A 117833-nucleotide genomic window follows, 5' to 3' on the forward strand; every position below is an offset into this window, starting at 1 on the left:
GGAACTCACTTCGTGAAAACGTGAACGTCATATTGGATGCCTTTTTTTTTTTTTTTTGAATAGATGTAACCATTGTTTACGACACGTGGTTGTTTGGGCACTGGGTCCTCTGGGTGTTTTACAGGTTTACAGGAACTGGAGAAGGCTTGGCGAGAAAGCATTGCGAACAAAAAGAACCCCACCACTATATAACATCTTGCGAGTATTATACAATACATAGTTCCCAATTTCCAAGCTGGGGAATATCGCTCTTGAATATAGGTCTAATCACCCGGCTAATATTACACATTCGAGAGTTGTGCTTGTCCTCGACAGCAGAAATTTCGGCGCCACAATGGTTCTTTTTTATTTTTGCGAACGCACGGCATCAGTACCATGTTTTGCAAATTTCAAGCCGACTGGTAGAAAGAAGCACTGTAACATACATTACGACGGCTAGATACGAGGAAACTGAGTCTACGCCTTTAGTAAACAGAACTACAGAACGTGAAGAAAAAATATAATGGCGGGGTTCAAAATATAAATAATGTTCAAGCTAAAACCATAAACACAGATGTAAGATAAAAACAGTAAAAAATGATTTCAATCAGCGCAATTCATCGCTGATAAGCCAAGCACCAGGCAAAGTGAAAGCTAGACTTTGCAGTAGGTTTGATTGCATCTGTTTGGGTACGTTTTATCCGGGGCCATTTTTCCCGGGCCCATTTTTTTCCTGGCCGTTTTTACCGGAACCCACGGAACCACAGTGGTCGTTGCTGCTCGTAATTGTAATGCAAGCTATAAGCGTGACTACCCATGATAAAATTGCTATCACTAACTACGACAACCACCCACGAACAGAACAGATATAACAGATGTGCAACGTTGTGATTTCAACGAAATGATACGCAAATCCGTGCGGTGTAAAGGCTACTGTTCACACGCTGACCTAAATCATCTTAACCATACAGCCGCTCGACACTAGCGAGGTGCTTCGGGCTTACCAAGAACGCTCATTTGCCGCTCGGTGTGAAGAATCATGCGATACCGCAATGATGCTTCGAGCGGGTATACTTAGTACGCTGTTTGCGCGCGCTATTTATGAACGATAAAAATCGCCGTCAGCTTTCTCGACTCAAAGTAGTTGTAAGCATCCGAAGCTTTGTAATTCTCGATGCGTTCCGGGCTTAATTATCTGGGAGAAAACAACAAATAGATGTCAACGCCGCTCATTTTCTCTGGCTGGCAGCAACGTTTCTCTTGTGCGCCTGGAACCAAATCTCCATCGGTACGGCGTGCGGGTCCGTACGCTGCACTCCGTGGACGTAGGTTTTCGATGTATCGCTTCAGTCCTCAACGCTGAGCCTCACTAAACATTAGCACATAGTCATTTCGTCTGCCAAGAAGGCGCCTACAAATCACAATATTACGGCTTTGACAAGCTTGGCCACTGTGCCGCGGCCGCGGTCGTGCTTTTTGCCTATCGTGGGATCGCTGACGAGAGCAGCGCCACCTCGATTGTCTTCTTTGTTCGCAAATATGAAGGAGGTCTATAGGGTTTTCTACTGTGTATGTTTCTTTTACTTTTATTATTTTTGGATGTCTCTGATACTCACCATAAAATTGTACCTATTAAATGTCTTAATTTTATTCACACGGTACCTACATATATTTCTTGCACACACTGCGCACAAATGTCACTGTTGTTTTGTTTCCTTGCTTTTGTTATCTGCTATCCTGCAGTAATATTTTAATTTCGATGCTTATTGATCATGCAGCAGGATGCTGAGGCCATGTCAGGCGATCGAGCCTTTAGCCTCAGGCTCCTTTTAGGCAAATGTCTAACAAACAAAAAAAACGAAAAAAAGACACAGTTGCTGCATTGTCAGAAAGCGCTGACATGCAGTGCTTCCAATTCTGGTATCACCACGTCCGTGCACGACGGTACATATGATCTCACGTAGCTCTAGATTTTGCTGCTCTAGCATGTCATTCGCACACTTGGCTGATTGTTACTTTCATCGTGCTTCCTCCGTTAAACAATGTAGCGTTTTTTGCGAGCGCGCGGATCAGCTTCCGAAAATGCACCCTCTGCATGCCCAAAGCAGTTTTCCAGAAGTTGCCTTCGGCTACGGGAGAGCAGTTCGGCTACAGGAGGGCAGCGCAAGGTTTATGACGATTGCAGGTTTGCGTGTCGCTGTATCAATAATAAGAATACATTTATCGTAGGTGTCACTGTGGCCGCTGCCGCACCATGGACACCCAGTTCGAGTCCATGTGCTACTGGGAGGTACTACAAGTAGCTGAAAAAATACCCGAAAGTGCAAAATGCATCACAATCAGTCCGATGTTTGTTCAGGGCTGCCTGAACATATACGCACTTCAACTGGCATATTTCGGCCTTTTCGAAGACCGGCCTGCTCTTGTTGATGCACCAGAGATCCACAGGTAATTGGATGTTGCATTCTAGCTCTGTCATATGCTGTGCATATTAACTCCTGGGGCCCGCAAGATACTGCTATGCTCCACTTCTGGCACCAACCTCAGCATCTGTTTCCCTTGCATTAAACTGTGAAGTTTGTATTAGAGCTTAGCAGACAATTAACTGGCACCTATAATAGTTTGAATGCAGCCTGCATCGTATGAAACATGTTTTCAAGTTCAGCCAGGTTTCTGAAATTTTAGCCCTCCTATCAGCAAAGTTTACCGCAGTGGAAGAAAACTTCCAAAAAAGCTGGCATGTACTGATCATATTGTGCAACTACTGTAAAATGCGATTCTTTGTTGTGTGACAACGTTGTGTATTTTGGGCATCTCCACCTTAACGCAGCAAATATATATATATATATATATATATATATATATATATATATATATATATATATATATATATATATATATATGTATTGCAGTCGTTATAGGTACCCTGCGTACCGGCAGTTTGTGCGCTGGATCTGGAGTCGCCTGGGCAGGAGGATCGCCGGGTCCTGCCAAGCTGTGTGGTGGGGGAAATTCAAAACGCTTTCCGCGCCCAGTAGTACTGCAGGTTTCGGTATCCTGAATAAATAAGACTGATGAGACATGTTGACTTATGTGCACCAAACAAGCTGCACAGCAATTTATTTCACATCAAAATACAAAATGAGGAAAAGCAAACAGTATACATACCTCTGAATTATTGCAATGACTGTTTTGGACAAATGTGCACTTTGTAAAGGTGTTTATGTATACGTAGTTTAGGCTGGGTTAGCTCTACATATAACATATGCTTGGAATGTTACTCAGAAAAACCACTGTCAGAGCTCGTTGCTCCACAATCGCGTGCAGCACTTTTACCAACACCAAATGAGGTACCAGAAAAGACGTCTTCATACAGTTGAAATAATTAGGCATAACGGTCGCATCAAATGCTTCAGTCGCGCAGCTAGAACACGAAACCGCAACGCACTGCATATACATCAGAGGCACAATGGTATCATCGCACACACAAAGCCCATCATCACAAACAAAAGGTCCTTCGAAGAATTCAGGCGGAAGGCAGTCGTCACCGCTGATATCGCCCGTGCGACAGTCTACGGTTGCGCCACACGTGCACAGAAACTCAATACCAAGTTTCAATACCAAGAATTACATCATGCGTGGGATGGGGTAGGGCAGCGATTTTCCGCCGAAAACATGGTTCCTCCAAGACACACCATAGCACTACACACTTCAACAGGGTACAGCATATCACCACTAACGCTGTGAAAATTTGTCCCAAGAAAACACGATATGACTTTCGGTCCAAGAAAGTTTTTCCCACACCGATGTCAATGTAGTGCATGACAGCAAGAGCTTGGTTCAAATGTCAGAAAAAGAAGACTCAAAACGTGTACCGAGTTGACTGGTTTGGAGAGGTTAGAAGTCTGAGGCAACCATGGTTGTGACTGAGTCGGTCAGAGGACTGGAAGCATGGTGAGGTTCTGCAGGAACTGGAGTATGGTTAATGCCCCCTGAACCGAAGTGACAGCAACCAATCGATAACAGCATCAACAAACAAATGCTGAAAGGTCACACATGGGGCGAGTAGCTAAAGTTCAGGAATAGTAGAGACACAATGTCCCCCTTAACTTTTGTGACGCTACGGGGCAATGCAGTGTTGCAACTCGTCAGAAGATTGCCAATAGGTGCCACTATGTGGTCGCCACCAGGGAAAAACTGGATGATGCAGGTCAGCAAAAGGTGCGGTTTGTTATCGAAGAGAAACTTGGTGTGTGTGTGTGTGTGTGTGTGTGTGTGTGTGTGTGTGTGTGTGTGTGTGTGTGTGTGTGCGTGTGCGTGTGCGTGTGTGTGTGTGTGTGTGTGTGTGTGTGTGTGCGTGTGTGTGTGTGTGTCTGTGTGTGTGTCTGTGTGTGTGTGTGTGTGTGTGTGTGTGTGTGTGTGTGTGTGTGTGTGTGTGTGTGTGTGTGTGTGTGTGTGTGTGTGTGTGTGTGTGTGTGTGTGTGTGTGTGTGTGTGTGTGTGTGTGTGTGTGTGTGTGTGTGTGTGTGTGTGTGTGTGTGTGTGTGTGTGTGTGTGTGTGTGTGTGTGTGTGTGTGTGTGTGTGTGTGTGTGTGTGTGTGTGTGTGTGTGTGTGTGTGTGTGTGTGTGTGTGTGTGTGTGTGTGTGTGTGTGTGTGTGTGTGTGTGTGTGTGTGTGTGTGTGTGTGTGTGTGTGTGTGTGTGTGTGTGTGTGTGTGTGTGTGTGTGTGTGTGTGTGTGTGTGTGTGTGTGTGTGTGTGTGTGTGTGTGTGTGTGTGTGTGTGTGTGTGTGTGTGTGTGTGTGTGTGTGTGTGTGTGTGTGTGTGTGTGTGTGTGTGTGTGTGTGTGTGTGTGTGTGTGTGTGTGTGTGTGTGTGTGTGTGTGTGTGTGTGTGTGTGTGTGTGTGTGTGTGTGTGTGTGTGTGTGTGTGTGTGTGTGTGTGTGTGTGTGTGTGTGTGTGTGTGTGTGTGTGTGTGTGTGTGTGTGTGTGTGTGTGTGTGTGTGTGTGTGTGTGTGTGTGTGTGTGTGTGTGTGTGTGTGTGTGTGTGAAAAGCTTTATTTTAGGCCGGAAGCTCGAGGTAGCCGGGGCAACCTCTCGCAATCACTAGGTGGGCTCCTCATTACAGGACCACTGCGGCTCGGGCTCGGTGGACAAGAGCCTTCTGGCTTGCCAGGTCGGAGCAGCCGAGCAGGGCTGCCTCCCAGTCTTCCCGGGTGGCGTTGTGTTTGGGGGCGAGGTTCGAGGTTGGATGGCATGCCCACACCATGTGGAAGATGTCCTAAGACGTCTCCGCACAGTGCGGGCATTTTCCTATGCAGGCAGGATCAGCGTCGTTTTGGTGTAAAGGCGGAGCAGTGTGCTTTCCTCCACTTTTTTAAGGCCCTTACAAGGCTTGGGATAAATTGCATGGCTGAATTGAAATAATTCAGTAATTTCTCGTAAAGTGAGAGCCGGATTGTGTTTGGGATCCGTATTAAAACGGTCTGAAGGCGTTGCCCGGAGAGAGAGCGCGCAGGCGGTGGCGTCTGCCGTTTCATTCCCTTCGAGGCCCATGTGAGCTGGAGCCCATACAATCTTTCGGGACGCGGGGGCCCCGAGGAAGTCACTGTTTTGAAGGATGCGGTGCGCAAAGAGAGGAATGCACCCCTGTTTAATATTTCTGCAAGCCCCTCTCGAGTCGGTGATGATGACTCGTGAGTCCTTGTCTGCGGCGGCTAACGCAATGGCAACTTCTTTTTGAGCTTGGAACGTTAGGCCATTCACCGCGATTTTTGATGGACGGCTGCGGCCGTGTACCACCTCCCTTGTTGAGGGCCAGAGGCGTCCACGTAGAAGATTCCGTGTTTGTTCTTATAGTGACGGGCCATTGCTTCCACCCGCGCAAGACGCCTGCCACTGTGGTCGTCACGCGTCATGTTGGCCGGAAGAGGAAGTAAGTGCAGGACGTATCTCCAGATTTCAGGAATGCATACGCGCTCTTCTGTAATTGTTGGGTGGTGGATGTGTAGTCGGGCTAATAGGCGGCATCCGACGTCGTTTTGAAAGCCGTGTGTATTGATTGGTCAAGTGCGCCTCCCGGAGCTCCGCGAATGTATTAACCATCCCCAGGCCCATGAGACGCTGGTTGGATGTGTTGATCGGGAGATCGACGGCACGCTTGTACATCTTTCTGACAATCACTTCGAGGGCGTTCTCATCAAACCTGCGCAGGTGGAGGTAGAAAGTCGAGTAGAGAACTCGACTGGTCACGATTGCATGCGCCAGCCGCGAAGCGTCGGTGCACCGTAACCCCCGGCGTTTGTTGGAAACCCGCGCGGACCATCCGGTCCACCTGGTCTCCCACCTTGCGCAGTTTTGCTAGTGTTGTATCAGCCCGTCGATGTTTGTGGATAAGGAGACCCCGTATTCTAATCTCATCGTGTTCGGGTAACGGGTCGGGCCGCTGGCCAGGGATAGTTTCATTTTGGTGGCGCACTCAGGCGACGGGCGAATGGGCACAAATTCGGATTTGGGCGGTGAGCATTGAAGGCCGCAGCGGCGGGCGTAAGCATCCACGATCTCCGCCGCTTGCAGCAGGTTCGCCTCAATTTCTCCAACCGATCCGTGTTTGGCCCAGATGGTTATGTCGTTGACGCACAGCCCGTGCTGGATGCCTTCGACCTTCGCCAACTGAGCCGGGAGTTTTATTATGGCCAGATTGAAAAGTAATGGCGATAGGACCGCGCCCTGTGGGGTTCCTCTCGTTCCCAGTTTATATGGGCTGTGTTCTTCGTCTTGTATTCGGATGAAAGATTGTCGATCCAAGAGAAATTGTTTGTTATACTGAAATGTATTATGTCAACAGTTCTTCTGGGAGAGATGTTGCAAGATGATTTCGTGTGTGACATCGCGAAAGCCCCCTTCAAGTCAAGGGCGAGTACTGCCTTATCGTTAAAGGGATATTCGACAGGGTTGAGAATTTCTCGGTCGAGTTGAAGCAGAAAATCCTGAGCGAACCGTTACGGGCGAAAACCGAACATGGTGTCTGCGAATGTAGGTTCATTTTCCAGAAACCCAGACAACCTTTCTCGCACCATGGTCTCCATCAGCTTTCTTGCACAAGATGTGAGGGAGATGGAGCGCAGGTTGTCTGTGTTTATGGCTTTGCCGGCTTTTGGAATGAAAGTTACTAGGGCGGTAGAGGTGCCTCCCCAAGCCAGATCGAGATGATGAAAGCGACGAGGGTTTCGTAGGCGGGGTCGGGAAGATTCTCAAACAGTTTCACAGTTATCTTTTCCCGGCCTGGTACCGTTCCTCGTTTCATTTTAGCCAGGCCGCCTTCAGGTCGTGCAACTGGAACGGTTGATCAAGATCCACGTTCTCTGAACCTGCATACCAGTACGCGGGTCCTCCGGGATCCTGCTTAGTGCAAAGGTACTGGTCGCGCAGTTTGCATGCTAATTTTGATGTATTTCCATCGAAGCTATGAATAGCTCGTTGGAGATGCTTTTGTGTCTCGGCGCGGGTTTCAGTCGGGTCAATGAGGGCGCGGAAAAGGCGCCACGTGCTCCGGCTCAACATTTGTCTGGCCGTCGTGTTGCAGCGGTCTACCCAGTTCGAGTCGGCGCGTTGGGCCGCGTACTCTGCCGCCCGCTGAGTGAGCTGGGCGATACGAATTTGGAGCTTTCTGTTAGTGTTTTTGGCGGCGCCATCTGCGGACGAGGCTGTGCCACGCTTCCCACAAGTGCAGAAGGTGGTTGTCCACCTCTGGTGTGGCCTCCGAGAGCTGAATTTGTATTTCCACCGAACGAAGGTGTGTAACCAATCCTTGTGCCCATGCGTGCTATCCTTGTCCGCGGATAGAGGCCGAATTGATGTAGCTTTGCCGGAACTTATTCCAGTCAGGGAGCCAAGCTTGTGCGTGGAGTCTTGCCAATTGTTTAGTCCTTACGATGGTATTGACAAAGCAGTGGTAACTACCGAGGGTTTCCTCGGTGTTGGTCCATTCTGCATGTACAATGTTTTTGGTATAGAGGAGATCCGGTCAATTAATTACCCATCCGCGTTGGATATGCAGGGTCAGTCTGAAGAATCAGGCCAAACGTGGACGCGAGTTCCGCTAGCTTGCGTCCCCGCTTCTCTTCACACACGTATCCCCAGAGTGTACTGTGGGCACTGGAATCACCCACAATCACTAGGGGGTCCCTGCCCGCAGCCTTTAGAGCACGGCTAAACAGTAGTGCGAACGTTACATTTTTGAGCAGATGTTGAGTATGTGGAGTGGTGCATCTTGTTTTTTGAGCGGAAGAAGTGTCACCATCACGTAGGAATATTCAGTGTGAAGTTCCAAGGCAACTAGATTAGCCATATAATTCTTATGCACGCGGACGCAGGGTGAGAGGTCCTGCTGAAGGTGTTGTAATTTGTGAGGGTGACGCCACTCCCTGGCTCCTCGAGGGCAACCACCGCGGGAAGAGAGACGAAAGCTGAAAGGTAAATGCGGAGATCCGCCCTCTTTGCGCGGGAATGGAAGCCCCGACAGTTCCACTGGACAGTTTTCATCTCCCACTCATCAATACTGAACCTTTGCCTTCTTTGCCAGATTTTATTAGCCTGACCAAGTTTCTAAGATCAAGCGCTCCCCGAGAAACTTGGTCAGGCTAATAAAATCTGGCAAAAAAGGCCAGGGTTCAGTATTGATGAGTGGCAAATCAAAATGCGGAACTAGAGAGCAGGCGATAAGAACAGAGTGTTCCGATATAAAATTCACGCAGAGGATGAGGTCGCTGAGTGAATCAGTGGTGCTACATCCTCTCTTTTTATGCGTGATAAACATATATATTGATGAAAAGCACTTGGATAAGTGGTTGTGGCTGTTACATACCGAACAATTATCCCTTGATATGAAAAGATGTAGCTCTTCGGTGCGAACCGGTTGATGATAGAGTGGAATGACTCCAGGCTTGACGTTTGGTAGTTGGGTGAAACCTTCCTCAAGTCATCCAGCAGCCGCTTGTGGTTCAGGATAGTGTACAGCTTGTCATATAAACCAGTTCCTGGTTACAATAAACAATAACAAATAGCAGTATGTAATAATTGCATCACCTTCAGCACCAATTGCACATTACATCCATCTCATCGCTATCATCGTCATGTAAAAATCTAATCCATAGCAAGCTTGAATATGCCCCATCCATCTGGGACTCCAGCACTGACAACTTGATTTATTCCCTCGAGTTAGTTCAAAATAGCTCCATTCGTTTCATTCTTGAAAAGTACAATCACAAGGCTAGCCTAGCTTCTATAAAACATTCATTGCAGCTTTAATCTCTCACCTCCCGTCGCAAATTTGCCTTGTCTGTTCACTTCAAACCAACTTGGTTTTGCACAATGACATTTTCATTCACTCCCTAGTATACCTCTTCCGTGTTGATCATGTACAAAGAGCTGGCGTTGCTTTTTATCACGCAGTTATTCATTCCAAATAGTTAGCCGGATCAATCGCCTTCTCATATTCACCTTGACGTAGAGTTGCACTAACAAGATACTAAAAAGGAGTAGCACAAGACACAAGCTGTTTTCAGCATTCTTTTTAGCTCACCCCTACATCAAGATGAATGAAGACGAATTAGAAGGTTTGCCTCCAATACTGTTCACCTCTATTGCTGACCAATTGTTTTGCCTTAGTGCCTGAGATTTATACTATAACACGGAATGTACCAAGCTTGTAAGCTATCTTTGGCTAACATCTTTGGCTATATAACCAGGAAGCAATCATGCCTGCAAATTCGGATGTTTTTCTACTCTTAGCTCTTTGTAATGCCCTTGGCACTGAGGGTGACCTAAGTAAAAAAACATCAATGTTATGAATAATGTGTACTGATGACTATACTTGAAAACTTGAAATCATACTAATACTGGGCAGAAGGCTAGCACAGAAACCAGAGCAGGTGATGAGCAAGTGTTCACAGCACAGCAAGTGTTCAGGAAAGCTCCAACAGTTGCTTCAGCTTCATGGTCCCTCACTCTATTTTCCATCGTCGTCCTCTTCGGTGGCTTCAGTTCAGTTTAGTAGTTCAGTCGTGTCCGACTCTTCGTGACCCTATGGACCATGTCACGCCACGCTTTCCGGTCTCTCACTATCTTCCTAACATCACATAACTTCATCTGCAGTGCCTCGAGGATGCCATCTAACCAACGCGTTCGCTGCCTACCCCTTCTCCGGCGACCCTCAACCTTTCCCAACATCAAATCTTTCTCCAGCGACTCCTCTCTTCTCATCAGATGACCAAAGTAGCTGAGCTTTAACTTTAAAATTTGACCCTCCAATGAGCAGTCAGGGTTGTGTGGCTTATACGCACCAATACCATAACAATGCTATTATGCAGTTTCCTATGAAAGCAAGTGTTAATCTAGCTATGAAATTTTGTTTTGGTGCAGTGTAAGTACCTGAAGAAATCCACCTCCTCGGCACGAGATCCCCATGCTGCAGACAGCATGCTTTTTGCTTTGGTCACTGTGCTTATCTTGCACATGGTTGAGGAACGACTGACAAATAGCTACAACCAGGCCACGATCATTGCAGCCGACTTTCACAGCAAAGTTACTGTGGTTCACAATTGATGTGACATACAGCTGAATGTCTTCGCAGCCCTATGCTTTGGAGGCTGCAAGCAACCTCTTCAGCAGCTCTGAATATAGGAAATGAGAAAACAAATGTTCGGCTAAGGAAAAACTGTCAGTTACCTGGTTATATATATGATGTATTCATAACAACCTACGGTTATGCAGATTGTTTTCGTGCGAAATCTGCAAAAAAATATTCTGGAGGGGAATTCAGTCTCCTTATGCGCGGCAATGTGAAAGAATTTGTGCCTACATTTGATGGCCTATTGCTGCTTCTTTTGATGTTTATGTTTGTATATGAGGCTTCGCCCCAACTCTGACTCCACTGTATCACGTGTTTTAAGCCACAAACTGTAGTTTTATGACGACTGTGCATTCACTAGACGCCCCTTTACTCAGTTTCAAATGTCGATGCATTATAGCATAGTGGCAGCATCCCCAACTCATCACCGGTGGGCCGAGTTCGATTTCCATATAAAGAACAATTTTCTTACTTTAATTCAATAATCCGTTCAATGCACAATTTCTAACGACAGATCTTGGTCACCCCACTCATGAAGCAAGCAAAGCTTTCGCCTCAAAACTGGTGTAACCAAACTCTATCATCTTCCTTATTTACCTGACCTGGCCCCTTTTGATTACCCTTTTTTTCCTAACTTCAACAACCTCCTGAAAAGCTACAACTTTGACAATGTTGCTGATGTCAAACATGCTACTGAAGACTGTTATAACAACCTCCTATTTTTTTATGAATTAGGAATAATGAACAACTATGTAAAAAGTATGTAAGTCTCATGGGACAGTATGATCCATATCTATTAGTGGGGTTCAACGTCCCGAAGCGACTCAGGCTCTGAGAGATGCAATATGATGACCCCCCCCCCCCCATAGGCATTTTCAAAAATAACCATTTTTTTTATGCCAGGAATGTTTCAGCACCCCTTCTTATAAAGGACTTATAGAACTAAATATAACTCTGTTTCAAAAGTATCATTTGGCTTAAGGGTAGACTGGAACAAATGACCATGCTTGCAACTGGAAAGTGATGGCGTTGCAAAGCTATCAGGGGTTAGTGGCTGCCTAAAAACATATGATGCAACCAATTGGGTTCTAACCTTTTCTAGCATGCCAAGCATCAATGAGGTGTGTGATGTCAGGCCTCTCCTTTCTCATGTGGGCCCGCAGTTGGGGACTTCGGTCAGTCACAAATTCAACGACCTTGACGTTGTTGCCAGAAAGGCTCTGAAGAGCTCTTTTATGGCCCTCAAGCTCCATTGCCTCACTGGAGCTGACTTCATTATACTGTAAAGGAAAGTGAAATGAACGATAATAAAAATTAATGGAAACCAGTGCACTTTGTTACTGAATACAACGTATTGCAAACAAAAACCAGAAGGAAAAATGGACAACTGCTTATTGAGAATTTGCTCTTTTTCAAGGAAACAAACACTATATAGCCTGTCCCGTAGAGCTAGCGCCAAGACATAAACAACCAAAGAGACTTCAAACACAAAATGAATTGGATGCATGTTGTTGGCACTAGCTTGGAGTAACGTCCCTTTTTTATTTCCCCTTAAGTTGATCATACATGAACCAATCTTCTTTAAGAAAATATGACTTCAGTTTCAGGGGAGGTTGTAGTAGAGATTTTTTTTAAGTCGAAATTTCACATATGTGCTACCACTGCCATCCGTCCACCCATACATTCACCCTTTATCAACAAAAGCATGTGTGGCGAGCTGCAATCATGATTATGGGTTTAAATCACATCGTTTGCACCAAAAGGCGCTTGCTGCCATCATATGTTCCAACGATTTTGTGGCAGTAGACAGTACCGGCCCCAAATCCCCACATAATAAACTGAACATAATGAACATCAGGCTTGCCAGACTGGGCCAGCAGCAGCTCAGCCAATGTGCCAAGCACGTCTCTGCCAGCACTCAGGTCAAAGAAGCAAAGGAAGCAGCATCTTGGCAATCTGCTAACTTCGCACTGTAAGTCACCCCACCCCCCCCCCCCCTCCTGCAGGAGCAGGAGAACATACTAACCTAGCCGTGAGGTTACAATTGCACTGACTTGGCGCACTACCAAGGAATTCAAAGTGGACAGCAACCCCGTCACAACACTGAGTGCTGCAATTTGACTATGAGAAGCAGGAAAAGCTGCATTACCTGACTTGGCGCACTACCAAGGAATTCAAAGTGGACAGCAACCCCGTCACAACACTGAGTGCTGCAATTTGACTATGAGAAGCAGGAAAAGCTGCATTACCCGGACAAGCTGAACATCGATCACCCAGTTGACGGACGTTTCCAGCAGGGAATAGGTCCCATATTTGGCACTATAGCCAGGAGAGTCGGCTCGGCTGTCCCCAGCCAGCTTTGCTCCGGTTGTTCTCAAGGGGCTCAGTGATTCAGATTTTTTCTGTTCCCAAAGCTAGAAAGAAACGTACACAGGAACATAAACAACCAAAGAGACTTCAAACACAAAATGAATTGGATGCATGTTGTTGGCACTAGCTTGGAGTAACGTCCCTTTTTTATTTCCCCTTAAGTTGATCATACATGAACCAATCTTCTTTAAGAAAATATGACTTCAGTTTCAGGGGAGGTTGTAGTAGAGATTTTTTTTAAGTCGAAATTTCACATATGTGCTACCACTGCCATCCGTCCACCCATACATTCACCCTTTATCAACAAAAGCATGTGTGGCGAGCTGCAATCATGATTATGGGTTTAAATCACATCGTTTGCACCAAAGGGCGCTTGCTGCCATCATATGTTCCAACGATTTTGTGGCAGTAGACAGTACCGGCCTGCACTGACTTGGCGCACTACCAAGGAATTCAAAGTGGACAGCAACCCCGTCACAACACTGAGTGCTGCAATTTGACTATGAGAAGCAGGAAAAGCTGCATTACCCGGACAAGCTGAACATCGATCACCCAGTTGACGGACGTTTCCAGCAGGGAATAGGTCCCATATTTGGCACTATAGCCAGGAGAGTCGGCTCGGCTGTCCCCAGCCAGCTTTGCTCCGGTTGTTCTCAAGGGGCTCAGTGATTCCGATTTTTTCTGTTCCCAAAGCTAGAAAGAAACGTACACAGGAACATGCACACATGCACTCTTATATGTGCAGTTGTAGCTACAATATAGAGAGAGGCACACTTGAACCTGCAACTTTTTACACAACTCGCTGCAACAAGATACAAAAATTGATGATAATTTTGACTGCACGTGCAAAAGCTGCTGGTCAACATGTGTATTCGGTACCACACAATTAAAAGTTTCACAAGAAGTCAACCAAGGTACTCTTATGGCCATGACTGCACCTACACACTACCTGCATCACTAACACCAGAACAAAAATAATGGTAATGGTATATAAATAATCCAATTGTAATGCCAAGAAAATTAGCAGCATCCAAAAATGTCACATGTAGATAAGTTCACTTCATGCATAGAGCGCTTGAATATTCATCTGAACAAAAAATACACATTTCCCACAATGAGGATAGCAATGCGAAATAGCCGAAATCCAGTTATCTATGAATAAAACATGCAAACCTTATAGACAGGTGGAAATAACATGTCCTTCTGTATTCGGTCATAAGTTCGCTTGAAGAAGCAGCAGATGCCGGCATTTTCAAGGAGGCGCAAGGACTGAGTTGGGCTTTAACCAGTGAACAAAATGGCAGCAGCCAGAAGCACATTTCCTAGCCAATGCGCCTCTTTGTAGGTTGGCTGTACCATTTTTTGATGTGCATATTTGGGCAAGTTGTTGTTACCATGACAAGTGAGCCAATGGCCTGCAAAAAACATAAAATAGCAGGAATAAACAATGATGGTAGGAAGCCAGGTATAAGATCATAGTCACGTACCCTGACCAACAACTGAAAGGGAGAAACATTTCATTTGTTGACCACATTCAAAAAATGCACAGTGCTTAAACCAAAGCATTATGCATAATGCAACAGGAGCTGCTGTTTGAAAAGTAAAATGTTTCCACAGCTGCTTCAAATGCATAAGCAAGACGCTTACATACCTCAGTGAAGACTTTTCTGGGTGGTGGCATTTTTTGCAGATGCTTGTCAGCTTGAGCAACCGACCCTTATACACAAAGAGTTTTCGGGCTGGTGACGAGTCAGAAAAAGACCTGCAGAAAGTTTAGACACATGATGAAACCATATGTTCAATGTACAACAACCATAAAGATTACAGAATGACCACGCTTCAAATGCTAGTACTAAAATATTTGCCTATTGGTATTATGCAAAACTACTACAGAAGAAATTTTGACCAGTAATTGCAAATATTTATATATACACTTAGGCAGCTGAGCTGTCCAAACTTAGTTGATTAGTACTGTCATGGTGATTGTCATTAAATGCCATAGACAAATCCCACTTCGGCGACGAGCACCTTGGTCCTTCGTCATCCCGCCGCATGATGTCAGCTACAATAATTCAGTCTGAAATTCTGCAATTAGGAGAAGAATTAAGGTCAATAAGCAGTTGCAAACATGGTGGCAATAAAGGCCAAAAAGATGAAGTTGCACTGCAGATGACCAGTCTGTGCTGTGAGTGTACAAAGTGCATTATGCTGCTACACCTCAACTGCTTAGTGTAGAAAAGAAAACAGCATATCGTTTTCATACCATTGATTCCATACGGCTTCTGTCTCTTTTGGGACATTGTACGGCTGTTTCACACTGCTGGCAAAACACTACTTTTATTGCAGAGACTGGTTGCAAAACATAGACAATGCTTGCAAAACATACCACACTTTCGCTACAATTGACAAAATGCATACGGTGGCGGTGGCATAGCGGTAGAACATCCGCCTCGCATGCAAGAGGACCGGGGCTCAAATCCCGGTGCCGCGCAATTCTCCACCGGGAAGAAAAACCCCACGTGTCGATGGAATTGCATAAACAGGTTTGGGGTGCGACCTGATGCCGGTGAACACCTCCGGCAACGCACTCCCTCACTAGAACAGGAGTTGGCCACCCTGGTGCAGTAATTGGCCGCAACCTCTCATGATTAGCTCTATAAAACCCCGGCCCTCAGTCACCAGCGGCTGCGGAACAACTGACCACTGCGGCGGTCAGACCTGTGACGCAGCAGGGGGTGCTAAGAATTTCTGGCTCCGCTGGACAGGCCGTAATTGGAAACTGACCCTGGCAACGTTTAACGCTAGAACCCTAGCTAGTGGAGCTAGTTTAGCAGTACTGTTAGAGGAACTCGAGGGTATGAAATGGGATGTCATAGGGCTTAGTGAGGTTAGGAGGCCGAATGAGGCATCTACTGTACTCAAGGATGGGCATGTACTGTGTTATCGAGGTTTACCGGAGAGGCGAGAACTAGGAGTTGGTTTCCTTGTCAATAATTACATAGCGGGTAATATAAATGAATTATATAGTATTAATGAGAGGGTGGCAGGCATCATAATTAGGCTTAATAAGCTGTATAAACTGAAGGTTGTACAGGCCTATGCACCCACATGTAGCTATGATGACCAGACAGTTGAAAGCTTCTACGAATATGTAGAATCGGCAATGCGAAAAGTAAAGACGCAGTATACGTACCAATGGGCGACTTCAGTGCCAAGGTAGGGAAAAAGCAGGCAGGACACCAGGCAGTAGGTGACTATGGCATTGGCTCTAGGGATAGCAGAGGGGAGTTACTAGTTGAGTTTGCAGAGCGCAATAACCTAAAAATCATGGATACATTTTTCAGCAAACGGAAGAACCGGAAATTGACATGGAAAAGTGCTAACGGGGAGACTGAAAATGAAATTGACTTCATACTGTGTTCAACCCCTGCCATTATTCAAGATGTAGAGGTAATCGGGAAATTCCGATGCAGTGACCACAGGATGATGAGGTCCCGAATTAGCCTAAATCTGAAGAAGGGACACAACAGATTAGTAGGAAAAAAACCCATCAACTAATTAGCGGTGAGAGGAAGGGCAGAAGAATTCAGGATCTCTCTGCAGAATAGATAGCTCTAACCGAGGATGGCGACATTACTCTAGAAGCAATGAACAATAATTTCAGAGATATCGTTACTGAGTGCGCTGTAGAAGTAGGCGGTAGGTTAGTTAGAGACGATACCGGTAAGCTGTCTAAGGAGATGAAAGATTTGATTAAGAAAAGCCAGAGTATCAAAGCTTCCAATCCAACAGACCAGATAGAATTGGTCGAGATATCAAAGCTAATCAATAAGCGCAAAGTGGCCGATATAGGGAAGTATAACATGGAGAAAGTTGAGCATGCTGTAAAGAACGGGGGAAGCCTTAAACCAGTAAAACGAATTTGGGCATACGCAAAAACAAGATGTTGCGATAAGGGACAAGGCGGGCAACGTCATCACGAATATGGACAAGAAAGTCAAAGTAGCCGAGGAGTTCTATACAGATCTCTACAGTAGCCAAAGTAGTCAGGAGCGTAATGAGATTAGCGGTAGGGAAAAACTGTCAGATATTCCACCAGTGCCGAAGGAAGAGGTTAAAAAATCATTAGAAGCTATGAAAAGGGGAAATCAGCTGGAGAGGATCAGATAACTACATATTTGTTAAAGGACGGGGGGGTATCGTGCTAGAAAAACTGGCCACCATGTATACGCAGTGCCTGGTGTCATCGACGATACCGGAACCATGGAAGAATGCAAACATTATCCTCATTCATAAGAAAGGGGACTCTGAGGACCTTAAATATTACAGACCAATCAGCTTACTGTCTGTTACGTATAAGGTATTTACTAAGGCAATCACTAATAGAATCAGGACAACCTTAGACTGCAATCAAGCAAAGGATCGAGCAGGTTTTCGGAAACTGTACTCTACTATCGATCATATCCATACCGTCAACCAGGTGATAGAAAAATGCTCAGAATATAACCAGCTCTTATATATAGCATTCATTGATTATGAAAATGCATTTGACTCAGTTCAAACATCGGCGGTGATGCAGGCATTGCGAAATCAGGGGCTAGACGAGCCGTACGTGAAAGTGCTGGAAGATATATATAGAGTGGCTGCACAGCAACCATAGTTCTACATAAAGAAAGTAACAAAATTCCCATAAAGAAAGATGTTAGGCAAAGAGACACAATCTCCCCAGTACTATTCACAGCTTGTTTAGGGGAAGTATTCGGAGACTTGGAATGGGAGCAGTTAGGGATAAGGGTAGATGCGATTTGCTGATGACATTGCCTGTCTAAGCAACTCGGGGGATGAACTGCAAATAATGATTGATGACCTAGAGAGGAAACGTAGAAAAGTAGGCTTGAAAATCAATACGCAAAAGACTAAGGTAATGTTCAACAGCCTCAGGAAGGAACAGCAGTTTACGTTAGGTAGCGAAGCACTGGAAGTAGTAGGCGAATAGGTCTACTTAGGACAGGTAGTAACCGCAGATCCGGACCATGAAAAGGAAATAACAAGAAGAATAAGATTGGGATGGAGCGCATTTGGCAAGCACTCGCAGATTATGACTAGCAGCTTACCGGTATCGCTCAAGAGGAAAGTATACACCAGTTGCATCTTACCTGTACTCACCTATGGGGCTGAAACGTGGAGGCTAACCAAGAGGGTTCTACTTAGGTTGAGGACCACTCAGAGGGCTATGGAACGAAAAATGCTAGGGGTAACATTAAGAGATAGGAAGCGTGCAGAGTGGGTCAGAGAAATAACTCAAGTTACTGACATTCTAGTGGAAATCAAGAAGAAGAAATAGGCCTGGACAGGACATGTAGTGCGAAGAGAGAATAACCGATGGACGCTTAGGGTAACAAACAGGATTCCAAGGGAAGGAAAGCGTAGCAGGGGGCGGCAGAAAACTAGGGGGGCGGATGAAGTTAAGAAGTTCGCAGGGGTCAAGTGGATGCAGCTAGCACAGAAACGGATTAATTGGAGAAATATGGGAGAGACCTTCGCCCTGCAGTGGGTATCGTACGGCAGATGGTGAAGATGACCTTGGGTCCAGTCTAAACAATTGAAAGATAGATTTACGATGCTAGAAACGCAACACAGGAAATGTAAAAATGCAACCAGACCAAATCGTAGTTTATAAAGTATACCGACGAACTTGCAAGAAAATTTGACCAAAATGAAAAGAACAATAGCGGACGTCGAACGCGAAACGTTTGCAGTTGACTAAGTTCAGACAGAAATATGGCAATTTCAGCAGTTAGCTGAACAACATTCTTGTGCAAACGCTAAACGCTAAACTATGCGCATACTTGGCCGAGCTGGCATGCAAGCAGAGCCCTCGGCTCACTCAGAAAACGAAAACGACTTAGTTTTTCTTCGTTCTTCTTTGCGAGTCTGTCCTATGAAATTTTTATTGAAAGCGCAGACAGGCTCGGCGAGTCCGCACAGGATAGATGCAGACCGATTATTGCCAAATTGCAACCTTTTCAAGGTAAGCAGAATATACGGCTCCAACTCTTCCAAGCTTAAAGATAAAGTGCGCGCAGCGCTCAATCGCCATTTCATCACGCTAGAAAAAAAAGTGGTAAAATTTAGCAAACTCGTATTTTAACAGTCAAGCTTCGCTTCGATCCACTCTGCCTAAAAAAGTGACCGAATATTATGAGGATCACATGCATGAAAGCCTTAGTGCCTCATGCCCCGCCGGAGTGATGCTGTATCCGTTCGTTTTTACGGCCTATATAAGTCGGGTGATCAGGTTAAGTTATTGTGCAAAAATGGGGTCTCTGCATTGTATATAAAATTGGGGCCAGTACAGAGCAATATTTAGGTGAAGGCATCAAAGGCATCAGGAAGCATATCATTTGCTTAATTACAACTTCAGCAGAAAAATAAAGCATTGTTTTACCAATCTGCAAGAGGACTGTTCTGCTTACGTTTTGGTGCACACCCGCATGATGCTCTAAATTTTTATATCTTTACCTTTCGTAAATCACCCCACATGCTGGAGGCATTCCCAAAGTTCCCAGAAGCCAGTGTTAAACTGCTTATCTGATTGCCCTAGAAATGTAAAAGACGAAATTTCGCGAAAAAAAAAAAGTCTCACGTTCATTCAAGCCGGCAAAAATGTTGTCTTTGTGTTCCAGATATTATGTTCTTGAAGGCTCACAGGCTCGAAGCCGCAGAGTTTACACTATATTTTTTCTCGACTTGCAAAAAAGAGACTGCACTTGACAAAACCAGGGTATGTAAGTGCAGCCAAAAAAAAAGGGAAAGTTACAGAATGGTTCTTCTTCTATACAGAACCGTGCAGAATAGTATCCAAAATAAAAATGAGGTTGAATGCTTGAAAACGACCTGTAGACAGCCTATAAGTTTACGTTTTCAGTGGATTGCCTTATGTCAGATGATATTTATAAAGAAACACCTCTTGAAAGTGTTTCGCGCAAGTGATCAGGATACTTTGTGTCATATGATATATATAAAATGCATGTTCGTCATATTTAAACACTAGCAACTAGCCAGCGCTCGTGTTGTTGTTGTTGTTTTGTTATTGTTTTGTTGTTGTTGTTTTGTTGTCCAAATAACATATGGCGCATACCCACAGGGGGGGATCGACCAAGAATTGTGTAGCAAAGAAATTTGTTGAAGTATACTTTCATCTAATTAGAAAAAACAAAAAAAATGTGATTGGAGGGGTACGTAGAGAAAAGTAAAAAAAAAAGGTAATAAATGAAATATAAAATGAAAAGTAATAACACACACGGAAGATTGACACTGCAATTGTACAACAAGTGATGTTCAATTCAATACAATTCAATTTTATTATATCCGTTTAGTACATTCCAGCTTATACATACCCAGAGTCAGTGACTGTATCGGGACCTCCGATAAATGACAGATAACAATTAATATACAAGACAGCAATAATTCACGGTAAAATAAATTGAACGTAGACAATAAATGAGTTCATAATAAAAATAACATTATTTTGCAACAAAAAGCACACTGAGCAAGCAATTTAAACACCAAATCAAACAGTAATAAAATATATGCATAAAAAGGCATGGCAGTACAGACTTTAAACATGTTAAACCACATAAAAATATATACCACGTAAAGCTGATAACATAGTCATTATTCAGTATCAGTTTTCTGTTGTTAAAAAGAATTGTTTAACTTTGGATGCAAATCTGTTTTTGTTAAGAGATTTGACGATGGATGGTAACGCGTTCCAGACCATGATAGCAGAAAAATGAAAAGTTTGTTTCCCATAATTTGTTCGTACTCTAGGTAGTAATAAATTTTTGTTTCTTGCGAATCGCGTTTTGTTGAAATATTTAGCAAGGCAAACGATTTGATCCCAGTAAAAAAAAATTGCATGGCGCTAAAAACAGACCTGTGACTGTGTCCAAGGATGGTGGCGCCAAATGATAACAATATCGGGCTACTTAAACTGAGGCCAAGCTATTGCAATAAACTTTCTATCAACTCTCTTTTCAACTAGTGAATCGGCGGCAAAACAATAAAAAGTGATCTAATGATTCCTATTCACCGCAAAATGCGCAGGCTGGAGAAAGTGCCAAACCAGACCTGTAAAGATAAAAATTTAAAGGTGGGATACGGCATCGCAGCCTTGTTAGAGAAATCCCAAGTTGCCGCGAATGACATAATTTGCTACCCCAAGAATAATTTAGATGCAGGTAGTCATCAGATTTTAAAAGATGTCGAGTTTGCATATTTAATATAACGTTTCTCCGAAACCTCGCTTCGGTGAGGTGCACCTTCGCCGGAAGGTTAGATAATACGGGGCCATTGAGGGACTCTTTTGCCAAACTATCAGCATATTCATTTAAAGTCACATTGCTATGGCCTGGTACCCATAGCATATGCACAAGTTTCAAATGTTGAGGGATCAGGGAGAGAAAGATTTTTACAATTGCAAAATCCTCTGACGAAGAGAGAGATGAACACAAGGATAGACAGTTGCAAATTACAGCTACTTTAGAAAAAGAGGAGTCTAGTTTTCGTAAAGCGAGTAGCACAGCCAGAAACTCCGCTTCAAAAATTGGGGTTAAGTCCGGAAGACGGACAGAAAAAGACCACTCTAAATACGGACAATATGAAACCACACCCGCCTTTTCATTACACTAAGAGGCATCAGTTGCTATTCCTAAGCTAACAGAAAGGCTTCTTAAATGATCTTCTAATAATCCGACAAAATAACTGGTGATAAGCCTTTAGCATTATTCGGGAATACGCCGTCAAAGACAATTTCAACTGACGACCCACTGGTTTGCATGGGAAGAATACTGGGAAGGGAAACATATAAAGGGTCTAGCAAATTTTGGACCATAACTATCTGCGGGGTGTGAAATTTAGGCCAATGGACACCGAAAAAGGAGGTCGGTTGACCGCAAAAAATAAGCATAGAACGGTGAAACTCTGATTGAAATATTCTTAGGTACGTCTGAACAGTTAGAAGTTGTAATTTACATATCAAAGGAGGAATCCGGGCTTCAAGGTAGAGCACATTGTTGGCGACAAATTTTGGAAGTCCAAGACACAGCCGAAGCGCTTCTCGCTCCAAGAGAACAAGCGGGCGAATTTTATTAGCTGCTGAACCAGAAAACAACACTCAACCGAACTCGGGCGCACATACATACCATAAACCATTAAAAGCACATCTCTCCGCATTCCAGACCGGGACCGACTAATTCGGCGCAACATGCCCACGGCCCGAGCCCCTTTTGTTGCAATATGGTTATTGTGGGGCTGCCATGAAAGATTATCATCATAAGTGACCCCTAAATACTTTAACGATCTAACCTTAGGTCTTATTTGTTACTGATACGTTACAGACATACTTACGGGATCTTTTATATTGAAAACAAGAACAGCGCTCTTGTTCACATTTAATTTTAGACGCAAGCCACAGAAGCAATTCTCAATACAGTTTAGGTACGTTTGCAAGCCAAATAAAGAAATTGAATATCCGATGCAGCCGCACAAAATGTCGTGTGCATATATGCAAATGCGGACGTCATGATTGACCGGTATTGAGCTGAATAGTATGTTGAAAAGCACAGTGAGAGGACTGCTCCTTGCGGAACTCCCCTGGCTGCATCTGTCAGAATGAGCGCCATTTAATGCAGAGTAAAACTCTTGGTTTTGAAGGAATGCAGATATCCCCGCTATGTGGAAACTGAAGAGCTTTTAATGTTTGCATTTAAATGCTATGTTCTACACCATCATAGGCTTTGGCTATATCTAGCGTTGTCAAGGCATCGTGCATTTTTGGCGCCATGCTAAAAAACTCGACTCACGAGATCAGCTTGCGCATTCCAGATGGAACACTTTTGACGGAAACCAATTTGGCAAGGGCTGAGGATATTTTCTTGTTTCACAAAATCTCAAATCTGTATAAGTATGGCTCTTTCAATTAATTTTACAATGTTTGATGTTAATGAAATTGGTCTAATATTATCTATGGAAAAGTCACCGCCTTTGATCTTAAGTAAAGGAATCAATTTGGCAATTTTGCATTCTGGGTGTATCCAAGCATGTTTGATGGAATAATTTACAAGCTCTAATAACGTGCCTGGTGGCTCCTCAAAAAGGATTTTTATTATTTTTGTAGTTGCGTTATCAGGATCGGGAGCAACAGCTGCTAATCTCATAACTATAGGAGAAAGCTTAGAAACGGTAATTTGAGTATCATAATTAACAGGATCCATTGGCATTACAGATATAGATATCATGAAGGTAGCGCAGGCGATCTTGTCGGAATTAATGATAATTTTGTAAATATAAATGATCATCGGCTCTTAGCCAAGTTTCTTGCAAAATAATTATATATGGATTACGCTGAGAAGAAATGTAAACTAAATCTGTTGAAGCTGTTATAAATGATCGACAGTTCCACTGGATAACTTTTATAACCCCGATAATTGCGAAATTTGGGAAGCCGCTACTGCCTGCCCCAAAATATTATCCTTTGTCTTTGATTCATGCTGATGTTCCTTTGATTTTCGTGTGGACCGTGGAGAAGAAGGGTTGGACATTTTTGCATTTTCTTCTCTTTTATCCCCTTCCAACCGCAGTGAACATATTTTATCAACCCGTCCAGGTTTTGCCCACAGTTATTCCCTGTAAAGAAGAGCCATATGCTAATAAACTACCTTTTTTATTCATACATTGCAACTTGCATGTCTAGAAACGCTGCTTTTTCCATCGCAAATAATTCTACATTGTTTGCTTAGGTTGCCAGTTAGGTTCCCTTCGCAATAACAGGTAGCAGCGCTTACCAAATAACTGAAAGAGAACAGTATAAAACTTTTCTTAAGAGTACCTTGTAGCTGCATTTTTTTTTCTTTTTTTTTCACAGAAAGCAAGTAATCGGTGATGTTCCTTAAGTACTTGTAGTAATCTACTGTAGCCTACTCTACGGTATGAGGTCTCCGCAAGTGGCTTTAAATTGTTGCTCTGACTGAGCATTCTTTAGTGGTGTCGAGGTAGCGTGCTCGGCTCACGACCACTTTTTGTTCCTTAAAAATTGGTTTTCTTTCTTTAGAAGCATTTTTTATTGTTGTGAAATAACGTCACGATCCTGTAGGTCAATGAGAAGCTATGCAGTGACATCAGTTGTGTTTTAGTATGCGGTCTTTGTGGGATGTTTGGATTACCCACGCGAGATCACGTGGTTGTGACTTGACGACCCTCTCAAATAATCGTGAATTTTTGTGGCACAAACGTGGTTCCCATTTCAATGACAGATTACAAAATGTTTTTTTTTTTTTTAAGGCAGGTTTAACCTGGAAGGTTTAATAGCTTCAGATTCTCCGTGGTGTCGCTCTCACGTTTCAGCTTCTTCCGATTGCTAGCTATAGACCCCATTAATATCTGTAGCAACAGGTACCATTTATGGCTGATGTCCAATCGCCTATTTTGGAAAATAAACCATGTCATCTGATCCTGGCCTACATGGAGTGCAGAGGTACCCTTGAATTGAAAGTGCAAAGCAATGCTGCGTGCTTTAAAGCAGTCACTTACGAGAGGCGCGGCATTCAAATCTCACAAGAGCATTTATAGGCCGGGCTGACGAAGGTTGAATTTCTGTGACGCAAATTGATAAGCCGCTTCCATTAATCATGTCGCTACCCATTCACCAATCATGCGCCCCATGTACTGTCAGTTTTATCAATACGGATTTCTACCGATGTTGCGCTGGCATATTCACAGACCTCTAAACAGTTTTTCCGAACACATAATTAGTTTCCTGTTCTGGTCAGGAGCTCCGATATATACGTTTACGGAAAAGCGCAGCGTCGGCTCTCGACGCGACATTTCGCGCCCGCGGGCTTACGCATAGGATCGAATCGCGGACTGCCAGACGAAGGTAGACTTGGTGTACAGTGCATATCCACGCCAAACGTATGCAGGCAGATAGGGCTGTCATGGATTCACCCACCACTCCTTGGGACTGCAGGCTGCTCCTCGGAGCTGTAATTCACAGTAAACGCAATCAATTGTTTCTCAAAAGGATTTATCAGACTGATGTACACGGAATGTGAAGCCAAACCATCATCACACGCAAAGTTATGGACCTAGCGAAGCGATGGCCGATTCAATAGCGAGGACCCGTCAGGTGCAGGTGTCCTAAGCGTCGCGAATGTAGACAAGCGCTCCAATGAACCCGGTACAGGGTGCAGCCTCGTCGGAAACCGCACACCGTCGCCAGCGCTGGTGAACACAGGTAGCATCCAAAGCCACACTCGCGGACCGAACACCTCCACAAAGTTCTCATAAGGACCAATGTCGAACGAGTCCTCGGGATTTCGGAAGATTGGTCCGCACATGTCCTCTAGAGTTGTTTGGTTACTCAGCACCATGGACAGGTGCATACTCAGGAAGGTTCCCATGACGAATATCAGGACTATTGCAATCAGAGATAAGACTATGATGTGTAGAGAGGTTGGCATCTCAGATACGCCCAGCCACGACAAAAGCACGTAGATGCCTGCGGTGGCTGCGCAGAAGACCGACAGCAATATGGCGTAGAAAAGCGTGAGTAAGAAGGACTTGTAGTTGGCGAAGTGGACGCAGTTGTTGAACCATGGACAGTGGTGATCCATTTTCGGGATGCACCTGCAAAGTCCCATGGGAATTAGTACGGAATTAAAGTAGCAGTAAGGGACTCGCAAGCAAGTCATGCAAAGACGCCACAGCCATGCAACGTTTGGTAAAAGAGAAATGTATGCCGCCCAAGTGAGTAAAAAGCCTGTCCTATCGTTTACTCAGCGTTCAAGATGTCGCCATTAGCGGTTGGCAAGTGTTATCGCTAAGTGACGTTGCGCACAACTCCTAAAATTGACGCTCAAAATATTCTCGTCACTTCCACTTTGCAAACGTTACACATAGCGCCAATAATGCCTGGGAAGCACATTTCTAAGCGAGCGAGAACATTGCGCTTTGAATATGCATCCAAAAAGTCATCGGCACCTGTGCTTGATCTTCGCGAAAAACTTGAGTCTACCTTACCGTTTTTTTTTTTTTTTTGTTGCTGTTTTTTTTACTGCTTACAGATCCTTATTTTAAACTCTCCGAGAAATACGCCGGTGAGGTATGTGCGGGTGCATCGTACAGAAAGGGGGACACAATGTACGCGACAGGCCTCACTGATGAAGAGTAGAATTGTCTAAAATTAACTAAGAAACTGTTTCCATTAAGAGACATTAGATTAGGAAATTGAAGGCCGTCAACATAAGTGTCGAGTCCAGGTTTTAATTATTTTCATCGGCAATGTAGTTCGAAATATATAACATCAAATCAGCGCATTTTTAATTCGAAAAGGTGTTTACCCGCAATACGCATTTTTGAAATGACGATGCTTGTATTTCCAATACAGCAAATACGGACGTCTTCTATTTTATGTGATTTCCGCAGCATTACTACGCCAGGCGACTGCACTTGAAAATTGTGCATTGCGAGGAGAAGCAACGCTAAAATGGGTATTTTTGACGTTAAATATTTCGAATCATAAAAGAAACTGCACCTAACTTCTATGTTGACAGCCTTAAAGCTCTTAATATAATGTTGGCAGTTGAATATAAAGGTTAAATTTTCAATAATTAGTTTTAGCTAATTATTCCTTTCTTCACTGAGCTCTATCCGGTATATAATTTCCGCCTAGCCGTACAATCCAACTGCAAAGACAGCACTGACGTATCTTTTCCAGGGTTTAATATTATGAACTAAAAATGGTTGAAAAAAGCACCAAGTTACATTAAGATTTCAGTTACGTACATTCTTCCAGCGGCCCTGTGAGCCTGCTTTTGAGGCATTCTTTCTGTACACACGGCGCACTGCACTCCTCCAAACTATCTGTCAGGATTATGTGAAAAACACGCTCCATCTGGTCTCATTCTACTCTTTTACCCAATTAGAAAGGCAAAGTGTTTAGCCCTATATATTCTATAGGAATTCCTCTAGGGAAGAGATTTGCCCTGTGAGTACAGTAATTACAGCCTAATTTCCACAAACGTGCATCAATAAAGACAGAAGTAAAAGACGATTGCCTAGTGAGATCAGGGGTCAGCGATTTCACGCCGGAAGGAAAGCATGAAGCTGTTTGCTGCGATCATCAGCGGGTATTTCATACTGCCCCCTTCATGGATCACTGCCTTGTCGTGGCGGAGGGGCTTGCGAAACTCGATGAAGTCGTGAGCTCTGCTGTGTAGGGCCACCCAAGATAGACAGGTCACGGCAGAGAGTTCTGACAAAATGTGATTCACTGGAGAAGGTAATGGCAACCCACTCCAGTATTTCCTGCCAAGAAATCCCTATGGCCAGTCAAAATACCATTAATGATATGGCGCCGGAAGATGAGCCCCCCAGGTTGGAAGGCGTCCCACATGTTACTGGGGATGAACAAAGGGCGATTCCTAGTAGCTCCAGGACGAATGAAGCAGCTGGGCTAAAGCCAAAAGAACGCTCAGTTGTGGATGTGTCGGGAAGCGACCGGAAAGTCCGATGTTGTTTGCAAGGAGATATATCACATAGCAACATGGAATGTAAGATCTATGATGCAAGGTGAACTGGATGTCGTCAAGCGAGAAATGGACAGATTGAACATTGATATCTTAGGTATCAGCGAGCTCAAGTGGACCGGAATGGGAGAATTTAACTCCGGCGACCATTACGTCTTTTATTGCGGCCACGAATCCAAGAGAAGGAATGGGGTCGCCCTCATAGTAAACAGAAGAATGGGAAAAGCAGTGCTAGGGTACAACCCCAAAAACGACCGAATGATTTCACTTCGGATCCAAGGTCACCCTTTCAACGTAACAGTTATCCAAGTCTATGCACCGACCACTACTGCTGAAGAAGCTGACGTTGAGAGATTTTATGCGGACCTACAATGCCTTTTAGACCGCACCCCATCATCAAACGTCGTTTTTCTCATAGGAGACTGGAATGCTAAGGTCAGGAGTGAAGAAATATCCGGAATTATAGGCAAGTTCGGTCTTGGCGAGCCAAATGAAGCTGGGCAGTAGAGTTTTGTCAAGAAAACAACCTGACCAGAGCGAATACTCATTTTCAACAGCACAAGAGGCGCCTGTACAACATGGACTTCACCGAACGGTCTGTACAGGAATCAGATCGGTTATATTCTTTGCCGGCAGAGATGGAGAAGCGCTATACAAGCAGTAAAAACAAGGCCTGGGGCCGATTGTGGCAGCGATCATCAGCTTCTTGTTGCCAAATTAAGCTTCGATTGAGGAAAACGCAGAAAACTAGAAGGCCTTTAAGGTATGATCTGGATCAAAATCCATTAGAATATGCTGCGGAAGTGAGGAATCGATTTCAAGAATTAGATCTAGAAGACAGAGAGCCCGAAGAGATGGGGACTGATGTTCGTGATATAATACAAGAAGTTGCTACTAAGGTAGTTCCAAAGCAAAAGAAATGCAAGAAAGCAAACTGGTTATCTGAAGAGGCTTTGCAAATAGCTGAGGAAAGGATGATGGCAAAAGTTATGGGGGAAAGAGAAAGATACAAGGTTCTCAACGCGGATTTTCAGAAAATAGCAAGGAGAGATAAGAATGCCTTCCTGAATATACAGTGCCAAGCAGTTGAGGACAACAACCAATTAAGGAACACAAGAGCTCTGTATAAGCCAATCCAAGATATCAAAGGAAGCTTCTGTGCTAAGCTGGGCGTGATAAAGGACAAGCGAGGCAAGGACCTCACTGAAGCCTCAGAGATAAAGAAGAGGTGGCAGGAATACACGGAAGAACTGTACAAGAAATACCCGAATGTGCAAACCCAACATAAGACGGTTGTGATTACTGATCTCGAGCCGGGCATCCTGAAGAGTGAAGTTGAATGGGCCTTAGCCAGCCTTGCTAAGAACAAAGCTAGCGGAATTGATGGCATTCCAGCTGAGTTGCTTCAAAACCTCAACCATGACGCTGTTAACATTCTGCATACATTATGTCAGAAAATTTAGACGACCCTGCAGTGGCCAGAGGATTGGAGGAGGTCAGTTTACATCCCCATTCCAAGGAAGGCAGTGCCAAAGATTGTTCCAACTACCGCACGATCGCGCTTATTTCGCATGCTAGCAAGGTGATGTTGAAAATCCTCCAAAGTAGGCTGCAGCAGTATGTGGATCGGGAGCTTCCGGACGTGCAAGCTGGGTTTCGCCAGGGCAGAGGAACTAGAGACCAAATTGCCAACCTTCGCTGTATGATGGCAAAAGCAAGAGAGTTCCAGAAACCCATCTACTTCTGCTTTATTGATTATGCGAAAGCGTTTGACTTTGTAGATCACAGCAGATTGTGGCAAGCTCTCCAAGAGATGGAAGTTCCAATTCACCTCATCTGTCTCTTCAGGAACCTGTATGAAGAGCAAGAGGCCACAGTCAGAACTGTGCATGGTCTTACTGATTGGTTTCCGATTGAGAAAGGAGTGACGCAAGGCTGCATACTGTCGGCCTGCCTATTTAACCTATATGCAGAGTGCATCATGAGGAAGGCCGGTCTGGACGAGTCTTCAGCTGGAGTGAAGATTGCTGGAAAACGTATCAACAACCTTAGATATGCGGATGATACCACTTTAATGGCAGAAAGTGAAGTGGAACTCAAGAGACTTCTGATGCGCGTAAAAGAAGAGAGCGAGAAGTTTGGGCTTAAACTGAACATTAAAAAGACAAAGATCATGGCGCCGTGCCCTATCAAGTCCTGGAGCATCAATGGACAAGAAGTGAAAGCTGTGACAGAATTTCTCTTCTTGGGCTCCAAGATTACCTCGGAAGGAGACTGCAGCCATGAAATTAGGAGATGCCTGCTTCTGGGAAAGAGAGCAATGGTTAGCCTTGACCGCCTAGTAAAGAGCAGAGACATTAGTCTGCCAACCAAGATCCGTATAACTCGTGCTATGGTCTTTCCAGTTGTGATATATGGATGCGAGAGTTGGACTGTGAAAAAGGCTGACCGCCGAAGAATTGACGCGTTTGAATTGTGGTGCTGGCGAAGACTCTTGAGTGTTCCTTGGACTGCCAGAAGATCAAATGAGTCGATATTGTCGACCATAAACCCTGACAGTTCATTGGAGAGTCAAATTCTAAAGATAAAACTCAGCTACTTTGGTCATCTGATGAGAAGAGAGGAGTCGCTGGAGAAAGATTTGATGTTGGGAAAGGTTGAGGGTCGCCGGAGAATGGGTAGACAGCGAACGCGATGGTTAGATGGGGTCCTCGAGGCACTGCAGATGAAGTTATGTGATGTTAGGAAGATAGTGAGTGACCGGAAAGCGTGGCGTGACATGGTCCATAGGGTCACGAAGCGTCGGACACGATTGAACGACTGAACTGAACTTCATACTGCAGAAAAGCTTGGTAAAGTTTTTTTTTATCTTCGTGCAGTGCCGCCGACACGGGGGTAATGTTTTTCCGTGATGTAAATTGCAACACATTAATCTGAAGGGATCGCAGCGGCACGCAATTGTGTCTTTGTTGTTCGGTTGTTATCCACACTTTACTTCGAAACTTTTATGAGATCTTGAAATTGATCGCGGATGAGAGCGTCGATGATTTAATTCATTTATATTTATAGAGCACATTCCTTCCTATTGCCGCGAACCATTCAACTTTTTATTTGTTTTTCGACAGCCACCGGCATGCGGCTTCTAGCGAACGGATCAATTCTGCATCCTTTGCTCATGGTCTTGTCACGAGAAGCAGTTGATCATTTGCTTTGTCGCGCAAGATGCACCGAAATGTATCTCGAAGATTCCAGCCACTCGCGTGCATTTTCGTAATGATCAAAGTTATGTTAGTCATCGTTTACTGCCTTTAAATTGAGCGTTGATGGGTGCGACGGGCATGCTCAGTTCGACGACTAGAGAGCACGTTTGTTGCTATCGCGGCCACCGAGTTGCTTAGTTCTTCTGCGGGCTCAAGTCAGCCCAATAAAGAGCTGATTTCAGTGTCATTAGGCCTGTCTTCACGTTTAGTGCCTACGGCCTTGTCGCCACGTGACATCTGGTGGAGGCATAGAGAGACATTACGCAAAGAGGATACAGTAGGGCCTTGCGGCCGAGCTACTACACTGCCGCCAACGCCCCGAGTGGTTGGTCAGACCATTAATTTCGTCCTCAGAGATTTTAGGCGCGTCTTTAGCTGTTTCAAATTCGGTTTTGCTAGCAATGCTTTGGATTCTGATTTACCTTTGGCTATTAAAATATTTAACTACATCGTCTAGAGTAGAGCGCAAGGACTTTAATACTTCTTCCCAAGCGTGACACACATACAGACGTAATAAAGGGCGGATCGAAGCCACTTTACTGCAAATACCGCCAAGCTTGTCGCAGAGCCTAGGCGCGGCTGACTTAGTTCCTGCAGGTTGGAACAATTGGATCGTAGCTGTCCTTGTTTTAATTGTAATGTCTTTATTGAGCCGCATTTTTCATTCGAACCCAATAGGAGGTAGAGGGTACCTATACAAACAAGTTTATTTTTCTTGTTTACCACTTTAATTACGCAGAAAAAATACTGAATCGCACACTTCACAAAATGCATCATTTTACGAAGAGTAACAAAAAAGAAGGCATGGTAAAGCACGTGGCACAGTGTCACGAAAAGAAGAACAAAACTTGCGCATACCCGCTGCATGTTTTTCCTCTAAAACATCACCCGTCATAATAACACAAAACAGGCTGTGAAAGGCTAGACATAACTAAGGAGGAAAAATGCACATAGAGCCCGCGCGGAATTTTGATAGCCTTGAGCAATCCGCTCTTCAGAAATTTAAGCACAACACACTGAATACATAATAGTACCACAATAATATGATCGCGGTCAAATCTACCCACTGCCCGTGTGACAAAGGTATTACAGGGAGCCTACTGAACGTGACTAATAGCAGCAGATTTCTTCAAAAATGCAGGCCCCGAACAGGCAGCAGCGCTTTTACAACCACAACGAGAATGTTTTACCCATGACAAGGAACGTGCCATGTAAAAATGGTGCTTACGAATCGGCCGTCTACATATGCAGTAAGGTAAACATGATTCGCAAAGCGATCCCACATGCGCAATGCACTGTTCTTGCCGTGCCAAATACATGTTTGGGTTATGGTACAGGTGAATCACCGATAAATGCTGTTTTATACCGTAGGTGTTGTGAGTGACTTTTATAAAATTGCGCATTGGAGGTAATGCACGTGTTCTTAAGAAACCCACGACCCAAAATCAAACAGTGGCTGCACGGCAAAGGCGCGTCACGTATCATATTCTATGATACGCTCAAACTCCGCTCACGCAGCACCACAAACGACTTGCTAAAAGCATTCTTAGCTCAAGAAACACCAAATTTAATTCTGCCGACAAAAGAAAGCAGGTTACCAGAAGAACGATACGACGCGTTGGAAAATGCCATGTGGTGGGCGTACTCGGCGACCCATATAAGCGGCGCCGCATCAGAGTTGATATGGAAACGGGAGGCTTAGATGCAACCCGGTGGAAGTGTGATAAGCTATAGTGGAAGCAAGCATCGCTACGCTACCTAGCGGATGATCAGACACTCATTTGCTCTGCAACGAAACGGCTTGAGTGTCCGCTCTTTACGTATATGTTTCTCTATGGTGGAGGTGCTAAATTGAGTCAACGTGCAATACTCCCGAAGATGCCTGAAGGACAGAAACCAGCTCTGGTCTTCGTGCAGCCCCGAAGCCCTTTCAAGGACTGCGCAATTAAAATGCAGAAGACTGGATGAACCTCTTCGACCACGTGGCAGGATTCAATGACTGTAGCAATGCTGCGAAGCTAAGATATAAATCTACTTTGCTCATGAAGGATCTGTTCGAATCTGGTTTTGAAAATCATGAGACCTTTGAAGTATTGGAAGACATTCAAGACGAAATTTTGACGGCCTTTCCAAGTGTCGTCCGGAAGGAAACAGCTCAGGTCTTTCTTTATTGAGGACTTCAACTTCCAAATGAGCCGGTGCTGGCTTACGTTGAGGACATGAAGAGCCTCTTTTGTCGTACAGACCCTAATAACATGACCGAAGGGGAGATAGTGAAATTTTTGATGCGAGGCATATTAGAGTCGCTTTTTGTAAAACTTGTCAGAGATCCGCCGAATACATGGCAGAATTTGAAAGCGAAGAATCCATCATCGAGAAGATAATGGACACCTGGATGCGCCACTACGATCGAACACGCCAACCGGCCTGCGCAAGCCACTACAGCAGTGCATATGAGAGCGCAGATAACCTTCGGGGCCTCATCCGAGAGATCACCCAAGAGGCCGCCCGAGACAAACTCCGCCGGTTGCCGCCATCGTACCAACAACCCGAGGTGGCGACGCTCGCGGACATCGTCCGTGAAGAAGCCCATCAGGCACTGAGAATTCAAGCGATGGCTCCGACGGCTCCAGCGCAAGAAGCAACAGCGATAAACTATGTTGTTGCATGTATACGTCCTCCTGCACCCCGACGTGACCTTCCAAGCTCTCGTCGATACTGCACTATTCTGGAAAGCCGCCCTTTGACCCCCGACCATCAAGCCTACCAACGACCTTCAAGCCCCAGTAAATGCGACGCCTGGAGGACGTCTAACAATCGATCATTCTGCTTTCATTGTGGTGAGGCTGGACACGTGCTCCGTCACTGTGCGCCAGGGCGTATCGGCTGACAAGATTTCGCTATCGACGCCCCGCAACACTGTCCCAGCGAGAGACCACAGGAAATCGACGCTTTTCTACGCAAGTAGGGGCACTCGTTGCCAACCCGTCTGTCCCACTCACCGTCACCGTTCGGGGCCCGCTTTACGTCACCGGGCAGAAGCTCTGTGCAAATAAGGTCCCAGCCTACTTAGGGGAAACAGAGAACAGCAACCTTTGGAGATTAAGTTGCTCAACGGCGAAAAGACGAAGGTCCTCCGCCGCTGGCGACGAGTAACGAAGGCGCAGCGATTAGACCGCCACTCCGCACGAAGATGTCGAAGACCAATAAGTCAAATTATACTGTTATGGTAAGCGTAACTACACACACTAAGTAAACTTATGCCCTAGTGTAAACATAACCAGATTTTTTTTTCCTGTATAAAAAAACTGCAGCTAATTCAGGGATGTGGATCAAAAGCGAAATATGTGCATTAGCCCGCCGTGTTTCATTTCGCTTTCGGTTCGAACCTGAGGTTTCAAAGTCAGGACCAGATTCTCTTACTGGGGAGCTTAGTGGCAGCTCACTACAACATTTTGGGGACGATAAGCGCTCCTTAAGAGGGCAATACTATAGCGATGTGCTGTAGATCCAGTGCGTTCGGATTGAAATTGAGGAAGACGGCTACATGCAGCGCACATCGCGAGAGGGGGCAGTTATACAAGCGGTGTTGTCGGCTGCAGCGGCCAGCAAAGTCAATGTGTTTGCCCCGAAACGGGATCAAAACCCGTTCCCTGAGCAGTTAGGGCTATATTAATTCTATTTTTTTATGTCAGTCTTTTTCTCTGCGCTGGCTGTCCTTTGCCTCCTCTCCTCGGGCAGCGCAATTGCCGGTCACCAAACGCGCACAGAGCCCAGCTTAGAAACTCACTGCGGCTTCTAGTGCTAGAGCATTAAATACTATAATACCGATAGCGGCACCGTAGCCCTTAGAAAATCTGCAAAAGAATCCTGGTAAAAAAAAACTAGCCATATATGATACACGTGCAGGCGTCAAAGGGGGCCAAGTGTAGTCCTAAGAGCTTTCTTTGGTAGCTAGAGCCTAACAGCTGTGATTGCTTCGAACGTAGTTTCATTTCTTCCTTCTCCAGTGCAACCTTGCGGCACATCTCATATGGAGTGCAGGGAAGATTTGAGCCCAAACCGTGGCACTAATAGATAAATCATATTCCCCGGCTCCACGGAAGGAAGAATTGTGTTCGCTACATTTAATTTTCACGTGTGTAGCTGGTCTAGGTGGACCTGTCGTTCACAGTTCGTTATCGCTAATGAAATTGCAGACGCAGACGCAGACTGCCGACAGCGTTATTCGTTGTAGTGCGACTGGCATCCTTTCTGCGCTTCACGTTTAGCAAATAATCTGGAACTTGGGATACTGCAGTGAAGTAGAATTATTTCCAGACTCCATGCATTCAATCTAGCTGACCTACTCTCTGCAGAAGCAGCAATACAAGAAAAGAACGTTGTAACTTCAGTGCTTCCGTCGGAAGCTTGCTATTTAAATTTATGTGCGTGTGTTGATGAAGCTCTATAGTGCACCTGATCGCATGAAATGAACTTTTAAAAAGCGTTTGCTGCTCGGTTCACGGCATAATACCTTTACTGTTATTCACTCACGAGGAAGTATGAAATAATGGAGTAGAAACAAAGGTTCTCAAACAGAAGTGAGTTGGATCTACACTAAAACATGGAGAAAAGGCATATTCCAGTACAAAGAGCTACAGAATATTTTCTGAACAGACAACAAAAATTCTGTGCGGTTTTCGAGCCTGAACCTGTTGTGAAAAAAATACATTTCTGTTGCAGCATTGGATTTTTATCCACTTGCAGCAGAACAGCACTACATACTTAAGCTAAGTACAACAGAAAAAAAAATCAAAAGTTCAAAACGTTGTACAGAGCTATATATTTGACCAGCTGCAGAAAAAGCTTGAGGCTACGACGGGACTACTGATTCAATATTTTGTCATATATTGGCAGGCTCCTGGAGGGTTTTGTTTTTTGTCAACACTGATCCAGTCTAGATTTTAATGTGGGCCAAGCTGCTTAGGGGGTTTCTCAGATTATGGTGCAGAGCTGCTCCAACCTATATGCAAAACATGATGATGTATCTTCTTGGATTGCGGTATACTGCTAATGCAGATGAAATATCAATAAATGCAGCGTTTTTATGAGTTTCTCTTTTATATATGGCTCATGCCGACAGAAAAAAAAACTTATATTGTCGAATTCAAGGGCAGCGTTAAAGGCGTCGACGAGGGTAAGCTTATTGGCATTCTGCGCCAAAATAGGGGGAGCGATTGAAGGCTCCGAACTTAGGCCGGGAGAGCAGACTATTGGGTTCGCTCTCTGCCCTTGCTCTTAATCACAGCAACAAAGTAGAGTGGTGCGCGAGTCTTTAGCACCTGCGGAGCGGCACAGCTCCGTACGCTGATCAGCACACGTTTAAATTTGGGCATACAGGTGATAATGCCTGCGTGGTCTTGCTTTGGGAATGACGTGCACACGAATGAAAGTTGATGAAGATGGCGATGCACAGCGTGAGAACGAATGACTGTTTGCACGTGCTTTGTCAGTCAGGCAACGGCGATTGCTTGATGGCCTATACAGTGTCCATGGAAGCTGACTAGCATGCTTCGCCGTGAGATCGAATCATGTTTGCGGTCGTATGTTATTTTAAGCAAGCCGTTGTCAACCACGTTGAGGCGACATCGAAAAGAACTCAGAGCCAACATTCGGCCACCGATTTCGAATCACCATAGCCCCGAAACTGGAACATCCGGGCCCCGAACAAGATTTAATCAAGCGAGTTCGTTCTGAGGTCTCATATAGGACCGGCATAAACACCCTGAGTGCTGCCCAAGTGTGTTATTACCTAAGTGGCTTCTGGATTCGAGGCGCAATAATGAAAGGCAAAAAAAAAATATCTGGTTTCATGGCGCCCACCTCAAACGCTCCACGAGTCAAAACACATGCCTTGGCAGAAATGAAACGCCCTTGATCGCGGTACGACGTTACGTCAGAGCTGCCATCTTTCCAGTAGTCAGCGCATCAGCAATGCGCATCCACCAGTGTTCTCACGCTTCGTTCCGAAAGAACGCGCAACCAGACCAGCAGGGCTCTGCGTACAACACGCATTTGCAGCGCTGTTTTCGAGTTTCAGTCCTCCGCCATGCGTGGAGACGATGAGCCCACGATCATCGGCGTCCGTCTAGGCAGCACCCCCCCCCCCCCCCTCTCGTCAGCACGTACAGATATATCATTGCGGCGGGGATGCTTAGAGTAAAGCGCAAAGCATCTAGCGTGAGAAATGACGTCGCGGTCACAACTACTAGAGCCGAGCAATGCAGCCGGCAGCGATTTTTCTGGTTTGTTTTTATTTATTAAACTTCCATCACGTGGTGCATAGCGTCACGCTGTGATGACGGCAGGGTCGCTTCAGTGAGCGAGGGTTCATATCAGACATTCGGCGGCGTACAATCTTTCGTTCAGATCATGTGCGAAAATTGGCACATTTGTGTGTGCGTATCAGAGCACAATCAATACGGCCGCGTCCGTTGCTTCGTTTTGAATTTCATCCAGTGTTTGTTTCGAGTTCCAACTGCAGATGAGCCCGAAGGAAAGAAGCTGAAGTGTGTGGATTATACCACCGCGAATGCGCAGGACACAGATTACTCGCAGGCGAATACACTGTACCATCGTGAATGCGCAGAACACAAGTTCGTGCGCCGGTAAATGTAATTGGGGGCATCATTGCCTCACTGATTTCCCCAGGAGAGCCCCCTTAAACCCTAAAAGACAAAAAAACTCTTGACATAAGTATACGTCAGACTACGAGTGCACAGGTCTCCTATGAGCCTAACTGGAAACCATATTCTCCATTTCTGTATCTAAATGCGGAAAATATCCATCCGACGGAATGCGCTATAAATGCGCTATATTTAGGCGATCATTACCATGAAGCCAGAAAAGGAGTTAATTTATCTCTGTATTTTATTTTTATCAGCACGGCAGTGATTCTAGAACTACCCGTGAAAACAGTAGAAGTTGTTAAGATTGGCCTCCACGCCTATCACGACAGATGACCGATGTCCACAATTTATTTTGTCAACAAACTAGACATATGTGACTCTGAGGTAGCTATTTTAGTATCCGACTTAATTCCGATGGCGAAGAATAACCGAGCAACTAACCAACGTCTATGGCAGCAGCTTCATCAGTTCTTTATTTGCGCCTACTGTGCTACACTCACCACCGTATTCGAAAAAAAATCACGTTTACGATGTTCTCTTATTTCTTGTGCTTCCGCATCATTTCTTCATGATTTGATATGGCTATACTCAGAGATGGGTTCACCTAACTCCTTTTTCGAATCGCGTGCCCCAGAAAAATGGTTTTGTATGTCTTGATACTGTACTTATCTTTCAGGCTGAAACGTGCAAACTAAGAAAACGGTTCTACTTAAGTAGAGGACAACGCACAGAGTTATGAACAGCAAAACAGCTGATGTAATAATAAGACATCGAAAGTGTGCAGGGTGGTTCAGAGAAATACCTCGAGTTAATGGCATTCTAGTGGAATGCAATCTAGAAGAATAAATGAGCATGGGCAAGACATGTAGTGCGGAGAGGGGATAATCGGTGGTCGACGAGGGTAAATAAATCGGATAACAAAGGAAGCAAAATGTAGCGGGAGGGGTGCAGAGAGTCAGGTAGCTGGAGGAAATTATGAAGTTAGCAGGTGTCAAGTGGATGCAGCTAACACAGGATCGAGTTAATTGGAGAAATTTGCAAGGGGCATTCGCCCTGCAGTGGGTATATTCACGCTGATGACGATGATGATGATGTGTTCTTGCGCAATTTCTTTATATTATTTCTTTCGCAAATGGCAATTCATTGCACTGTTTGTCCGCCATTATTTCTACAGACCTATACGCCTTAGAAATTAAAAATAAGTGTTTATTTCCTTCATCTTAAAAGCCTTCATTTACGCTTAAAACCTCGTAGTTCTTGGAGCAGCAGAAATTAACAAAATGAACCCACTTTTCCCCCTTTACGACAAGACTTAACTGAAATCCAGTAGTCAGTTGACTGCTAAAGCTAGCAGTCTAATACAGTCGAACATTTGTAAGCAGGTTGTTCCCCTTATGTTTATGATAATGCGATTCTGGTTATATCAGCAAGACGTGGAATACTACGCTACACATGTACCTATGGAAGCATTTAAGCTGAGCTGCGTCCACCACAGCCACAGGTGAAAGAGTATGCTGACCGGAGGACAGCCTGACATATTTTTTCAGCGCTCGCTACATACCAACAGGCAGACAGCCCATAACAAGCACGTTGTAAGATGCTATGCGCTTACCGCTGTTGTTATACTATATGCGCTGCTCAGGTGAGATTTGGCACGTCTGTAGAGGAGAAATAACCAGCTCTCAAATGCCGATAATAACTACATCACCTTAAAGAAAAAGGGATGTGACTACCACTAATGGCCAGCTTCTGAGCTCTGTTTTAACGAAGTTCGAGTGATAATTTACGTGTTATATTTCAGTTCACCAGCTCTCTGGATAACACGTCTTAATCGTCTTCGGATGTTCACCACAGGTGACAATATTGTTACGGACGAAGAAAGAAGAAAAGGGCAGTGGCGTGGGCAGGAGAGCGCGCTCTAGGCCATTAAACACAGATTCATTAAACGTCATCTCACGACCATCGAACCATCGAGCATCTTCTCTCTGTCCTCTGTTCTCCTGTTGTCATCGCTTGCCGCCACGTTACAATATTCTAAAGGAGAGGTCACTTTACGTTGACTAAAGACCCATATATATATATATATATATATATATATATATATATATATATATATATATATATATATATATATATATATATATATATATATATATCACAGAGCTCAAATATTTTTCTTTTTACGGTCCTACCTTTATCTAAATATTGAATAGGTGCTTTGTATAACATGTACCAGCTGATTAGATGCAGCAATTTAAGTTAATACATTTCACAAAAAAATCTCTTTGATTTTTTTTTTTTTTACCGCGTATTCGTCCTTTCATTTACCACAGATGTCCTGGTAAAATAAATGGGGGTCACTTAAAAGCTCCGCCTTTAAGCGTTTGACGTGGCAGCGTTATTGGATCCCGCCTGTCGGGTCCCATTCCTCATCCCCGTTCGCATACACGAAATCTGCGACTCGCTTAGTCATTACTGCATTAATTCATGTCTCTCTTTTTTCTACACGCGAACTCAATATAGCGTGAAGGCTAACGAAAATGGTTCTGCTTAAGTTCAGAATAACACAGAGGGCTATGGAACGAAAATTGGTAGGTGCAACGTTAAGAGATAGGAAGCGTGCAGAGTGTTTCAGAGAAATGAATCCAGTTAATTACAACCTAGTTGAAATCAGGAAGAAGAAATGGGCATGGGAAGGGTATGTTCTGCAAAGAGAAGGTAATCGATGGTCGAAAAGGGTAACAAATTAGATTCCAATTGAAGAAAAGCGTAACAGAAGGCGGCAGGAAGTCAGTTGGCCGGATGAGGTTAAGAAGTTCGCAGGGGTCGAGTGGATTCAGCTAGCACAGGACCGGGTTAACTGCAGGAATATGGGGAAGGCGTTCACCCTGGGGGGGGGGGGGGGGGGGGGGGGGGGGGGGGCGGTATAGTCTGGCTGATGGTGTCATGATATTGACAGACAAAATAATGCACTCGTAAGGTGCCATAGTATATGAAAGAGGACCCGACGTAGACACAAATCCCCGCTTTAACGAAGCCGCACTTGCCTAAGTAGCGTGCCTTAATACTCGCCGAAGAGTCGTGGAAGGTTCACTTTTCATGTCCCCCACCCATGCTGATTGTAGGAGCCCACTCTGGCAGCTCCTGCCATGTATTCTGGTTTTTTTGATGTCGCACAACCCGCCGACCAATAAGCACTTGGCTAGTTGACCTGGCAGCTATCGCCTGTCAGACCCATGCTCGTGGTTTTTTGCTCACAACACCAATAACGCTCCCGCTTACAGCCACAGATTTTCTGTAGAATGGGCTCCATAACTCTATCGAGTTTTGAAGGGAAAGCTTCGCTAGGCTAGCTGCGATGAGTTTCGCTTACGCCGCAGTTTGGCCTTCAGCTGGCCTGTCGCCGCCCACTTCATCGCAAGTGGGGTGCAGGGAGCGGGCGGCGCTCCAATCTTTTCCGTTCATAAACAACTTCTCTTTGAGAAATGCGCGTATCCAGGGTTGCTTGGTGTGCTCACGCTCCCGCACCTTTAGCGTTAACAGCATCAGCGCTTATCGCGTACTGTCCTTACACAAGCAGAGGGCATGCAAAAGCAGCGTCATATGAGTCGAGTGGCGTTAACAGCATCAGCGCTTATCGCGTACTGTCCTTACACAAGCAGAGGGCATGCAAAAGCAGCGTCATATGAGTCGAGTGGACATCCGAAGGAAGAATAGGATCGCTCCATGGGCGCCAGGGTCTCGTCACCTCTGCGCTACTTTCTCACATTTTACCGCGCACTTATTATAGAAGGAACACAAGGAATTTGCTGGACTCCAGAATTTTTACCTACAGTATTTTGTCTAATTAAGATGCAAAGGGGCCTTAAAACCAAATAGGGGGCGGTAAAAATCGGCGACCGAAACTGCAGTAAAACTGCTTGCTGACGAGCAGACCGTTATTAATTTACGCAGTAATCGCCGCGTGCTAAACCTGGCCAAAAACACGGGAAAGCACACTTTTATATACTTTCAGTATTTTGGTCGGAAATATTTTTTTGTATTGCAGTGTTAATGAGATTACACACGTTTAGAGGGCCGCTTATCGGTAGCGATTTGTTATGAATACCGCGTAAGGAGGGTAAAATATAGCGCAAATGATGACGTTGGGCCGATTTGCACTGTAACCTTCTCGCCCTGCGGTAGAAGGCATATGCCTCATTACAAAAACGTTTGCCGAATAAAAATAAACCCCACAGCTTCGTATGAAGTTATTAACGATACTTACTTTCGCGCTGGCCTGGAAAATTGTGAGGTGTGTCACTCATTACAATATTTCTCGCCTTAAGTAAATAAGGAAATTACCTTTTAAAGTTCATTTTACAACTACAGAATTTGTGTCAGTAACAATAGAGGGATAGGCGCCAACTCTGCGGCGTCTGGCATAAAATGGCATCCCTTCGTTTTTCTTATATGCGGTGTTTCAGTGGTGTGAGCGCTGAATGCTTATCCCATAGACGCGATTTGTATCCCGTGGACTGTACGTATAGTCAGCATGCGTTAAAAACGCTCATGTCATCGAAACTTGCGGGGTCCTGCAATACGGCATTTGTCTTGCCTCAGTAGCTTTGGGACATATTACACTTTAAAAAAAAAAGGAACCAAATCTTTTTTATTCCCTGCACATTCCCTCTCCAAATAGATAATAAACGCTGCCCAACTTGCCCAAAATGCAGTTTTGCTCTTAATCAGCATGGTTGTCAGCGTTGCCAATTATGTGAAACAAGTCTCGGAATGAACCCATAAATCGGAATCCGCAACAGTATCAACAATTTAGAGTAGATTACAGTAGTAGAAGAATAACTGTGCGTGTTATTGCATGTAACTATCCCTCGTATTCTGGAGCTTCAGTGATTTAACGCTACTGAGATCTTGAGATTCTGTAAACTAGGCGCAAACTTCGTCGTCAAATGTATTTTTTGGCCAGCTTTTCTATAACCATTCTGGGTACACCTCGGAGAAATAAAGTTAAACCTGCTATTTATATATTTCCTCCCATCGACCTTAATCATGAAGTGGAACCAGCATTTGGGCGAACTTCACAGCTTTCATTTCATGACTTGACAATCAGCGAATGGGACCTCCTTAATTAGTTCAATGCTTGAAACGGACACAGCAAAAAACATGAACATGCTTCGGTTGCGTTACTATCAGTGGTTAGTGGTTAGGCAGATTTAATGTCCTTTACGAGCTGTTTCCTTCCTTAATTTATTTGGGTCCTAACTATATTTTGTCGCTACTATACGTGTGTGTGTGTGTGTGTGTGTGTGTGTGTGCGTGCGTGCGTGCGTGCGTGCGTGTGTGTGTGTGTGTGTGTGCGTGCGTGCGTGCGTGCGTGCGTGCGTGCGTGCGTGCGTGCGTGCGTGCGTGCGTGCGTGCGTGTGTGTGTGTGTGTGTGCGTGCGTGCGTGCGTGCGTGCGTGCGTGCGTGCGTGCGTGTGTGTGTGTGTGTGTGTGTGTGTGTGTGTGTGTGTGTGTGTGTGTGTGTGTGTGTGTGTGTGTGTGTGTGTGTGTGTGTGTGTGTGTGTGTGTGTGTGTGTGTGTGTGTGTGTGTGTGTGTGTGTGTGTGTGTGTGTGTGTGTGTGTGTGTGTGTGTGTGTGTGTGTGTGTGTGTGTGTGTGTGTGTGTGTGTGTGTGTGTGTGTGTGTGTGTGTGTGTGTGTGTGTGTGTGTGTGTGTGTGTGTGTGTGTGTGTGTGTGTGTGTGTGTGTGTGTGTGTGTGTGTGTGTGTGTGTGTGTGTGTGTGTGTGTGTGTGTGTGTGTGTGTGTGTGTGTGTGTGTGTGTGTGTGTGTGTGTGTGTGTGTGTGTGTGTGTGTGTGTGTGTGTGTGTGTGTGTGTGTGTGTGTGTGTGTGTGTGTGTGTGTGTGTGTGTGTGTGTGTGTGTGTGTGTGTGTGTGTGTGTGTGTGTGTGTGTGTGTGTGTGTGTGTGTGTGTGTGTGTGTGTGTGTGTGTGTGTGTGTGTGTGTGTGTGTGTGTGTGTGTGTGTGTGTGTGTGTGTGTGTGTGTGTGTGTGTGTGTGTGTGTGTGTGTGTGTGTGTGTGTGTGTGTGTGTGTGTGTGTGTGTGTGTGTGTGTGTGTGTGTGTGTGTGTGTGTGTGTGTGTGTGTGTGTGTGTGTGTGTGTGTGTGTGTGTGTGTGTGTGTGTGTGTGTGTGTGTGTGTGTGTGTGTGTGTGTGTGTGTGTGTGTGTGTGTGTGTGTGTGTGTGTGTGTGTGTGTGTGTGTGTGTGTGTGTGTGTGTGTGTGTGTGTGTGTGTGTGTGTGTGTGTGTGTGTGTGTGTGTGTGTGTGTGTGTGTGTGTGTGTGTGTGTGTGTGTGTGTGTGTGTGTGTGTGTGTGGCTTTTCATTGCATGCTTACTGTCAAGCTATTTTTTGTGCATCATTGTTGTACTTTTTCTATCTTTGTTAGCTTTTGAAAATACTTATATGAAACTGTCACGTATTTCATTCCTTTTCTCTTTTTCGCAGACGATTTATGTCGAATAAATTAAAATTATTTACTGCATTACAGGTTAACAACAGTCCACTCATCCTCGCGAGGACGTTCAAATGCTCGGCCAGCTTATAAGTGGCGAATGCTTAAAGTGCTGAAACTGGAAGCAATGGGGCCGTGTGACCGCGCGACCGGTGCGGGGCCTCGAGATTTGGATTGAGCGGTCGAACGCAGTAAAAATTGGGCCACAGCAACGGATACCACAAACAGGAAAGCTAACGGGCGTGTACCACGACAGGTGCGCAGGAAAATGCTAAATAAATTCATCAGTATCCTAATTATGTGCAGAAACTGTGAAGAAACTAAAATATTCGGTTTAAAGCTGGTGCCACAATGAAATCCTTTTTTATCCTATAGATATTCACACATTCTAGAGCCCTCAATTGTTTCGCTCACGTGAAATTTGTACTGCCAATTTCGATGGGTCAGGCTCAGCTTAAAATTCTTTCAATAAAACTTTTCTTATAGCGCATAATTTGTAGCATCCGCGAAATCGTATAGCTTCTCGTGCCTACGAAGATACTTTTTAGTTGAAAATGCTAGCTCTGGTCCGGTGATATAACTAAGAATCCCAACGCACTGGCCCATTCGAATAAAAACAAAATTGATTTTCAGCTGAATTTCGAATGCATACGTTCGGTACCCACCGGCGACAGTTGGAGCAGTGATGGCACCGGTCTGGTTTAATGAGCTTACACTGCTCGCAGTAGCGGGCACAGCCATCCAGTCCAAGAGTGAGCACTCCTCGCTGCACGGACAGAACGTCAAGCAGCACGCGCCGCTTGTGGTCATCAGCACACCGTGTCAGTGCTAGCTGTTCGTCCACACTCAGCGAGTACATCCGCGGAATGGAGGGCGCCGTTGTCACGATGGTCTGCACGTAGGACCTGCGATTAGTTGAACGGGCAGGAACGAAATCAGTCCTACAGCGTCTAGCCCGCTTCTACTATACTGAACTCAAGACACTGAAATTGCACACACGTCAGGAGAATGACTAGCAAAACCAGTAATAGTCTGAACACCCTGCGCGTACAACTTATCCAAGAGTCATTACTCAACTGCAGCCATAGCCTTGGCGTACAGGCACGACAATCCGGGAACTCAATAGACCTTAACTGGTGCGTCTATGCCACGCGGCGCCTAATAACATGCACAAGGGTTACCTGGGCCCGAAAGCCGGGTATAGAATAGTGCGATCCAACATACCGTAATGCAGAACACCGTATCTTGTGGCGCTCCCAAGAACGGAGAACTGGACGGGAACTATCCCGGAGAAGACACGTGTGGCACATAGCGCAAGCAGAAAGCACTGAGTATGCTGCGTACCCCAGGACCAGCTAAATGCACCTCACGGCCTTTCCACTGTGTCTGAAGAGAAGCTTCCTTCTAGAAAGCGACACGTGCCCACGTAAGTTGCGCAGCTGATGACAGCAAGTGCCTAATAGCGCCAGCCCTACGGGAGCTCAGACGAAAGAGAGCAGCTCGTACCATAGGCAAAGGAAGAACACGAGATGAAAGCCAACCCCAAAAAGCCATGCCAGGACGACGCTGTTGTGCTCGATCACGAGGAGGCAGAACACAAGCACATACGCATAATACGCCCACAATAACAGACCAAGCACAGGCAACACAGCAACCCAGGAGAAAGTCTCAGTGAGCGTCTGGCGGCTCTCTGCGCAGCCATAGGCACAGTCACCGTTTTGGACCTTCGGTCGATCATCAAAAGAAGTCACGCCCGCTGTATCTTGCCGACGCATCTCTCATCTTCGTTCTTCTTCTTTCTTGAGAGTGTTGTTCCTGGAGTATGGTACCGGCCTAGCTTGATGCTGCGTTCTTACCGTTTTGTCACTGCGCGCATCATCTTCATCTGTGTCATTGCAAGCTATTGCAGGAGGTATGAGATGTTAAATCAACGGATGCAAAGTTTCTTGTTTTAGGAAAAAAAGACCCGTGTGATTAGATTCGCGTGCGTCGATCTCACCTACGCTGCGTGACATAGAGTGGAGCAAATTCACAAAGTGCGTTAAACACTATTTATTTCAGGCGACAAACAACAGGGCTGGTTTCTGAGTAACGCTGGTGGAAGTTGCAGCAAACACAAAAGTTTGATGACGATCAGTCGCCACGCAGTCAGGTGATACTAACCACTTAAACCACTTCAATTCTAGACAACTTGCCATTTTGTTGAAATTGACATACGCGTGACATCTTCATTAGGACGGTGCTAGGTTACGTCAGCGCACATTTGGGTTATGCATTCAGAAGAAATAAAAAATTAAAGAATAGAAAAGCGCTGTCGTCTGCTGCTATATATTGGCGCCAAGTATGGAAAACGACGACGCACCAGGAACGGAGCTGCTACGACGCATCCCGCCATGCCAACGCCTCGAGGTGCAGTAAAAGCGAGTGAATATTGGATATTCAGGGGCATATCATTCCAGCGTTGTAATCTCAGTGTATCATTCTGTACTTGCGATCGACCATTCAGCAGCAGCTACACACGGAGACCTGAGTAGTCTACGGGATGCGATGAGCGTTACAGCTGAAGAGCAAGAACGGCAACGGAATATTCGCAGTGGCTTGGCACAGAATGGGCGCGGAAAGTGGTATTGCTCCTCATAAGCGCTCATGACCTTTCGCATTCACTTATTAGTGGCATTTGAATCCAAAAACTAAAACGCTTAAAGACCTTGTCGTAAACAGAAGGAATATTTGCAAAGCAGCTGCAGATCTGGCGAAGAGCCACCCGCGCAGCCTCCCTGGCCCATGTGCTAGGACAACGCTCGTAGTTTCAGAATATCAGTGAATGTTAGCTACTGCTTGTGCTGCACACCTTTTTCGAACAGCAGTTTTGTGACGAGCTCCTATCAGGTCAGCAAGTCTGCTTAAGTCTCTGACATTTTGTGTCGGGTTGAGTTGGTAGAGCGCAGAAAGCAGCGCAGAGAAAGTGTGTGTGTGTGTGTGTGTTTGTGTGTGTGTGTGTGTGTGTGTGCGCGCGCGCGCAAGGCACACAGACACGACCGACAATGTGGAAGGCACACGCTGGGTTTTACGATTAGTCGGTTAAATGTCCATGCGCTGGCGGGCTAACGGCTCCTGTGAAACGCTAAAGGTGTCTGAGAAAGAGAGAAAGAGAAACCGAACAACGGAAGGGGGAGCAAACTACTTTATTTAACGTACTATTAAGCGTCGAGGATGTCCTGGGCTAGGGTCACTAAGGCCGACTGGGTCTTTAGCTGGTCAGAGACCCTGGCCTACTATATGTCACACTGAAGAAAAGGGAAAGATAGAGTAAAATTAAGGTATGAGGCAGTATTTCTAGTTTGAATTAATATCTATGAATTTTTGGTGAATATTGACCAGCCTATGTGACTGTTGCGGGGAAGTTAATCTATACAGCATTTTCCTCCTCTCCTTTCGGAAGTTCGCACATCAGAGATCGATCTACCTAGAGGTCTCTCTCTCCAGGTTAGGCCTCCTCTTGTCTCTACCAGTGCTACTTTCGTTCGATGCTAGCGCCAAAGGATTTGCGTTCGGTTCAATATGTGGGATTTTGATCGCAATTGATAAGTTGAATTGCTAACTATCTTGCTTCGAGGTCTTCATTTTCCATCTAGCATGGTGTTCTTCGTCAATACGTTTTTTTTAATATTCCCGCTTGCCGTTAATACTTTTGTCATAATCGCCTGTGTAAATTTTCATGTAAATTCCACTATACCCTGGCAAATCTTATCATGTGGGTATATGCCACATACCCATGTGGCTATGTGTCATATGCTTCAAAAAGCCAAGAGGGCGATGATGACCTACCACAGTGAAATTCGTTGTGACGGTGTGAGTTACAAGGACTACGCAGATATATGGTGACACTCGACCGTCTCGCTCAACATGCAGCACGGCTTCCACACACACCACTTCTCCCTGCACGCACATATGCAGAGTTGCAGAGACACGCTCACATGGCGGCGTAACTGCGTAGACACGCACACCACGCACGGTGCAAGAGAGGCCGCCCTACATAAAGCCCCGCTTTAACCAAGGAGTGCCAGCGTGCCTGCGTGACTTAGGGGCTACGTGCCTATTTCCGTATCCAAGGGCCCTGTGGGGCTAGAATTCGGTTTCATTCTCCCGCCTGAAAGGGGAATCTCGAGTTAAGAACGCCTATAAGCGTGGTTATTGTCACGTGTCATCATGACGTCGTACGGCCCTACAAACAGTAAGTGGTCTGCTCCCGCCTGTCAGACGCGTGCCCGTAATTTTTCGCTCGAAACACGGACACCGCATTTTCTGGAGAACGGATCCTTTATCTTTATGGCATTAAAACACGTGGCCATCCGCATGATGGAATTGTGCTGCTCTCATGCGAGCAATGGATATACAACATCTGTTACAGCGTGGCTGTGGCCATCAGAAGGTGAAAAGGAGTTACGCCGGTTGCAGGTGTACGCTGGATTCGCTCGTAGCAGCATCAATACGCACATAAATTCTCCTGGTCGAGCATTCTTTCTTTGAAGCTGAGTTACAAACCAGTGCTGCTTTTTTTTCCCTTGTAACTTCGTACGCTTTATCACGTCGACATGAGCATGCATTTGCGTCGTCCCGCGAGATGGGCCGGAGCACCGAATATGTGAAGCCGGAATGAGGCCCTGTCACTACATCACGTTGTAGCAGTCACATTGCACCTAACATTGGTAATACATCATTTGCTCGTGAGCCGCACAACCGTAGCGCAGAGATGCCCCATCCCATGACTTTTTCGTATCTCGGGAGCTTTTTTAGATCATGTAAAAAAATTTACAAGAGTTCAACGCTGCTTAACAAAATATTGAAAGAAAGCATTAGCTGCGGGTGACCGAGCGTTCTTCTTCTTTTTTTCTTCTTCCTCAGCCCGCATATAACGCCCCACTTTAACCAAGCCGTATGAACGTGCCTTAGTGGCCTATAGGAGTAACGTGAATGCCAGGGTCCGAGCAGGCGCCCCGCCGGGGTGGCACAGTGGTTACGGCGCTCGATTACTGTACCCAAGGAAGCGGGATCGAATCCCGGCCTGGGCGGCTGCGTTTCGATGGAGGCGAAACGGAGTGGCGTCCGTGTGCTGTGCGATGTCAGTGCACGTTAAAGACCCCCAGGTGGTCTAAACTTTCGGAGTCGTCCACTACGGCGTCTCTCATAGCCTAAGTCGCTTTGGAACGTTAAATCTCACAAACCCAACATAGCAGGCTGATTCTGACATAACCGTGAAACGAGAGACCCATGATGGCAGCTCCTGCCAACTGAGCCGCGGCTTCAGTTGGCAGGAGCTGCCAACTGCTTGAGTGGAAGCCCATATCTCGCTTTTGTTTCACGTGGGGTGTGACGTCACAGCGTCACGTGGGTGAGACGTGGCTACCTCCGCGCTACGCCGACCGCTTCAATTGTTAGCCCAGCTCTCACCCTAGTGTCACGTAGGGTGTCACTTCACAGCGTCACGTTGGTAAGACGTGGCTACCGCCGCGCTGCGCTGAAGACTCGAAATCTAGAGTTTTCTTGCTTTCGCAATAAATTAAGATTATACGTGAAGCGTATCATGTAGAAATCAAGTTAATAAATGGTTTGTCGAGGTGCTCGACAATATTACGTATCACTCTTGGAGTCTGCAGCCAATTTTTAAAGAGTTCAATAATGGACGATAATTAATTCGTTCCAGAAAAATGTAAAAAATGGATTGAGTGCATATATAGAAAAGTGCCAACATCATGCATCCGACTGAATTCGCTTCCGAAGCCCCCTTCATTTGCAAAATATTGGCTCAAGTAACGTGGGACCGCCTGTATAGCTGAGGCTGAGGTTAGTGGCCAGAAAAGGTTGGGCTTCAATCACTGTTAGCACAAAGTCTCAAGTTATAAATATTGCCCCGCTGCGATGGCTCAAAGGTTCCGGCCCTGTACTGCCGAACACAATGACGCGGGACCAAATCCGGGCCCAAGCGGCCGCTTTTCGTAGAGGCAAAAATAAGTCATTCGTGTACGGTGCGGTGTAGTGCACGTTGAAAAACACCAGACGGGTGAAATTTCCCGAGTGAGTCTTTCTCTATGGCGTCCCTCATGCCGAGAGTACGTTTGGGACGTTACGTTCTGCCATATTTCGTGCATACTGTTACACTATTGAGGGTCGGTAATTTACTGTGCTGTTTTTTAACTTGCTGTTTCATTTGTATATATGTGCTCTTTCTGTGCTTCAAAATTTTCATGTTATATATGTATATATTCGCCTTAACGTCACACGTCCTGTTGCTCTGCCATTACTGGGCCTCGGGCATCTCTCAAGCTATCGCTGTAGCTTCTCGCCCGAGGCCCATTTCCTATATATTACTGGAAATAAAATTTTTTCAATTCAATTTTTCAATTCAATCGTTATACTAAATCAAAATTATCATTGACGTCAACTAATTGTGGATGGTGCGCAGTGTTCCAAAACAGCAGGAGCACTCCATTTTATTCTTCTTTCTTATGTGGAGACAATTACATGCACACAGATGCAACAAAAGCAAGAAAAGCTCCATGCTCACAGCCGCTATTTAAATGATATCCGTTCAAATTCCAGTTGCGTTGAAAGGGAGATGAGGATTTTTCTTGCGTAAGTATAGCGCAACACTTCCGCCCAGGAAAAAGGTTATGCTCCACCTTTTATGGGGCAACCTATCTTTACATGTCTGCCACTATAACAAGCCTACTTCCGAAAAGGCCGGTAAGGGAATACCTGTTCCTTCAAAAAAAATTTTACTTCACCTAATCGACTTCAGCCAATCCGAGCCTAGTACAAATGAATTATGAATAGCACTTTTCCTCGTAATTGTGTTCCGCGAGGTTCGGCACGAACTATATAAGAGCACATGTAAAAGCAAGAAACCGTTAACTGACTCACAGGAGAGAGCCATCTGCAGGTAGTTTTTCTAGGTGCCAGACAACTCTGGAACGTGCGAAAGGTTTCGAAAGAAATGTGCAAAAGATCCTACAGGCCTTCATATTTTGCCTTTTGGTTTTGTCTAACGCTTTCCCACGGAGTGTACTGTATGCAGGTAAAACCGCCCGTATCATTTCCGGTATGAATTTCCAAGCGAACAGACCGGTCCAGTATGGATCTCAAACCGGAAGGAGAGGTACGAAAGTCATAATCCAGAGATACCGTATCCGGTTCGATATTCAAACCGGACGAACTCTTGTCTATATAAAACTCATACCTGACCGAGTATCTCCGTTTGGCAACTCAAACCGGACTGAACGATAACTTCGACTAGATTTATAACGTGGAATGTGCTAGTGTACTGATAAGCATGAAAACATAGGGCAGTAAACATTACAACAATTCTATATTGTGAGGTACGCGCGTTTCCTCATAAATACCTCGACTATATGAGACTACCAAAGCTTGCCCCAGCTACCAAGTACCTACACGCATCAAATCACTTGTTGCGCCTTTCTCCACCGAGCGTATGCGCTCATTATAAGCAGCACCGCCGCAGCCTGTCCGATCTCGTGGTGCACCTTCATGTTTGCGAAAGTCCTATGAAGAACGCAGCGTTTCCCTAGCAACTACAAAAATATGCTCTAGCATAACTGAAACAGACCACCGAAGTGCGTACTAATACCCGCATATAAGGCGATGATTCACTAGGCACACTAAAATTTTAAAAGGCGAAAACTACCGTAAAAGACCAATAGTCTCACATTCATTCAAGCCTGCCAAAAGATTCACAGTCTCAAAGGCACACAGTTTCTAAGATATTGTTTCCTCAACAACTTGCAAAAAAAGATGTTGCATTTGAAAAGACCGGGGTATGTAATTGCATCCAAAAAGATAAATGTAGATATCGAGAATGGTTCTTCTATACGCAACCACGCAGAACAGTATCCAAAAACCAAAATGGATTCGACGTTTTAAAACGAATGCAAAGAGGCTATTAGTTTACGTTTTAGCGCCTTGCGTTGTGTCAGATGAGATTTTCAAAGATATATCTACTGAAGGTGTTCCGTCCCTCTTATTTAAATACTCTAGCTGCGAGCCAGCGCTCGTGTCTATGTGTTCCGTCTTTTGCATATTCGTCCATTTTGTCCTCTTCTTAACGCGGCGAACATATATTAACCCGCCCAGTTTTCACACATAATTATTCAATGTGGACTGGAGTCGCATGCTGCAAAACGACTTGACATAGGTCAGCTTGCATTCCTAGCCATGCTGCTTTCTTCTATGGCAACGAATTCTTCATTTTTCCTCATGTTTCCAGTTAGATTCCTGCTAGGGCAAGAGCAAGTTGCAGCGCTTATTAGTTAAAAACAGGACGAGACTTCCTTGCTTTTAGTAGTTATATAGAGGTAGCCCGCCCGGCTCACGACCACTTCTTTCTTTCATATAAATTTCACTTTCTTTTTTTAGAGGCGGCTCTTTAAAGGTTGTGGAATGACCTGCCAATCGTATCAACCAATGGAAACGTGCAATGATGTCAGCTGTATTTTAGTGAGTGTCCTTCATGGGATGTTTGATTATCATCGCGAGATCACGTGGTTGTTACTTCACTGTCCTATTGATTATTCAAGGAGATTTTTGTGCACAACACGTGGTTTTCACTTCGATGACAGCGTAAACAATTTCCCTGTAAAAGGTGAAATGGGAATTGGTGAAACATGGCAGATTTAATAGCACCAGATTCTCTGCGGCGTCGCTATCCCATTTGAGCTTCTGGGTGCTAACTATAGACCCTGTGAATGCCTGCAGCAGCAGGTACCAGTTATGGCTGAAGTCCAATTGCATATTTTGGAAAATATACATGTCACCAGAGCCCGATCTACACTGACTGCAGAGGTCCCTTGAACTGAAAGTGCGGAGCAATGGTCTGTGCTTTAACGCATTCCCCTGCTAGGGATGCGGCATTCTGAACTATGGAGAACATTTATATATCATCCTGAATAAAGTTCAGTTTCTGTGACACAACATGATACGCCGCTTCCAGCAACCCTGTCGGTACCCATTCAACGCTGAGGCGTCCCATGTACCGTCAGTTTTGTCAATACGGACTTACCGTAGTTGCGCTGTAATTTTCACACAACCCTAGCTAAAGTTTTTTCCGCACACATAATTAGTTTCCAGTCCGGTTGAGGAGCTCCGGCATATACGTTTACTGGAAAGCGCGGCGTCAGGTCTCGACGCAATCATTCGCACTCTAGTGCTTGCGCATAGGGTGGAAGCGAGAGATGGCCAGATGACGATCCACATCCTATACTGTGCATATCCACACCACTCATACGCAGGCAGATAGGGCTGTTGTGGATTCACCCACCACGCCTGAGGACTATGGACTGCTCCTCGGACCTGTACTTCGCAATAAACGCAATGAGTTGTTTCTGAAAAGGATTTATCCGACTGATTTGCACAAAGTATGAAGCCAAACAATCTTCGCGCAGAAAGTTATGGATCTAGCGATGGCCGATTCAGTAGCGAGGACCCGTCAGGTGCAGGTGTCCTAAGCGTCGCGAATGTAGACAAGCGCTCCAATGAACCCGGTACAGGGTGCAGCCTCGTCGGAAACCGCACACCGTCGCCAGCGCTGGTGAATACAGGCAGCATCCAAAGCCACACTCGCGGACCAAATACCTCAACAAAGTTCTCATAAGGACCAATGTCGAACGAGTCCTCGCGGTTTCGGAAGATTGGCCCGCACATGTCCTCTAGCGTGGTTCGGTTACTCAGTACCATGGGCAGGTGCATGTTCACAAGGGCTCCCACGCAGACCATCAGGAATAATCCGAGCAGAGACATGAAGATCATGTGCAGAGAGGTGGGCATACCAGATACACCCAGCCACGACAAAACCACGTAGGTGCCTGCGGTGGCTACACTGAAGACCGACAGCAATATGACGTAGAAGACTGTGAGTAAGAAGGACTTGTAGTTGGCGAAGTGGACGCAGTTGTTGAACCATGGACAGTGGTGATCCATTTTCGGGATGCACCTGCAAAGTCCCATGGGAATTTGTATTGAAATTAAGGGGCAGAAGGGGACGCGCAAGCAAGTCATGCAAAGACGCCACAGCCATGCACCTTTTGGTAAAACATAAATCTATGCCGCCCAAGTGAGTAAAAAGCCTGTCCTATCGTTTACTCAGCATTCAAAATGTCGCCATTAAGGGTTGGCAAGTGTGATCGCTAAGTGACATTGCGCACAACCCCTAAAACCGACGCTTAAAAAATTCTCTCCACTTCCACTTTGCAAGCATTACACATCGCGCCAATAATGCCTGCGAAGCTCATTTCTAAGCGAGGGAGAACATTGCGCTTAGAACATGCATCCAAAAAGTGTTCGACACTTGCGTTTGATCTTCGTGAAAAACTTCAGTCTACTATACCAACTGTTTTTTTCTTTTTCAACTGTTCACAGATTGCTATTTTCAATCACGCGAGAGATACGCTGGTGCGGTATGCATGCGGTGCATCGTACAGAAAGGGGAACATAAGGTACGCGATAGACCTCAGTGATGAATGGAATAATTAACTAAAATTAACGAATGAATCTGTTTACATTAAGAACAACAATATATTAATAAACTGAAGGCGGTCAAAATAATGTTAAGTCCAGCTTTTAAGTCTTCCATCAGCTTTGCATTTCGAAATATTAACGTCAAATATACGCATTTTTAGCTCAGAAAGGTGACTTCCTGCCGTGCACATTTTTAATGTGGTGTTGCTTGTATTTCTAAAACCGCAAAATACGGATGCCTTTTGTATATTTTATGCCGCTAACTTGAATTCCGCGAATTACTACGCCGGGTGCCTCCATTGAAATTGTGCATTCCGAGAAACAATACGCAAAAAATGCGTGTTTTTGACATTAAATATTTCGAAATTCCTTAGCGATAAAAAAAATTAAAATTGAACTCAAATTCTATGTTGATGAGGTTAAAATTCGTAATGCAATGTTGTCCCTTGAATATAAACTTAAATGTTCATTAGTAAATTTTAATTATTTGTTGCTTCACTGAGGTCTATCCCGTACATAACCTCCGCCTTGCTTTAAAATTCGACTGCAACGACCGCAGCAGCGTGTCTCTCGTGTAGTTTAAAACTAGAATTTGTAAACGGTTAAAAAAAAGCGACAAATTACAATGGGAATTCAATTACATAATCACAGCGGCCCTGTGAACCTGCTTCCTTTTAAGGCAATTTTTCTGGACATGCAGTGCACTGCACCCCTACATACTAACTGTCAGGATTACACGGAAAACAGTCTTTTTGGTCTCAGTCTAATCTCTTACTCAGACAGAAAGCTCAAGTGTTTAGCCCCTGTCTCGTTTATAGGGACCCATATTATTGAAGGAATGTGCCCCGAGGTCGTGGGTTCGGTTCCCACTATCGGCACGTTGTTTTTCCTTCTACTTTGTGTTTATCTTTCGCCTAAACAGATTACATTACTAATTTATGTGATTACCGAAGTAAAATTTAAAAAAAAATGACAAAGTACAATCCCCAATGCTTTCCTTGGCTTTGCCGACTGTTGGCTTTTTTCCTTCATGTATTATAACGAGCACCCTTCTTTCCCCTTCATTTATCTGTTTGTAGCTTATGGGGGTCTCGGTTCTGGCAGTCTTGAAGCCATAGGTAGCGTAAGAGGGTTCTCACACAGCTTCCGCCCTCGCTCTAGTTCGCGTTCTACGTGACGCTGGCTGTAACATAGGGCGTTCCACGTCCACCGCCTTGGTTGAGGCCGGCGCTAGTGAACACTCTCAAGGTTCGTATACAGACAACATTAATACCCAAGAAAGTAGCAGGTGGGACAGCGGCCGATGTTGCTCACTTGGAAAAGCACCGGACGCGATATTCGGAGGGCGTGGGTTCGGTTCCCACCATCGGCGCGTTGTTTTTCCTGCTACTTGTGTTTATCTTTCGCCTAAACAGATTACATTACTAATTTTTGTGATTGTCCAAGTAATAATTAAAAAAAACATAAAGAACAATACCCTATGCTTTTCTTGGCCTCGCCGACTGTTGGCTTCATTCCTTCATGTATTATACCGAGCACTCTCATTTCCCCTTCATTTATCTGTTTGTACCTTATGGGGGTCTCGGTTCTGGCAGTCTTGAAGCCGTAGGTAGCGTACGAGGGTTATAGCACAGCTTCCGCCCTCGCTCTAGATCACGTTCTACGTGACGCTGGCTGTAACATATGACGTTCCACGTCCACCGCCTTGGTTGAGGCCGGCGCTAGTGAACACTCTCAAGGTTCGTATACAGACAACATTAATACCCAAGAAAGTAGCAGGTGGGACAGCGGCCGATGTTGCTCACTTGGAAAAGCACCGGACGCGATATTCGGAGGGTGCGGGTTCGGTTCCCACCATCGGCACGTTGTTTTTCCTCCTACTTTGTGTTTATCTTTCGCCTAAACCGATTACATTAATAATTTTTGTGATTATACAAGTAATAATTAAAAAAAACATAAAGTACAATCCCCAGTGCTTTTCTTGGCCTCGCCGACTGTTGGCTTCTTTCCTTCATGTATTATACCGAGCACCCTCATTTCCCCTTCATTTATCTGTTTGTACCTTATGGGGGTCTCGGTTCTGGCAGTCTTGAAGCCATAGGTAGCGTAAGAGGGTTCTCACACAGCTTCCGCCCTCACTCTAGATCGCGTTCTACGTGACGCTGGCTGTAACATATGACGTTCCACGTCCACCGCCTTGGTTGAGGCCGGCGCTGGTGAACACTCTCAAGGTTCGTATACAGACAACATTAATACCCCAGAAAGTAGCAGGTGGGACAGCGGCCGATGTTGCTCACTTGGAAAAGCACCGGACGCGATATTCGGAGGGCGTGGGTTCGGTTCCCGCCATCGGCACGTTGTTTTTCCTTCTACTTTGTGTTTATCTTTCGCCTAAACAGATTACATTACTAATTTTTGTGATTATCCAAGTAATAATTAAAAAAACATAAAGTACAATCCCCAATGCTTTTCTTGGCCTCGCCGACTGTTGGCTTCTTTCCTTTATGTATTATACCGAGCACCCTCATTTCCCCTTCATTTATCTGTTTGTAGCTTATGGGGGTCTCGGTTCTGGCAGTCTTGAAGCCATAGGTAGCGTAAGAGGGTTCTCGCACAGCTTCCGCCCTCGCTCTAGTTCGCGTTCTACGTGACGCTGGCTGTAACATATGACGTTCCACGTCCACCGCCTTGGTTGAGGCCGGCGCTGGTGAACACTCTCAAGGTTCGTATACAGACAACATTAATACCCAAGAAAGTAGCAGGTGGGACAGCGGCCGATGTTGCTCACTTGGAAGAGCACCGGACGCGATATTCGGAGGGCGTGGGTTCGGTTCCCACCTTCGGCACGTTGTTTTTCCTTCTACTTTGTGTTTATCTCTCGCCTATTACATTACTAATTTATGTGATTAGCGATGTAAAATAAAAAGAGACAAAGTATAATCCCCAATATTTTCCTTGGATTTGCCGACTGTTTGTTTTTTTTTTTCTCCTGAGGTTACTGTAATTCCAATCTACGTTTCCCAAACGTGCATCAGTGAAGACACCACAAAACGAAGAGTGCCTACTGAGACCACAGGTCAACGATTCCATGCCGGAAAGGAAGCATGAAGCCGTTTATTGGGATAATTAAAGGGTATTTCACACTATTGGAAAGCTTCCTAATGTTTCTTTATGTTCAGTGCTGTGGACACGCGGCTTAATCTTTTTTATGATGTAAATTGCGACACGTTTATGTCAATAATCTCAGCCCCTCAAAACTGTCTCTACGTTGCTCAAGGTTTTAGGGTTCCAATTCAAGTTTTTTTTTTACTTAGAAATTTTTATGTGAGCTTTAATATATGAGCGCAGCTGAGAGCTTCAGTGATTTACTTCACCGATGTCTGTTCAGCGCATTCTTTCCTATCATCGTACCTAGTTTTTTAGTCGCTTGCGGGCGCAAGAGAACCCATTACAGTGTTTCTTCCAGTATTTTTCAGTTAGCTCCCAAGTTGTGGTCGGCTTTGTCACCACGTGACATCGAGTGGAATAGCTGCACCGCCAAGCCGCCATGCTACCAAAGGTAGTGTCTGGCGCCCGGTAATCGTGGCTTGTCGTTCTTTAGGCTAGTAAATGACATTCTTCCCAAGGGCTGCTTAATCAATAGGCACACGAATGGCTCAACGTTGTTAAGCATGTGCTTTCCGCCGTCATCAAAGGCACGACAAGTTGTGACTGAAAAGCATCTTATTATAAGTAACGAACACGCGCCCAATCCGCCAGTGCCCCAACTGTGTATCGCCTTGAGAACGCCGAGCCATTTGGCATCAAGTAGAACAATTCATAACTAGAGTGCAAACGACAGGACAGAGATGAAGGAGGGACTCCACACAGCGCTGTGTGGTGAGCGCTGTGTGGAGCCCCTCCTTCATCTCTGTCCTGTCGTTTGCGCTTATAGATTATTAAAAACACCAACTCGCCCAACAATTGCTTTTGTCAAGTAGCACAAGCTTCTCGGCATAGAGATCCCGCCATCGCAGAGGTGTTATGCGGCACCGGTCGTTCTGGAGCGAAGGAAAGCCGCTTCACGTCGGTTCTGCTTTTATTACCACCGCTTCAACAAGACGAAACCAGACGTCAACCACTTTCCTTCCCCTCCTTCCTACATCTATGGCACACGAAACCGGCTCACCAATGTCCAACTAAGTGACAAATTTAGGCCGATGAAAAAGACTGCGAGAAGATTGCCCTCATCACACCATATGGCCTCTATCAGTTCAAGGTGATTATGTTTGTTCTACATTCTGCAAAAGCAAAGTACTGTCCAGTAATGTATGCATTTAAGTATTCTCTTCTCTTCTCGATTTTTCAGGAGCACTTCAAGAACCTACGAGCAGTGCTGGAGGCAATCAAGTCGTCAGGGCTAGCCCTAAAACCGCAGCATCACATAGCCTGCGGGGAGTTACTATTTTGCATAATATTGTAAGCAAGAATGAAATTTATCCAGACCCTCAAAAACAGCTACTACGACAGTTTTCGTGGCCTACGGACTATGAAATTGTGCGTAGACTCCTTTGACTGTACGCATTATACCGGCAATTTTTCAAGCCGAAAGTATGGCCCCGCTGACAAAGATAGACTTGGCATTTAAATTCGAAGCACCGCAAAAGGCAGCCTTCAAGCAACTCTAAGTCATTTACAATCATCTCCTGAAATTTCTGCCGACAACAGTAGGCCTATAGTCGCCGTCTTTGTTCAGAAGAGCAATGGCCTGGAGAGTTATCGAGCCTTCACGCCGTGGCTCAAGGTTTAGGCCATTCAAATACTGGGCCGAGGGACCCCGCTTTGAACCGGGCCCCGGCCGCAGCACGGCGTTTTAGGCAAAACGCAAGGCGCTCGTGTACTGTGCCATGTCATTCCACGTTAAAGAACTCTAGCTAAGTGGTGAAAATTATTCGGTGTCTTCCACTACGGTGTCTCGCGCCATCAGAGTCGCCCAGCGCCTGTTGTGCCTTCTCGCGGATTCACCCCCCTCCCGACAGTGTTTAGACCCGCAGCTGCTCTGGTGCCTTCAATACCTGCTTCCATGATGTACACCGAGGCGATATTCGAGGAATAACCAACGAGTAAGGCAATAAAAGTGAATAGTAACGTGAAGTCATTTGTGAGATGCAAACAGTTGCTTCCTTATTCGTGTGGTGGGTACGAGCTTGGAGCTATAACAGTAGCACTACTGGCCAGGAAAAAAATCCAGAATTTATTTATTAATTCATTGTTAGATATTGCGATCCAGCGCAGATCATCGCAGGGTGAGGAAAAAGACGAAATACAAGCATATAAATACAACTCAAGTTCATAAAATTTATAACATTTGCAGGCACTTTTCAAACATTACTACACTATTCTAGGTAACAGTCTCGCAGTTAAGTTTGTTCCACTCAGTAATTGTTCTCGAAAAAAAAGGATATTTAAAGCAGTTATTTCGCGCGTTCAAGGGAGTTATTGTCAGTGTGTGCCCTTGTCTTGTGCTATAACCTGAGGAGTGAATAAAATATTTATAAGTAATAATATTATCGGGACCTTTTATGAGCTGAAATAAAAACTTTAATCGGCAGACACGATTGTGCTGACTGACTGGCGGTAATCCGCAGCGTTTCACGAGCTCACTGACAAATGCACGGCCGTATGAGTTAAACAAAAACCTAACTACCTTGTGCTGTATTCGCTCTAATTTATGAAGGTCGATTAATGTGAAAAGGTCCCTGATAATTACGGCATATTCTAAGAGCGGCCGGTTGAGGGAATTATATGCTAATAGACGAACACTAGAGGGGGCAGACTTTAGTGAGCACCTAAAAAAAGAGTTTGCTCATTAAATTTGATAAAACAGTATTTATTGTTGAATTCCAGTGGCAGATCCGGAGCAGATTTTTCTGCTCTAGCCAGAGCAATTCTATTCCAATGGCAGAACGGGAGGGCGAGTTGTCTGTTCTAGTGGCAGATAGGGATCTCGTGTCGATCCCGGATCTCTCCGTGGAGCGACGATATTTGCTCTGCCGACATCGGCAGGTTTGGCCAGAAGCTAACGTTACGTTGTACCCGCTTCCACTTCACGTCACGACTGGGTGCCGCTCCTGTCGCGTGGCGTTCCTTGGTGCGCGTTAAAGTGCGAGGTTACTTCTGCAGGAAAGGCGCAGTAGTGCGCGTTTGGATGGTACACTATCGCTCCTGTCGCGTGCCATTCCTTGGCACACGTTCAAGTGTAGGATGATCCGATCGCGTCTAGCGCCGCCTCATAAGATTTTCTTGCACTAAGTGCTCCCGCGGGAGCGAAAGCGTTCCAATGGCAAATAGGAGGAAGAGATCTCAGCGCGAGCGAGGCGCTCCGTTGCTGCTCCGGCCGAGCGCTCGCGATCTGCAATTGGAATTCAACATATGTGTTTAGTTCAAGTAAAGGTTGTTAGTAATCCGTAGACCTGAATTTTATAGTCTGTTGCCTCCATTAATGACATCTTGCTAGTACCGTACACAAAGTGCAGAGGCCTTTCATACATGTAATTTTAACAAAAACTGTTTTTTTCAAAATTAACACACATCTGCCATTCATTACACCACGCAATCACTTTCGCGAAATCATTATTTAGACACACTTCGTCATCAACTGAAGGCACCTCTGTGTACAAAATACAATCATCCGCGTACAGCTTCACACGGACTGGAAGACCTGTAACAATGTCATTAATAAATAATAAAAATAAAAGTTGACCCAATACAGATTCCTTGGAGACACCAGGCACAACACTGGTACTGTTAGATGAAGTGTTGTTTAGAGTGACCAACTGACGCCTGTTCGAGAGTTATGACCTTATCCATGTAAGCGTCAGGTCGTTTTTTAAACACTTTAGTTTATGCATTACTTTGTTATGTGATAATTTGTCAAATGCTTTGCGAAAGTCCATAAATATGACATCTGTTCGTTTTATTAATTAACTGAGCGAAGTCATGCACAGTCTCAACTAATTGCGTACTTGGGGAAACCCCAGGCCTCAAACCATACTGAAAATCTGTAAATACTTTGTGCTCCTCCAAGAAACCTAATATATGTTTATAAATTATGTGCTCTCAAATTTTACATGATGTCGACGTTACTGAAAGGGGTCGGTAGTTCTCAATGTGTGTTTTTTTTTCGGTTTTGTGCAAAGGTTTTATCGTAGCTGTCCTCCACTAGTCATCCCGTAAAGAACCTTCGTGTAATCACCTGCCGAATACAACAGATAAGTATTTCGCGCACCACTCTGCATAGCGCTTCAAAATAGCGTATGGTATATTATCGGGGCCTGGTGATTTTTTAACGTCTAGGTTCAAGAGCAAATTGAGAACACCAGTCTCCGAAATGACACCATCAGATATGAGAGGAAACCATACCGAAAGGTTAGGGCGACAACCATTGTCCTGTGCTTCTTGTACGAGCAGCCTCATTAGAGAAAAGAAGTTGATCTTGAGCTTAATATCAGCTACCGTCCGTATTTTAAGACCACTCCGCAGCTCCTTCGATACACTTATGCATGCATCTTGCCCTGAGGTCCCATTGAAAGTAGATAGCATTGGGTAACGCTGAAAGATAACCGAAGCTAGAGCAGTTAGCGGGGCCACCTCGGTGTTGAGCCTTCCTTTCGAATTCGAGTGTGGTCCGGTAGTAGTCCGTGTTTAGGTGGAAGCTGTTGACGGCTGATGCTGCTTCGCGATTAATATTTGGCCGGAGTGCCTTCGGTGTGTTTTAGCGCATTCGCTTACTGGAGCGGCTTAAGCGGTTTAGGGGGCTCCCAGGAACTGTCGGCACCAAGGACATCAATACCTACCAACGCCATCAAACGTCACGGGGTAGTTGCTTTACTGTGGACAGACGACGACCAGACTATTACGGCTCTGAAAAAACTCATTTTGAAGTTTTCTCGACGCCCGCAAAGAAATTAAGAACTCAGCCGCTGCAGAACTTTAATTGGAACCAAACACTCACTGCTCAGGAGCGATCAGTTTGTAGACGTCAAACTACTTCCGAAATAGGTGTGAAATGGAGCCAAAATCATGTAGAAAAATTAGAAACAATTGCGCGTTGCCTCGATCAGTCGAGAAAAACCTTATCGCATCTTTCTCCACTAATAAAGCGATAAATCTGGGACGTTGCATACTCAGTGCTCGGCGGTATAAAGCTTGAGCAAATAGACATGGTAGTCACATCCAACATAGACAAGAAAAGCGACTCTTGTCTCCTAAAAGTCCCCACTACCGCCAACAGCGACGATTAACTGTTCTCAAGATTTCGTGGACAATTCCCTTGGAACTGGTAGTGCCAGTACGGAGTGTGTGGCAGATGAAAGGTGGTTCATCACGGAGTAATGGGATTAGCCGCGGATTCGTGGGGTTTGGTCGAACCCTTAAGCTGAAGGGTCCTCTTTGAGGCGAGATGCCGCTTTTTGCTTGAGCGAGCGCAGTGCTATTATTCCTAGCTATGAAACTGCCAAAAAGTCAACTCGTACTGTAACGGTAGGCATGACCACAAGCACTAAGTGAAGTTATATTCTATACTGCGAGCATAACAACACGTTTTCCCTATGTAAAAATGGCATCCGATTTAGCTATTTTCATCAAAGGAGAAATATGCGCGTTAGCACGTCGGTTCTCCTTTCCCTTTTGATTCGAGCCTGGGGTTCAAGGTCAGACATCGGAAAAAATTTAGATTGATGGATTCAGTGACAGGGAGCCTTAGTAGCAGCTTACAAAAAATTTTGGGGACGCTGAGCGCTCCATAAGAAGTCAGCACTATAGCGATGTGTTGTAGATTAATTGCCTTATGATAGAAATTGACGAAGACTGCTATATGCAGTGCACAGCGCGAGAGAGGGGCACTGAGGTCAGCTGCGGTAGCCAGCGAAGTCTATGTGTTTACCCTGCAATGGAACCAGAACTCGTTTTGCACACATTTGCGGCCGCGTTCATTCTGTTCGTTTCTAAGTCAAAGATTTTATCCTCCGCGCCGGCTGTCCTTTGTCTCCTCTCCTTGAGCAGCGCAATTGGTGGTGACCCAAGACGCATCGTGCCCAGCTTGGAAACTGAATGCGGCATATAGTGCTAGCGCATTAAAGACTATTACCAATAGAGGCATCGTAGCTCTGACAACCTCTGCACGCAAACCCTATTTAAAATAAAAGAAACCAGCCATATCATGCATATAAACGCGCCAAAATGAACCAAATGTGATTCTGTGAGCTTTCTTTGTTAGCTTCAGCCTCACAGCTTAAGCTATTTCGACCCTGGTTTCATTTTTTCTTTCTCCAGCGCAACCTGGCGACACACTGCATATTGTGACGTGGTGGTGGCAAGGTCGACGACGTAAATGAAGAGTCTGTGAGTGCACTGAAGAAACTATTTACTGGGATGACTTCCGCCCTCAAAAGAACTAAGCGATTCGGCGGTGCCGATAGCAACAATCGTGCACGGCGGTCGTCGAACAAAAAATGCCTGTCGCACTCGTCAACGCTCAATTTAAAGGCGATTCAGAACCATCTAGATAAAGTCGAAAACTTTTAGTAGCACAACCTGGAACATTGTAGAAACATACGCGAGTGGCCGGAATCTCCGAGACAGATCTCGGCGCATCTTGCGCGACAAAGAAACTGATAAATGTGTGTCTCGCGACATCGATCATTAACAAACAAAGCATACAGAATTGATATCCGGGCCAGAATCAGAGTGATAAGGCAGCATACCGGCGGCTTCTAGAAAAACAATTACAGTTTTGAAGGTTTCGCGGCAATATGATATAAAGAGTTCAGGGTACATCTGAACTCAAACCCTGACAATGACGCATGGGTAATAAGCCCGAGCACCACGGAAGCAACATTTCGGACTTGCTGAATTTAATTGTCAGGTTTAGTTCGTCTAGTTGGTCGTGCCGTTCAAGATGCATTATTACTAGTGAACTAGCAGAAGCAGACTACCGACATCACTAGTCGTTGAGATGTGATTAGCGTCCTCCTTTCTGCGCTTCCCGTTTCACAACGAATCAGTAATTTATGATGCTGCAGTGAGGTAAATTCTATCCATACTCCATACTTTTTCCCTAGCTGACCTGCTCCCCGCAGAAGCAGCAATATAAGAAAGGAATGATGTCACTTCAGCGCTGTTGTCAGAAGCCTGTTATTTAAATTTCTGTGCATCTATTAATGAAGCTTTACAGTGACCCTGATTGTAATAAAGTGAATTCTTGGAGGCTTTATTGATTGGTTGACGGCATAATATTTTTTACATTATTCGCACCGAGAGAGGGTGAAATAATACAGTAGAAACAAAGGTTCTCGAAGTAAACTGAGTCAGCTCTACAGTTTCATACACGAAATGACGCATATTCCAGCAGAAAAAAACTACTTTTTTTTACAGGCAACCCACTTTCTCTGCGGTTTTCGATAGTGATCCTGTTGCGACGGCCGATAATTCTGCAGCAACACCAGACATTTATTATTTACAGCAGAACAGTACAAAAGACAGAAGCTAAGTACTGCCAAAAACTACACAAGTGCAAAATGTAGTACAGAGCTACACAAAACTCTGACGCTACGACAAACGTATTCATTGTATACTTTGTCATATTTCTGACCGTTTTCTTTTTCAGCTGGTATCCAAAATCTACATTTTAATGTGTACCCAGCTGCTTAGGTGGTTTTTTAGATAATGATGTAGAGCTGCTCCAACCAACTTGTAAAGCAGATGTTAAAAAACCTTAGATAGGGGCACTGCTAAAGGAGATAAAAAATAAAAATCCAGGGTTTTTCTATATTTCTGTTTATGTCGATGTGGCGCATTTCGGCAAAGAAACGAATACTGACGAAGCTAAGCTTAGCGACTTAGCGCATCGACAGAGTAAGCTTACTGGCATTTACCGCCAAAATAGGTGGAGTGGTTGAAGGCTACGAACTTAGGCCGGCAGAGCTCTCTGCCACTCCTCTTTTCCCACAGACATGACGTAGAGCACTGCGAAGCGGAAGCTGCGCAAGCGGATCAGCACACGTCAAAATTTCGGCATACAGGTTAAACGCCTGCGTGGTCTTCCTTTGGAACTGACATGCACACAAATGAAGGTTGAGAACCAATGACTATTTCCACATGTTTATCGAAAGGCTGCGGTGCTTCCTGAGTTGACTAGTGCAGAGTCCATAGAATCTGACCTGCGTGCCGTATGTTATTTTAAGCGAGCCGTTTTCAGCCGCGTTGAGACGACGTCGAAAACAACTCCGAGCCAACATTAGGCCACAGATTTACCGCCATTCTGGCCTCCGAAACAGGGGAATCCGGGCACCGAACGATATTTATTCAGCCGAATTCATTCTATCAGCTCTCGTACGTGTCTGGCATAAGCGTACTAAGTGCTGCCCAAATGAGTTATTACCTCACTGCGCTCTGCTTTCAAAGCGCAATACTGAAAGGCACAAAACTCTCGTTAATCGATGGACATCTCAAACGCGCACTTAGTGGAGACACACGTCATGGACGAAATGAAATGCCCTTGATCGCGGTACGACGCTAAGTCAGGGCTGCTATCTTTCACGCACCCACAGCATCGGCACTGCGCGTCCACCAGTGTTCTCGTGCCTCCACCCGAATGGACTGGATGCACAACATGTTCAGCAGGGCTCTACGTACAACACGCATTTCCAACGGTGCTTTGGAGGGGTGCGTGGAGGCCATGACCCCACGCTCAGCGCTCTCCATCTAGACTCCCCCTCCTCTCGTCAGTGTTCAAATGTATAATAGCGGAGGGGCTGCTTTGAGTAAACCGCATAGCATCGAGCATAACAAAGTGACATCGTCGTCAGAACTGCTGCATCCGAGCAATAGAGTCAGAAACAGGACATCGCCTGTGTTAAACCCATTTCGTGCGTGTATCTACTTTCATTTGCAACAGAGGCAGCGATTTTTGTTTCTTTTTTTATTATATTCAACGCCCATCACGTAGTTCATGGCACCACACTGGGATGACGGCAATCTTTCGCGCCGTTTCCGTTGCTCCGTTCTGGGTTTCATCCAGTGATTGTTTCTAGTTCCGACTGCAGGTGAGCCCAGGGGAAAGAAGCTGAAGTTGGCGGATTATAGCCCCGCCAATGCGCAGAACACAGATTTCTCGCCAGCGAATGCGCTGTACCGTCGTGAAGGCGCAGAACACAAATTCGTGCGCTGGTAAATAAAATTAGGGCCGTCACTGCCTCACTGATTTCCCGCCTTAAGCCCTAACAAATGCAGTACACGCTGCAAAACACTCCTCGCATATAATATAATCAGACAACCAGTTCACAGGTGGCCGGTGTACCTAACTGGAAACAATATTCTCCATTGTTCCGTCGACATACGGAAAACATGTATTTTTAGCTGAATGACCAGCAAAGGCGCTATATTTTTGTGCATTCTGTGACCTTTACCATGAAGCCAGAGAACCAGAGCTTAATTTATATCTGGTTGTTTGTTTTTATCATCGCAGCATTGATTTTAAAACCACTCGTGAAAACAGTAGAGCGTAGTTGAGATTGAGCTCCTCCGACAGCATGGGCAAATGACCTTAATTGTGAAAAATCTCGTGACTGAGCTGGGTCAACGGTTTACTGAAGAAAACGTTGACTGAAATTGCTGCGGCTCGTTTCGCGTGCCCCACCGCCTGACCTTCATTCACGTGCCTGGTTGAGCCATTGCCGATTTTTTTTTTTTTTTTTTTTGTCAACGAACTAGGCATACGCGGCTTCGAAGTAGCTGCTTTAGTATAGGAATTAATTGAGGGGGTGAAGAATATCCGAAGAGCCTATGGTTATGGTAGCGCCTTTTTCAGTTTCTATTTGCGGCTACTTCACGACACTCGGTACCGTTTCTAAAAGGTAAATTACCTTAACGATGTTCTCGAATCTCTTGTGCTTCCGCATCATTTCGCCATGATTTGATATGGCTATACTCAGGGATGGGTTCGCCTCGCTGTTTCTCAGAATCCCGTACCCCCCAAAAAAAATAGTTTTGTATGGGCTTCAGCTGCACTCACCAACGGGGCTCAAACGTGGATGCTAAGAAAAGGGGTCCACTTAAGTTTAGGACAACGCATAGGGCTATGGAAAGGAAAACGGTAGCTGTAAAGTTAAGAGATAGGAAGAGAGCAGAGAGGTTCAGAGAAATACCTAGACGTAATGGCATTCTAGTGAAATGAAAATAGAGAAGAAATGGGCATGGGCAAGACATCTAGTGCGAAGAGGGGATAATCGGTGGTCGAAAAGGGTAACAAATCGGATACCAAAAGAAGCAAAATGTAGCGGGGTGCGAGAGAGTCAGGTAGCTGGATGAGATTATGAAGTTCGCACGTGTCGAGTGGACGCAGCTAGCAAAGGATCAAGTTAATTAGAGAAATATGCAAGCGGCATTCGCCCTGCAGTGGGTGTATTTCGGCTGACGATGATGCTGATGATGATGATGTACTTCTTGAGAGGCGGGAAAAAATTTGCTTACGCAATTTCTTTATATTATTTCTTTTGCAAATGGCAATTCACTGCACAACTTGTTCGCATTTTTTCTACAGACCTATAGACCTTAGAAATTAAAAATAAGTATTTAATTTCCTTCATCTTTAAAGCCTTCATTTACCCATTAAAGCTCGTAGTTCTTGGACCAGCAGAAATTAACAAAATGCACCCATTTTCCCCCTTTACGACAAGACTTGACTAAAATCCAGTAGTCAGTTGACTGCTACAGCTAGCAGTCTAATACAGTTGAACATTTGTAAGCAGGCTCTTCCCCTTATGATTATGAAAATGCGATTCTGGTTATATCTGAAAGACATGGAATGCTGCGCTGCACATGTGCCTAATGGAAGCATTTAAGCTTAGCTGCGTCCACCACAGCCACAGGTGCAAGAGTGTGCTGACCGGAGGACAGCCTGACACATCATTTTTGCAGCGCTTGCTGCATACTAGCAGCCGGACAGCCCATAACAAGCACGTCGTAGGATGCTATGCGCTTCCCGCTGTTGTTATATATGCGCTTCTCAAGTGAGATTTGGCACGTGTGTAGAGGAGAAGTAACCAGCACTCAAAGCCGATAATGACTATATCAGCTAAAGGAAAAATGGATGTGACTACCCCTAATAGCTACCTTCTGAGCTCTGTTTCAACGAAGGTCGAGTGAAAATTTATGTGTTATATTTCACCTCACCAGCTTTCTAGTTAACACGTCTTAACCGTCTTCCGATGCTCACCACAGGTGAAAATATTAGCCTAAAGGAGAGGTCACTTTAGATTGAGATTAAACTAAAGACCTATAATATATATATATATATATATATATATATATATATATATATATATATATATATATATACCGGGTGTCCCAGCTAACTTGAACCAAGGGGTACAAAATAATAAATTTGAGGTAGGTCAGTGAAACCAATTGCATACAACTGCCAGCTTTCTTGCGCACTACAGGCAATTTTTTGTTTTGCAATGACTTAATTAGCTAATTATGTTAATTTCTCTAATTTATTAATTATCGACTTTAGACCAAAAATGTGAATTGGAAAGTTGTAGAGCACCTTCAGAAACCCCCATTTCATTAATTGCGATAAAGAAAGTCTCACGTGTATCTTCTTTTCCGGGCTCAGAAGAAAGCCCGCGAAATACAAATAATACCACGTGACTAGTGCATTTGTGCGCCGCGATTGTGGTGCTCTCAGTCGTGGTTTGAGCGAACGAAATTAGCTATATATATATATATATATATATATATATATATATATATATATATATATATATATATATATATATATATATATATATATATATATATATATATATGCCCCTAGACTATAATAGTAGCACTGTATACCTCCACTTGTGAGATTTGATATTTCTTGATTATTCCATGCCAAATGCACCAATGTTCGCTCTGGTTCGCAATGTTCGCTTCGATTCCTCTATAAGATTTCCGACTCAATAAATGAAATCTCAAAGGTAAATTATTTTAAAATGATTGCAAATAAAATTACATTCATACTCCAGCAAGAATTTTAAGCTTTTTCAGGCGAGTGTAATAAAATGCATCAATAACAATATTGTAAACATCAAAAATTTTTCTTTTTACCATCCTACCTTTTTTTGATATTGCATAGGTGTTCTCTGTAACATGCACCAGCTCATCAGCTTCTACAATTTAAGATAATATATTCCACAAAAAATGTGTCTTAAAACTTTTGTTTTGCCGCGTTTCCGTCCTTTCATTTCATAGAGATGTCCTGGTAAAATAAATTGGGGGTCACTTAAAAGCACCGCCTTTAAGCGTATGACACGGCAGTTTTAATGCATCCCGCCTGCCGGGTCCCATTCCTCCTCCCCGTCCGCATACACGAAGTCTGCTACTCAGTCACTACTGCCTTAATTCATGTCTCTGTCTTTCCACTCGTGTACCCACTATAAAGTGGAGGTTAAAGAAAAGGGCTCTACTTGAGTTGAGGACAGCGCAGAGAACTATGAATGCAAAGTGGTAGGTGAAACGTTAAGAGTTAGGAAGCATGCATGGTAGGTCAGAGAAATAACTCGAGTTAATGACGTCCTAGTTTAAATCAAGAAGACAAAATGGGCACAGGGAGGACCCCTTATGCGAAGAGAGGATAACTTATGGGCGCGGAGGCTAACAAATGCTCATGCTAAAGAAAAGAAAGCGTAGCAGGTGGCGGTAGAAAGTCAGGTGGGTGGATATGGTTAAGAACTTTTCAAAGGTTAAGTGGATGGAGCACGCACAGGACCTGGTTAATTGGAGGAATGGTGAGGAGGCCTTCGGCTTGCGTTGGGTATATTCATGATGATGATAATAATGATACCCTCTAGAATACACTCGCAAGCTGCTGTAGTATAGAAACGGGACTCAACGTAGAAAGTAGCGTAACTACTGCCCACCTAAGAGCCGTGGAAGGCTCACTTTCCCCGTAATCCCGAGATCTGAATGAAGAAGCTCGAGCTGGCCACTCCTGCCATGTAATCTAGTTTCGTCATGCCGCACAACTCGTCGACCATTCATCACCTGGCCATGTGGGCTGCCTATTGCCACCTGCCTCGTGATTTTTCGCTCACAACCCTGACAGCGCGCATGCTGACAGCCCCAGAATTTCTACATAATGGGGTTCATAACGTTGTCACATTTTTATAAATGGTCGCCCCATCCACACAAAATTTTATTTAATTCCCTTCGGTCATTTTAACGAACGTTTTCTGTCTTTGAAAGAGAATAATCTTGAAGTTGAGCGCCCCACAACCGGCCATGGTTACCTCGTGTACAGAGCAGAGTGGCGACAGGGCTCAGAATGTATCTTCCGTGTGCCCACACGTTCCGACGCAGATAGCCCAGCTTTATTGGACATTCTCGCCGTGTGCTATTCCAGCGACTGAGATCGTGAGCTTGTAAATCTAGGCGCAAACTTCGTCGTCAAGTGTTGTTTTTTTGTTTGTTTGTTTGTTTGTTTTTTTCACTATAGCTGTCCTCTAACAGTTCTAACTACACTTCCAAGAAATAAATTTAAACCTGCTACTCATATATTTCCTCGCATTAACCTTAATCATGAAGTGCAACCAGCATCTGGCTGAACATTACGGTTTTCATATCATGACATGACTATAAGTGAATGGAACGTCCTTAATTAGTTCAATGCTGGAAAGCATACAGCAGAAAGCGTGGAAACGCTTCGGTCCCGCTATTTTTACTACTTAGGCAGATTTACTGTCATTTATGAACTGTTTCCTTCCTCAATTTATATGCGCCCTTCCAACTTTTTGTCGCTGTTATATATAGTTTTTGATCGCATGTTTATGAGCCGCCCTACTTTTCGTGCGCCATTTTTGTACTTTTTTTGCTTCTTTGAATACCTGATGTTAACGTCTGATGATACTATGTAACGTTTTGACGAATCATTGATTTATTTCATTTTGACTTTTTCCTTATGAATACCCCGCAACTGTTGCCGTTATGCGCTTGAGCTGCTACAAATGCGAGACAACATTCTGAACGACTAGATGGGTGCCATTTGGCTGGTAATATTCGTCGCATTGGTGCTCTCGACGTAACCCAGTTACCGAACGCATGTCATGCATGGCTTCGACAGAGCCTGGAAGGCCATGCACATCTGTGGGCAGGCAGGGTGCATGAAAAAACACGGCCTGGCACCTAAAAAGTGTTTGTTCCTCCCACTAGGATATGTGTCGCGGCATTCGGATCCACGAGGCAAACTTTAATGCAGGTTGCCTACATATCGTTCTGTCATGAAATCAGTTCATTATAGCTGCAGTTTGCCGTAGCCTACAAAGTACAGCGGTTTTTCAGACCTTCAAAAACACGTGTGTTTTAGAGTGCGTTCATTACAATAGTTGACTGCGAAGTTCTCCGCATCCGTGAGTTAACTGCAAGACGACGGTGTTGGAAAGCATTCGATTTGCTAGTCATCACATCCGGTGCGTCAACCATGACTTCATCTATTCCGCGCTTGGGCTGACCCCTCTCCTGCAACAAGTACATCCCCCTCTAATTCTCTTCCCCTGAATGATAGCCCACTGCACCGTCTCTTTCAAGGCCCAGTAGCAATCTTGGCACAATTCTCCATCTATCCTCCTGTCCACCTCCCTTCTTCCTTGAATACCCTGGCTGATACTCGGCGAACAGACGACCAGCGAGCCCTGGTGCTCCATTCCTTGGATCTCCTGAGCAATAAAATTAGGGTATCCCTTCAGTGAAACTATGTCCTCTTTTCGGGAGTCAACGTCTCGTCAGTCAAAATCATCCACCATCATGGCGCAAGTAAAGTGTTTTGGAGAAATGCTCATTTTTTAATGCTGAAATAAGTGCATTTTGGCTAAAGGCAGGATGAAAATGAAAAATAAAACTAACGGTCTGCTTTTAGCCTACCAAATGGTCTACAACACCCTATGGCCGATTTTTTCCTTCTCTGCTTTAGAACGGCTCCACAAACCTTTGACGATATTTATGCCGAAGCACCGTGCTAGCTCTCTAAAATACTCAAAAGAAAGTACCACCTCACTTCACTACTTTTTCGCAGACGAGTTGTGTCAGATAAATTAAACTTATTTACAGCATTACAGTTAACAGCAATCCAGTCATCCTCACGAGCACGCTCCAGTGCTAGGTTAGCGTATAAAAGATGAAGGCTTAAAGTAACGAAACTGAAGTAAGGCCACTGTGACCTAAGTGGAGCTTTGAGACTTTGGGCTCCGCAGTCGAAAGTAGAAAATTTGAGTCACAGCAGCGGATTCTAAAAGCAAGAAAAATAACAGGCGTTTACCATGACATGCTCAGTAAAGGGCTAAATATGTTCATCAATGTTCGGCTTATATGCAGAAACGGTGCAGAAACTATTTAAGGTACTCGTTTTATATCTGGGACCCACGATGATATAATTTTTATCATATTCACGTTCACGCATTGTAGTGCCTTCAATTGATCTGCTCGTGTGAAAATCTGTACTGCGAATTTCAATGGGTCCCAAGTCGCGCTCATCTCGCAGTTCTTTTATTAAGGCTTTCCTTAAAGCGCATAATCTGAAGCATCCGCCCAAGCGCAGCCTAATTCGCTTGACTACGAAAGAGCGCGAAGATTTGTATGCGCGCTAAATAGAAAATATTAACTCTGGTCTGGCGATAAAACCCAGAACTCCAACGCACCGGCCCATTTAATCCAAAAAAGCAAATTGGACTCTCTAATTTCAACCTGGAATATCACAAGAAAATGTACAACATATATATTTCCTTCAGCTTGTCTTTGCATGCATACAACCAGCACCCACCGGCGACAGTTGGAGCAGTGATGGCACCGGTCTGGCTTAATGAGCTGGCACTGCTCGCAGTAGCGGGCACAGCCACCCAGTCCAATAGTGAGCACTCCTCGCTGCATGGACAGAACGTCAAGCAGGACGCGCCGCTTGCCGTCATCAGCACAGCGTGTCACGGCTAGCTGTTCGTCCACACTCAGCGAGTACAGCCGCGGAATGGAGGGCGCAGTTGTCACGGTGGTCTGCACGTAGGACCTGCGATTAGTTGAACGGGCAGGACAAAACTCAGTCTTACAGTTTCTAGCCGGCTTCTACTATACTGAACTCAAGACACTGAAGTTTTGCACAGGTCAAGAGAATCACTAGCAAATACCAAAAATAGCGTCGACATCCTGCGCGAAAACATTTCCAGACGTTTTGAGTTAAGTGCAACTAGGGCAGCCAGAGCTTGGGCGTATAAAAACAGGACCATCCGCGAGCACAGTCGACCTTAAGTGCTGCGTTTGTATAGCACGGAGACTAATACCAAGCATGAAAAGTGTAACTGGGACCATAAAGGTCCGGTACAATATAGTTGAATCCAACATAGCGTAATGCAGAATAGGTTATTGTGCGGCACTCCCAAGAACGCAGAACAGGGCAATTACCACGACGAAGACACATCTGGCGCATAGCACAAGCAAAAAGCACTCAGGAATTCTGCGTACCTCAGGACCCCCTAAATGAGCCTCGCGGCCTTTGCACTGTGTCTGAAAAGAATGTTCCTTCTTGAAACCGATACATGCCCACGTAACTTGCCCCGCTCACAAGAGCAAGTGCATAATAGGCTTACGGGAACTGAGACGAAGGAGAGCAATTCGTACCAAAGGCAAAGGAAGAACACGAGATGAAAGCCAACTCCGAAGAGCCACGCCAGGACGACGCTGCTGTGCTCCATCAAGAGGGGACAGAACACAAGCACGTACGCATAGTACGCCCACATTAACAGTCCAAACACAGGCAACACGGCAACCCATGAGAAAGTCTGAATGAGCGTTTCTCGACTCTCTGCGCAAGCACAGGCCCCATCACCATTTTGGACCTTCGGTCGATCATCAACCGCCGACATAGCCTCTGATTCTTGCGGACGCTTCTCTCGTCTTCTTTCTCCTTCTCTCTTAGGAGTGCTGTTTCTGGAATACAGTGCCTGTGAAACTAGATGCTACGTTCTAGCTGTTTAGCCTCGTGGGCATCATCTTCATCTCTGTCATTACAAGATTTTGCAGGAGGCATGAGAAGTGATAACAACTGGTGTTATTTTTTTTTTATTTTAGAAAAAAGATTCGTGAGTTTAGATTCGCGAACGTCTCTCATTTGCTATGTAAAATAGAAAGGAGCACATTTCCACAATGAGTAACCGTCAAACTGTCAGTTTATTAACTCTAATTTCTTAAATGCAGTTAATAATGCGTCCAACAAGAGCTAATAGTGCGTCCAGACATCAAAAGCAGACATCAACAAACCTATGTGACTCTTGCGGGGAAACTGATTCTATACAGCATTTTTCTACTCTCCTGCCTGAAGTTCGCACTTCAGAGATAGATGTACATATAGGCTCCCTCTCTCCAGGTTAGGCCTACTCTTTTGTCCACCGAGCGATACGAGCGCCAAGTGATTTGTATTGGGTTCAATACAAATTCTCCATGATTACATAATTGCAATCGGTAGATTGAACTGCTAACTCTGTTACCTTTCTTTGAGAGCTTTATTTTCTACCAAACAACATCTTTATTATGTTACACTGAATGCTGTTCTGTTGTTTCCTATCAATAATTTTTCCAATTTTTTTTCTTTCAAAATTCCCACTTCGCGCTAATATTTTTGTCGTACTCGCATGTGGAAATTCCCATGCATATGCCACTACACCTTGGCCAATCCCCCCATGTAGGTATGTGGCATATGTTTCAAAAGGCCAAGAGGGCGATGAGGGCATACCGTAGTGAAATTCCTTGTGGTGGTGTGAGTTCCAAGGACTACGCAGACACTTGGTGACACTCGACAGTCTCGCGAAACACGCAGCATGTCCTCCACACATACACACACACACACACGCAACACTTGTCCCTGCACCACACATGCATAGTTGAGGATACGATCTCCGCACTCTCGCATGCCTGCGCAACTGCGTAAACACGCACGTACGGAACGAGAAAAACGTCAAGGCTACCGCAATATCTGAGAGGCCGCCCTACATAAAGCCCCGCTTTAACAAAGTAGTGCCAGTTCGCCAGCGTGACTTAAGGACAACGTGCCTAAGTCGGAATCCAAGGGCCCTGTAGGGCTATAAATCGGTTTCATTCTTCCATCTGAAAAGTGAATCTCGAGTTAAGAACGCCTACAAGCGCGGTTATTGTCACGTTGTCTCGTGACGTCGTACAACCCTACGACAAGTCAGTGTACGGCCATGCCACCTGCCAGACGCATGCATGTAATTTTTCGCTCGCAACGCATACGCCGCATTTTTGGAGAACGGAGCCTTTAAAGATATAACGTTAAAACACATGGCGAGCCGCATGAAGGAATACTATTTTGCTGCTCTCATGCGAGCAATGGATAAACAGCATCGGTTACAGCGTGGCTGTGGTCATCAGAAAGTGAAAGGAAGTTACGCCGGTTGCAGGTGTCTGCGCCTCCTGCTTTTGCGGCGTGACTACGTACAGGCGCGCACATGGGTAAATAGAGCACGCTTTTTCATTCAAATTGACATCACGCCTTCTGCACTAGAGATAAGAAGACAATATTTGTCCAAGTGAAAGGGCACTGGCGAGTAGCAATAGTACAAAAATTTTATCCGGTTTAGCGGTTGGGGTCTTGAGCAGCAGGTGGTGTTCCTAAGTACAAGATCTCATTGGTTCTTGCCACCTCTTCCGCCCCCTCAACCAGCGCTAGCTGCTACTACCGGTTTACACATACCACGGCTGCTAGTTTCAATTACGCTATGCGTATAAACTCCAGAAGGATAGCGTCCTCAGTTTACTTTTGTCCGCACCGGTACTTGAATGCAAGCAACGCTTTTTTTTCTTTTCCTTCGTAACTTTTTACGCTTAATCACGTTGACATCAGCATGCATTTGCGCATTCCCACGAGATAGGCCTGAGCCCCGAATGCCTGCGACCAGAATAACGATCTGTCATTCTACCAAGGCCCATCACATGGTCGTGTAACTTATGGCAAAACGGGTGCGGAAACCCATTGGCAGTGACATCGATCGCTTGGAACGACATGTTTCCCCTGATATTTAAATATGGCAACTACTGAGTAAAACGCACAAAATAACATTTTCACTTTCTGGTGTTGATGAGATGAAGGTCTTTTATTTCTTAAAAAGAACACGCTATAGCTATTGTGCAGTATTTATAGTGCACCTTAATTTTTACGGAAACATTTGCTCATGTAAGCCTGGTAGAGCGTTCCAGAACTCGAAGGGCTGCATGCGTACGAGAAGATAGCGATTTAGAGGTATCGTCGTTGTATCGGCGTCTCTTCATCTTGCCATCTGCAAGTGTCTGCACGTAGTGTGAATGTCTAATACCCAGAAATGTGGCGCAACAAACACAAACACAAGCGAAGAGACACAACACACGCGCACACTACGAACTGTAATATGGATCTGAACACACTTCCTCTTCACCACTCCTCTTCTTCTACACTCAAGTACATCTTCTCATCATCCTCTTCTTTGTCAAGGGGATAGTGGCACTTTCTTCCCCGCAGAACATAAACATCGTCCAAGCATGGCAGTCACCAATTCTACACTCACTTGCTTCTCCACACCTCTGCTTTGCCTATAAGCTAATACAACGCTCGACAGTCACAAAGTCCACCACATAGTCACATAGTCACACACTAATAACCACCACCACACATGTGCAGTAGGACATGACCATCCACTTGTTAAGTCCCTATGTATTGAAAAACTATAACCTGCCAACATGTCCATCCAAAACACGTCGCTTGTGAAGTCCCTATGTATTGAAAAAACTGTAACCTGCCAACATGTCTACGAAGCAACGAAGTCCATGTACTTGAGGGAAAAAGAATCATTAAACTACCATGGCCACAATACGTGAGAGGCATCTAATAATAACAGCTTTAGGCCCGATAATAAACTCGATTCTTTGCATTACTCAAGAAAACTCCTCAATAAAAGTAAATTCTTTTCTACGTAAACTCAGCGAAGCTTCACAAATATATCTGTCTTCTTTCTTCTGTATCCATAACGCCTTTAAAATTTCGCGCGCCATCTTATCCCGACGCTTCCCTAAAATATTAAGCCTGCTAAACAATGGCTCACAGTTGCACTTCTGACAGTGCAGGGGTAAATGTGACCCCTTCCCATTTTCTATGGACTTCTCGTGTTCCCTTATTCTATCATTGATACATCTTCCAGTCTGTCCTATATATACTTTACGGCCCGTCAGTGGAATCTCGTAAATCACTCCCACCACACATCCAATAAAACTCTTTACATGCTTCTTATCGCATTGTGCTTTCTTTTTCCTCCCTATTAATGCCCACAACCCACCCAGTTTTTCGGGGGCAGAAAACACAACTGGCACCTTATACCTACTTGCCACCTTTTTCAGGCAGTGCGCAACTCTATGTATATAAGGGATCACTTGTGGGCGTTTATTTCTCAACTTATCTGCCATCCTTTTTTTCCCCTTTCATTTTCTGCTACCCCACAAATAATCATAACCGGGAAACCAGCCACCCCAAGCCTTTGCAATTGGTTATTGAAGCTTTCCTCTGCCATACCCTATTACAAAATCCAGTGCCACTGGGTGCCAGCGCCCCCGCACGATACCTGATTATGGTCCCAGTATGACGCTGGAAACTGGGCGCACTAGAATGCGGCATACTGGGACGCTCCGCACTGGCGGCACTGTTCGCCCGGAGAAAAAAAGGCGTGGGGTAAAAATTAAAGTAAAAAGTAACGAAACAAGTTAGGTACATGAAAAACCTAAAAACAAGTAAAAAAAAGAAAAAAAACTAGCGCAGCAAACCCGCCTCGAACTCAGTCCCCGGGCACACATATCAATCCCTACCTCAGCACGCTAATCACTCGGCCACGCCGAGAACAGGGTTTTGTGGAAATATTTCTGCATTATATGTCATGACCCGCATTTATAAGGTTGGGACTTCATGTTTCGCAGTCAATAGGCCATTGCTACCGCTCTAACAATTGCAACTTCTTGATCATTTTAGCTTGCGGTCTGCTCTCACGACTTGCAACTAATGTTCTGGGTGCCTATGCGCGCTATTTTGTGCACTGGAATCATTTTAACATGTGGAGTTTGACATCGCCGCGCAAATTTACCAACGCCGGCTCTTGGGTGGTGCTGTGCTACCTTGGGCGTAATTTTCGCTGGACACGGAGCTTTAGTAGAAGCCTTCAAGGAAAAAAGTGCGACCAAGCTTCAATACCGGCAAGCGCCGCAGCGATGACCCTAATTGCGTGTAACTAAACCTTATTTGTATGTAAACATTGCGGGAAGCGTTGCGATGACCGAGGGCTCGGCTGCTTGATACGCAGAGTAAGAAGGAGCGCAAAAGCTTGAGAAACACGTCAAATATTATGTATACAAAGCGCTGTATGTTGTTGCTTTTTCTCTCATGGGCCCGTCACTCGGTAACCTACTCTCTTCCTGGTTTTAGCTTTTCTTTCTGCTGTTTATACTGGGCCGTGGTGCAGGCTACGCTCGCATGCGATTGAGCCCGCATTGAACATTTCAGCAGTAATCATTGTGTTAGAGTGCCCTTAAGATCAGCTGTGAGGTTGGTTATGCATGGTAGCCCACATTATTCAATTCCAGCTTTAGTTGTGCGTTAATCGCCAGTGTGTCATGAGATCGAGGCGCGGCGGTCGTTGTCTCTCTCGAAACGCTCGAAACGACCTATAGAAACATGGAAACTCTAGAAAAAAGGTACTGCCTTTGTTTTCTTACAAATGCGCAACGACTTCGCAGCAAAAAGCGCTTGCTTGAATCATATTTTTCATATGCCCACCGATGGTCGATTGAAAGTACGCTGTTGCCCTGTTGGCCCCTGAGGGATGCTACTCCGGCTGACGCCGCAGGCCGCACCGGCTATACTGGGACACTGGGACCAGTGCGGCCCCAGCGCACATACAGCGCTTCTCCCAGGGCATCACGGATGCCAGCGACACACCCAGCGTCAAAAGGCTAATCCCAGCGTTTTTCTTCCATCGCACCAGTGCAGCCAGTGTCTTCCCGTTAGTGCTCCAGTGAATATCGCAGACCTCCAGCGTGCCCAGCAGATCCAGTGCAAAACCAGCGCGAAAATCTTACTGGTTTCGCACTGGAGACGCTGGTTTTTGCAATAGGGTATGCACACATAATTTTAACAAGGCCGACTCCAAACAAAGGGAAGCTATCCCTCTTTTAGCAGCCTTTGAATGGGCTGAACCATATGGGTGTAGCTCCTTTTTTAGCCCTGGGAAATACTTCTAACACACCTCCCCATCACAAATTTTCATATTTAAATCTAGAAATTGCAATTTGTTTCGCCCCATTTCTGGGTATTATGCAGCACCAACCAGCCCCTCAAGCCGTTATTTTAAGGTGGACGTGGTTTATAATTGGTCAGACATAGTCTCACGTCGTTGTGTTGGTCGGTACAGGTTGTGTCGCGCAAAGCTTCTCTGACGGTGCTGTGTCAGCGCTTCTCCGGAGAAACGTGCCGTCGCGGAACATTAAGGCATGCACTGCTCGAACAGTGGCGGCTGAATGCATCACTGTGGAAATTTAACTCATAAGATTAGCAAGCGAGCTTTTATTGAGTTCAAGGCAGGTGTGCCATTTTGAAAAGCCTTCCTCGTATTACCTTAGCTGCTCGTTTCGGTTTCTATGTAGCATTAACCAGAATTAGCTGCGTAATTCGCTCGAGGAGATGATACTAACGGATTGACGCGTGAACGATTGCTTTAAATGATACGCGGTTGCATTAAATGTACCTGTTCAAAATACGGGTTAGTTTAAATGACGCTGCTGAAACAGCATGGATGTCTCGCGCCTAGACGAGCTCAGTAGCATAGTGTGAATTCTCTCGTTGCGGTTCCTCAATTGTCGTTTCTCTACATGTCTTATAGTACATTGCTAGAATACACTTGCTCGTCTAGCACGTTATGGCACTTATTATAGAGCTAGAATAGAACTTTAAATACACATCATGAGGTCTGAGGGAACTGCCAAAATCTAGCAGTAATAGAAGTGTTCATTAGTGTTTCTTAAAAGCTCCACTTTCCTTTTATTGCACGTATTCATGAGCTTACAGAGGTGATTATTACTGACTTCATAGATGCGTACTACCCGAGATATATTGGCAGCAGCAAAGGCCCAGTATGTCTATTCGGTTTTCAATTCATATCTTATGCAGTGTGGCATGCATTTCTCTCAACTGTTTGTAACATATCTTGCGGCTTCCCGTACGAGCCGCAGTTCTGCCATCAGTAACATCCCCAGCCTCGAAAGAAGGTACCGGGCATCTTCGAGAGCACAAACAGAAACTACAACAGTCTCTACACCGACGTCCCCAGAGAACCGGGGCCTAAATAGTAAATAATATGAGCACACATATGTCGGCTTCAGTTGCTGCACTGTTTAAATCTCAGCTCAAACTCATAAATGTTAAAATCTATGGTTGCCTTTGCAGCAGCTACAACTAAGCATTTGCTGCGGAACTTGCGACGCCAAAAGGGCTATGAATATTGTAGACAGTTTCTCGTGTTAACATCAGTCAGGTCACTGCAGCTTTAGTCAGAGCGATGTTCCCTTGCATATAGGTGTTTCGTAAACATCTGAACTTTTAAAAAGCAAAAAAGCTTCGTTTTTGGCACCCGGGCAAGTATGCACCACAAAGTTCCATGAGATATACATCCAGAAAGAATTGTCCTAAAACACGTCTTTTAATGAGTTTGAAGGCCATGGGAACAGCCTCTTTCTTATTTTTTTTCTGCACGTGAATGCCTTTTTAGGGCTTCTGTTGAGCGACTTGTGTCTAGAGAAAATATCGATCAAGCCCTATGCTTCCTCCTTGATCAGAAAGTAGAAGAATGATTTACAGTGTGCAACGCTGCTGTATGTGATGAACTGTTCTGGTTGTTCCCAGAAGTTAGGCTACATTGTTTTGCGAGACAACTTGAAAGGCTGAATTTTGTAACATTAGTGCTCACACAAAGAGCTGGGCACAAGTCTCAAGGCTAAGTACTTGAGTCTATTCAGATATACGACGCTTTATTTCAATGGTTTATGAATAACTATATTGCAGCACGCATAACTCTCAGTTGCGTAATATTTCGGTTGATGGGAATCTTACTACCTTGGCATGGTGTGTGCAAGCTGACTGCTATTTGTAACCAAGAAATTTCGTCAAATACAAAAAGTTTTCAGGTAATACATCATTTGCACAGAGTACTGTCATTATTTTTTGCGGAGACTCCCCCATGCTCGTTTCCATGCGTGTAGCTCTCCTTCACTTGTATGCCCTGAGAAGTGTAGCCCGTGTGCACATAGCTGTGCACAATATTCGTCATGGTTATATGATATTAACTTCTTCATAAATGGTCATCAACCTTTATGTAACTTCAAGAAATGCTTCGGCGCGGAAGACAAGGACAAGACGTAGAAAACACACCACAGATCGCCATGGCGTTCTGTGGTGTGTTTTCTACGTCTTGTCCTTCTCTTCCGCGCCGAAGCATTTCATGAAGTATCGATCACCAACTGACGTACAAAACAACCCTTCTAAACTTTATATAACATTCCACATTCTTGCTGTTGGATACCAAGCCATTGTGATTTAATAATGCAATTTACCTTGTAAATTACTATACTCTCGAAAAAGATGTGGTTGACAGTACACACTTCTTATATGCTTTTTCATCTTGAATCTTGTCCGCACTGCTGAAACATTCGACTTTGCGTTATTATTGGAGCTGCATATTCCATCGTATCACCATTTACTGTACCAAGTTGCTGCTTGGCCAGGTTCGAGAGCTGACATTAAACTGGTGCTGCTTCTATGACACCCCTATTGAAAAACGAAAAGTTCTACTGGGCAATAACCTCACACAATCTCATCAAATCACAGACTCTCATGCATTGCACATAGTTATCATAAAAAGACTTCCATAATTTATTTTAATGTACAAGAAACTATGAGATCCTACGCGATTATATGCGACTTGTATGTGATTTCTTACGTGAATTGAGTGAGACAGTGTGAGAAAATGTGAGGCTATTGCCTCATACGATTTTTTTCAGTAGGGACTCCATTCTGCCTTTGTGTTTTCCTGGTGTACATGCTATCACAAACCCCGCCTTTACGGTCAACAGAGGCGCAGGATCCCCTTTACGGTTACCCATCGTCCCTCTATGAGGTTTGAAAACACATTTAAAAGTTAGGCTGGTCAACCCATGAAGTACGTGTGTCGGTATATGAGGAATAAGTTCAAGCAGATCACTTTCTTTTACAAACAATTGAATATTTATAGATAGTAGTCGAAATTACACTGCATAATAATAGAGTACAATAAAAAAAATAAAACGCCATGGCACGATGGGGATAAAAGACGACTCGGTAAAAGACAAGAGGAACATCCGACAATAAACAAAACACTGCGATAAAAAGAGACTATAAAGATAACAAGCAGGTATTCTAGATATAAGAAATATGGGAAGGGTTAAATAGAAAACACAGCTTAAAATACAAAGTCAGATTAAGGTTTAAACAAAGGCGAAAACAATATTCGATTAAACAACAGTCTGTGGCAAAAGGAATTCTCACGATAGTCTTTGTAGTTGAGGCATTGAAGGCTGGGTTGATTGGTATCGGCGGCCGTACAGATGAGAACGATGCGTCCATCGCGGGCCCGGTGAAACACAAGACGCTTTCCCAGAGCGGCCGCGAGAGAAGCCCGGAAGACAATCTTCCCAGAGCGCACTGCCACAGGCGTGCTGCGGTGTGCGTTTTTATACTCTTGGCTGGCTACGCAGTGCCCGCGTCAAGAACGCGCGGTCGCTGCCCCATCGTCATGTCGAAGCCTGCGCATAGGAACGGCGAGGTACCGTGAGTTTCGCTCTATATCTGAGGTTGAAGATCCCGCAACTTGCAGCTTCTGCTGTATAGGTGAGCCGGCTTGTGACACAAGTACTACCACGATTTGCGATAAGGCCAGTGCATGCAATTTCAGCTCCCTACAGCCCGAAGAATGAATGTAGATCTATGCAGCGGAGTAGCCCAGCATGCTTTTGCATGACTTGCACTGAAAGAGGAGGCCAATAATAACGGAAACAGAACGATGTTTGGACAAGTAAGTTAAGAATTAACCATCTTCAACGTCAAAAATTGGCCTAAATTGGCAGTCAAATTTAAATTGGGTCCAACTTTACGAGGTCAATTTTTGTCAACTAGGCAGAGCATCGCTCAGCCTATTGTCGTCGATGGCCTTGTCTTTCGTAGTATACAAGAAAAAAAGATTCAAAATCTATTCCGAGCTTAAGTCACTGTGACGTCATGCTTTTTTGTTTGCTGTTTCTAAGCACTACTATTTAGAACAGTTCTCAGGGCGGCATGGCAGTGCAAAGAAACGCATGCCTCACTCAGTCCTCACCATGGGGCTCCATGCAAGTTTTCGCTACCATTGAATGTACATTCACTCTACCGCGTCGTCGCAGTCACATTGCAGCCTACTTTGAACATCTGTCACTCACTCAAGAGCAGCATAACAGAAGTGCACAAATGCCCCATCCTACGACATTTTCATATTTTCACGTAGTAGTGGCAGTGCCGTAGGTGAGGAGCAAAGAAAGGACTAGTGTTGCACAGAAAGAAACTGTATATTGCGCTGACTTGCGCCCGCAAGAGAACAAACCAACGCGGTAGCGTCGAAAGCAGCAACCGCACTCGTTGGCTGTCGAACTACGAATGCTTGTCGCACCCATCGACGCTCAATTTAAAGGCGGCGAAGAAACATCTAGACGAAACTGCAAACGACGATTAGTCTACCCTGGCACATTGTAGAAGCACAAGCGAGTGGCTGAAATCTTCAAGATAGATGTCGGTGCATCTTGTGCGACAAAGAGAATGATAAAGCTGCATCTCACGACAATTAGCATGAAGAGACAAAGAATACAGAATTGATCTGTGCGCTACAATCACAGTGATAAGGACGTATGCCGGCGGCTGTCGAAAAAAAAAAGATTAAAACGGTTCCCGGAATTACTCCGCCTAAAAAGGCATCGCCTCGATGCAGTCAAAATAAACACAATAAAGGTAAGCAAAATACTAGAAATAAATATACTAGGACCTTTAGCTCGTGTAACAACGCTGCAGACATATACAGTCATGAGCAAAAGTGGTATACAACACTGAGCCAGTGACAGAGCTCGTGAAAATTGAATCGAAATGCCATCTAGCGACAGCGTAAGGGAAAGCGACAGTGACACATGCATGTGGATAAAATGGGGCACTGCCACTATTGTCTCGATCTTAGATAACTGTTGCTAGAGGAAGTTGGCAAGCAGTTTTCTCAAGCTCCGGCACCGGCTGAGTGTTGTATACCACTTTTGCTCACGACTGTACAACAGAACCATTTCTGGGCGCGCCTGGTGCCGTTGCGACGTGATCGTGCACCGTCGGGGATGACTTCGTAGTCAAGCTCGCCGATGCGCCGAAAGACTTTGTATAGGCCGAAGTACCGCCGCAATAGCCTTTCACTCAGTCCACGACTGCGTATAGGCGTCCAAACCCACACTTGGTCTCCTGGCTTGTACTCGGCGTCAAGTCGTTGCAAGTTGTATTGTCGAGCGTCGGTTCTTTGCCGGTCGCTAATGCGCAGCCGAGCGAGTCGTCATGCTTCCTCTGCACGCTGCAGGTAGCGGCGACGTCGAGGTTGCCTCGTATGCCACATGCGGCTGCATTGCATTAAGCACTGTTATGGGCTCCCTGTCGTACACAAGCTGGAACGGGGTTGATCTGGTTGTCTCCTGAACGGCTGTATTATACTCAAAGATCACGTAGGGCGGGACGGTGCTCCATATCTTCGGCATCGACGTACTGCATGGCAAGCCTATCCGCGATAGTTTTATTCAAACGCTCTGTAAGTCCTTTGTTTGCAGCAGAACATTTTCCGAGCTGGTTAGTTCATTGCAGATAAAACTGGGAAAACGCGTATAACGGAGTGCCCCCTGCTAGTCATTGTTTCTGAAAAAGAAACTTGGCAAATGTTAATTGGGAACTACCTTCGGCGCAACCTAGAGGCGATAGTTGGAAAAGACCCGTTTCTTGTCAGGAGCTCAAGTCAGGTGGTGGCGTATTTGGATCAAGGCTTGCTGGAAGCCATGACAGGTCTTTCTATTGGAATTCAAGGTCTCTTTTATTCGGTACTCCACGCCGGCTTGTTCGATGCGATACTGGAAAGTATACACCAAAGCGGTAAATGAGTTTCCAGAATAGGCAGGTGTGAGCACGGAACAGTTTTTAGAATTGTTGAGGCTTTGCCTGAGTTCCACTGTTATTGAATTTAAAGGCAAGCATTTTCTTCAAATGGAGAAATATGGGAGAGGCCTTCGCCCTGCAGTGGGTATAATCAGGCTGATGATGATGATGATGATGATGATGATGATGATGATGGTGGTGGTGATGATGATGATGATGATGATGGTGATTATGATGATGATGATGATGATTTTCTTCAAAAAGCGAGAATTTTTATACAAACATCATAAATATTTATTTGGCTGCGTTTGAGCAGCGCGTTGAACTATTGTACCGTTAGTAGGTTGGGTGTGCTTTCCAATATATGGATGATTACCTGGTGTTGTTTAAACTGGCCCCAGAAGATAACCTCCACGACATTGTCACTAACATTCTGGGAATATTTACACCCATGTCCCAGGGCTTAACCTTCACACACGACTTAGCTACTGAAAGTACTTTATAGTACCTTGATCTGAAGCTTGAGTTTACGTCTCAACACATTTGCTGGTCATAGAATCCAAGAACGAAAAAGAAACCACTGCCACTTGGAAGCGCGCACTCCAAGCTTGCAAAACGTAATCTTAGCCTGCCAGTCTGCCCTCGAAAAATTATGCAACCATAAGATAGAGTCAAGCTTCAACCAGCAAGTTCAACGCTTCCGCTCCGCAGATTATCCAGCCCACATGATCACAGTAGCATGGAAAAGCTTGTTTCAGAAGCTAAAACGGCGAAAAACGAAGAATGAGAATGGTAAGGTAAAACCGTTGTAAGTGATGCCATATATTAACCGTGTTTCCCGCAATATGAAAAAAGGGGCGAACCGGTATAATTTCAGGATGACCTTGTCGGCAGCGATCAAGTTGAATAGCGCCTGTCCTTTGGCGTCTAAGGGAAAAAACCCAAGCCTCAGTGCAACAAGAATCACGAAGAAAGTCCATCGAGTGTGCTTTAGAACTGGTGTACAAAATTCCCCTCAGACGTGGCAGATTTAACATCGGGCTGAGTGGTACATGTTTTAACGAACGAGCGCGTGAACATAGCTTGGCAAAAAAGAACAACACTAGAGGACATCTAGTATCCGATTGTAAGAACTGTGAAGGCAAGCGCAAGGGAAAGAACAAAGAACTTTGCTCACCAATTTGGCGCAAAACCACGTTTTTGTTTAAATCAAGAGATAAGACAGAAAGGGAAGTTATTGAAGCTTTTCGCATTTTAAAACCTGATGACAGATGTGTCAGCACTCCGTCTATTTTGCTTTCCTCAAAGGAAATTGCGCTTTTGGAAGGCCACTTGAAAATTGTCTCGTGCCTTCCATGTCCCAATCTTAATTGTAAACTGTTTTTCAGGTTTGGATATACAGTTTGTTACCAGGTTTTATGTTCACCTGTTCTTGGCTATTTCACTCCCATCAGTGTTTCACGGGATTTTTTTAACTGGTTTCAATGTTCACCTCCATAATTGTTCTTTTTTTTTCTTTTGCCATAGTCTTTCACCTTCAAGTATTTTCTCTGCTTTTAACGTTCACCTTTCCTTTGCATCTCCGTTAATACCTTCACGCAAACGTTGTTTTCTCATACACCTGCACGATGTTGTATAGCATTCTCATTTTTGTATTGCGTAAGCAGTACGACGCTAGGTTTCAGCCCGCCGCGTAAACCCGGCCGATAGCCACGCCGCTTCGCAGATGGGGCCCCTCTTCAAGCCGTCGGGTAAACCCGGTCGGTAGCCACGCCGCGCTGCCGAAGAATGAAGACGAAGAAGAAAAAGAAGCTACGTCGGCTTTGCTTACGCAACCTACCGAGTTTAACTAAAGCTAAACCCCAGCTAGCTTTATTTAATATTTCATCTGCATTGTCACTTATCTTTACTCAATCTGATTGTGGTTGTTTTTTTCTTCATGTGATGCTTCTGGAGACTTGACGCTTGAGTGTTCTGCCTTTTATCTGGCCGTCCTCAATGGTGAGATGCTTACTCAAAGTAAAACAAGATTACGATAGTATTTGTTATTTTTATGTTTTTACCTTTTATCACCACTTATGTGAATGATAGCAGTGGTTGCGCGCCTCGGTTCCTCATGTATATACATGTGTTTTCGTTCATGATTAAACAGTTGCAAGAGCGCAGCTCTTTGGCGCCCGTTCCTGCATTTCGCATCGTCGTCGTCGTCGGCGTGAACCCTCGTAGTCGGCGTGGGCCCTCGTAGCTCCGCAGCCTGGGCAGCGCGCGTCCCCCCCCCCCCCCTCTCCCCTCTTCCTCTGTGGCGACTGCCGCGCGGGTTCTCCGATTGCTGCGCGCTCCGCCCGCCACCGTTAGCCGCTGCGTGTACCTCCCCCCCCCCCCTCCTTTTCCTACTTGGCGAAGACAGTGTTCTCTGGTTGCCAAAGCGCCGGCTCGCTATTCTCGAATCACGGTGCGTGCATCCCAAGCTGAAACGCACAGTAACGTTGACTTGACTCACTAGCGGCGTCAGCGGCATCAGTCAGTCGCTGTTATCTGTTGGCCGCGAAACATTCATATGGGCCCACGCGCTACCTCCCGCAACCTCCCGATAACTTAATGACTATCTTCCTTTCTCCGACTACAAAGCTTTCTTCATGACAGTCAGGAACTGTTAGTGGAGTTTTCCTTGAAGGAATATGTGTGAAAAATTAAAATAGTTGTCTGTAATTGTACATACGTCTATTGCACGAAATCGTTGCCTTAATCTATCGAAAAGGTGGAACAGCTGATGAGCTGCGCTCAAATTTCGCATTAGAAAGTAAAGTAATCGTCATTTTTTATCCTTCGTCTCTTGTCCTGTTTCATTTGCGCAGTTTTATATTTTACCTTTGTCTGCGCATGGTAGGCGGTCGTCCTCCGGATGCAGGGGGCTCAAAGGGCTGGGCGAAAACCAAAGGTAGCTTCGGTTCGACGGGTGCTATGTTGGGAGGTACGACGTCACGGTGTCAGGATTCAACACCTCCAAGAGATCTCACCTGCTAGGGACGATGCCGTATTCGGGAAATAAAGAGGAGACTAGTGTAGCACTCAAGGAAACTGTTTATTGGGCTGACTTACGCTTGCAAGAGAATAAAGCAACACGGTGGCGTCGAAAGCATCAATCACGCTCATCGGTTATCGAACTACAATCGCATCTGTGAAAGCTCAATTTAAAGGCAACGAAACATCTAGACAATGCCGTAAACAGTGACTAGCCTAACCTGGAGCATTGTAGAAACACACGCGAGGGGCTGAAATCTTCGAGATGCATCTCGGCGCATCTTGCAAGACAAAGAAAATGTTAAAGCTGCGTCTCACGACAACGGGCATGAACAAGCAAAGAGTACAGAATCGATTAGTGCTCTGCGATCACGTAGATAAGGCCGCATGCTGGCGTCCATCGAAAAAAGAACAAATAATGATTTGAATGTTTAGCGACAATATTTTGCGGGTCTTTTTTCGGAACGTATAGAAAAACACTACCTGAAACATATCGCACTGATACCCCCCCAAACTATTGAATAAATGGTTTTCTGGGCTCCTCGACAACATTGTACATCACCCTTCGGGTGATATACAATGTATAAAATGATATACAAGCTCAATAATGGGAGATAATTGATCCGTTTCATGTAAATAGAACAAACGGCTTGATTATATCTATAGAATAGTGCTGACATCGCACTAATTGTTGAATTCACTTTCGAAGCGCCTTTCATTTCAGAAACCTTGGCTCAAATTACGTGGGACCGCCTGTATAGGTGTGACTAAGGCTGATATAAAAAATGTCGGGCTTCCCTCACAGGTAGCACAAAGGTCTCAAATTATCAATGCTGCCCCTCCGCGATGTCTCAGTGGCTGCGGCGGCCATGTTTAGGGTGAAAGCCTTTAATGGTTCATATTGTCGGCATGCGTCCTGTCACACTATATCTGTCAATCAAATGACATCATGATGACGTCATCAGCAAAATAAAACTTTTCTCCGCCGGGAATCGAACCTCCATCCCTCGGATCCCCAGCAAGTGGTTCAACCTTCTACGCCACACTTATCTTTTTCTTTGTTGTCAACTTGAAAACCTGATGTTACACATATAGAATTTTACTAGATAAACCTACAACATGGGTTAAAAACCACACCAGCTAGTGCTGCGTAATTCATTAAAATTCGCGCATGTGTAGCAGCACTTCCCTTCTCGCAAGCCACTCAGGAACTTGGTCTTGTGTCCTGAAAACATCAATAACGCTAGCAACATTTTCTCGAAAGCACTGATGTATTTTCATCACATCTCTGTCTGCATGACTGAAAGCCATTCTTTATTGTCAAATCTGTGCAGGCCACTATCATTATGATGCCCAGCTCTAGCCCATCATCGTCTTCAATTCATAAAAATCGAATTCCGAATGCATCCACGGGTAGGTCTTTTTAATCGTTCGTCGCAGAATGTATCAGAAGAAAAAGGCAAAAGGCTTCCCAACGAAACATGTTCGATAGTTTCTTGGTGTAAAAAATAGCGCGAGAAACACAAGGACAGAAAGGGCGGCGCAGACAAGCGCTAACTCGCAACTAAGGTTTATTGCTGATTACACGCAATATATACATGGCACACAGAAAACCACAAAGCTAAACAGGTTCCCTCGGGAACTAGTCATGGGTAAAATCCAACGCAGCAACACGTGTCACTCATCAAGGAAAAAACCCGGGAAGAAACCGTTTGCATTGATGCTGCATGGCGGAAGCTAAAAAATCAAGCTCACAATCTGCCAAGTTTACCGACGGCTGGCTGATACACAGATCAGGACTGATACGTATGTGGTAGGCCTCCACAATTTCTCGGACCAGCTGGTTAGGGTGTTTTAAAAGTATAAATGCGCTTTCAAAGATAGGTTTGCAACTAATCGCTAGTGATCTACCTTTACCCGGACAATCCTCACACGCACGACAATGCTCTGGGAGATTGCCAAACCTGTCTTTAAGAGAATTTAGATGCTCGCCACCTCACATTAAGGCAGCGCCCCGTCTGTCTTATGTACACCGCTCCGCATGACAGCGGGAACTTGTAAACAATGCCAACGGAACAGGGAACGAACGCTGACGAGTGTTTAACCGTGCAGCCAGGTCGTTTTCACGTTTGCCGCCACTTTCCTGTCGGTTCCGAATTTGTGGGCACGAACTGGCCAACTTCTTCGGACCGGAAAAAACCACAAGAATGCCATAACGGCTTCCCACTTTCTTCAGGCCATGCGCCATTCTATGCTCATAGGGCACCACGCCGACCTTCTGGCGCTCACGCTCACCATTATTTGTCTCACGCCCATTCTTGACCCATCGCACTAACTTATCGCAGGTCATCGAAATTACATGCTTTAGGGACCCAACATCCTTGAGGTCTGGTAGCCTACGCAGAGGCGCTCTCTTGGTGCACTCTTTTTTTACTTTTTTTTTGTTTTTTATGTACCTAACTTGTTTCGTTACTTTTTAATTCTAATCCCACGCCTTTTTTTCTCCGGGCGAACAGTGCCGCCAGTGCGGAACGTGCCAGTACGCCGCGTCCCAGTGCGACCAGTTTCCAGCGTCATACTGGGACCATAATCAGGTATGGCGCTGGGGCGCTGGTGCACTGGGACCCAGTGGCACTGGTTTTTGCAATAGGGAATGCAGGTGTTAACGCCTAAAGGGTGAAATTTTCTCTCGAAATTGTTGAAAAATGTCTATCGACTTCTAGGGATTGAAAAAAGACAGACAACCCTTTACTACCCGGCTGGTAATGGCGCTGTGGAGAGGCTTAACCAAACCGCAAGCCAACTGTTATCACTTTACGCGATATCAACGTGATTGGGATTTATGGATACCGTTTGCTGTCTTTGCGTGTAGCACGGCGGTACATGAGAGCTCCGGCGACTTGCCTTTCTACCTTTTTATTGGTCGCGACCCAGACACGCCAAATACGGTGGTTGATGGGGAGCGACGGATGCCATACGAGTCGGTGGAGAATTATCGAGCAGAACTGACATCTAGATTTCAAGTTGCCCATTACTTGACAACGGAAGCTTTACGGGAGACAGGCGACAGGAAGAAAAGGCAGTAAAACACCAGGGCTAGGGCAGTTCCACTCAGGGTGAAAGGCCGCGTATACATAGAGTGCGTTCAGGTAAATGCAGGACTCGCCCGTAAGTTGACCCATAAATGGAAAGGACCATACCGCATAGTAGAGCAGCTTTCGGCAGTCGATTTCAGGATTCGGGAAATCGCAGGGGCATCGACGGCTGCGGTTCGCGTTAACCGACTAAAGCAAGCACCAGCCTACTCGCCTCTTGCCGATACGGTTGCCTCACGGGAACAAGAGGAGAACGACCAGAGCACAGTCTCTCCCATTACTAGCAACCGTACTTTACAGCACAGGAAAATGTGTAGCCGGTGCGAAAACTTTAATCCCTGTGATGAAATGTAAAAGTTTCTGCAGCCGCAGCTCGGTGGCGCCCTTCTTGAGAAGGCACTGCAATCGAGCGAAACTCTAACGAAGATAACATTGCAACAAGCAATCCCAGCTGACCTGGTTTCCTTCCAGCTCCTCCTCCTTCCTCTCTCCTTCGAGCTGCTAGGTACCACCTCCGTAACTGAGTGGTGGGCGCGGAAGTCCCTAGCTAACAGCTAGAAAGGATTAAATAGCTAAACTTTCTCTCGAAAAAAATTCTTTGCTTCTACCTAACGCTCGCATTGATTTTAGTTGCATTTTGGCTGTCCCTTTTCGTAGTTTGTCTACATAGTGTTCATGTTTATCTCATTTTGCACTCGAAGGGTATTTACAGTGAAGAATACTTTTGAAATCATGATCTGGCTCAGTGCTCGTGACACAGAAAACAGTGACATTCGTGAAATCATACCCGAAAGGTTGTGAGTGTGCGCGTGTGCGTGTGTATGTGTACGGTGAACTTCTAATCTTCGACGAACATTATTTCTTAGAAGAAGCGGATGTGACGGCTCGTGCACGTGCACGAGGCCGCAGACGCCGGTCAGTGACTCACGGACACTGCTGACCGCGGCATACCGGCGTGGAGTGGCCTAACTCTAGGCATGTCCATATTTGGTGTCACGGGACGAAAATTATTTATGGACAGCCACCGACTATCTCTGACGTGTGAAAGGGCGAAAGGGCAAAAGCCGTGGAAGAGCTAACAAAGGCAGTCGGTGGCCGCGGCAACCGATCAACCTGCAAAAAGGAGGCGCAACGAGGGCGCTTAAAAAGAGATGAACGGGAGATTGGGGACAAGATCGCAGGCAGCGGACGAGACGGTCGGACAGAAGACGAGCAGGGCAGAAAACTGGGGCTGCGCCACGACCTGAGAGCCCGGGGTCTAGCTGCCGATCAAGTTCGGCCCCTGTCATCCTGCCTCCACGCTTCCACGCCTGGCTGCTCATCCCCCCTCAGCTGGAAACAAGTAAGCAGCGGCAGCCCTCGGCATTCCACCACCTGGCCGTGACGAACACCCATCCCTTATTCGGGGTCTGTGCAACACCACGCAGCGACGCAGCCCAGTGACGGCGAGCAGCAGCATTAGGTATTCTAGCACTTCTCTGGAGTCCGTGCAGCATCACGTTAACGCAGCGACACAGTCCAGTGACGGCGAGTCGTAAGCGAAACTGAGCGCGTTGTTTTAATTATACATGTTTAAAATTATATCCCGAATCTGTGTCTCCATCTCCTTATGCTCAATGTGGGCCCAGGACCACTTTAAGTAACACAAGTCATCACAAGGGGACATTTTTTGGAAACCAACTACGCCATGCCCGGGATCGTGAAAAGCATACCATACTTCTTGTCTACCGTGAGGATGATATTAGCAGTGACAATGACGCTGCAATTAGTGATCATGAGAATGATGACAGTAGCGATGATAATGACGGTGCATTTAATTGAAACCATAATGAGAACATACTTTGTACATCCTGCGCAGCAGCAGTGCTCAGGCTTTCGCATTTCTGCAGTGCAGATTTACCATTGCTCTCGGTATTGTAGATGCGTCGAAAAGCAAGGCTCCCGAGTACCGTGCGATGTCAGTGCCTGTTTAAGAACGCCAACAAGAGTCCCTCATAGCAAAAGGAGTCGCTGTGGGACGTTAAACGCAATATACTAAGGCAAAATTATCAATGATGTCAAGTAATTGTTGGGGGTGTGATCAGTGTACATTTCATTCCCATTTCGTCTGTGGCGAAAACTGCAGGTGCATACATAAGTAAACGGAGCACGTTTTTTTTTCTTCGAATTATAATCACGCCTCCTGCACTGAAGATAACAAAACAATATTTGTCAAAGTGAAAGGGCACTGGCATCTACTACTGGCTCTCACATATCCCGACTGCCGGTTTCAGTTATGCAACGAGTGAAAAAGTTTAGAAGGAAATTTCGGTTACGTTCAAAGGCACTTGCAGAATTTTCCAGCGTAAGTATATCGCAGAACTTCCGCCCAGGAAAAAGGTTATGTGCCAATTTGTATGGGGCAACGCATCATTACATGTCTGCCACTTTTTCAAGCCTAATTCCGAGAAGGCCAGTAGTGGAAAACCTGTTTCTTCTAAGGTCAGTTGTTGGGCGAGTTGGTAACGATGTTCCATATCTACAGCGCGATAAACGGGACAAGAGAAACATGGAGCAAAACATTTCCTCCGTCCCAAGCAGAATAGAAGTTGTTGAAAAGAAATTATCAACTCTTGCTTCGCTCGGCAGCAGGGTAAATGATATCGATAAAACCCTATGTGGACTGAACAAACAGCTCATTTCATAATCTAAAAGGTTGACGATCTTGAAAACTGGACGCAAAAACAATTTAATAGTCTATGGTGTAGACTATTCTGATACAGAGAATACTGATCTGCTTGAAAAGGCAGTAAGAGAAGAAGTATTCGTGAGCGCATTGCACGTAAATGTTAATAGTATGGAAAGAATACACAGGCTAGGCCGAAAGACAGAAAATAAGACACATCTGGTTATTATCAAATTTCTGAACTACCGGGATAAAGCATCTGTACTGAGGGCGTGCAACAAACTAAAGGACAGCAAGTATTCGGTGTCTGAAGATTTTTCGAAAAAGGTGCATGATGTAGCGAAACAGTTATAGAAAAGGGCAACGGAGGAAAAGGCAAATGGTGCGAACGTTAAACCGCTATATGATAAGTTAGGCGTTGGTGGCGTCAAGTATGGCTGGGACGAAGATAATGCCTGTAGTTATCGTCTCGATGTGAAGGAAAGAAAGTGACAAATGAATACATGCTGCTGCTAGCTTAATGTTCTGAATGTTGATTTTCGGAGCATAGTAAATAAGGCTTTAGAATTAGAGGGACTCTTTTTACTACTTAATACCGACATTGTTATTTTAACCGAAAGGTGGCTAACGGATGAAATTTATGACAGCGACTTTGTCCCGCCTGGATTTAGTCTGTTTAGGAAAGATCGCGGCGTGTGTTGTATCCAAGAAATGCCTCAATTTGCTAAAAATACAGATGTACGGAACAAAGCATCTATTTTTAATAAAGCTTATTATAACGATGTTGGATATGTGTTGGGGGCGATGTACAGACCTCCTACGCCTGCCACGATTGTTACGGGAATACATGAGCACATATGTCAATCCCGATGATGGGGTTATTTTGGCAGGAGATTTTATTTTGCCTAATGTGAACTAGTCCACTATGTCGCACACTAAATCTAGTGATGCCTCAGCCGATATTATCCTCAACATCGTCTTTGATTTTGACCTTTTACAAGTAGTCGAAGAGCATACAAGAGTTCAGGGTACCTCCAAACCGGTCCTAGATCTTTATTCGTTAGCGGCAATATTGCTTCTAAAGTACACTGCCAAACAGTTCCTGGGATTTCTGACCACCGTGCTGTATTGCTTAGTGTGTCTTACGGCGCTACAAAACAAATTTGGCAAGACCTCTACGTTTCTTAATTTCTCTAAAGCAGATGTCGTGTCAATCATAGATGCCCTTTCTTTTCATTTTCATGATTGTGCTAACAGTACCAATAACATACATATTCTCTGGCACCATTTTATACAAATTGTGAACAGTTTATGCGTTCCGTGCCTAACATTGTCAAGGAACCGAAAAGTAAGAACCCATACATTTAAAGGAAGACATTAAAATTGCGAAGCGGCTTAAAAGGCCTAAAAATGAAAAGGCTTCAGACGACGCATCTATAATTTCTGATTTGTCCACTAAAATTAGTGGACAAATAGCATAGACAAAAAACGCTATTGTGAGCCCTTCCTACCCAACTTTATTACGGTATCAGCAGAAAACTTCTGGTGGGCTATTTCACCTAAATGCTTAGATTGCGATACCTTTGAAATCGACGGAAAACAGGCAACTGATTCGGAAATAATATACAATGCTTTTAACGACCATTTTAAATGTGTTTAGAAAAGAAAATGGCGGGCTGTCCTCTTTTGATTTCTCCTTGCCATCTCTCTGAGACTTTAAAATTTCAGAACAAGGCATTTTCAACATGCAGTTAAAACTGAATGTAAAGACGTCGTTGGCCCCGAAAGCATTCCAAATTCATTTCTACAAAACATGCTGAATGGGTATAGTTTTAGCAGCGCGTAGCCGGACAAGGACGAAGACGGAGGGACACGAGGAAGCGCCTCTGCGTCTTACGTGTTCCTCCGTCTTCGTCCTTGTCCGGCTACGCGCTGCTAAAACTATGGAAAACCAACTAGCCCGACAGCTTGTCCTCTTCATGCTGAATGGATTTTCAAGCACCTGCGTATTCTATTTACTAAATCATTAGGCCACGGTGGACTAACAAGACTGGGTTACCGGCCCGAATCGAACCATTACATAAAAAAAGGAGACCGCGTTAACAATTACTGCCCGATATCGCTGACATCAACAACCCGTAAATAACTAGACCACATTATATAGGTTCTATTCTCGACGTAACCCAGTCATTTGGTAGTTCATATATAATCAAATGGTTTAATTTCTTTAGAAAAACATTTTCTAACCAAATATCAACATGTGTTCAGAAAAGGATTTTCGACGTGTACTCATCTGGTTGAAACAATCCATGAGTTCGTATCGTCAGTTAATATTGGTACACAAATAGACGCAATATTCATAGATTTCTCAAAGGCATTTGACAAAGTTTCTCATGAAAAACTCCTATATATATTACATAAAGTTCTCCAAAATTATCAGTTGACAGAATGGACAGTACCGTACCTAACTCAGAGGAAAAATATTTGTTTCTTTTCGTGATACTTCCTCTTCATGATTAAAGATGGATTCGGGAGTACCGCACACGAATCTATGTCAGGGCCGATTTTGTTTCAGTTATATAATAATGATATCGTGGAAGATATACCAATGAACATGAAACATTTTGCTTACGACTGTATTCTGTACTCTGAAATTAACAGCATATCGGACCCATTATCAAAAAACAGTGCACTTAAAGAAGTTGGTTCTTGGTGTCACAACTGGTAGATTGTCATAAATATTGGAAAAACTGTTTTCTTGAGAATAACAAGTAGGAAGAAATCATTGCTTTTTTACTAAAGTATTAATAGTACCTTGCTTTCTGAAGCAAGCAGCTGTAAGTACTTAGGGCTGTAGATTTCTAATGATTTTAACTAGAATACTCATAATAAATAGGTAACTACAAGCACAAACAGTAAACGTTTCTCCTCAGGAGCGCGCTTACGTTTTCCACTCCGTCTGTACGTCTTTTGGCTAAATATCAGTTGTATTACCTATTTTTGACTACGCCGTCATGATTTTTGGGACCCTTTTAAAAGCTAATATTGTGCGCGTTTTATTTATAACACATTTACAAGAACTTCTGTTACAGACCATTTAAAGAGGGCGAATCATCCTCCCTTGGTGGAAAGAAATCGTTACTCGAGACTCAAGTTTTTCTATCAATTATTTGATGGCCATTGCAAGACTGACACAACTAAAATAAATTATTCCTCCTTCGCATATGCTACTCGCATATGGCATACCCTCACATAACGCCGTTTTCCTCGCGTAACTACAATTTCAAATATTCATTCTTCTCCCGCACAATAGTCGATTGGAATCAGCTTAAAAACAGCACCGTTTCGGCACCAACATTAACTACTATTTTCTGAAGTTTAGAAAAACGCTATTTTGTGCATTATTTGCTACTATGCTTCTTTACTGTAACCTTGCGTGGGATAATTTTGCTTTTTGGGGGTTAAAAGGCTCAGTACATATCCATTCGTCGTTGACTTGGGCTCAACTGTGCCTTGTGTAATATTCTGCTTTCTATTGTATAACCAGTACTTAGTGATTTTTTTCTGTACATGTCATTGTTTTGTTTTAACCGCGCTTGTACCACTTGCCAAAAACCCCATGTTGGGATTGCAATATCTATGAATAAAATAAATGAATAAATGTCTTGTTTAATATGAAACTGGTAGTAACGGACTCAAAGGCACGAACCAGCTAAGGAAGTTTTTTAAAGTGAGACACATCTGTGTAGCATGCGAGAGCAGGGCCTCGAAAGAATTGCGCAAAAGCTTAGACAGGCCTTCCTATTTTGACTTTTTGGTTTTCTCTAACACATTCATTCAGTCACCGGTATACACGTCAAACCGGCCATACCGGACAGGCTTGTCCACTATAGATATCAAACCGGACGCAAAAGTCGGGTATGGAAGTCATCCACCGGAGTGATCATGTCCGGTTGGATATTCAAACCGGACGAACTCTTTCTGTATATATGTATAGAACTCCTACCTGACGGAGGATCCGTTTGACAACTCAAAGCGGACCGACCAATGAATTTCAACTAGATTTACTATGCCGGAGTAAGCCACTGTTCTGATAAGCATGAAAGCATACGCAGGACACATTAGAACAATAAAACATCAGCTTCGCGTGCAAGAGGATTGTGGTTAGAACTCCGGTTCCGCGCAATTCCCCGCTGATGAAAAATAGGAAAAAAATCCGCGTGGCGTTGGAATTGCATAAACAGGTTTAGGGTATGACCTACCCGGTACCCCGCCGGGGTGGCGCAATGGTTACGGCGCTCGACTACTGTTCCCAAGGAAGCGGGATCGAATCCCGGCCTCAGCGGCCGCTTTTCGTTCCAGGCGAAAAGCAAGGCACCCGTGGGCTGTGCGATGTCAGTGCACAGTAAAGAATCCCAAGGGGTCGAAATTTCCGGCGTCCTCCACTACGGCTTCTCTCATCGCTTTGGGACGTTAAACCCCACAAACCAAACCAACCAATCCGGTGAACACCTCCGGAAACGCACTCCCTCACTGGAACAAGATTTGACCACCCTGGTGTAGTATAAACCTCCGATGAATACTCCAACAAACGCCCGGTCCCCAGTCTCCAGCTGCTGCGAAGCATCTGACCACAGCAGCGGTCAGACCTGCAACGCAGCAAAGGGTGCTGAGAATATCTGGCTCCGGATCAGGCCGCCATTGGAAATGGACCGTGGCAACGTTTAACGCTATACCGTAGCTAGTGAGCCTAGTTTACTAGTACTGTTAGATAAATTAGAAGCTATGAATTGGGCTTGATAGATCTTAGTGAGATTAGGAGGTCAAATGAATCATACACTATACTGAAGGGCGGACATGTATTGTGTTGTCGAGGTTTACCGGAGAGACGAGAACAAGAAGTAGGGTTCCTTGTTAATAAGGGTATAGAGGGAAATATAGACGCATTCTATAGCAAAATATGAGAGGGTAGTAGACATCGTAATTAAGCTTATTAAGTGGCTGTCACCCGTTAATAATTAGGGGCTATTATTAACGGTGCGCACACCCCCAGACACCCTTAGAGTGAGTGGGGGTAGCTGTTCCGGTCGCGAAGGAGATGCCCTCGACCTGCGTGGCAAGCTCAGCCGGAATTCAACTACCTTGTAGTGACAGAAGGGGGTGGTCGTTTGGTGCCCAGCGGTCGCCGGTTCAAACCAGAGAAAGGATCGGAGTCAGAAGTAACAAACAAAACACAATTTATGCACAGCAAGAGACGATACAAAGGAATACACAAGGTCACTTGAAATGCACAGACGAGAGGTTCACAGAATAACAAACGCTAAGCATGCAATTACACAGGTATCCAATAACGTAGAGGCTTTACAACAGATGAAACACGAGAGAGTTACATAAACAAACACCAAATTGTTCACCGGGCACTGTTGCAGTCCGACGCCTCAAGAGTCACAATGTGGCCGCCATACGAGACGAGCGCCGCTCCCTTGAAAGTCCGTGGGCTTGCCAGCAGCGGGTGATCCCCGGGAGTCCAGCCGAAGCACAGGCGAACACGTCGCAGACACTGACGAACTGACTGACTGACTGACTGACTGACTGACTGACTGACTGACTGACTGACTGACTGACTGACTGACTGACTGACTGACTGACTGACTGACTGACTGACTGACTGACTCACTCACTCACTCATCAAGCGGCGCGGTCTCTTTAAATAGGGCGCACCGCGTCTGTTTGTTAGCACGCGTCAAAGCTAGCGCGCACACACACATAACTTCTCTGGTTATAGCTCCCTCTTCTCCTCCAGTCGAGCCGCGCGTCGTCATTGGCCAGGTCCCATAGAACTTTCTCGAAAGGCCTGGCACATTCCAGGCCGATGAACCACCGTCCTCCCCGGGCAATGGGAAAGAGGGTCACGGCAGCGCGTACAAAGCTACGCGCTCTCCCGCGCGGGGAAGGGGCTTTTCTCTCCATGCTCTCCACGCGACGCCGCGCGCGCCTAGCGCTGTACCGGCTTGATGAAAATGGGCGCCGATTTCGTGACACTGCCCCTCCCTTAAAGAATATTGTCCCACAATATTCACAATAACCACGAATATCGCGCGCACATGCATGCGCTCACAAGTATATGGGGCAAATGTCCACAACACACACATTGCACAAATTTCACAAACTGTAATAACCCATTACAAAATTCACACATCAATGCTATGAAATTCACAAACATAGCACTACACTGTTGTCGGATACACGTAAGAATCAACAACACAGAACCACAAAGTTACTCAAATATGTAGCGCACAACGTAAGGCATGCTTTCGCCTATATTTCCAAACTCGTGTTGCACTTCCTCCTTGGAACGTATCAGTTCCTCTCCATCTTTCAGATACGCCAGTTTTCATTCTCACAAAGCACTGGTTTTTATTTCTTTCGCGTGTCCTGACTCTTTTTCTGGTTCTAATGATATTTCTCATCCGCGATTTTGTCTCGCTCCTCCCTCTACTCTTGAGTTCTGCTTTCCGATCGGAAGCTTGGCCAGAACTAGCCCTACCTTGCCTAGCGGCGCTTCGAGCAGGCCGTCTCATTCTTTCTCGGTCTGGGCGGCTCTCCCTGCGCTTGCGCATCCAGTCGTTCAGCCGCTTCTTCTTTCTTTTTCTATGAGACATTTCCCTGTCGACTTTGCCTGACTTGGCAGGTTTGGATTTGTTTCTTTTCGTTTCCACTTTTATTCGCACCTTTGGCCGAGGAACGTTTGATTCAGTTTTACCCGCATAATCATAACATTGTTGTCTGAAAGGAGCGTCTTTTTGAGAACTTTGTTCTCCCTTAATCCTTTTCTTTTTCTTTCTTTTCTTTACGACCTTCAGTCGTACCTTCTCAAAGCAGGACTCATTTTCAACTAGGGACTCATTATCCTCACTTTTCGTTACCTCCTGTTCCTTAAAATGTTTCTTGAACCTTTTCATTGCAGTGCAGTCTTCGCTTTCTTCCATTTCTGAATCCTCAAGGTTAGGATCTGCACTGCCACCTTCATCCAAGCTTTGGTGCTCACTGCTATTTGAAAGCTCCTCATCCCGGTCACTCATGCACTCAGCCATGGTGTCATTTAATAAGGAGCTACAATCCTGCCCTTCTTCATCTCCAGGCGATGAAAACACGAAAGAGGTTTCTGGCTCGATAACTGCCGTTGCAGCTTCTCTGCAACCTGTCGTCTCGGAGGGCACAATATCATTTTTCTGAGAATTCTGAGCTCCAGTTAGGTCATCTGACGTTTCTGTTGTAAGAACACGCTGATCCACAACCTCATTCTGGCTGCTGGAGCCAGTTTCTACAGTACCTGCGGCTGTCAATGTATCGCTTGGTTCAATGTACTTTCTAATATAAGGAAAGGTAACCTCCGGAGGCTCGGTAATACCTTTCAAACGCCGAACTTCAGCCAGCTTTTTGAGAAGGATATCTCTCTCTTTTAAGAATTCTTTTTCTTTTTCTGCCTGCTTCCTCAGCCATTCTTTTTCTCTTTCGGCTCTCTTCCTGAGCCATTCTTTTTCTCTTTCTTCTTCTTGTCTCTTTGCCTCTGCTTGTTTCCTCTGCCATTCTCTCTCTCTTTCTTCTCGTTTTCTCTTTGCCTCTGCTTGAACCTCTCTTTCTTTTCGGTCCACCCATTCCCGCAGTTCAGCTCCTTTAAGACCTTTCTCTAGGCCCAACGCAATAATCTCCTTGAGATTCATCTTCAATGTGAACTGCCTAATGCTAATACATAGCACTCTCAATGGACCTTACACACCCGCTTCAGCGCGGTACCTCTTGCTATCGCTCTGTTGTTACACTGTTTACGACCTCTTCGTAAACTCTTCCAACTCTTTCTCCGTCCTCTGAGCTTGAATGCACCAAACGTCCTGTCGCGGACGCAAGAATAATTGTCACCCGTTAATAATTAGGGGGTATTATTAACGATGCGCCCTTAACGGTGCGCACACTCCCAGACACCCTTAGAGTGAGTGGGGGTAGCTGTTCCGGTCGCGAAGGAGATGCCCTCGACCTGCGTGGCAAGCTCAGCCGGAATTCAACTACCTTGTAGTGACAGAAGGGGGTGGTCGTTTGGTGCCCAGCGGTCGCCGGTTCAAACCAGAGAAAGGATCGGAGTCAGAAGTAACAAACAAAACACAATTTATGCACAGCAAGAGACGATACAAAGGAATACACAAGATCACTTGAAATGCACAGACGAGAGGTTCACAGAATAACAAACGCTAAGCATGCAATTACACAGGTATCCAATAACGTAGAGGCTTTACAACAGATGAAACACGAGAGAGTTACATAAACAAACACCAAATTGTTCACCGGGCACTGTTGCAGTCCGACGCCCCAAGAGTCACGATGTGGCCGCCGTACGAGACGAGCGCCGCTCCCTTGAAAGTCCGTGGGCTTGCCAGCAGCGGGTGATCCCCGGGAGTCCAGCCGAAGCACAGGCGAACACGTCGCAAACACTGACTGACTGACTGACTGACTGACTGACTGACTGACTGACTGACTGACTCACTCATCAAGCGGCGCGGTCTCTTTAAATAGGGCGCGCCGCGTCTGTTTGTTAGCACGCGTCAAAGCTAGCGCGCACACACACATAACTTCTCTGGTTATAGCTCCCTCTTCTCCTCCAGTCGAGCCGCGCGTCGTCATTGGCCAGGTCCCATAGAACTTTCTCGAAAGGCCTGGCACATTCCAGGCCGATGAACCACCGTCCTCCCCGGGCAATGGGAAAGAGGGTCACGGCAGCGCGTACAAAGCTACGCGCTCTCCCGCGCGGGGAAGGGGCTTTTCTCTCCATGCTCTCCACGCGACGCCGCGCGCGCCTAGCGCTGTACCGGCTTGATGAAAATGGGCGCCGATTTCGGGACAGTGGCATAGACTAAAGATTGTGAAAGTCTACGCACTTACACGTAGTCATGATGACCAGGCAGTCGAAAGCTTCTACAAAGATGTAGAACTCGCCATGGAGTAAGCAAAACGCAGTGTACTTTACTAATGGGCGACCTCAATGCCAAGGTAGGGAAAAAACAGGCTGGAGATCGGGGAGTAGGTTACTATGGCATTGGTTCTAGGAATAGAATAGGGAAATTACTAGTTGAGCTTGCAGAATGCAATAACCTAATAATCATGAATACCTTCTACAACAAACGGGGGAACCGAATGTGAACATAGAAAACCCCGATAATATTTGCTGAGGGGCTAGTGGTGCATGTTCCTTTAAAAAGATGTGGCGCCAAAACAGACAACACTCAGAAAGATACAGACAGTACAAGCGCAACTTGCAACTGTTCTTTTTTTTTTCACCTCAAAACGAAATGAATATAAGGCATAGAAAACCAGATAGAAGGAACCAATATCATGCACGCGAAGGGTACATGATCAAAACTGAACAGAAAATCTAGGCATGCACGTGTATATCTAAAAACGCCCTTTCATTACTATACATTGCAATAGATGGTGCGCTGACACAATCACTACTATTTTAATTGATATAGAATGCCTCCAGCAGTTCCCGGGATATCTCATCCCTACTCCTGTTTAGAATTTTTGTCTCCTTCAGCCTTGCTTTGCACACGTTCCCGTCCTTTCCCACACAGCTTTACAGTGGTAGATGGAATCCAGTCCCATTCTTGAAATTGCGTTTTTGCTCTGATAGGCGATCATTATTACATCGGCCAGTCTGGTCGGTGTACATCTTCCCCATGTAAAAGGTATCTGATAGAAGATGCCGACAGCACACTCCAAGAATGAATCTTCATGCTTCTTGTCACATTGCTTCTTCTTCATCTTATTGGGATCAGTTTTACAACACAAGGAAGCTAGTTTTTTTCGGGGCAGAAAACACTACAGGTATTTTGTACTTAGCTGCAACGTGCTCCAAATTGTTCGCAACCTTATGGGTATAAGAAATTACAACTGGACTACTTTTTTGTTTTATAGCCTCGTCCTAAGTCATATCCTTAAACCTGTCTTTCCACAACTTTTCATTGAGGATTCAGCGACTGTAGTTATCATCAAAGTTGGATAGAATCTGTGCCTGAAAGCTTTCCTGTACTTTATGGTAGCATGATTTTTCAGTGAAGGGTCAAGGCACATTTTGAGCGATCGCGCGCTTAACAGTTTTTGAATGGGCAGACCCATACGGTAATAATTCTTTCTGCGCGGGAGGACAATACATCCAGAAAATGATTTCGTCAGTGGGAGTTATGTTGCAGTGACCTCAGGATGGTAAGGTCTCGAATTAGTCTAGATCAGAAGAGCAAGCAAAACAAATTAGTGAGAAAGAAGTTCGTCAACGAATTAGCGCTGAAGGCGAGGGCAGAAGGATTCAGGATCTCGCTACAGAATTTATATTCAGCTTTAAACCAGCATGATGACCTTAGCCTATTAGCAATGAACAATAATTTCAGAGAAATCATTACTAAGTGCGTGGTAGAAGTAGGGAGTCGGATAGGTATAGAGAATAGCTTCAAAGTATCTAGTTTGGTTTGGTTTGGTTTGTGGGGTTTAGCATCCCAAAGCAACTCAGGCTATGAGAGACGCCGTAGTGGAGGACTCCGGATATTTCGACCACCTGGAGTTCATTAACGCGCACTGACATCGCACAGCACATAGGCACCTTATCAAACTATCTAGGCAGACGAAATATTTTATTAAGCAAAGCTAAAGTACGCAACATTCCAACACAACATACAGGATGAAATTGGCAGAAATATCAAATCGAATCAATAAGCTTAAAGTGGCCGATATAGGGAGCTAAAACATAAAGAAAGTTGAGCATGCTCTAAAGACGGGGGCAGTCTTAAAGCGGTGAAGAGGATATTAGGCATAGGCAAAATCAGACGTATGCACTAAAGGACAAGGCGGGCAATGTCATGAAGAATATGGACAGGATAGTCAAAGCAGCCGAGGAGTTCTATACTGATCAATACAGTAGCCGAAATAGTCACGACGATAATGAGATACGCAGTAGTGAAAAGCAGTGAGACATTCTACCGGTGACGAATGATGAAGTTAAGAAAGCTTTAGAATCTCTGAAAAAAGGGAGAGCAGCTCGGGAGGATTAGGTAAATACGAATTTGTTGGAGGACGGGGCGAATATTGTATAGGAAAGCTGGCCACCCTGTATACGCAATGTTCGGTGTCATCAATGGTACCTGAAACACGGAAAACGCTTACATTATCTTAATTCATAAGAAATGGGACGCTAAGGACTTGAAAAATTACCGACAAATCCGCTTACTATCTGTTATATAAAAGGTGTTTACTAAGGTTCTCGCTAACAAAATTAGGACAATCTTAGACTTCAATCAAGCAAAATATCAAACAGGTTTCCGAAAAGGGTACTCTACTATCCATTATATCCATACCATCAATAAGGTGATAGAAAAATGCTCGTAATATAACCAGCTTTTATGCATAGCATTCATTGATTACGGAAAAGTGTTTCACGCAGTAGAAACCTCGGCAGTCATACAGGCATTGCGAAATCAGGGTGTAGATGAGCCGTATGTGAAAGTGCTGGAAGATATATATAGTGGCTGCACAGCAACCATAGTTCTGCATAAAGAAAGTAACAAAATTCTCATAAAGAAAGGCGTTAGGAAAGGAGACACGATATTCCCAGTACTATACACAGCTTGCTTAGAGGAAGTATTCAGAGACTTGGAATGAGAGAAATTTGGGATAAGGTTCGATGGAGATTACCTCAGTGATCTGCGATTCGGTAACGACTAATTGTAACTCAGAGTATGAACTGCAAGGAATGGCTGATGACCTAGATAGGAATAGCAGGAAGGTAGGCCTGAAAATCGATATGCAGAAGACTAAGGTAATGTTCAACAACCTCTGGAAGGAACAGCAGCTCACAATAGGTAGCGAAGCACTGGAAGTTGCAGGCAAAAATGTCTACTTAGGACCGGTAGTAACCGGAGATCGAGATCATGAAAGGGAAATAACTAGGAGAATAAGATTGGGATGGAGCGCATTTGGCAAGTATTCGCTGATTACGACTAGCAACTAACCGGTATCGCTCAAGAGGAAAGTATACATCATTTGCATTTTACCTGTACTCACCTATGGTGCTAAAACGTGGAGGCTAACGAAAAGGGTGCTACTAAAATTGAGGACAACGACGAGTGCTATGAGAAGAAAAATAGGAAGCGCGCAGAGTGGGTTAGAGAAATAACTCGAGTTAATGGCATTGTAGTGGAAATCAAGAAGAAAAATGTGCATTGACAGGGTACGTAGAGCGTAGAGAGGACAACCGATGATCGCTTAAGGTAACAAATTGTATTCCAAGGGAAGGAAAGCGTAGCAGGGGGCGGCAGAACGTTAGGGGGGCGGATGAGATTAATAAGTTCGCAAGGATTAAGTGGATGCAGCTAGCACAGGACCAGGTAAATTGGAAGAATATGAGAGAGGCCTCCGCCCTGCAGGGGGTATAGTCCGGCTGATGATGATGATGACGACGACGAACTGAAACATCGCTGACCACCTAAATATGCACTGATACCTGCATATCAGGCTACGCTTCCTTGTGCGTTCGCATATGCAAAAGTCGGAAGTTCGCTCCCTGGCTTTGCAGCTCCGCTGAGAGCCTGTGAAGTCAAAAGAGGCAATATGACACGCATTACTGCGTCGGATATTTTTGTATGTATAGTAAGAGTTACATGCGTTCAAAGACGATGACAACACAGAAGAGAGCCAGCACTGGTATATTAAGATGTACTGAGATCTGCCGACAAAAAAAGGAAGAGGGGGGGAGGGGAGGCGATGCTTTTAAAATTTTCGGGACATTGGTGACCTCTCGTGGTAGCTATAAAACGATTCAGCGTGTTTACATTGCGATGTGTGAAATACGACCGCACATTTTATGCTTTAGAAAAGGTGTTTACGACGAAACGGCAGTGTTACGCTAGAAATGAAGGGATATAACCACGCTTTCCAGTACAGACATCGCAAGCAATACAGAAAAAGAATGTAGCTTATTATGGAAGAAGAAGCCGATTCGAACGGCTGTATTAGAAAATGCTCCAGGCTAGAAACAGCGTATCGGCCGCTGGCCTAGGTCTTTTCACCAGTAATGTTGCTTTCGACACCGTTGTTGTGCATGGAGACCTCAAAGTTCGCCCGTGCCGTGTTCTTGACTTCCAAGTGGCACTCGCCCAGATTTTAGGCCTCCGTGAAATTATTTGCATTGGCCTGTACCAAATGAGCCAACTTTGGATTGTTACATGCGACAACGATTTGTCAAGGCAGACACTTGTTGAAAATGCAGAGTTTCTTGCCAAAGGTCTAAAATGCGTGGTGATCGACCTGGAAAACAATAGCACCATCGTTAAGCCGAGTTGGCTCCCGCGCTTTATGGAGCACGGAATGTTCGTGGAGACTTTGGAGACTTTAGAGCCTTTTGGAATTGTTTCGAGTATGGAGCGCGAGACGTGGCGATGTCCTGGAAGCATATTACCAAACCATATCCCGTAAGAGCACTCGAACAGACGACACTGGCGCGAGATTCTTCTGAGCAGCGTCACTTTGTGGCAAATAGTAGTAATATTGTCAAAACAAATAAGAGCGCATTTAGAGTCCACTGTTGCCGTTATTTTTGAGGCGCAATGGATTCACACTACTCATATCAATACTGATGCTAATGAAACATCTGCTCGAATCATGTATTAAAATATTTTCCTGAATATTTTTTTATTCACAACGTTAAATAAGTTACCAAACACTTTCCTGGGGTGTGTTCCCATTTAGGTTGCATTATGTGGTGTTTTTGTTTCTTAATATCACAACACCCAGCCGTGAACAGAGCCACGAGGTAACGGTATGACAGCGGTTACACTAGGCAGTTACCTTCACCGTAATCATTTCCTGCTTTCAGTGAATGTTAGGCTGCGTCCAGAGACACCTTTCAGCAACAATTGCTATGAAAACGGTTGCACTAAGCAATTACTTTCACTGTAATCATTTCCGGCCTTCAGTCAGTTTAGGTCATTTTTAGGTTACGTTCAGGAACACCTTTCAGCAACAATCGCCGTTTTCAGTGAGTGTATGTTACCTTTAGGTTGTGTTCAGAGAGACCTTTCAGCAACAATCGCCGTTTAACTCGCTGAGAACATCGTCTGCTCGAGTGCTCCTACGAAACATGGTATGGCAATACACGCCCTGGAATGGTGCACATGAAACATGAAATAGAGAAATCCCGCTAACGTACAAGAGCGGAGTCACCACAAATGCAATCCTTCATGCCCTTAACGTCTTTGGAGTGCAGGCGTTATTTAAAATCCCAGGAAGCCCTACGCTATGTCGTCGGTGCAGCCGGATTGGCAACGTTCGCCGCCAGTGCTAAACGCCTCGGTGCGCCCAGTGCCCAAGCTTTGAAGATATAACTGTTAGTATAGATGTTGGGAGCTCTGCCATGAGCTCCCAACAGACAGAGGAATGAAGTCCTCTCCGCCGAACAGCAGTGGACAACCTGCAGCGGCTGGTCCAGGTTCAGCGTCTGCGTAGCCAAAGCCATCGGACCCAGGCCCGACCGAGCTAGCCGCTGGTACTCGAGTGCCTGCAGCGCCAGAACAGTCTGCATTACAACAGGTGGAAACTCCTCTGGGAAGTCAGCAGATAAAGCCAGCAGCTTCGTCGATGATGCTCTTCGTCGCTCGAATGCAAAAGTGTGCCAAGGGAAGTGTCACCCTCTAGTGTGATTAGTGCTTCATAGGCTGTTGTCATTCCTGCAAGCGACGTGGTCCGCTCGACTTCGTGGGCTGCCGCCTTGGCAGTATCGGAAGAGGTAGAAGCCATGAGCAAAAGCGTCCTGGAAGTGAGGAGGTGTGCGCAGATAAGGGTGAGCAAAAAGTATCTAATGTGGTGGCCCCGGGGAGGATAAATGCAAAAAGAAGGGCGCTATCTGCTCTCCAAGTCGCCAGTTCGCAAGCGGACCACCCCATTCTAGGGGATGGCATCGAAATTGGCGAGCGTCGCAGTATATTCCAAGTCACTACCCTTAACGTCATTTGTTTTCGCAATTGTCGAAGGAAAATTCAGTCACGGCATCTTGTAAAGAAATGCAGTGTGAGCATGGCAGCCATCTAGGAAACCAAGCTGTCCACTGACGACGATACTGAAGCAGCTCTTGTGCCACTTTTGCGAGAATACAATGTTATCGTTAGACACTCGAGAAGCTTATGTGGAGGGTGCATACTATTCCTGGTCAACACAATGGGTATTGCAGCGTTATCATACCGCATAGATGACGAAGAGTGACTTGTATGCCGTGATCTTGCAGTTTTCAAGGTTCAGTGAATAATCACTCGCGTTCATGCTCCTTGTAAAGTAGTAGTATAGAAGGCAATTTTTTTCTCTCATTGGTTGACTATTTGCCCACAGATCGTAAAATTGGGTGATTTCAAGAGTTTCCAGAGGTGAAAACCGAAAACGGCGTTGAGTAAGCGTTATAACCTTAGTGGTGCTTTACTTACCTATTTAGCTTGTGAATACAACTTTTTGCATGTTGGACAGGATAAGGGTGACAATATTCATTTTACGCATTTTATTGTTCCTCCAGCACTCGGCTTTGCAGGATTTACATTTCACAAACGGTTTAGCACTTTTTTTTTGTTAAGAGCGGATTATATTCTTCAGTGATCACTGAACGGTGTCTTCTCAGATAGAATATAATGTACCTTCGTTGCGAACTGCAAAAAATGAATAGCTGTCTCCTGTCAGATGGAATTTTTGAGCCTGCTCTATCTACTTGCTTGGAAGACGTCGTCGCACACATACGTTTTTGTTTTTCAAAAGCGGACCAATATAACTGCGAGGCAAAGAAGTTGGGTATTGAAGCTTCAGCAAAGATCGCATTCCTGAAAGAGCATCACCTTCGTGAGCTAGGGCGTATGTTAACTGACTGACATGAGCAACAGAGAACTCGCCCCAGTGCTTGTGCAGAAGAATTCATTGATGTTAAAGCATACCTTCAACAACTTGCAACTGAGAGATAAAAGGGGATGGTATTAAGGTCTAGATCCAATAGGTTGCTAGACGAATAGCCATATCGACGGCACTAAGTGTTGAAAAAGAGACTGCTCTTCCCAAAAAAAATATTGCAAATTCAGTATTGTGGTTCCGCCTACAGTAGCACATCTGAAGTTCTTGATTCTTTCTTTGACTATTATCGGAACCTCTTTGGCAGTCAGTCAGTCAGTTCAGGCGTTCAGTCGTGTCCGACTCTTCGTGACCCTATGGACCATGTCACGCCACGCTTTCCTGTCTCTCACTATCTTCCTAACATCACATAGCTTCATCTGCAATGCCTCGAGAATGCCATCTAACCATCGCATTCGCTGCCTACCCCTTCTCCGGCGACCCTCAACCTTTCCCAACATCAAATCTTTCTCCAGCAACTCCTCTCTTCTCATCAGATGACCAAAGTAGCTGAGCTTTAACTTTAGAATTTGACCCTCCAATGAGCAGTCAGGGTTTATGGTCGACAATATCGACTGATTTGATCTTCAGGCAGTCCAAGGAACTCTTAAGAGTCTTCGCCAGCACCGCAATTCAAACGCGTCAATTCTTCGGCGGTCAGCCTTTTTCACAGTCCAACTCTCGCATCCATACATCACAACTGGAAAGACCATAGCACGGGTTATACGGATCTTGGTTGGCAGACTACTGTCTCTTCTCTTTACTAGGCGGTCAAGGCTAACCATTGCTCTCTTTCCCAGAAGCAGGCGTCTCCTAATTTCATGGCTGCAGTCTCCTTCCGAGGTAATCTTGGCGCCCAAGAACAGAAAATCTGTCACAGCTTCCCCTTCTTGTCCATTGATGCTCCAGGACTTGATAGGGCAAGACGCCATGATCTTCGTCTTTTTAATGTTCAGTTTAAGCCCAAACTTCTCACTTGAGTTCCACTTCACTTTCTGCCATTAAAGTGGTATCATCCGCATATCTAAGGTTGTTGATACGTTTTCCAGCAATCTTCACTCCAGCTGAAGACCCATCCAGACCGGCCTTCCTCATGATGCACTCTGCATATAGGTTAAATAGGCAGGGCGACAGTATGCAGCCCTGCCTCACCCCTTTCTCAATCGGAAACCAATCAGTAAGACCATGCCCAGTTCTGACTGTGGCCTCTTGCCCTTCATAGAGGTTCCTGAGGAGACAGATGAGGTGAATTGGAACTCCCATCTCTTGGAGAGCTTGCCACAATCTGCTGTGATCTACGCAGTCAAACGCTTTCGCATAATCAATAAAGCAGAAGTAAATGGGTTTCTGGAAATCTCTTGCTTTTTCCATGATCCAGCGAAGGTTGGCAATTTGGTCTCTAGTTCCTCTGCCCTTGCGAAACCCAGCAGTAGTAGGACCCAAAATGAGAGATACGATTGCAGTGGCTTGCTTGAAGCTTTTCCTAAAATTGCTGGTGAGCAGCGGGCTATAGTGGAGGGACCTATCACTTTGGACGAGGTTAAACTTGGTTTCTGAATTGCAGGGTCAGAAATTCCCTTGGCTGGATGGTATTACTAGCGAGGTTTGTAACACATTTTCGCCTTTCCTTGCACCTTCTTCGCTGGAAGTTTTCAAGCCATCTTATGGTGCTGGTTTTCTCCCTCGCGCTTTCTATACTCAGCATACTGTATTTACACCAAAAAACGAAGACGCTTATCGCTTGAAGACTGTTGAATGGTATCGTCCATTTTATTCTCTGCAATCACCATTATAAAATTTTGGCCAAGGCTATTTGTTCCCGTATGCAGCTGATAGTCACAAGCAATGCAATACACCAGGGCCGACTTGCACAATAAAGTCCGAGCTAAGTCCAGATTTTAGCGATGTCTTTAGTAAGATCAGGGCCGGCTTGCACGATAAAGTCCCAGCTAAGTCCAGACTTAAATGGTGTCTTTAGAATGACCAAGCTTATTTAAGACGGCTCGTGTTCCGAACGTCGAACGCTTCGGGTTCATGTTCACCAGAGTGGCTTCCTAGAACGGCCTCAGCAACCACCTGGGGCATTTTTCCTCGTAACACAATCTTATGCCGCAAAAAGCAATGGCACGGATTTTACACAACGCAAAATTGACGGAATGTTTACATCTTAAAGCAGGGACAGTGCCAGCGCATCCCTGTATTTCCCTAATTTCTCTACTTAGACACCTGGCGTCCTTGTGTCTTAACCAAGACAGCACTAAAGTCGTAATCATACAAGCGACTTATTCAAGTCAGGACTGAAGCCCAGTCTTTACCCCAGTCTTAAGCCGCCATGCTAGTTGCCTATTCTTTAGACTCCAGTTAAGTCTGGACTTAGCTAAGACAGTCTTAAGATTGTTTTGTGCAAGCGGGCCCAGATTTCTTTAAGACGGCTCGGGTTCCGAGTGCTTCGGTTCGGGTCGTGTTCACCAGCGTGGCTTCCCTAAATACCCTCAGCAACCACTTGGGGCATTTTAACTCGTAACATAATCTTAAGCCGCAAAAAGCAGTGGCTCAGATTTTACGCAGCGCAAGACTGACGGAATGTTTACATCTTACATCGGGGACAGGGCCAGCGCATCCCTGTATTTCCCTAATTTCTCTACTTAGGTACCTGGCGTCCTTGTGTCTTAAATAAGACACAAGGACAGAGTCGTAATCATGCAAGCGGCTTATTCACGGCAGGACAGAAGTCCAGTCTTGACTCCAGTCTTAAGCGGCCATGCTAGCGGCCTATCCTTTAGACTCAGTTAAGTGTGGACTTAGCTAAGACAGTCTTAAGATCGTTCCGTACAAGCGGACCTTGGCCTGTGGCATTCGAGGCAGCAGTATAAAATCATTATCTGTATTGCACCTTCAGTACTGGGCCAGTTTGAGATGAGACCGACCAGGTAACTGTAATTCAAATTGACCTTGCGAAAGCGTTTGACAAAGTGCGACATGATTTCTTGTTCGCGATTTTGCAGCATGCAAAAATTGGTAATATTTGCTCCATTGTCAAAAACTACTATAAGGAGTCCTATACAAGGCTAATTGTTAACCAAGAGTAACCAAACCTATTCCGATGAAATGATCTGCTCGCCAAGGGTGTCCATTTTCGTTTTTGTTGTTTACCGAATAGCGGTGCTATTCGATGTTTCTCCCTGGCTTGATATAAAATTAATATTTCGGTCTTTGCTCATGACGTCGCTTTTTTTTCTGACTAGAAAGTGTCTGGAGGCTTTGCATTTAGGTGAATAGTTTCGTGCGGTATCAGGTGCTGCTGTTAATTTAGACGAATCCAAAGATTTTAGTGTGGTTATTAGGGTACGAGGCCAAGCCTTTTTGCTGGCGTAAGCTGAGATTGTGGCAGCCTATACCCCCAGGAGTTCCTTTGCATCTGATTCGCAACAGTGGAGCATATTAGGTTTCAAAAATTGTAGCAATTAGGCGACAAACTCAAGCGTGGAAGGGGAAGGAACATTTGGTGTTTGCTTGAGCGCAAATCTGCGTTATATTCTTGTTTGCAAAGCGTGCTACCTCCCGCGCGTTCTACATTGTGCGAGAAAGAAGGTGTGGGTAATACACGGAGTTTTCGTAGCTTTCGCATAGTGCTAGCAGTAGGAACCCACGCCTTGTGACAGGCTGTTTTTTCCAATAGAGTTTGGGGGATTAGGCTTTCTTCACTTTTTCGTACATCTGCTAATTTCAGCGTTTTTACATATTTACAAACTCGTAAGCCATGCCTTTTTAGTATCTGTGCTGATTGGGTGTCTTAGTTCTCATTTGCCTTAATTATTCGCACCGACTGGACAGAAGCATGAAGGAACTCTATGGGGATTACTTTTAAGAAGTTGTGGATACCTTCGATTCCTTCATGGCGCTTTTTTTTTTTAGATTACCTGCATAGCCTAGCCAGACAACACATGACTGAAATTTTTACGTAGTCTAAGCTCCCCATACTTTTGTATCGCAGCCTTATCAGGCGTTTCTTGGCACTAGTGCTTTAACGCGTGTTCAGTTATGTGCATTCTGTCTCGTGCAAAAAAAAAGTTCTTTTTTAAATTGCGCATCACGCTCCCTGTTAAGGCATGGCTTCACGCCAAGAAGATGTTTGTATCATGGCCGATAAATTGCCGCCTGTGTAATACGCCCGAAGGCATTAACCACTGCTTTATTCAGTACCGTGATGCTGGGGTTTTCTGGGACATATTGCGGCGGATGAAAAAGAAGCGGATTGAAATTACGGCATATGGTATTCGCTTTTTCCCTGTTCCAAAGAACTTAGATGGGCCTTATAATTCGTTTAGAGTCTATTTAGTTTATGGACAAGCCGAATGATATACTGTCATGCTGAATAACCACTATCATTGAAGTCTTTATTTCGAGAGCAGTGCGCTTTGGTGCAGGTAGTGTATGCTGCCCTTCCGGCCGCCTAGTTGGCTTTCTTATGGTGGGGAATTATTGTGTTATAGCAGGCTTGCATTATAAAGCCCGGTAATTTGACGCATAGGCTATTTTAGTTTCTTTTCCCGTCAGGTTTTCCTATGCAATAAAGAAAGCAAGGTCAGTGTACTCGCCTCTGGCGCGGAAGATAGTTCTAGTTGTCGCCATGTCACGAGGTTCTTTTCTTAATTTCTATTGCATTTTTTATTGTAGCCGTGTTGTTCTATAGCTCGGCATATATTTTTACATCTTGGAGCCGCTTTTGCTCCTCAAACCAGGGCCAAAGACGAACACAGGGAAATACTAAATCACAGGTCCACCCGGTTTCATGCCATTCAGCCTGTAAAATGAATCGGTATCACCAATCCAGTGTGAAAAATTGTTCCACCTCTGTTACACCCACCGCTTAATGCACGCGATGCCATTGCCGCTGAGCCACGATTCGGGTGCCGTCATCCGCTAGAACTACCGCGAAAAGAGCTTGTCACGTTCCTCCGCTCAGGCCGCACTCTTCCTCTTCGTCCACAGTAACCGCCTTCTTGGCTCTTTCCCTAGATTAAACCATGCTATGAATGCCCATTCTTTTAGGCCATTGACATCCGCCCCCTGCCTACGTAATTGCCGCGGCAATCATCCTCCTTCTCTGCATTGTCCAGTTCTCGTCGTACGCCCCTTCTTCCCTTGTAAAGCCTTCCAGTTAGGATTTCTTTCGCTGACACTGCACCCTCGACCTTCCACGGTACCACTACTCTCTCTCCCGCCTCAGTAGCAACTCTCCTACAGGTTCTTATTGTAACCACCCTAAGGTTGCATCTCTTCCTTCGCTCTTCGACATCCTTCTTCGCGGCGGGCGGTTTTCTTAGCAAGCATCCTTCTACTGCGAATTCATCAGCTCTCGCCATACGTTCCTCCTTTTGCGGTTAACTCCTTCCGGTTAGGCATTCTTCCTTCCCCTGATGCTGCTTCCTCGCACTTCCACTGTAGCACTATTGTCTCTCCTGCCTAATTAGTAACCCTTTGAGTGGTTCCCATCGTAACGACCCTTTGTTTGGCATCCCTTCATTCGCTCTCCCCACTCTCCTCCTGTCCAGATAGTTCTTGTGACAACCGCGGTACGGTTGCTCATTTCTCAGCCCTAATTACGTTCTATTTCTATTATAGCTCCCTTCCTTCCTTACTTTCGCCACTTCTTGATTATCCCAACTACTACTATTACGATGATAAGCCCTCATGATTGGCCTCAGTGGCTGTTTCTTTATGGATACGCAGGGTAAGCAAGAAGCATGGCTGAAGAAATTGTCCCGACCCACTGATTGCTAACAAAGCAAAGCAGTGGTTCTGAGGAAGCCTGCAGATGTTGCACGTGAGGACCTTTCGTTGCGGAAGCGCTAATAGGGAGGCACTAATGTGATGAACTGATACCCGAGAAAAAAATTAGTTGCGATTTAGCTCTGGTTAAACCGAGGGCTAGCGAAAGCTAGGGAGGTATAGTAGTGCTTGAAAGCTCAGCTAGGCCAACATATACGTAGCGGAAGCATGTGTGCCTGGCGCTGGGCTGCCTACTCCTCTCTAATCTAATCTAATCCCATCCAGTCTACTGTAACCCAATTCAATCCAGTCTAATATATTCCAATTCAAATAAATCTAGTGTAATCCTGTCCAGTCCAATCAAGTACAGCTCATTCCAGTCAAATACAATCCAATCCTGTCCAAATCAATCCAAACCATTTCGATCCAATCCAATCCAATCTAATGTAGTTCAATCCAATCGTGTCCAATGCTGAGTTCGATTCCCGGTATAGACGTATTTTTTTTTTTATGAAGAGACCGTAGCTCCTCTTCACGGCGTAGCTGCGGCCACTCGAGATCTCGCTTTGGTCGTCGGAGTATTGCTTTATCAACAAAATCTTCTCCTGCTTGTTTTTGGAGCAGCTGCCTAACAGAGCAAATAGGAAGATGAGTGAGTGAATGACAGATGGACAATCCTGCGGCGAAGCTGAAATGCAACTCGGTGTGCAGTGGGGTTTAACTGGCCACACATGTGCGTCTAGTTACCGTCAACTACCCAAAGCTAGGTGTCCTGCAAAACACCAAAACATCTGTCACACCACTTTCGCACAATAATCAAAGTTAAGCCAACATTTTTTTTTTTTTTTGCTTCTCTCTATTATCTCCACCCGTTCATCCGGTTGACAGCATTACCATACCAAGCCTGACCAAGTGTTTGCAACATCATTCGCAAACGCGGCTGCATTGTATGATATTCGTTTGCTGTCAGTGGTATCTGAGTGCATCTGTGGACCTCGTCCAGCTGGTGAGCCCCTGAGGTTTCTCTGTCCAATTATTTCTGCAGCCCATTTTATTGCGAAAGCAATACTATGCGCACTTTCAAGCCTTCGCGTGACTCGGCCGTAGTTACGTCTTACCCACGTGACACTCGGGCTGGCAGGAGCTGCCAACTGGGTGTCTCGTTTCACATGGGACGTTTATATCAGAATCAGCCTTCTAGGACCTTGGCATTCACATTACCCCTATAGGCCACTAAGGCACGTTCATATGGGTTGGTTAAAGCGGGGCTTTATATGTGGGCTGAAGAAGAAAAAGAGAAGAAGAAGAACGCTCGGTCACCCGTATCTAATGCTTTCGCTCAAGATTTGGTTCAGAAGCATTGAATCCTTGTAATTTTTTATTTCCTCTGGCGGAAAAATAAAGAATTTGTTTAAAAGTGAAGGAAGTATTTAAAGTAATTTTGAACTCCGTATGAATGAATTTGAGCAGCCTT

At 45.1% G+C, this 117833-nt stretch overlaps 3 pseudogenes across 2 annotated transcripts; all 3 read right to left on the minus strand.

Moving 5' to 3' along the window:
• Window positions 1-14334, minus strand: part of LOC146184709 (uncharacterized) — a 24415-nt pseudogene extending 10081 nt beyond the window's left edge.
• Window positions 14335-24823: 10489 nt separating this feature from the next.
• LOC146184710 (palmitoyltransferase ZDHHC20-B pseudogene) lies at window positions 24824-36854 on the minus strand (annotated as a pseudogene). Its single transcript, XR_014708586.1, has 2 exons — window positions 36689-36854; window positions 24824-25662 (listed from the first exon to the last, which is right to left on the minus strand). The product of XR_014708586.1 is annotated as a palmitoyltransferase ZDHHC20-B pseudogene (transcript).
• Window positions 36855-53463: 16609 nt separating this feature from the next.
• On the minus strand, window positions 53464-73537 carry LOC146184711 (palmitoyltransferase ZDHHC20-A pseudogene; annotated as a pseudogene). The gene is made up of 2 exons (XR_014708429.1): window positions 73370-73537; window positions 53464-54007 (listed from the first exon to the last, which is right to left on the minus strand). The product of XR_014708429.1 is annotated as a palmitoyltransferase ZDHHC20-A pseudogene (transcript).
• Window positions 73538-117833: the final 44296 nt, after the last annotated feature.

The sequence above is a fragment of the Amblyomma maculatum genome, chromosome 7 (genome assembly GCF_055883805.1).
Source record: "Amblyomma maculatum isolate TAMU_Amacu chromosome 7, ASM5588380v1, whole genome shotgun sequence".
In the NCBI taxonomy this organism is placed as follows: Eukaryota; Metazoa; Arthropoda; class Arachnida; order Ixodida; family Ixodidae; genus Amblyomma; species Amblyomma maculatum.